This window comes from Rhea pennata, chromosome 8, assembly GCF_028389875.1.
Source record: "Rhea pennata isolate bPtePen1 chromosome 8, bPtePen1.pri, whole genome shotgun sequence".
Classification (NCBI taxonomy): Eukaryota; Metazoa; Chordata; class Aves; order Rheiformes; family Rheidae; genus Rhea; species Rhea pennata.
The window spans coordinates 29729341-29868926 of NC_084670.1; the positions used below are offsets into that span (position 1 = coordinate 29729341).

Consider the following 139586-nt stretch of genomic DNA (forward strand, 5'->3'; position numbering starts at 1 on the left):
GACTGCACTGCAATTTGTAAAAAGAGTTAAAAAATACAAATGAACAGGTCTAAAGTTGGGTGCAAGATGATCAATAGAGTACTGTGTCCAACAAAAGAACAGCAACACACCTTGCATCACCTCTTCAAAGAGGTCGCTGCAGTTACTTACCTTGATATATACATAAAATTATTTATTTATTAAGATGTCTATGAAACAGAACCGAGGACATCTTACCTTCCTTCAAACACTTCCAAGTGTAGATTCATAAAATTTAAACCTTTAGTGGCGTGGTGGGGGAAAACTGTTCTTCTCAGTTTCTTACAATGATTAATCACCACCAGGGAATGATTACATCAAACTCAGAGGTGACAAGAGAAAGCAAGCAGAATCTAGCAACAGATTGATAATTTTCAGATGACCTTCGGACATTCCTAGGCTTCCCTTCCCAGCTGGTAAAGGTGCAGCATGATGCAATATGTGCATTCCAGAATACACAGCAGACTCGCTGAGGGCAGAGTCTGAGCAACAGTATCAAGCAAATTATGGTACTACATATTTCCAATTCATTGAGGTACAGTTTGACATTACTCCTAATCAGATTTGGCTGTTACAGTTCCCCACTCATCGTGTTGGATCTGATAACCATATGCTGCAGAATAAACTAATTCAACAAAGCTGATCCATGAAGAAAAGAGGTTGAGGTGTTCTTGGCTAGCTAGCCGTGGGTCAGCTCTTTGAACCAGCAGCGCCTACACGCATCAACGAGGATTTACACAAGGGCCACGCCTTGTGGGAGTCTAGCTACAAGACTTTTAGACTTTTGTCCAGCCAAACAAGATGGAAAGTCAGAAATGCAGCCCTAGAGCTTGGCATTCTAATGCTGGGAAGCATCAGGATACAACATATACATTCCTTCACCCGTCAAATATTTGGTTTGGAAGGGTATAGTGCTGCTTCAAGGTCCAGCACCCATAAATGATGTATCTTTAAGTAGATGTGTCAGTGCCCATGCTTATTACTGAGAATTATCCCAGTATTTAGTATTTGAGACAGTAATGCACATGCACTACACTGCCATAAGAGAGTTCAGATTTACTCCCTTGCCATGCATCTCGTTAAAAACTCCTAGAAAGAGGTACCACATTATAAATTTCTGGTCGCAGAAACAAGGAAGCAACTGTCCCTACAGTCACTGTAGAACTTCACTTCAGTAGAACTACTGTCAGCCTAACTTCAGTGTGGCAGCAAGATTTATTCTCCCCTTTTAAACAAGAGAGGACCCTGTCCAGCAAAACTGAACCAGATAATCATTTGACAAGGTAGAAGACAGCACAAGGAGCTTCCTACCAATACCTTAGTAAGCCTAAGAAGGATGCCAGAGGCCTTCAAGATGCATACTGCTCATCAGCCTGCTTAGCAGTATAGTAAGTGGCACAAGCAGATGCTGCTGTCATAACCCTCAGGCAGTAACGGGTTTGTTAGCACTGGATAGCGCTGACAGAATTTAACATTTTGCTGAAGTTCAGTTTGAAGGCCAAGTGTGTTTCACGTTACAGCTGTAACTGTATAGATTCTGTCCAAGTAAGCAACTTAAATGGAAGCAGTGTAATGCTACAGAAGCCTGTGAGGCTACACTCTAGAAAAGCACAGGGTGACAGTACATCCAGAACCTCACAACCTCCAAGAGCAGCCAGGCACAGGGGGCTGGTACCTGCACCACCAGTCACCTAAGCCAACAAAAAAGCTTCATCTTCAACTCTGCATTTTTTATAAAAAACACACCTGCTTGCCCAGCTCCATACTACATATGCTCTAGCCAGCTCAACTAAGACACAAAGGACAAGTCACAGTATGATTGTTCTGAATTTCCAAACCGTCTATTTTGCAGTTCTCATTCTTGCTATCTGAATTGACTTCCATGCCACAAGGAATCAAGGTAATTCTACTGGTCCTATAGCACAATTAAGAGACACCTAAATCAACATGCCCATACCATTTATTTCTCAGATACATCAGAAACAAAAGGTCAAGTTATCTTCCGAGAACTTTGTGTGGATGAGCAAACAGCTGCTGGTAGAATACTCTATATGCAAGACATTTCCAAGACTGGCCAATACTCCAAAGGCTGTTTTTGAACGGGAAGCCTGATGTAGAATCCAATCTTGTTACCCTCTGAAGGCAGTCTGGTGCAGCGGTTAAACCTGTGCTGGAGGCTGCAACCATGCTTTAGGAGAATTTTCCTGCCTGAGGTGGTGGGCCAAGGAAGCCCCCTGCTTGCTTAGTGGCAGCCCGGGAAGGAGCAAGGCCAAGCATCTTCTGGATGTTCTGCAAAAACAAGAACAGAAGAGCAAGACAGCATCAATGACATGACAAGGGAGCTATAAAAGAGGAAGAAATCCCTGCTCTGCTTACAAATGCAGTATTTCCCACTACTTTCAACAGATTCAAGTTCTCACTCACTAAGCCTTACCAGTCTGCCTAATATACAATGGATCTCGCTTTCAATTCAAGGAAAAACAAAAACAAAACAAAAACCAGCACAGAGTCAAACAACCATCTAAAATGGTTACAATTAAAGCTGGGCTCATCTCCTCCAACCCCCTAAAAACATTCTTGCAGCTGAATTAACATTTCAACTGAGGACAGTAATCTGGTTCTTCTCCACCTCCAGCTACACAAAAGGTAGTCACAGACTAGTCCTTGCATATGGGTTGGTTTGAATCAACCTATAATAGTTATCCTTGCAATTTAGTTGCAACACACACGCAAGAGCAGGCTCCCAACATCTGTCTGCAGGCTGAAACAAAGCAGCTTTCAGTTCTCACAAGTTCCAGAAACCACTGTCAACAACAGCCAGAGTCTGAGGTTCTGCATAAAGGCTCTCACATAAACCAGTCTGAAACTGGGTCAGAGAAAACGTCAAATGCAAGCCAGAAGTTTAGAGAAAGTGTCAAATGCAAGCCAGAAGTTTAGACACAGAATTAACAAATGCTAATGATACAGACTGGAACAGCGGACTGCAGGAGACATGCAGTGTAACGATATATATGTAGCAAAATCAAAAAAAAAAAAAAAAAATTGACCTCTGCATTCTCATTTGTTAAAAAAAAATGCTTTTGATAAGGGTGTTTCAGTACAAAATGACAAAAAAAATGAAGTAGCAGAGTTGGGGAATTAGTTATAAATCTCATGGCAGATGTTTCCTACAGGATTATACACGTGCAGCAGGGACTTGTGGGATGCCTGCTGAACAGTGAGCAAACTTAGATTCATAACAACTCAAACTACATACTGAGCAATTCATCATCTGGAGCCAAAGAGGCTCAAGTATGCTATTCTCCAGGAATCCTTAGATAACACAGCACCAGGAGACACCACAGGAAGTGCAGTATAGACATCTGCATGGTTCCACATGAGCATCTTTAGCAGCATCAGCCCAGTGCAAGCCCAACTGGCTGTGGAGCACTTTCACTGACTATGCCCCCCAGAGCTCTGGGTACTTGCACCTTAATCCACCTCAAAGGCTCCAGCTGCCAGCTAGTCTGAGCAGCACCACCATGCTGTGCCTCGGTAGTCCCGAGCATGCAGGGAAGATGCATCCAAGACTTGCCTGAAAGTAGCTAGGCTCTTAACTCAGGTGCTGCACCACACATACACAGTTCCACTTTTTCCAGCCTTGACCTGGCTGCAGAAAGAGTCTAACCACGTTTTCGTGGTACTGCACTTCAAGCCCAGACAGACCAAAATTTGATCCTGCAAAACCACCTTGAGCAATCTTTGTCCACAGCACAATTAAATCGGTGTCCTGCATAAGTCAGCACAGTAGTAGTAACTGAATGTTAAAAGCAGAGCATTTTACTGGAGGAGGCTCCCTCTTGTGGTTCTCCTTCTCAGAGCTTAGTCAAGAAAAAGAACAGAGAAAGCAAGTGGCTCATGCATGGATTCAGAAACACCAAAGAGTGCTGCAGAGTCAGCAGTGGGCAGGACTTGGATCCTACCATGTATGAGTTAGTACAAAGCTAGAGCAGAGTAGAGATCCTACTAGAGCATCAACGGGAACAAGGAGCACACACTGCCTCAGTCCTCTATGTACTAGGGCAGAGGCAAACGGTAGTGCTAAATCCTACTCTACAAGCTTGAACAGTTCTAAGAGAAAGGGAGAAGATAGCCCACGTGGATTCAAGTAGGTTTAAGTCTACAGCCACTCTAGCCAGCATTATGCTTCCACAGCAGCCCCCTTTCTGCTAGGAAGGGCAGCAGAAACTAGTACTAGCAGAAACTCGTGCTAGTTGCAAAGCCAGTTTTGGTGGACAGCAGTCCCATTGTACATGCAGCTGGAAACACCAGGGCTGAGGCAAGATGCAGCAGAAACCTGCTCTGTGCTGTGCTCTGCACCACCCTGGGATGCTTTGCAGAGTCTGCTTCCAACAAAAACAGGACTATCACCTTCAGGAGCAGGGAGGAAATATGACAAAACAGAAGCACACAAACCACTTATCCAAGTTCTTCTGAACCCTCTTTATAAATGATCGCAGGCAGAATGGGAGCTGCTTCTGCCTTTGTCTTCAGACTCAAAAGGGGCCTCAGAGACAAGGCAGTGAGTTGTTCCCTGTTCCAAGATCAGGCTGTGTGGGAAAGTGCACTCCTGGCAGTAAGGATAAGTACTGTCTTCTTTTCCCACTGGGAGCACATTTCAGGGAGAAGAGACCTAATCTGCAGTTCAGGCTTGTGTGAAAAGGAAGCGAAGACCAGCAAATGCCTGAACAGCAGCATATTTCTCTCCACAGACAGCACAGGTGAAGGCTGGGAGCACAGTAACAGGAGCAGGGGCAGAGGATGTAACCCTGACATTGTGCCTCACGCCCAGCAACAGGCTTTCCCAGCTGAAATTCAACGGCTCAAGGACCTGTGGAAGGCCTCTCCCAGCAACCCTCCGCTCTCCAAACAGGAAGACAGGAGGAACTAAGGGACAGGATTTACGTGCCAGGGGGAGCTGGGAACAGCGCAAAGGAAGTTACTCACTGTAATTTGACTATTTCAGGAGATGCTGGCCAGGTCACAGGCAACAAGCTTTCCAGTCAGTGTTTGAAGAGTTTATTCCCCCACGTGCCTGAGGACTGCATGAAGAGGCTGCCTGACACTGCTACTACCCATCCCATTAATGTCAGTTTAATTACCAGTCAGTTCATTTCTCCCCATCCTCACATACTCTGCTGCATCTCTCTCAGGATTGCTGGTCTTTCACATACACAGGAGTTTCTCTACTTCTGAGCTCTGCTGGGATCTCTCCCTTGCTTTCAATCCCTTCATGAGCAGCTCCAGGTTCTAAGAGAAGGTTGAGGGTTGTGTGGTCCCTTTAGCTTGTTTGCAAACCTGTTCTTTGGCTTCTGGTACACTTCTGCTCCTTCCTCTCCTGTCAACAGCATCAAACCAGACACCCAGTCCCACATAAGTTCTCCTCCCTTGGGCCAGCAGCTCTTTTGAAGCTGACTTAGCAAATTTCCCCTTTTACACAGAGCAGAACTCAAGAGGGTCACGAAGCTTTCATCTCTATGGTCACAGCACTGAAAGCTACTCTTTGGCTCCATTTTAAGCCTCTAATTGCTTTCTTCCCCTCTCACACCCCTTCAAAGCCCTTTTCCCAATGCTGTTATCATGTAAAGTTTCTTCAAACAGTAATAAAGTCAGAAGCAGGATGCCAGCAACCACAGCTTCTGTTCCTAGCTCTTGCACAAACTAATGTAGCTGGTCTCTGCCCTTCGCTCCACAGGGCAAGATAACAAAACTTAGAGTTGTCTAGCAGCTAGCTGGAGACATGCAGGTATAATTAACTGCAATCAGCTAAAGGAGCACCACTAAGGCTGCAATCTCTAAATCCTCAGAGCAAAAACACCTTTCTCCAAAGCAATAAAGTAAACCTCTTTCTCTCCTTCTGCCCCCTACCTCCATGGGGCCATTAGCAGGAACTCTTCTGCATGACGACAATTTTTCAAAAGAATCTCTTGAAAGTCCATTTTCTTCAGAAAGTTCAGTGTTTCTTTCCAAAACCAGAGTGCCCCACCACTCGGTTCAAGCTGTCTACTCATTTCACAAGAGGCGACAGCAGGAAACGCCCAGGACTAGAACCAAACACAGGAATTGTATTTTTGGACAAAAAAAATCCATGGGGGATTTTTCAGCAATGGAGTTCCCCAGTCAACCCAACCGTTGCAGAAAAACCTTGCAGACAGTGCTGTTTGGTTTCATATGATGATAACCTGTAGCACTGGAAAGAAGGGACTTTCTGTAACAGGTGAGTAACAGAGCAGAACCATGCAAGATTGCCTGAAGGAACAGCATCAGACCTCAACTTCCCAGGAAGTCAGGGGGTGAAGTCAGGGATCCAAGAAGCTGAAAAGGTCTAACTTTTTTTCAAAGCAGCATTTACTTTTCCAGTTACTGGCAAGAGAAGCCAGATTTGTCTTGAAGAGAACACAATGAGGAAGCCCCTGGTTTTTGCCTCTCTGAAGCTAGCCCTGCTTTGAGCAGGCGGTGCTGAACTGGATGACCCCCAGGAGATCCCTTTTCAGCCTAGCTTATGATTCATTATTTGCTTTTGCACAGGACCAGACATAGGTACATTTCAACATAAGCACCCGTCGTGGAGAATTATGGAGAATTTGATTCATTAGTATGCACTCTATGACTAAAGGAACTAACTTTCTATTATTAAGCTGCTTCATCGAGCGCATCCAAACTTCTGACAGCAACTGGCATAACATGTCACTTCCCTTTGCTGATCTGCTTTAATTCTGCAAGTCTCTTGGCACCCCCTGAGGAAAAGCAACAAGTCGGTCAAGGAGAAAAGCAGCAAGAATTCAGGAAGTGAATCAAAGAAAAGGGAAATATAAATAGAGGAGCAGAAAATTTGCAGCTAATTGCACTAGCATTCATCCAGCCCCCAGAGCCTATTAATTTCTCCTCAGCACTCCCTGGGGGAACATGGCAAACAAAAACTTCTGGTTGCACTGAGAATGCCCACTTGTCCTCACCAACCATTCCATCAGTTAAAGCCTCAATTCAACACATTAACTGCTGCTGAACACATGGGTGTCATCCAGCTGGGTAACACAGCCTATACTTGGCCACACACATCCCCTTAACTTGGATGATGCTTCTTTCTGCAAAAGATGGGACTAACCAGATTTGTTGGGCAGCTATGGGTAGCCTACTCTTGGTTACCACACCAGGCCCCCTTTCTGAGTTACATTCCTCATACTGAGAGAGACTCTACTCAAAGGTAAAGTTCTCAGGACTGAAAAGTCAGGCTGTCAGCAAAAACAGGAAGGACAAAAGCAAAAGAACAGGTTTAACTCTTTCCCGACTTTTCTAACAAACGTATGGACTGACTGAGCCTTTACAATGAGGAAGATTCTCCCAAAGAAGCAACCCTTCTCTCTTCTCATATTATTGTAGAAGTCATAATTGAGAAGTAGTAGTACTTATATTGCCTCCTGATAGAGGCAGCTTGTCTTTTGCTGAAGGCTAACCATGACAATTCACAAAGTTATCAGAGATGGACACAAGGAAGCAAGCTGTTTCTTTTAACTCTGTCCTAGCACTCTGGAGCAATCCTAACGCCTCTAGTCAAGTCTTCCACTTTCAGCACAGTGGCTGTTTGTAAGATCCTAACCCACAGTCACAGTAGTAACTGACTTCTTTATGGATTGTAGAGATATGCCTTCCTTGATCCAGGCATGCAGGAGACTCAGTGTACTCACCTGTCTGATAGACATTGTGCAGAGAATGTAGAGGAAGATGAAGGAGCAGTCAGTGTAATCCTCACCCAGAAGGTTGCGGTGGGATAAACCCTGAATGTACGAGAGGGGGATAAAGGGAAGCTTTGCCACCACTCGGCCATCAAATCTGGAAAAAAAAGTGCTGGAATCACAACTGGGGACAGTTGCAGAATCCTTGGCTGTAGAAGAAACAAGCAAGCATCTCCAGCAGACCATCAGAGCAGGCAAGACCACATGGAAGGCTGGAAAAGCCATGCTGCCTTCCCCAGCCCACCTCTACATACACTACACCAAGAAGATTAAGTACATCTCTCACACAGACCTCCACCCCAGATCGCCCAGTCATCCAAAGATTAAGTAGGCTTCCCTCAGTAACTGTTTTACCACGGTAAGAGACAAGGCGTTTCACGGTGATATGTGATCAGCTGGCCAAAAATCTTAGCTGGCGTTTTGGCTTTTAAATAAAAAGTATAACTAAACTGCAAATGCAGCAGATAGTCATCTGTCTTTTGATCAAATGTTGACTGTGTTCTGGGGAGCTATCACTGCTGTAATGCAGTTACTGCAAGAAGATGAACTCTTGGCTTTAAGCAGAGCATAAACCAAACATTTTTTTTTCCTTTTGTAGAGCAGCTATATTTCTCAGCACAAGAACGAGGTGTACAATGATCATTGAGAGAATGCTTTTTAATACCAATAGCCTTTTCTGCATTAGCTCTGAAGGAGGCAGTGCAGAAGCAGGACGATACTGACTATTCCAAGCAGCTTGTCCTGCTCCTGGAGCCCCTCCAGGTCCACATTCCAGGGCGCCAGGCAAAGTGTGAATTCTGGCCAGTTTGCAAAGATTTCTCCCAACGCAGACAGGCAACCCAACCTTTTGAAGTAAAGTGTGTACGTTGCCTCATCAGCGTGTGCATATTTGGATGTTATTGTCTCTGCATGTGCTGATTTTCTAACAGGTGTTTCTTGTTTCAAGAGATCCTAAATGAGCGTTCTTTCCTGTGGAGATGCATTCACACAGCTACAGCTCACATGCATGCCAACTTTGTTTACATCTCACAGGCAGTTTGGCAGGAGACCTAGGAACGGATGTTTATCTCCCTGTAACATCCCCCAGTGGTTTAAAATTCTGCGTTATTCCTGCTGTGAGAATGACAAGTATTTCAGCAGTAGCACCCTGAGGTACCTAATTTTTCTTCCAGCAGGTTTTCACAGTTATCATGAAGTAGTACTGGAATGTGCAGTTCAAGAAAAGAATATGTCAGGGTTCAGAATTGATTGTATTAAGACATTTTTGACAAAAGAAAATTGAGACACATGGAAGCTAATCTCCCCCCCAGGAGAAAGCGCATCTATCTGCTTGGAGTCCTCCACTCTCCCCCTCCCCACAGACTTTCCTGTTTCCTGTCCTAGAGGACTTCTAAGCCACAAGCGTCATTCAGCTGCCCATCTTTGCTGTGACATTCTGCTCTTTGGGTTTAAACTTACCTTCCTGACACTTATGTGTCCTCCTAGTGTGGTTCACCCCACTGCTCCATTCCCCACATTGTAAGAAGCAAAGCCAGTTATTATAGTAATTTCCATTTTGGCTATTGTCCGCTAAGCATATGGCAGAGGTAAGGTGCCCGGTCACAGAGCAGCTGGGTGTCTGCATTGTGCATGTATGCCTGCTCCTTTTATCCCCTAGGAGAGTGAGTTTGTTCAAGAACAGGAAAGACCAGCAAAGAAAGACTAGAGTCATTACAAATGTCAGCCACTCTTCTCCTATTCATACTGCACCTACAGCCTCATGAATTCAAAGCTAACCTACTCTCCTCCTGAAACAGGCAGCTGCTCTTTCTGCTATGTCAAGAGAATGACAGTACGTAAGTGAGAACCAGCTCTGTCAAACCATTCTACAAGCTTCAGACAGCGCAGAGACAGTGCAGATACAACCCCACCAAAACTGCCATTCAGATACAAATGCATATGCTGATTTGTATTGAGACCAGAAGCACAAATCTAACTATCTAGCCTCAAAGCTAAGACAGCCAAATTTTTACATTTTGATTCAATAACCTCTGAACCGCTGGACTTAGCAAGAAAGCTATTTCCACTCAAACATCCACTGAGCTGTCTGGATACTCATGCACTGGCTCCCTGAATGGCCTCTAAGGAGAGGCTGGTAAAGGCGAGACATCCTAAAAGCTTCATGTCAGTCTTGTGGTTTAGGAGCATCATTCGAGTGGACAGATATCCTCAAGGGAGAAAGGCGCAAGACAAGTAAACTTTGTGGTCTTAAGGGAAAATAAACCAATAAATTATTTTTAAGTTAACACATATTGAAGGTGGATCTATACAGGATTTAACCAAGATCAGTTCTTTCCCAAAGCTTATAAAGAATTTACAGTCATGAAACACTTGTTCATTGCAGCATCCTTTGAACTGCCTCAGAAATGCATCCTTACACTCTACTAAACTAGATAGAGTAGGTAGTTTGAAAGACTTGCACCCAAATAATATTTTAATGCTTCAGGTGCAGCACTACAAATCATGGTCCCACATTCTGACATTCAGGCACATGACTAAAATACATCTCCATCCCTTCTCAGGACTGTAGCTAAATGATACAATGATGACCAAAGAGTGTACCCAAATTTTACAGTCCCTTGGTGCTGCATTCCTCTGCTCAGTTTCATAGCATTCCATAGAAGGTTGATGCTGAATTTTGATAGAAGCTGAATAAGAGTCCACACGGAGGCATACATTAACCCATTTCTAATTTATCCAACACAGATCTGTAATAAAACAACAATTGACCGTATCTTGGGACTGCTAGCAAAAAAGTCAAAGGTCTTGGTGCCCAAGAATGTAAAGATGACTACTCCTGTTTACAGGACAAGTATACTGCCCAGATATTACATAGTCTCTTGAAGTTTATACTAACCATATTCATATTATCTTCAGATTTTGCAACCAGTAGGAAGATCGTTTCAAACCTGAATCAAGTTCTAAAAGCTAGGCGCAAGTCTTCCAGTTTTGCTTGTCTGAAACAAAGCTCTCCATCATGCAACCTAGAAGCTACTTTTCAATAGACCAATCCCAGGTGATTTTTAAAGAAAAGGAAGATTAGAATCTATGCCTGGACTTCTTAATATCTCACCTTAAATAGGGCAACAACCAACACTGCAAAACCAGCCCATTTCTAAGGGGTAGGTGGGCTGGAGTAGTTTTGTTTACAAGAGTTCTTCGGTCACATTACTTAGCAAAGCCAAGGAAACTGAAGACGGCGGCTGCTGGCTCAATCTCTACCAAACTTGCCCTGGTCAAGATGCCCCCAGGCAGTAAGGATTTTAGAGTTGTGTCTAGATTGCACTCAAGAGTGCCAGTATGCAGCGTCTCCTCTCGAGCAAAACAGCAGCATGCTGTGATCACACAACTACATCTTCATGTGAAATATTGATCCATTTTATACAGAGTATTTAGAGTTCTTAGATGAGCCATGTCATCACTAAAACACTTCAATTGATAGAGAAGGAAGGAAACTATACTCACCATGAAAACTTAAGAAAAATCCAGAAAGTTGATACTTACATAGAGTTAAACATTCCCATCAAAGCCGTGAAGCAGAAGCCAATGGCAAACATGGATTTCATCCGAACCTGCAAGTAAAATGGTCAGAGAAAGTCAAACAACAAGCCTGCATTGAGGAATTAAGGGTTCATGCCCTCAAGAACAGGCTTTGCACAGCATCACTGTAACCTAGAGGGAAAAGAGAGGGATTGCATGGGAAGAGAGCAGAGAACTCAAAGAGTAGTCTGGTCAACAACTATGTGCAGAGGTAGCCACAGTGTGGATTATTAATGTGAAAAGCTGCTTCACAAAAGATCCAAGTGCTTAAAAATTGTCCTGTTACCTTCCACAGGTTGTTTCTTTGCTAAGCCTATACAGCTATCACATGAGAAAGTTGGAGAGAGATAAGAAAATCAGACGGCTCATTATTAAGACAGAACTTGCAGGAAGACAACACAAATTGATTCTACTTAGACGACATTATGGAGGCTTATAAATATGAAAATAACTAAGGCTGGGGATTAGATGAAATGGTAACTGCTGGAGAACTCTGTGCATCATACCAAATCTGTAGCTACTAGGTCACTCCTCCTGTTCTCTCTGGATTATCATCTCTGCCAAGTGAACAAAGTCTTTCTATTGGAAAGCTGCCCACTGAAACCTTCAGCAGTTAGGAACAGGCTTTAATTTTCTTACCATTGACAAGTCTCTGTTGTTATTCTTCAGTTTCTCTTCTTGTCTTTCTGGAAAGCAAAAAAACAGTTATCATCAGTTATACCAACCTAGAAACCACAGTGTTTTCATTTCCAGGAAAACTTAACCTTCCTGGCTCTTCAAACCAGGAACACTTCCAAAACCAACTCCAGCTCTCTTTGCCAGACAGTACAAACTGAAAATGTGTACATAGCCAACTGTTTCTCCATCACAGTAACATGCAGCAAAGCGGGCACAAAAGAGGAGGCTAGAATCACACATTCAGCACTTCTGGGAGAAATTCATAACGTCAAATTTGCCAATTCAACCAACCAAACACAGCAGCATGAGCAATGTGGCCAGAAAACAAAGACAATGCCTGCAAACCACACTTCCAAAGAACTGTGGTCCGAATTAGTTGCACACCAGGCTCACCACTACAAATATGCTATGTAAGCAAGGATTTAATTTCAGAGGTTCTAGAAGCAACATCAAAGTGGCACATGGAGCCAGGAGCTGCACTTCAGCAAGTCTAACATTCTACTGCTCTTAGTAACAGATCTTGGACCCTTATGACACCTGAAAGATTCTCCAAAGAAGAAAGATGCATTCTACGTGAATTTAAACTGAAGCATGTACTATTGTGCTTTTCAGGGAACACTTTAAAATATTTCTTTTGAAATTTCATCTCTCCTCAAGTCATCATAAACTGCAAAAGATGCCTTGTTGTCTGCAAGATACTGGGGAAGGCATCCATGCCCCTCATAAGGGGGCTGCTCCACGCTGAAGTGTTACCTACCACTTATCACCACTTTTGTCCTCATGTCCCCATTCCATCCAACCTCACTCACTGTGCTTCCCTCAGATTCAGCATCCAGAGGGCAGCCAAGGCTTTCAGGGAACACCTAGCTGAAGTAAGGATGTGGATGATGAAGAAATATCCAAGGAATAGCATGAGCAAAGATAGGGAGACAGACAGAAGGACTGTGAAGGGCTATCCAACACACGAGTTGTGCAGTCGATCCCTGCTGAAGTACCAATACAAGAGGCCCACAGCACAGAAGCTCCACAGTTATTTCTCAAACCCCAATTAAAAGATGCCAATACATCCACAGTATATATAGGCAAAGCAACAGCAATATCCATATCCACTTTCTCAGAATCCCTGTTGCTAATTCCTATTGCTTATAATTACAAACCATGCCCTAAGGCAGGAATTTTCCAGACACCTGCTTCCTGATCAAGGTGAAGAATTTTGTTCTGGGACATTTCAGCAAGCACAGGCCAGCTCTTTAGGAATCACATTTGGCACAAATACTTGTTTTTTCCCTCTGCTACATAACTAACCATTTACTGAGATAGACTAAAGGTTATGCAGGGATAAAAGGAATACAGCCCATATCCCCAATATATCTGGCCTTTTTCTCACACATTTATACTTATTCAGAACAAACAGGCCCCAGGTGCCTGACCATTTTCTGTAAATGGACTAATCCTGCACAACTCATGCATAAGCAGCATTTAAGTACTGTACTCTTCTGTGGAACTAGGTGGAGGCACAGGGAAAAAGGGCTGGATAAATCATCAACAAGCAGCATGCTGAAATTCTAACTCTTCTATTTCTGCTGACTGGAACACAACCCAAGACAATATAGCAATAATATTTTTTGCCAGCATTTTTTTTACTGTCTAACAAGTATTAGTGAGCACTATTGGGAATGTTACCATCCTTCCTTCTAGGGGCCCACAGAAGAGAACAGTGGCAAAGTTATAAGCTAAAAAACATACTCTCTAAGCTCATATGGCAGAAGGCCATGCCACAGTGTTAAAGGTCTGCTGTTCCTGCACTGTGAATGGGATCTGGGCACAGTATAACTGAAGTTGGTTCACTTTTTCATTAAAAAAAAGAAAGAGTTTGATAACTAGGAAACACTGAGTTAAGTTTGTCCATGCAACTTCCATCCTACCTTCTTGTGAATATGCATGATTCATCCCTTGCATAACCCAGCAATATTGTACACACACATCCTGCCTTGTTCCGTGCACAAGACAGATGGCAACTGAGGTAAGTCTGTACCATGATTGCGACTTATCTGTAAAGTCTAGTTTCTCTCTTTTTTTTTTTTTTTTTTTGAACTAGAATGATAAAATTTAAAGGAACTCCAACACAAGTAATCTTGATACTATAATGATGATACATTTTGCAGAATGATTTGATACTCAGTGTCACTGGGACCAGAATTCTCTAAGTAATTAAAAGCTGTGAGTCACTTTTTGGATGCCAGCTTGACATTTAGAGCCTGATTTTTCAGAAGCACTGAGCATTCAGCCCTGCCTGAAAACAAATCAGATGCTGAAGTTATGCAGCACTTGCACAGAAAATAAAACCACCAAAAACAAAAAACAGTCTGAGTATCTTAAGCTGGGCCAGCAAGATCATAGCAAACAAAATCAGTGGTCATTTCCAAAGTTTTATTCTTAGTTCCTTTGTGCTTTGTTTTTCATTTGCAAAACAAGATTATTTCAGTACATAAAAGTCAGTGGATCATCTGAATTCCTCAGATTCTATTGTTTATTAGTTCAGTCCAAGCACAAATAAAATATTCTCTGCTACAAACACGAGTTGGATGGTGCCCTGAAAAAAGTCACATTGCCACACATTGAAAAGTGACTGTATATAACAATAGAATGTAACAAGATTAAAAAGTTGCCGTATCCAAAAAGCAATATTTATCCCACACATGGATGGTTCAACCTTAGGAACTGAAAACCCACATGAGTTTTGGTTCTTGTCCCTTCAGGAGATAATAGATTTTACATCCAGGAAGAATTGTTTTAAGAGATGTTTGTAATTATTCCCAGGCTTTGCACAAATCAAATGACTAATCCAGCTACCTGGCGTTACAGAGGAATGAGGAAACCACCTCCCAGGAGTTCAGAAGTGTTCCTGCAATTTCTGCAGTAATATAAGTGGGCTTCACTGTGTGTTTTACTTTAGACTTCTGCAGATTACAGAACCTTCTAAAATTAATGTGCATTAAAAAATGCAATATATTGTGTTCTTGCATAGTCTAGTATTTAAAGAGTTACCTGAGCCTAGAACTACTTAACTATATTGACAATGAAAGAGAAGGAGAATGGAAATACAGATCAGTACTAAAAATTGAATAGAACTCTAACTTACTAAGGTTGAAATAAATCTAAGCACAGTAAGAGCTAATTCAGGCAAACAATCTTAGCCCTGAAGTGTTTACATGAGAAAAAAAAATCTGAAATCATAACTGTATAGTCACACAGATATTGCAAACTGCCAGTGTACTGCAGCAATGAGCACTGAGAACAGTTAATAGTAGTCACGGATATAAAGGCCCAGATCAAGGAGAAAGGTAACTAGACCAATGAGGAGTGGAAGTATTCCTCTAAATTTGACTGAAACCATCCAGAGGCAGTTCTCTTAGGAGAATAAGCAAAAGGGTTTGTAACCAGTCGTCAGGGCAAGAAACACTTCAAATAAATAGTTTTGCAAAGAAAGAGCAGATAATCACTTCCAGAAGTTTCTGATCTTTCCCCTTATTCTTGGAACGCCTTTCAATCTTACCTATTTTCTTTTTCTGCTGTCGGCCTGCTGATTCAGTTATCGTCTCCTTCTTCTTTTCCACTACAAAGTGCAAAGAAAGATATTCCATCATTTCCACATAATGATACCAACCCCCTCTTGCACATACCAAACAAAACATCTTATTCTCTTTGGAGAACAGACAGAACTAAAAACATTCAGGATCAGCAACTTTTAATCTACCCAAGACTGACCAAACCAAACACAAAGTCAAAAGTATTTTCAAAAGTCAGAATGTGATTTATGAAAATTTCAAAAGGGTTAATTTTAAACTCTGTCAAGAACCTGTTAGATTATTAACCAAGCAGCCTTGGGACCATGCTGGCTCAAATGACCCTTGCTGATTTGTCATTAGTATTAGACAGTACTTTTGATTCAGCAAGTGTAATGAAGAAAGTTTTATGGCAAGCTCTGCTCCCAATTATTTTCGGTGGGAAGCTGAACACAGGAAAGCCTGTGTTCTCTCACATCCCTTCTTCACAGGGGGGCATTCTCAGGGGAAATGCTGTCCAAGCAGTTGGCCACAACCTCTCCATTCTTCTTCACTTAATTAGTACTGAAGCACTTCCACAATTTTAAAAATCCTAAGCTCAAAGTTACTAAAACAGCAAAACACTCACTAAACATCTGCAAACAACTAACACTGGAGCAAGAAAAGCTAACAGTTAGAAAACCAGCAGAGTTATACTGTGATATAGTAACCAGGCTGCTCACTTGCAAATGTCTTTTGCAAAAAGTAAAAAAACAGGTTTTAATTTAAGACTTATTATAAGAGTACTACAGTAAGTGAGGATGATAAAGCATGGTTATAACCTAACAGGTAACAGTCCTCTTATCCTAAACTGTGTTTTTCTGTACCAAATCTACTCTACCAACAAATATTCTTGATTCCTGTTGGCTCACAGAATGAGCTTTAGAGAAGTGTGCATTAGAACTTTTCTCTTTTACTAAGCTCTAGCTCAGGACAGATATTCTAGCTTTGGTATCCTGAGCAACCTGCTCTAGCTGACCCTGCCTGAGAGGCAGAGAAGTTAGACCAGATGATCTCCAGAGGTCCCTGCCAACTCCAACTCTTCTGTGATATCAGAACACAACTAAAACAAAGAAGATAGTCAGATTTCCAAGTTACACAAAGATCTGTGGTGCTGGCTTCCAAAACGCAGGTGATCTGCAAGTCAGTCACAAAACTGCCAAGAAAGCCATGCTAGCCCAGACAAGATACTTAATTGTGTCTTACTACATTACTGTGGAAGAGTTGACATTTACTCTTCCCATGAAAGAAGTACATCTCTGATGTACATCTCATACGCAGGCTAGCACAAGGGGAACAAACCAGACAAGTCTGCTCAGAGGGAACACTGGGCAGAGCTGTCAGATGAATACAACACACCCAGTGCTCAGAACACATTCTCAATAATCTTCCTTAAACCAGATCTATCATAGTGCTCCTGATCAATCTGTCCCAAGCCTAGTCCACATAATCCCTGGGCCCCCAGCTCAAATCCCAGTTGGAGAACCCTTTGACCTAATTCTGGCCTAACTACTGCTCCCAGGCCTAACAAGAGGGCTCCTCTGGATAACAGCTTCACTCTAGACAGCACTGTTGAATCATACACCATCCCTGAGGTAGTCTACAGCCCTAACTCCCTTACGGTTTGTGCAGAACAAATAACTAAGTATCAGGCAGTCTAGAAAGCCTATCTGCAGGAACAGCAACAGTACACTTCTGGAGAAGCTCTTCTGTTCACAGACGTACTTCAGCCTTACAAGTTTACCACCACAACTACCTCAGAACACTTGCTATCATTTTCCTACCAGTCTCAGACAACACTGTAATTCTCAACAGAAATGAGACGGTGGAGAATGATGGAAGAAAGAACTATGAGTAACACTGTCTGCCCAAACATAATACTCGGCCCATTTGTTTTTGCAAACTGTAAAGATTCTTGGGACTGTTATGGAAGAACTTAAAGATTTCACACATGTTTTTTCCTGTTTTGGATTTGTCAGCTAATGGATGAAGGGTGTGCTGAAGTGGTCTACTTTGCAAGTTGTCTATAAGCCATTAGACAGCACTTCTTAGTGCATGAGAGGAGGAGGGAGAGAGAGAGAGGGAAAAAAGCCAACCTTCTTTCCAACAACAAGCCAGAATTTTTAGTGACACACACACACATTCTGTTTCACCTGGGAGGAAAGAGGAGGGAATCAAACACAGAAGCTGGAAACTAACTTTCAGACGCACGAACCACACACCTTTTCCTTCAGACTACAGCCTAGATATCAAGAGCTATAAAAAACAGAGTTAAACTCTTAAAGCACTCATCAAATCCCAGAGATTAAGCCATGCTAACTCCTTCCACATGTTCCACAGCACAAACACACTGAGACATTAACTCATTTTCAGCTGAGTTTCAGTTGCTTCTCTAATTTGCCCTTCCGGGGCTAGTTCTACACTACAGTTTTTTGTCATCATATGGAACTAACATGAGGTAGGTGGAGATGCAACCTCCCTCTGATACTGCTGTGTGGACAAAAGCCCCTAATTTAGGAGCTGAGATGAAAGCATGACTACACATCCACTCTTTGGCTTATCTGTCCCAGTAGAAGGCTGGAACAAGCTAGACTGCAAAGAGCACAGTTTGATAATATTGGTCTCTCATGCATTAGGAGCATTTACATCTTGCTGAAACATTTCCAATGTAAAAGCAGGTCAGGTTCAGCCACATTTCTTCTGTGTCAATTTCTTATTACTGCAACTTGCACAGGGTGCACACAACCAAATTCAAAAGCTCAACTGAATTTCTGCTCCTTCTCTTAGGCTTCAGACAGGTCCACTGAAACACTCCCTGCTGAAATCCTCATGTTTACCATTTTGTCTCATTTTTAGTATCTACTGCTCATCTTCTGATTGCCCACTCTGTTCTTCATTCTGCTCCCTTCTTCCTTCCTCTTAGTTTTTCATTCACACTCTCCCTCTCCATGGAAATAATATGTTTTTTAAAAATTTGATTCTAGTTCTAGTATTGTATCTAGTTTTCTAGTATGATTTATTTATATATCAAATGATATCTCAGATCCTTCTTTCTATCATGATTTTGTCGTTACTCTTCCCACATCATTAATCCTCACTTTTATTCTTAACATATTATGCTTTAGCTCTCATGGTATTCATTCAGCCTCAATTTTTTCTTACTAGAGACCTCAATCTCCCGTCTTCCCTTCTTGAAAAGCAAAAATGGCATCCTTGAATTTATTTGGGGCATTGAAAAGAATATATAGACACTGGTTACTCATGCTCAGGAGGGAGGAAAAAAATAAATATGCCAATATGATTTCTAACTTCCTCCTATCCTCTGTTTATTCCCTTCTGTCTTCCAGGACAATCCTGGCCAATCTGGATAACAATATAGATCTTAGTACTAACCCTCCCTCTAGCAAAGTGAAAAGATTAGGGACAGAAATAAGTCCCTTCAGTACCCAGTTTCCAGAACTCCAAGCTGAAGAGAGTTCCCTTCTGCTCTTTAACATGTAAAAGGGCAGGAATTAATCAGAATGCAGAACATAGTCAAACTGACATCTGCTAAAGCAGGATATAACAAGAGGAGCAGACATATTCTCTAGTGTCTGAAAGGTACTCACATTTTTTGCTCTGTTTTTCCACTTCAGCCTTTAATCTCTTGTATTTGTCTGTTCGGTAGACCAACACCCAAGTTATACCTGAATCAAACAAAACGTCGCTACATAAGTCTTCTTACAACAAATAACGTACGTATTCATTACATATATACTTTCTAACTCATATTCTTATATCTACAAAACCACATTATAATACAAAAGGTCCCCAAAATCACCAGCAAATCATATCATCACTTTCTACAAATCCCTGTTTCAAGTTTCCATGCATCACCAGTGTCCATAAATGACTTTTAAAGTTACCAGCTACCTTACTGAGCTCTGCTGTTCTGTGGGACTTACATAATCCCTTCTTTATCCCCCCCCCAACACACACGCACACTTTTTTTCCCCTGGCTGTCACTCCTCTTAAAACTGGAAGTTGATTAAGGCAATAATCATCTTTTTGTTCTGCATTTTCATACGACTTAACTAAGGTGAGAAGCATAAACCCATCTCCTACAATGAACCAGCTGTTAATAACAACATAGTTTGAAAAGGAAAACATACTAGGCTAAAAGACACCGCAAGAGATCCTCCAGTCTAACTCCTAGTGCTAAAACATGATGAAGAATAACTGCACCAAAAGTGCTGGACTTCTGGCTTGTGAAAAGTTTAACCTGAGCTCTTATGTAAGGCCTTTGGTCCCTGTTTGACAGCAGAGGTCTGCTGCTGGGTCCCTGGGATGCCCAAATGCACAAAAGGGAACCCAATATGTGCTCCTGAGGTGAGCAGAGCTCTGTCCTGCAAGATGTAATCAACATGTATAACATCTTATCCCAAAGGCAATGCAATATGACCCCTAAAAAACATGTATCATACTCTGCTTTGCAGTTTCCCTACCCCTGGTTCTCTAAAGACAGTGTCTTACAGCTCTGGGATGCTAGGAGATTTTCGGATGTGGCTCAGCAGAAAGGAACAGCCTCTGACTTTGACTATCCCAGGAGCTATCTGCCCAGTCTGTCCTTAGAAACCTGCAGCAGCAACAGTGTCACATATTCTTGGGTAACATACCATTTTACCACCCTGCCATTTAGAAAGACTTTTCAAACAGCCAGTCTAAACCATCTTAGTTTTCATTCTTCAAGTGTGGCTATTTTCTTCACATCCTTCGCACAACAGTCACAGAAAACCACAATGTCCGCTCTGCAGAACTCACTGAATACTGTTATCACATCCTCCCATAACCTTCTTCCTTCTAGGCCAAATAAACCCTGTTCCTCCCACTATGCTCAAAGGTCGGGTTTGGTCGAGAACACTTTCCTCTGGGCTTCCTGTGCTCTGCCCGCGTCGCCCTCCAGGTACTCAGCCTCACGTGGGCCTGACTAACCCAAAGCCTTTTTCACACTTTCGCTCTTCTGCTTGCGGCCCGGCACAGCCTCTCCCGTCCCCCTCCCTCAGCCCCATCCGCTGCCCCCGGGCCTGCCCTTCACACTGCTACAGGAAAGCGGGGAGCAACTGCCAGGACACAGCTCCCAGCGCCCTCCACGCCGCGCTGTGCCGAGCCGGGAGGACGCGGCCGAGGGCACCGTCGCGGCGCGGGCCAGGCCCAGCCCTACAGCCCCCCGGCCCCTAGCACTGGGCTCGCAGCCTCGACCCCCCCGCGGCCGCGAAGGCGAAGCCGGCGACGGCGCAGGCCGCCGCGCAGCGGCGCTCACCCTCGGCCAGCAGCGCGGTGCACACGGAGATGAAGACGATGAGGAGGGTATCGGCGAACATGGTGCTCATGGTGTCCTCGCCCCCCTGCCCGCCGCCGCCGCCTCCCCCTTCCACTCCTGCCGCCGCGCACCCGGAAGCCCGCTCACAACCCGGAAGCTACCGGAGATCACGTCGCCTAGCAACTGCCGGAAGTATCGCCCGAGCTTCCGGAAGAGGGTGTTAGCCAATCGGCGTGGCTCTTGGACAGGAAAGCGGGAAGGGCGAGGGGAGGGAGAAATGAGAGCGGGCAGTGCTCTGATTGGGCTAGTCGGCCGTCAGTATTGAAGGGGCACGGGGAAGTCCCGCCCTTTCCGGTCCCCGCCGTGATGGCGGGCTGCTGCCGTTGGCGGGAGCCTGTCATGGCGGTGAGGGTTGGGACCGCGGTCTCGGCCCCCTCCCGCGGAGCGCGGCCGCGGCCCGGTGCCTCCCCTGCAGCCAGAGGCGCTGCCGAGGTCCTCCAGGGCCGCCGCCTGTCCGCCCGCCTGGGGCCTCTGCGGGCTCCCGGGCCCTGGCGCGGGTCCCCGCGGTGGGTGCCGCTGCCCGTGCTGACGTGCCCCACGCTTTAGGAGGAGGCAAATACAGCTCTCAATGTTGCAAATGCCTACCACGTTCTCTTAGATACGGACTCGGGAACCTGGGTTTTTAAAATTGGGCCTTTAGTTTATTTGCCGATCACATCAGTATCCTGTTAGTGTGGAACATTAGGCAGGACTGCTTCTCTAGGATCAAATGTTTACATAAAGGCTCCATTACCCGCACTTTATTAGCACTTGCTAGCTTGTTGACTGCGTTGCTGACAGTTCTTCACGCGGCCAGCACTAGATGACTGGATTTATCAGTTCAAATCGTTGTAGGTAGGGAAGCAAATCTTATATTTGTGTGTATGAGTAAAATACTTGCAGATAAGCCTGGGCTGAGGAACACTGACAAGGCGGTGAAATAAATAAATGATTCAGCATATAAATATGACAACAGTTACACCTGGAACAACAAAACTACACTAAATCCACAAGCTACAACGGGGTAAGGAGACATAGGGCAGATAGAGCTGCAGTTTTTATGCCTGTGCTTGTGTAACATACAGGTTTGCAGTCAGTAGTTGTGCACTGTAGGATTATAAGCACAGAAGAGAAAAATAAGGAAAGCAAAAAAACAACCCCACAGGTGCCCACAAATTAAATGGGCTGTTCAGAAAGACAGTAATAAAACAGTTCAGAGAAACTGGCCAAGTAATAAGTGAGGGTGTGAAATTAGATAGCACACAAATCCTATGGTGACTGAAGACATTTGCATACCAGGAAGCATGAAAGCCACAGGCATACAGGTGGCCATGTAATGAGTCAGGTGTTGCTAAAAAGTTCCAGCTAAAGAGCCTTCTGCGCTCGTGGAAACGGCCCCCAGGCAGCCTCAGGCAGGCACCGCTCCCAGACACAGGGAGCTCTCCGCAAGATCGAGGTAGAACTGAGGACCCGTGATAACATGGTGATATTTTGTGCCCTGCTCTGTGCCGTCTCACCCAGTCCTGTGTTCCCCTTGGCTCTGCTGCACCCCTTCCTCCGCCCTCTCCCCTTCTCTGGGGATCTCCCTGGCTTTCCTGTCTGTGAGGTTTATCAGTATCCCATCAGTGGGAGATAGTTTCTCTTCTACTGGTATTGTAAATGATTCAGATGGTATCAGTCATCAATACTGAACACTGTCCTTCAAGGAACAACTGTGCACGAGAAGCCAGGCCGGGAAGAGAGAGTCAATGACACGAGCCTCTTGCCTCTCCAATGCCTATGCTTTGAACTGGACATAGAGGTGACACAAGCTCTTTGCGCACTTCATCCTGTCATTCTGATTCACACCAGGCTCCTTATCAGCAACAACTTATCAGGCTCCTTTCAGACAGCAGAAGACATTTTACTCTCAGTGGTATTTCCTTTTGAAAATATTATTCTGTGCTTTGATCAGTGTATAAAGGACAGATGAAGACGTATGCAGTCTGATCTGATCTAGCAGGCATGAGACAGGAGAAAAGGGAAATAGTTTGCATAATGTGTAGCTCTGGATACATGAACTATGAGCCAATACAATCTTAAAATAGTCTAGATGCAGCAGAGAGAATACTTACGGAGGTAACCTTTGGAACCAGACTAGAGAGAGGTTTGTTGGAACAGATTTCATCTATTGAAGGCTCTGGACTTAAACTGAACAAGAGATTAAATTGTTTTTCATGTATGTTAGTGACAGGCAGTTGGGAAGAACAAGTGTAACATTCTTAATTATGTTTTGATGTAAGAAGAGATGTCATCTAAACCTAACTGGCACTTGAATTTGATTCACTTTTGTTTTACTACTCTGGCCTGGTTTTGAACAAGCCCTTAGTCTGACCTGCGTAAGTTCTATTTGTGTCCTGTATACATAAGCCTTGAATATGCCCAGCTGTACCCCTACAGGACATACCAAGATGAGTTTACTTCTCCTTCGCTCTACAAGCATGTCTGCTCCTTCCATGTGTCAAGAATCTGTTTCTGGATTTTGCCACTGAAAAGGGGTGGATCGGTGTGTGGGTAAGAAGGATGAACTTTGGATAGTTATTGGGCCTGGTGATGCGTGCAGGAACCGTGCCCACGATCAGAGCTCGAAAATTGGCATGGGACCGTGGGAATTCCACTGGAATTTATCCTCGCAGGAAGTTCTCATCACTGCCTCCGCATATAGCGCTTCCTCCCTTGGCACCGGCAGCACCCGGGTGAAAGTGGCATGCTGTGATGGGATACACCAACGCTGCCAGTCTGCAGGAGCACCATTTGAGGGGAACTGGGAGTAGAGGACTTACTGGGAGGGAACTTAGGGCATCAGTTAGGCCATTCCCTGCCCCAAAGCAGCAGCAATTCTACCTAAGACTTTTTATACAGGAGCTTCCCTACTGCACTTAAAAAAATTCTTCAATAGTGGAGAGTTCTTGCACTCTTTAAGCAGCTTACGCTGGGGTTTTAATACCCTCACACTTTGGAAATGCCCCCCGATCTCTATCCTGAATTGCCCTTGTTGCAGTTTACACTGGTAACATCTTGTTCTAATCCCCAGGGGTAAGAGAAATCTATTCCCTTCCTGTTTGTGACAGCCTTTATATATTTGAAAACGGTTATCGTGTGTCTCCACAGTCATGTCTTCCCTAGACTAAACACATACAGTTCCCGCAGTCTTTCTGCAAAACCAGACCTCTTCTTGTTTCTGTGATCCTCCACTGGAGGAGTATCTCCCATCTGGCCTCATCTTTCTGGAAACGCAGTTACCCAGGTTGCGTTCTTACCAAGCAGAGGGTTAAATTAGTCTGTCTATGTATGTTTATATGTCCCAGTGGGATGTTTGCCTTTTTCACAGCAGCATGATGTTGGTGACTCTTTGATCCACTGTATTCCCAGATCTGTATCTGTGAGAGGGCTGGTAGCCAGCAGCTTCCCATCTTGCGTTTTCACAGTTGATTGCTCCTACCTAAGTACTGTGCTTTGCACTTGCCCGCATGCACTGGCATCCTACATTTTGCAGAGCATTTTTTCCAATTTATCAAGAGCATTTTGACTTTGAATCTCGGTCTCCAGAGCGCTTGCAGCTCCTCCCAGACGTCTCCTGCTTGCCAAAGGCATAAGCATGATCTTTATTCGTAGATCCAGGCCGTGAATAAATGTTCCCGAGCGCTTGCAGGATCACGGCTCGGGTGGTGGTGGTGGGATGTGCTGGAGGGCGCAGCCCCCGCTCCCTCCTGCCGCTGCCACGCCGGTAGCTCGCGGGTGCGAGCGGGGAAGGGGCCGCGAGCTCGGGGGGCTCCGGGGGGCGGCGCGGGGCCGGGGGGCAGGCGCAGCCGCCGGCGGGCTGGGCTGGAGCATGTGCAGCTGCGGCACCAGGCACCTGGCAGGGAGCCGCCGCGCCGGGGATGTGAACCAGGCGGGGAGGAAGGCCCTTGACTCATCAGATAAATCCAGCCCCGCAAGGAGAGCCGGGGAGCGAAGGCGGAGGAGGAGGAGGGGGGAAGGCGGGAGGGAGGCAGCGGCGGCGCTAGCAGCGGAGGATGGCGGGGGACAGCGAGCAGCGGCTGGAGGAGCACGGGCAGCCCGGCGGCGGCGGCGAGCCCTTCCTCATCGGCGTCAGCGGCGGCACGGCCAGCGGCAAGGTGCGGGGCGGGCGGCGGCGGCGGCCCGCAGCCTCCCCCCGCGGGCGCGGCGGCCACATGGCAGCGGCGGCCCGCGGCTCCCGGCCGCGCCGCCACGTGCGCCGCGCCGGCGGCCGGGGGAGCCCCTCGGCCCGGCCCGGCCCGGCTCGGCTCGGCCCGGCGGGGGGGGGAGGTTTGCCCATGCGTGAGCCCTCCGCGCTCTTCTCCCCTCCCGGCACCCGCGGCGCCGCTCACCTGGTGCGTGCGGGCGCGATACCCCCCCCCCCCCGCGCCTCTTTCTCCCCCTCCCTTATTTTATTTAATTCCCCTCTTTTTCCCTCATTATCGTTACTCCTTGCGCGGGCCGGGGGTGGCGCGCCGGCCGGCTCGGCAGCGGCGAGCTGCTGACTCACAGCGGCGGGGCGCGCGTCTTCCGCGGGGCGCTGCAGCAGCGCGGCGCGGGGCTCTGCCCGCCGGAGCAGCGGTTCCCACGCAGCGGCTTTCTTCCTTTCTCTTCTCTTTAAACCCGAAGCAGGTATCTTCCTACCTTAAGGTAAATTACATCTTTATTTTATTCCCCTTCATTATTCTTGCATTTGGGCCAGCACAGAAATTCTTGCTGCATCCCCCCCCCCCCCTTTCTTTTCTTTAAGGCATTCTGGAGAACAGGAATAGATTTGGAAGTAGAATTGCCTTTAAAATATTTCTTGCTAAGGAGACCGAATGCCCTTGCAGGAGAAAGGCAGAGCCTTGCGTCTCTGGGCTGATTCGCGTTTGGAGAGGGGGCTTTTCCTCCCTCTGGGGATGGCATGGCCTGACCGCCCTATTTCGGCCCACGCTAACAGTGTTTCAAAAACGTGTCCCTAAGTATCCTAGTGATTCTTGGGACCGCTGCCCTTTGTGCGAGGGAGGAAAATCCGGCTGTGGCAGGGGAGAGATGGCGCGAGAGGATGCAACCTCTCCGGCTGGGAGCCCGAGCCGGATCGGCCCTGCGGCGCGGCTCCTGCTGCCGGAGGCGCCCTGGGTTTGTCCGCTCCCTGATGCGTGGGTCTGCCTCTCCGTAGCTGTCCCAATAACATTGTGTCTGGCGCTGCCAAACTGTTATGTCTCCGAACACCGTGTTACGGGCCTGCAAGGTAAAAGCAATGATTACAGTGCAATGCGCCACGGTTGTTCTCAACTTCAAAGTGAAAATGCTTAGCAGCAGCAGGCTGCCCTGGAAAAAAAATATAGGAAAATGCCTCTTTTTAGCCTGGGAGAGGTAGTAACTGGCTTTTTCTGTCACTTGGCTTTGAGGTTTGTTTTCAGTTTTAGGTGTTTTTTCTCCCCCCCCCCCCCAACTTTTTCCCTTCACTGCAGTGATTGCTAGCAGCTAAAAAGTGCTCTGCAGTGCTGCCCACTTAAGGGAATCCGGCAGATCAGTGCAAAGTTTTTAGGAAAAGGCTGTAAGAAATATACTGGCAGGAAAAAAAAAAGAAAGAAAAGAAACTCCTTCAAAGAGAAGCAACAGGAAGAAAACCTGGGGGTTGTGCGTAGTGTCCCTCAGGCTCACACGTGTCGCTGGGATGCAGGTATGAGGCAGGCCACGTTCGGCTGCAGTAGTGGGGCTCTCCCCAGGCTGGTTGCTGACAGCACCCTGTGCTGGGTGCTACGGCACGCTCTGGGAAAACGGCCCCGGGGCTGGTCCAGTTTGCTCAGCTAAGGCCTTGCCTGAGGATCAGATTCAACCTGTTGGGGCTTTGCTGGCCCCAGCTTCACTGGGCAGAAGCAAAAAGCTCCTGGGGGGGGAAATGGGGCAGGTCCCTTTCCCGCTGGGGAAGTGCAAGTCCAGCTGACTCTCCTTCGCACCAGTTGAGGGCTGTTGTTGTAACCCTCCCTTCTGACAGCACACCAGCTCCACGATAACGGAAGGCGTTTGCCTTCCACACACCCCCCTCCACCCCTAGCTGCTCCTCCTGCTGGTTTTGTTGAGTCTGAGATGGGGAAAAATGCTCCTTGGTCCCCCCCCCCCCCCTCAGTCTAGGTGAGCCAGCACAGTCAGATGACGAAAGAGAGGGAAGGGATCCGTTTTGTAGCTTGCCGCAACTTGTTGTGTCCCGTGGTGCCATGGGTGAGCTGGCATCCGAAGCTCCCAGCCTTCTCCTCGGAGGCTGGGGGAGTGTTTTGTTGGTATTTCTTAAAGGCAAATTGAGTACTCGAGTTCAGAGGCTGGCTTCTCTTCTCTAGTGAGTAGAAGATGCTTGAGCGACTTTCATTCCTAACAGGAGATAGAAACTCAAGCGCTCTCAATGTGTTCAGCCTTCAAATGAATTTTGGACTGTGGGAGCAAAAAATGGGGAGCAACAGAGGTCCTGGGCAGGCTGTTGTGCCTGGAGCCTCTGGTGGCTGTTAGTAGGAGCCTCTCCCGTTTTCCTCCTAAATCCGAGCAAAGTCCTGCCCAGGCTAAGCATGCTGCTGTCCCCCGATGCGGGGGCGGTGGGGCGGCATTAGGACCCCTCCTGTGCTGGCTCAGCAAAGAAGCCAAAGGCAGAAAGGACTGCAAATGCCTTGTTCCTCACAGGGATTTCCAAGGCTGGTCATAGCATTTTCGTTCACCTGTAATGCCTTCAAAGTGCTCTGCTAAATTGTGTTTCCTCCCTATACCCGTGGTCGTGGTGCTAGCAGCTTCTCCCCTCCCTGAGCCCCACAAAAGGCTCTTGACTACCAAGGATCACGGCCCGTGAAGCAGGCAGCCAGGCTGCAGGTTGGAGGAAAGTTCGGTGAAGTGACTGCTGGGATGAGCTGTGAAGTGTTAGGATACCTCCTCAAGCTGCTCGCGTGTCGTTCCCCCCCAATTTCAGCTTGGCAGCTGGGACCCAGCAGCTCTGCAGGCATTGCTGGAATGGCTGGCTTCAAGCAACCGGGGAAGCATCTGGTGCTGCGGTGGTTGCAAGGGTGGGGAGATCTCTTAAATTTTAGGCTGAAGATTAATTGCAGGTCCCCCACGCTATATGAACTGAAGTGCTGATTAAACCTATCTCTTGGTAGGAGGTTGTAAAACCAGACAGATCTGCAAAGGGCTGAGCGTGTTCCTCGGAGGCCTTGCCCTCGAGCTAGTGAGGGCTGAATAGGGGTGTTGCTGTGGCCTGGTGGCTGCATGGTTTGGATCTTTGGTTAGTACACAAAGTTAGAAACATCTGTTTGAACATGCAGACTGCAGAGCACTAAAATTGCTGTATGAGATCAGCCAGGTTTCTTCACTGTTAACGCTTTGGGCAACTGTGCTTTAAACACCAAAAAGAGCTGTGTGAGGCTGCCCTGGCTGCCTGCGAGGATTAGCCAGCTCAGAGCCGGTCAGAAGGCTGAAGGAGGCAGCAAACTGGGATCTCCCAGCGAGGATGGGACAGCCAAGATGTTGATCCTGCGTTACAAACCTGGATCTCCTACACTAGTGAGTTGAGGGATACTTCTCCCCTCAAATCCTCCAGCAACCTTTGGGTCGTTCTCTTGCATCTAGGTGGCAACAGAGTGGAAAAGAAACACAGAGGGAAAGCTTGGCACTTATGCGGAGGCTTTGGCTCCCCAGGAGTGCCACCAGAGAGGGACTAGCAGGAATTACAGCAATCCTGTCTCGGTTCAGCACCATTTCCTGGTGACGCTTCCTGGCTGGCAGAAGCCAGGAATCACAAGGTCTGGCTTAATAAATGCCAGTGTCAATGCATGCTAGAAACTTGTCAAACTTTCTAGTAGAATGTTGTTTTGTGCCGGCCACTGATCAGACCAATACACAGGACACTTTGGTGGGTCAGCCCTTTCCTGCACTGACTGAGTATGTGCTTGCTCATTACAGAGCCTGTTTGATTTGACCTGGTCTCATGGGCTCAGTCACCTCCAGCCTATGGCATTTGTAGCAGGGACTTTTTAAGATATCTTGCATCTAAAATAGGTAGGATTGTGTTTGGGGTTTTGTTTTCCTCCCAGTTCAAAGCCAATGTTAAAATTCTCTGTGCCTGTGTGCACCAGGGCACAGGACTGCTGATCACACATGCAGCGTCCCCTAGTACCAAGCCCAGTGGTGACGAGAGAATAAATGGGGCTATCACAGTCCCGGACTGGTTGTCCTGTGGCTCACAGAGGGATGGATGGAAATGGTGAACCTGCCTGGGAAAGCTTTGGGGGAAGGCCCAGGCTTTTGGTAATAACATAGCAAGTTTCCAGTCCCGGTGCTGCTATGTGGATATGCCCCCTTAAAATTGGAAAGGACTGACTGGGTCATGAACAAGCTCCCTGCAGTCGCAGGCAGCCATTTAATAGATGTTCTGAGACCTTTACAAATTTGGTATCTGCAAAGCCGTCCACAGCCCGTGCAAAGCCTGCCCTCATCCAAATGCTACAGGACAGGAATTGTGGCAGTGGTCTCTGTGCTGATGAGCTCCAGGCACCTCTCCTTGGTAGAAGGTGTGATTGCTGTCAGTCTCTCCTTGGTAGAAGGTGTGATTGCTGTCAGTCTCTCCTCGTTCCCTGCAGTAGCATTTGTAGTGGGCCAGGGGCATTGGTCTGCACAAGGGAGGACTGTCCTTATGGTGTAAAGTGTCTTAGCCTGGGGCAAGCAACCTGCAGCAGTGGCAGGAGTTAGTTCCGCTCTTCCATCCATGCTGGAGCCCAGCAGCTGCTTCCTCTTCTCTTGGTGGGTCTTGTCTCTGCTGCAGCCTTTCCCATTTTGCCTGCTCCAAAGAAGATAGCTTCAGTATTTCCTTATGGTAGGAATTATTTTATCTGCCTTCATTCACCTTCTCTAGGTGTTTGGTCTAGAGGAAGCCTATACCCTGTGGGAGGTCTCCTCCCTGCTGGTGTGCTGGGGTGAACAGCTCAGTATAGACATCTCACCCCTTGTGTTGCCAGGCTCTGGTTTGATGGACAGATGGCTCTGGGCAGGTGGGTTTCACGTGCCTGTACGCACAGTGTTTTGGGTGCCTCTGAGCTGAGATCAAGCCTTACAGGGCCAGAAGTACCTGTGCTGCCCTGGCTGCTGCAACCAACCCCGGGACCAGCTGCCTGCGACCTCTGGACATGGCCATGCGCTCTCTAACGCCCATCAGGCTCTCTAACACCCGTCCGCCCAGCCCCTTGGCTCTCTAACACCCATCCGAAGCGGTAATTCACTGGCTGACCAGAGCAACCAAAGAGGGACTGTGAAATACATTTACATAATAATATGAGGGGGAATTAGTCAACTCTTGAAGACTATTTGAGCAGCTGACTATAGGCCATTAGTGCAATGAATTAAATGGATAATGTAATCAGCATCTTTGAAATAAATGGCCGGAGCAGGGCTCTGAGCACCCTTCTGCTGCGTTCCTTCCCCTTCGCACTGCAAGGGCCTTCTCTCCTTCCGGGCAAATGCGTTGGGCTTCTTTGCCTGGTGCTTCCCATGTCTTCCCTCTTCCTCTCCCAGCAGAATAAAGCTGTGCTTTTTCCTTCCAAACACTAGTTATTTGTGTGCTTAGCACTGAGGAGAAAACCTGCAAGGGGAGCTGCAGCTGCTTCTCTTGAGGAAAAGTGTCTCTCGGAGCTTTCTTTTTGTGCTGTGGTGTGCAGAAACCTCCCCCTGACGCGGCCGTGTGCGTTGTTGGTTGGTTTGTACAGCTTCTCAGGGACCCGCGCTAGCCCAAAGCCTGGAGGAGCGCCGCTCGGCGGGGCGCAGCCGGCTCCCTCGGACCGGGAGCCCGGTTCTCCCCGCTGCAGCCCGTGGAAGTCGTGAGCAAGGGCGGAGGTGCCGGGGCTCTCCGTTGGCACGGTTAGAAAGGCCTGCGACAGTTTGCGGCTCGCACGGGAAGGGTTTGCTTGGCAGCCGTGAAGGGTTTGCAGGCTGGCGGGACTGGCCTACGTTCGGTTTTTAAAGCAGCCCCGGAGGAAGGGAGGACTCTCGCTTGAGAAAGCATCCTGCTCGCTGGGAGCGTGCTGAATCGCCTCCTGCGCGCACCTGGGGCCACGGCGAGCAGAGCAGCGTGCAGCTGGCGTCAGCGTGCACAGCGTAGCTCCAGGGAAGCGCCTGAGCTGAGACAAGGAGCCTCTTTTTGCAGGGCTGCTCGCCTTCCTGCATTGGGATAGGTCACCGAAGGCAGAGCCAGAGCTAGGGGTGGGCTTCGGGCCCCAAGTTATGGAGTTCTTTGTATTGGGGTTCATTTGCAGGGTCACGTTATCTCTGTCAAGTCACTCCTGTGTTTCTCCCTATGGTCGTGGGGCTCTCGGGGCAGGGAGAAAAAAATCCAGTTGTCTCTGTCCCCCTACTGGGGCTTAGGAATTGGCAAAGGAAGGGATCCGGCAGGCACTGCACTGCGGGCATCAGCACCGTGCGTCTCGTGCATCGTGTCCTGCCACTGCATCCAACCCAGTGAGATTCCAGCACGGTTCCTCGCGGTTGCGTTTTGGGCTCCGCCAAGATGTCTCCTTAGGCATCTGCAGGCTTCCCCAGAAGGTAACTGCTGTCGTTTCAGATTATTAGTGAGCTTTTCACATTTCTGATTAAAAGAAAGTCATACATATATGTGCAATGCTGGTTTGCGAGGAAGGGTGTTTGAGCAGGGGACGTGCGTCACTTGTTTGTAGGGGACGCTTCCTGAGGCTAGGAGTTTCTGTTCTCACTCGGTAGGGGAATTTGCAACCTCTGCGGTTCTGGGCTTTCTTCCTCCTTTGCATATGGTGCTCATCATCAAAGGGGAAAAGCTGGTGCTCCAGCTGCAGGAGGTGTTCAGACTGGCATTGGGAATGCCCCTCAAACCATCCTGCCCTAAGTGATCATGAGAAGGGGAAAAACACCCTTCACTTAAACCTGGGATGGATGTTGGTTCTTACTAGCCCCGAACAAGGAGTTGTGAGAGTCGTCCAAGCTTTTCTGTTGCACTGGTGCGGGCTAAATGCAGCCCCTGGCTTGGGTGGAGGCGCTGTGTCTCCTGCTGTCCCTGTGTCCCTCTGTGGTCACATAGGTATCCAGGTGCAAGCAGTGCCCTGGCCCACAGCAGCTCGTGTTGAGCTTGGACCGGAGCCCTCTGCTTTCTGAGGGACCAGGTGCCTCTTTCCAGAGCCCAGTGGCTAACATCCCTGGCTGCCAGGGCAACAGGGCACACTGGACCCAAGCTTGGGCCTGAGAGAGCCAGAAAGCCTTGTGAACGTCTTCCTCCGTCACTTCTGGTAGCTCTCCAAAACCCATTAGAGAAAAGGGAGTGGGGGGCTGTAGCAGGTGCCCCAAAGCTTTTGCCAGAGGCACTTGCCAGCCCAGAACGTCAGACCCTAAACACAACTGGGACATGTTCTGATCCTCATCCAGGGCCCCTCCAAGGGGATGCACGTGTGAGCCAGGCCTTGTGTTCCTGTCTCCAGCTGCTGAGAACTGCTTTCTCCGTGGGTTTTCTCACCATCAGATGCCCTGAGCTGTGGGTTATGGAACATGAGGGTGGTTGAGAGAGCTACTGGGGCTCTTTTCCTCGCTTTCCCAGGTCAGCAAGACAGAGGTTAGCATGCATGAAACAGAAGAAAGGCTTGGAGGAGCAGCCTGATTCCCCCAAACGATGTCCGTTTTGCTGCCCGTGCGGCTGCTGACCTCCGCAGGGAAGGAGGGACTGTAAGAGCAACTGGTGCCTTGGTTTCAGTGATCCACAGGAAAAGCAGCCCCGTTTTCTCCCCCAGGCTGGGAAAGCAGTTTGTGGCGCAGATCGGTACACAGCTCCGCTGATGCGCTGAGGATCTGCCTCGGTCTCTGTGCTGGAAGGAGGTTTGCTCCTAGGTGCGAGGGGCCGGGGAAGTCTGTCCTCGGCAGCCGTGCCCGAGGCTGAACGCTGCTGCCGCGTCCCCTTGCTGGGTGGGCAACGTGGAAGGCAGCAGCATTTGTGGGGAGAGAGCAGGGAGGAGAAGTGGAGGAGAGGCACTGTGCAGGCCTTCTGTTTGCAAACCCCGTGGGATACGGCTGGGTAAGTGAGAGGGCTGACACAGGCGGGGGAAGAATCCGGGGAGTGGAAAACCAGAGGAAACGGAGATTGTGCTCCGGCTTTCTGTGTCGCGAACGGTCGGGACGTGCCGAAGGGTTGGCGGCTGGCACTGGGCTGCTGCAGCTCTTTGCTCGGGGCGGTAGCAGCTCGCTGCAGGGCAGGGCTGCCGCGAAGCACCGTTTGCCAGCCGGAGCAGGCAAGGAGGAGAACGTGGGATGCTCAGGGAGACCCCCATCGCTGACACGAGACCTAAACTTGCGGTCAGGACCGGCCGGGCTGGTTCGCTCCGCGGCAGTCCTGCGCTTGGAGACTCTCCAGCCGGGCTCGGGCTGACTCACGGCGCGGTGGTCGCAGCCAAGTCGGGTCAGCCTGGTCTGGAGGGGAAGAGATGGTCTCTGGGGACAGGCATGCCATCAAATCTTCCAGCTTCGCAGGCAAACCGCCTTGCTTGCCTTAATTCCCTATCGCCGCCGCTTCCTCCAGAGCTTGCCGGCCAGGTAGGGAGCAGACGGCTGAGCCAGCGGGGAGACGGGAGAGGAGAGAGCTGCAGGCCGGCCGGGGGCCAGCCGGGCGGCGGGGGGACCTGCTCCTTGCGGACCACGGGGCTCAGCGGGGTGTCTGCGGCCAGGGGCAAGTGCAGGAGGTTTGCAGGAGCTGAAGCGGCCCAGAGCAGTGCCAGAAACCTCCTCTGCCCCGCACAGGGGGTGCCTGGGCTGGCTCCCCCCGGCCATCGGTTAGGGCTGCAGCTACCGCCGCTGTATTGTGCAGCGGCCAAGGGCTCCTATGACTAAGGAGAAGCTGCCCCAGGTGATGTGGGACATCTCCCCCGTGCAACTCAGACATGACTTGCCTCTGACTTGCCTCCTTTGCTGTCCTTTCCCAGTCCTCAGTCTGCTCCAAGATTGTCCAGCTGCTGGGCCAGAACGAGGTGGACTATCGCCAGAAGCAGGTGGTGATCGTGAGCCAAGACAGCTTCTACCGGGTCCTCACCTCGGAGCAGAAATCCAAAGCACTGAAAGGCCAATTCAACTTTGACCACCCAGGTGAGCGGAGAGCAGCGCCGGGGCTCTGCCACGCGGCAGGCAGTGAGGGCTGGAGCGGGGACCCCCGAGGTCACTTGCAAAGAGCCTTGCGCAGGCTCAGCCTCTGCACGGGGCGGGTGCGGATGCTTGATTGAGCCCCCGTGCAGCGGGGTGCACCCCAGGAGCGTTGTGTCTCTGGAGGGCGACCAGCTGTCCCCTGCTGTACCGCCTCCCCCACCGCAGGAAGGCAACAGTCATGGGATGGAGCACGTGGGATGGGAGAGGAGAAGGTTGTGAACATCTAATACGCTCCTCTTCTCCTCCCCACAAACGTGTTCCCTGGGTTGAAAGGTGTTCTGGTGCGGCTGGGTCAGCAGCAGGGACAGCTTTGGCTCAGCACGAGCTCCTGGAGCCGGCAGCTCTGTGTCCCTCCTGCAAGGTGCAGGAAACCTGTCCGGTGCAGCCGCTGTGCAGGCTGCTCCACCGAGGGCTCTGCGGCCGGCTGCTACAACAGGGCCTCTTTGAGCCGTCTCCGGGCTCGGCGGGGAAATTCCAGAGCCGCTGTCCCCTCGTCCCCACGAGGACAATGCCGGGGGCAGCGGGCGCCCGCGAACAGAGCCCTGCCTGTGCGGCGGCTCCGGGCTGGAACACTGCTCCAGTCTCTCCGCGAGCCGGCGTCGCGCGGGACGCGTCCTCCCCAGCCTGGGCTCCCAGCACCGCCGTACAAGGCGGGTATTGATCTCCGCTGGCCGGATCCCCGCCGGGTGCAAAGCAGGGGGAGCTGGGCCCTGCTGCACCCACGAGGGTGTGCGCGGGGCTTTCCTGCCCGGTCCGTGTGTCCGTCCGTCCCGAGCGCGGGGTGCCAGTGGCCCTGGCTAGACTCGGCGCAGCGTCGCGTGAGGCTGCTTGGCTGCTTCGGGTGACGTTTCCTCTTTCCGCAGACGCCTTCGACAACGAGCTGATCGTCAAAACGCTCAAAGAGATCACGGAAGGGAAGACGGTCCAGATTCCCGTCTATGACTTTGTCTCCCACTCCAGGTCTAACAGCTGCTCCTGCTTTGCTGGGCCTCTGCCAACGGCCGGCACCCCCCGGCACGGCACGCAGCCCCGCGGGCCCCAGCCCGCCTCCGCCTGCTCCCGCGCGCCCCTCCGGCCCCGGAGCCGAGGGCAGCGCCTGCGGGGCAGGCGCGTGGTGTGCCTGCTTCTTTGGTGTCTACCAAAAGCTTGCGTGCTAAATCCTCCAGACCGCTTGATTAGAGGATGCTTTCCGGGCCCTCAGGTGGAGCCTGATCTGTTCTGCCGCACAGCCGCGTGGTCGCAGCCTGCGGGCAGCGATGGATGAGGGCTATGGGCCCCCCTTTCTTTCCCCCATCTGCCCTCTTTTTCCTCAAAAGAAAATCTGTGTTTGCAGCTTTAACAAGTATTCTGGGCTCAAACACATCAGAACTGCCAGGAAAGGACGAGGAGGACGTTCTTGCCCCTGTAACTCTCCCCTCGCGTGCGTTCGTCTTGTTTCTGCGCATTTGTGCTGGTTGTGGGTGGCCTGGCCCCGCTCCGTTTCCCACGGAAGTGCTGCGGTGTCTGAGGAGCGCTGCCTGGTTCCCGGGAGGAACGGAGCTGGCCCTTGCGCGTGCCCGCGGGTGAAACCCCGTGCATGGGCTTTCCGGCTTGGCTTGTAAGACTTGCAAGCGGCAGCTGGCCAGGGTGGGGGGAGAGGGGCTGGTCTGCTTCCTGCTCTGCCGTTCGTCCTCCTAGGAAGCATACGTATGCCTTGGACTCCCTTCGCCGCGGTGGGGTAGGTCTGCTCTCCCCTCGGTCACCTCCCTGGGGCAGCAGCAATGTCCCAGGGTTGGTGCAATGCCTAGGGGCACCGCTGCTTTCCCCCCACACCCCTGGACCTGTTCTGCCTGTCAGAGTATTTTGACTCTCCTCCTCCTCCTCCCTGCTAGGAAAGAGGAGACGGTGACTGTCTACCCTGCCGACGTGGTGCTCTTCGAAGGCATCCTGGCCTTCTACAGCCAGGAGGTGCGGGACCTCTTCCGCATGAAGCTCTTTGTGGACACGGATGCAGACACTCGGCTGTCCCGCAGAGGTGAGGCCCTCGTGTGACTGTGCCTGCTGTGACAGGGGAAGAACAAATGTCACTTAGCTATCCGAGCACCAGGTTGCTGAGGCAGGTAACAGTGACTGGAGGCCAGAGCAGAGCTGGAACCGATACGAGAATTTGCTGGAGCTGGAAAAGAGCTAGGGAGATTTTCATCCCTAATTCAGCATGTTGCATTGGGCAGCTCATGGCAGTGGGGAGCACCTGGCGCCTTGTCTCTTAGGATTCAGTGGGGTTTTTGCTACCTTGTCTGGGAGTCCTCCTCTGACGCATGCAGCACTGGGCCTGCTGAATGTGCTGTGTCCTTGCACGGCGCTGTAGGTGCCTGGTGACTCCAGCTGGATGGTAGCTGCTGCCACTCAGCAGGTACCAGCAGGAAAGGGGTGCAACGGGCAAAGCAGGGTGACAGCTCGTTCAAAATGCAGTGCCTGGTGGATCTTATCCAAAAGGCGGTGCCCGATGGATCTGTTCAGGACCTGGTGTACGGGTGCACTCCGAGAGTGGTGTCTGGCGATGAGGGTGTTTATCCTACACGGAGCAGATGGGGAGTTTGCTTGCACCTCTTGCTCTGTGCAAGCACAGCCAGTGCAGTGTGAAGCCTATCGTGGTACTTGGCACCAGGTGAAGGCTTTAGGAGCACAGACCTCTGGAAACCAGGACTCCCAGTGTTCAGCCAGCTTGGCTGCAGGTTGCCAACTGGAATAGGAAGGACTCCAGCTCTTTGGGGCTTGAGATTTGGTTCATTGCTAACTGCAGGATGAACGTTCAAAGCAGCCTTTGGGGCTGGGGTCACTGGTGGCCTGAGGCTGGGAAGGCAGGCATCTGAGGACTTAGGGCAGAATCAGCTGTGTCTGAACCCTTCCTCCTCTTGCCACAAGACATCTGGGTGGCAAAAGATGGCTTAGAGGAGAGGTCCCCCTCACACCTCTGTGCTGTGACAAGAGGAGCGTGGAACTTCACCTTCAGACTGCTTCTGTGCACCGGATCATCCCACTGAGACAGAACTGGTCGTGCCTGCTAAAAGTCCTGCAGCCCTCCTGCTGTCAGAGAGGCATACAGCCTCTTCCACTGTTGGCATGTCAGCAGTGCTGATTAAAAGCTGCTTTTTACACATCCCTCTTGACCCTGCCCACTGTTCTTGCATGACTCATCCAGAGAGATGACAGCCCAGTCGTTGCGGGGAGATGCATTAGCGGGTCACAGACATGCACTTGCAGGATCCTGCAGTGTGAGCCTCATCCTTTGAAAAACAGACAGTGCCGTTCAGGAGCTCAGGTTCGTGGCCCAGCTGGGGGTAGCCCACGTGTTTGGCAGCGGCCCACGCTGGCTGGCTGAAGGAGAGGTGTTGTCTGTGCGTTTGATTAACACCGCAGCGCTGCGTGACCGTGCACGGAGCTTGAGCACGCTCTGGGGCATGCAGTTCAGTTGTTTCGGGCTTGGTGTCTAACCGTGAGCTCAGGGCTTGATAACTGGTTGAGATCCCATTGACTAAAGACTGAGATAATCCATTTGCTGACCATGATACAGAGCTAAACCCCATTGTGCTGCAGCTGTCAGACAGGATCACAAATTACCTGGGCTAAGGCCAATCTGGGGGATTTACCTCAGCTGCCACTAACTGCAAAAGCCTTGCAAAGCAGCAGTGGGTCTGCTGCCAGCTGGTTGAGGGGGTGGTGTCCCCAGGTTAGCGCAGCTCACCGCCCTCCTGATGGGGGACTGACCCTTTGGCAGTCTCCCGGCCTGCCTCCTGCGGTTGCAAGGACCACAGCAGCGGCAATAGTCTCCTTGCTCCATGTCTCCCTGGCACTTCGGGGAAAGGAGACCTTGTGTGTGAGGTACCAAAGTATAGTCACGTCCCTGGAATGTAGCCGGAGGCTGTTTGTAGCAAGTGCAAGTCGGGATCTTGCATTGCGACACGGCCTTGAGTCATTCTGCTCTCCCGGAAGTCCTGGAGAATTGCAGCAACGGGCTTTCGAGCCGGCTGGCAGCAGGAGATGAAGTTCCTGGAAATGCAGCTGACAGCTCTATTAATCAGTAGCGCTGGGATTCAGTGCAGGTAGCTCAGATCACCCCCTTCTCAGCACCTCTCCCAAGGAAGACGTTGCTGCCGGAGTGCAAGGGGCAAAATCCACGTTTAGCAGGTGCCTCGAACAGCCTGACCGGTGCGGAGCAGGTGGAGTGGCCCCGTGCTCAGCCAGCTTTAGGCCCGATCGGAGTGATCCAGTGCACGCCGGACAGACGCCAGCCTGTCCTTGGAGCACCGGCCGGCCCTGCGAACAGAGGGTGCTACCTCCGGAGAGGCTACGTGGTCTGAGCGCGGGCTGCTGTCCCTGCCCGTGCTGGGACCCCTTGCCTTGGGGCCATCGACGCGCGTTCGCGGGGCAGCAGAGCTTTGCCCTCTCCGCTGCCGCCCGGGGGTTCGGGCGGCGCAGCCCGCGGCCGTCCCGCGCGGCGTCCGCGGCCGGCTGTGCTGCGAGCGCACCCTCGCCGCGCCGCTTCCCCGCCCCGCGGCAGCCGACAAACCGGGTGCGGGACCTGGGAACCGACGTCTCTCCGCCTCGCCTGTCTTCTGCTTTCCCGGCTTGTTTTTCCGTGCTGTTGGTGCTGGGGATTGCTCCCGATTTCTGGAGAAGTCGCGAAGCCGGCTGCAGCGGCCGGGCTGAGCCGTTCCCGGGGCGGGCAGGGAGCTGGCCCGCGTCCTGCGCCGCCAGCCCTCCCTCCTCCTCCTCCTCCTCCCGCGAGCAGAGCCGCTCGGCGCTGCGGGCGCCGGCCGCCCGGCGGGTCGCGCAGGCTGGCCGCGCCGTGGCTCGGCTCGGCCACGCTTGGCGCGTGGAGGAGGCTCGCTCCGGGGCCGGCGCCTAAGCCCGGGGCAGAGCGGAGAGCCTCGGCTTGGGTAGCCGGGGCGGAGGGACGAGAGGCATGCGAGGGCTGGGTCTGGGCCGCCTGCGGTGGCACTGGTTAAGCCGGAGTGTGCATGCAGAGCTTAGGCAAGGGAGGGCGGCCAAAGAAAGCCCTTGGCCACTCCACGAGCCCTTGGTGCTCAGGAATGCTTGGAGCACAGTGCTGGGCTGGGCTCGGACGGGTGGGCAGCAGCTCCCAGGAACAGGGACCTCGGGGCACACGGCCAGGTGGTTGGCCAAGCCTGGCAGGGGGACCGGAGCGGTTCACATCCTGGCTTCTGACCGTGCCTCATCTCTTCTCAGTGCTACGAGACATCAGCGAGCGAGGCAGGGACCTCGAGCAGATCTTGTCTCAGTACATCACCTTCGTCAAGCCTGCCTTCGAGGAGTTCTGCTTGCCAGTAAGTGTAAAGGGAGGGACACACGTTAGAGCCTGCCAAAAACGCCTGATTGCCCACCCGCCCCCTCAGCTGGGAGCTGTGTGTGCCCTGGAGCTCAGGTCACCCTGCCTTGGCCTTGCCTCTCCTCCTGGGTGCCGGCAGAGCAGCTAGGTGGGGGTGTCGGTGCTGGCCGGCGCAGGGCGATGTTTATACGGCCGCTGCCTCCCTGGTGAGATCACCGCTCCCCGCGGGGAGGCAGCCACGGCGAGAGAGACCCTCCCTGCATGGGCTCTGCCAAACCGGCACCAGGCAGCTCAGCACACGCCAGACCGGCAGGGACGATCTTCGGCTGCATCCAGCTGGGGAGGGGAGATCCCTGCCCGGCAGCGGTGACCACTGTGCCTGCCTCGTGTATTGGACCGTGCTGCCTGCCCTTTTCGCCCTATGGTGGTACTGGCTGCACGCTTGGAAGAGCAGAGGGGCTTTTTCCACTGCTCTGTGCTGCAGGATATGGCCTTGCAGGTCCCATTTCCCAGCTGGCGGAAGGCCAAGGTGAAGAGCAGACAGAGCCCTTGCTAGGGGCCAGGGTCATGAGGTCTTTCTGGAGAAAGGAAGCAACTTTGAGAGCTGCTAGCTGAGGCAAGGGTGGGAGGCAAGGACCCCTAGCAGACAGAGACTTTGCACGTAGGAGACCACTGCAGCCCTGGGGAACCTGCAGGTGTAACAGCAAGTTTGCATTACTGGCTGCTGCACACCTCTCCTGGCTGCTGCTCTCATGGAGTGGAGGCTGCACCTTGGCTTCTGAGGCTTTTCGAGCGGGTGTGGTAGTTACCCAGGGAATTTCACAGAATGGTTGACTTTGGAAGGAAACTCTGGAGATCACCTAGTCCACCCCACCCTGCTCAGCAGAGTCACCTAGAGCGTGTTAGACAGAGTTGCATCCAGGCAGGCCTTGAATGTCTCCAGAGAAGGAGACTCCACAACCTCTCTGGGCAACCTGGTCCAGTGCTCCGTCACTCTCTCAGTGACATTTCTTCTCATCCTGAAAAGGCTGAACCAGCAGAGTCCTGCAACCAGGGGAGTGCTAGCCAGCACTACAGGCAGGAATTGAACCTGCACCTCCAGCCTCAGGGCTTGCCCATGAAAGCATCACTGCCTGTCTCTGTTCTTACCCGAAAAAGAGGTTCATCCTTTCTCTGCTAAGAGAACTGTTTCTGGTAGACCTCAGAAGGGGCGCAGACTCCTGGACAGCGCTCTCTTCCCTGTCTTATGCAGATGTGGCTCGGGGAAATGAGGTCCAATTTTGGTGCCAGGCCTAGTAAGCCTCCTTCTTGAGTCCCCAGCAAGGTAAATCTGCAGCTTTGCAAAGCAGTGGATGCAGTATCGGTCTCTCCTGCTGAAGAGTCTGTACAAGGACGAAATGTGAAACAAGGAGGGTAGAAAACAACTGCTTCATCCCCATCAACTAGCTCTGCAGTAGTCTGCTCCCACCTCCAAGCTGGTGGTGGGCCACGCCACACAGCAATTGCACATGGGTGCAGAGCAGGCTTGGTGTCCACCGTTCCTGTTATCCTGCTCCTAACCAACTCTGGAGCAGGCAACTCAGCACTGAAATAGTCCACAATGTCCTGGGGATTTTGACGTGGCTGGAAGCGCCTGGAAGTGTCAGATAACAGCCTTGGCCCAGCACACTGGCTCTCTTGCTTATGCTGCAGCGCAGCTGTCAGGAAGCTGATCAGCTGTAAAAGCAACTGTAAATAGGGGAGGAAACTGCAACTGGCATCTTCAGGTGAAAATAGGCCAGGACTGGCATCCTGAAGTGGATCTTTTTTGCCAGTGTTGCTGGCAGAAATCCCCCCCTATCCCATGCAGATCACATGTCCACCCAGGCATGCTAGGTTTTGTTTGTGCACCAGGTCATGCTAGATTCAGAGAGGAGGCTGTTCCTGAAAGCATCTATTCCTGGAATCTTGTGATCATGAAGCTTTTGAATTTCAGGTTTTATTAGGGTGATCTGTCCCTTACTGGAATTTGTTTTAGCTCATGGAGATGTCAAGGCACAAAGCACAGCCCTCAAAACTCAGAGCAGAAGGCAAATAAGAGCATCCAAAATGTAGTCTTCCCAGTAACATACATCTTGGTGGGTTTGGGCTTGACAAGGGGAGGAGAAGGACTGCCCCGCGAAGCAGGGGTGATGCCCCCAGCACGGCAGCTCTCCGCTTTCCCTCTAACACCGTGCACTCTTTCCTTGCAGACCAAGAAGTATGCTGATGTGATCATTCCCAGAGGAGCAGATAATGAAGGTGAGCAGACCCAGACCCTGCCACTACATCCTGGCAGCTGGCTCTGGGCTGATGCCGTTGTGACGAGGTTAGCCAGGAGGTAGCAGGGCCTGCCACGGAGGTGACTCAGCCCGCTGCCACCCAGGAGAGCACGTGTGCTGAAGGTGACACCGATACCACTCGTGCTCCTCCGAGCAAGCCTGGGAGCCTGTCTGCGCGCAGCACCTCAAGGCAGACTCCTCCCGGCTCATCCCACGTGCAGGGAAAGGTGCTTCTCCAGGGTCAGACGTGTGTCTGGGATGGTCACATCTCCACCTGGCTGGAATCAGGTGTCTGGCTCGGCCAGGGCAGAGGGATCGCAGTGCCCTGGTGGGGATGGTTCTCCCCACAGGGTTGCAGCCCCCCAGCATGTGATAGGAGGGATAGGCGCCCTGCGAGGAGGCGAGAGGGGTCACAGCAGGCTTGCTTTCTCTGACTTGGCTCCGACTTATTCAAGGCGATCCTAATGCAATCCTTCCCCTGTATCTTTTCCATCCCTTTGCTCGCAGTGGCCATAAACCTGATAGTGCAGCACATCCAGGACATTCTTAACGGAGGACTCAGCAAACGCCAGAGCAACGGCTACCTGAACGGCTACACTCCTCCCCGCCAGCGGCAGCCCTCAGAGTCCAGCAGCCGGCCTCACTGACCCCGGGCGGCCGGCGCGAGGCTGGGGGCAGAGGGCGCTCGGGCCCTGCCGCTGCCCCTCTGTACATACTGTCCGTTCATTTCCCCCTTATCTATTTAAGAAACCAGACGGAGACGAATGCCTTTAATTTTGTATGTTGGAAATGCCGAATGAGAAGCAGCTGACCGCTTGGGAGCCTGGACCGCCCGCAGCTCCCGGCCTTGCTCAGTAACTCCTCCAGCACGGAACCAGCTATAAATCTCTATAAATATAGAATTGCTCTATTTTTGTGTAAACGCAGAATAACGTAAAATTACTTGCCACAAGGTATTTGCCAGGCTCAGTGTTGCCAGGAGGGGGCCGGAAGAGGGTCCGGGGAGATTTTGGGTTCGAGATCCTCACCTTGTAGGCATGAGGAAGAACATCTGGCAGCTGCTTTAGCAGCAGAGCAGTCCCCATCCTGGGGAGGCATGGGCAGTGGTGGAGGTGACAGGTTGAGAGTGGCAGGTTGAGAGTGGCTTTGGGACTGGGCTGGGGTTGCTTCCTCCTGCTGTTGCTGTTCAGGTCCGAGCAGCCTGGTTTTGCCAGGAGGGCACTGATGCCACTGGGATTTTGGAAAATGATGTGCAATGCCTCCCCTGACTGTCTCTGCGTCCCAGGTGTCAGTCCCTCCCAAGCGCCTCTGTGCCGTGGCTGACACCCCTTCCCACCATGAGGAAGGGGGCATCTGGTGTGGCGCCCTCCAGCAAGGACTTGGTGGGTGTTGCTGGGGTTGTGGTCACCTAAGCATGGTAGCTTGCAGCCGCAGCAGTCTCAATGCCTGGCTTGGATGGAGATGGTGCCTGGAGTCCCTTAAGCTGCTCTGGAGCTCTGCGGCCGTGTGTGTGGTGGGACTCCTGGCCAAGCCCCAGGCTCAATCCCAAGCTCGAAGGTTGAGCTACAGGAGGCCAGTGGTAACTCTGCCATTTCCCACCTGAAATGGTTTTTTTCTCAGATAGGCAAAGTTGAGTCTGTAGGATGTTGCTGAGGGAGAACCAGCCTCTTCGCAAGGACAGGGGCAGCAGGTGGTGTCAGGCAGCTCCTGAGCAAGCTGTCTGGGGCAGGCTGGTGGTGTGCAATGGTCTCTGAGCTACTGAATACTTGTCCTGACGTGACATGTCTGCAGCTTGCCCAGCGCACAGGTCCCAGCTGAGTATCATGAGACCGGATGCCCAGGAGACCCCGCTGCACCTTTCTGGAGTGGATCCTTGCCTGGGCTGTGTCTATCCCACCGTGTGCAGGTGGAGGACACAGCATCCCTATGGTGTCCTGTGGCTGTGGGGCTGGCTGGGGAGGGTACTTTCCTGCTCAGGGTGAGAAAGTGCCCTGAGCAAGTGCTGCAAGAGTGGCAGGCTAGGAGGGCCTGGTGGGGCTGTGCCACCAGGCTGTGCCACCAGGAATGGCACATGCCAGCACAGAAACAAGGAAAGCTCCTCCAGCCCCCGCTGCTGGGTCTGGCTTGCCCACCAAAGCCAGTTTCCCAGAGTCAACCTTGCATCGCGCCAGGCCTGGAGCAGGTACCCTTAACCTTGTGCCTGTTGGAGCTTTTCTCCTTTCAGAGCATCACTCTTGCTGTGCAGGGTTAAAAGCTTAAATCCTCAGAAATCCAATGCCCCATCGTGCTCCAGCCCCAAGGTGATCAGAGACAGGCTTTGATTTTAGCCAAGAGGACAAGAAGGGTAGCGGCTGGCCCAGGCAGCGCCGCTGGGGCGGACGCGTTGCCTCGTGCCCTGCGGCGGGGGCGCGTGGCTCCGCTCCCTGTCTGCAGACGCTTCCTGACGCGTGCCAGCTCTGCTGCAGCCAGGAGCTGGCGCTGGCAGGATTATTGCAGCGACAGCGCGTTGCCCTGGGTAAGAGGGGCTGGAGCCGCGCGGGTCTGGCAAGGCTTTCTCAGGGCTTTGCCAGCTCTCAAGGGGAAATGCAGGTCTCGCCTCCCCTGTAAATAAAGCTGGAACAAATGGATTGCGGCGTTCCTAGTCTCCTCCGTCCAGCGCTGCGGGCTGGCTGCCTGCAGCCCCGGCGCGGGAACAGGCTCGGGCAGCAGTGGCTCAGCAACGCAACGCGGAGCCCAGCTGAGGACAAACTCCCGGTGTAGCCGGCTGCTTTGGCCGAGGAGCTGGTGCTGGAACCGGTGGCTCTGGTTTCAGCTACCTGCTGAGCCCTGGCATCCATGTGAAACCCCTCGGTGCTCCCTGGCAGCAGAGAGAGACAAGTTCAGCCCTTCCCAGCGAGTCTCGCGGGCGGATGACCGTCGAGCGAGTTTCCTCAAGGGACCTGGCAGGCAGCGTGGCTTTAGTGTTAGGGAGCAGGCAGGGGTGAAACAGTTTTTTGCAAAGGGATAAGCCCCTTTATGTCATGGCCCACAAAGTCCTCTCAAGCAGAGGCAGGTTTAAATCTGAAATCAAGAGCTAGACTTGGCCAGAACTGCTGCAAAACCCACCCAGAGGGCCCTTAGCTGCCCTAGATGGATGACAGCGGTGCAAATTTTTTTTTTCTTTTAGCATTTAAAAATACAAAGGCTTTGCTCCCTAGTGGCAAGCACATGCCTTCTGCTACATCATTTATAATTCCCTTAAAATTTTCCACAGGCCGCGGGCCTGCGCTACGCTCCCTTGCGCAGGTCCCTCTGGCTGTCAGCGCGGCGCGGGTCACCCCGCTCTGCCGGCTGCGCCGGGCCCAGGTGCAGCGGAGACTCTCGAGGGACTCGGGAGGCGCAGGCAGCGCCTCTGGAGATGCTGCCTGCTCAGCCCGGGTGCACAGGGGCTGCCATCACAGCCGGTCCCAGCAACGTGGGCACGGAGGTGGCAGAATGGCTCCCAGCACCTTCTCTGGGGATTTTCTGCTTTTCCAGCTGCTCTGTTTTGCCGGGGGTTTTGGCCCTCAGCGGCAGGCCAGCAAAGTGCCACCACAGCCCTCACTGGGCTTCTGGAAGGCCTTGGTAGACAGCTCTGGGGGATCTTTGTGGTCCAGGTTCAGACGGAATGAGATGAGTTGATGCCAGATTTATCCCTTCTCCAGGCTAACACGTGTTTCTGCGCTCCTTGTCGCAGCCATGGGGATTTCCCGCGGCTGCCACTGAGCTTTCGTTTTCTTCAAGGCTTGACCTTTTCAATATTGCAGCAAAAGAGCAGGCCCAGCAGCGAGCAGCTCGTTGGAGCTCGGCAGGGCTGGGAGGATGAGTCATGCTGGGTAATCGCGGCGTAAATGACGGCAGTGGCCGTGCAGCAGCTGGCTCACGACCCGGGCAGGAGGCAGCTCCGCGCTGCGCTGTGGGCACGGGAAAACCTTGCAGCCACCCCTCGCGCTGTGTGCAGGGAGGCACCGGTGCTGGCACCCAGCTCCTGCGCTGCAGACACAGGCACCTCGTCGCTGTCTGAAGGGATTGACAGGTTTGCGGTGGCCTGCTCCTGGCTAGGGACACACTAGCATCCCTGCCAGTCCCACTGCTCATAGCCCAGAGCCGGGGCTGACTCCTCAGAGCATCACATCCCCCCTCGGCCTGTAGGTGCTAATAACAAGATGAGACTCAGCTGCCTCTTGCCAGGGTTTGTCCATTCCTCCCACACCCCTGACCCGTTAGACTGATGACTCATTAAGTTCTGCCATTCCAGGAAAGGGCACACCTGGGTCCTCTCTCTGAGGACCGAGCAGGGAACTGATATAAAGTTGTGGAGCAAAGAGGAGGAGATACTTAACAGCAATAGTGTAGATCTGAGTGGTGGTGGTAGTAGTAGGAGGGCTCTGAGTATAGCTGTGCTGGGGCAGTGGCAGGTCCTGTGGCTTCTGCCCTTCATTTGGGTGGAAGGATACCACTGTTTCCTCAGGCCAGCTCTTGCTGGAGGTGCAGAGATGGTACAACTGTTTCCTGAGGGTCCTGAAGATCTCAGTGGTGGAAAAAGTCATGCAGCTGCTCACAGAAAAGGACTGAGTACCATTCTGAACTGCAATCTTTCTTCACCCTTTCCCCATTCTCCTTGGACTGGCTTTTCCCTTCTTAGTCCCTCACCCCATTTTGGTGCCTGCTCTCCTCTCTTTCCCTTCTTTGCTCCTGTTCATATTTGCTTTTCCAACTCTGTAACTGCTGATATATCATCTTTCTCATTCATCTTAAGCCTTCTACAGCCCAGATTCTCCTTCTGTCTTCAGATCTTGCTGCAAAGTACCTTTTCCCTCTCCTCCCTCCCTTTCCTACTGCCCCTGGACTGCACTCACCTTTTGCACTTTGACAGAGCTGCAGACTGCCCTGGCTCTGTAGCAGGCTGCTGGACACTGCCTGGTGGTGTGGTCCCTCCCCTAATGGGCTGAGTTTCAGGGGGGCTGTGTGTGTATGTTGACTCTCTGGGAGAAGGGTCTCCAGAAGCGGAAAGCTCTAGTAACAGGCGCTTCACGGCACGACAGCCCGAGTCAGCCGGGCTGCCCGCTCAGTGGAGCTTCTGGCCTCCTGTCCGCTCCCTAGCAGAAACCAGCAGCAGATGCTCGGGGGAACTGTGCACGTGTGCCTTAACAGGGGCCAGCCCGGAGCCTGGAAGTAACCCGAAGGCATATTTTGCCCTCGCCCCGGTATTGCCTGCTGCTAAGCTGGCAGCAGAAGGACTTCCTGAGCCAGAGACAGGTTTTCAGTGTTTAATGGCCTCTTGGATTTTCCTTCCGTTACTTTGCCTGAAAGCTTTTAAGCGCAGGGATACCTCCGGCCCCACCGTGCTGTCCTGTGCCAACAGCTTTGGTAGACTACTGACACAGTCAATTTACTCATTTAGTTCAGATCCTTTCCTCCTTTTCCTCTCTCAGGTTACGTGCTCCTGCACCATGCTGTGGCTTAGGGAAGTTGGAGATGTTGAAACTCTGGTACACCTGAAAGCTGATCTCCTTTCTGCAAACCTTGAAGGTGAAAAGGCCTGGGACATTGCCTGCTGCCATGGACAGATGGACTGTGAGGTACTCCATGGCTGGGCAGGTAAGCCTCGAGCCCGAACGCATAAGAAGTCTCAGGGAAGAAGGGATACCAACATTGGAGGCTACCTATGTTTCAAATGCTTTTTGGAGCTGACAATTGATTCAGCTGCTGAGATCAGGGTCACCTGTGACCATAGGCAGACCCTTTGTCACCCCTTCAGACCTAGAGGGGAAGGCACAGACCCAAAGGTTCTTCTGCTGAGCCATGCACAGGGGACCATGTTCACTGCCAGAACCTGGGGAGCAGCTTGACACCTTCACCCCACAGCTACCCCAGCTGGTTCAGCCTCATTCCTGTGCTTCTGCGACCAGGTGCTACATGGCCAGGCAGTGCCTGTGCAATGAGGTGCAAAGCTGTTTCCTCACCAGCTGAACTCCAACCAGCATCCCCTAGGACTCCCTGAGTTTCGTTACGAGGTCAGTTGTCTCCTGGCTCCCCAAGCCAGGATGGCCATCTGCTTAGGGAGTCATGTCTACAGCTGCCAGTGCCTCGTCCACTCCCCCTGTCCGCCCCCCCAGCAGCACCTTCCCAAAGCATGTGCACAGCAGCTTGCTTGCAATATTGCCTTTAATTGCCCTGCACCTCCAGGTCTGCACTGGAGCTGGACTTATGGAGGCAGTCAGAAAGGATCTTCTCCTTGTCGCCCGCATTTTCCGCCTTCTTTTTTGGCAGCTGACGCTTGGCATCCTCCAGGCAGAGGTGGCGCAGGCGCCGCAAGTACTTGCTCATGAGGATGGCGTTTGCTTCCACACGACAGAGTACCTCATAGCTATTGCAGCTGCACTTGCCCTGATGGCCTGTCTCCAGGGGCACTGCAGCTGCTCGGAGCATCTTCTGAAAGGGAGAGCGGGATGGAATGGGCCTGGGGAGTTTCTGGAGAAACACTGGCCTTGCTGGCCTGCTCCAGGACGCAAGCAGGGATAAGGAAACCTCGGAGTAAGAAAGCCCACGGTGCGCTCCGCTGAGGCTTTCTTGCCTGTGTTGCTTTTGAGTTCTCCATTAAAGGGCTCTTGGCTCCTGCTCCCCTCGGCCCAACCATCCCTCACGGCTCACCTTTCTCTGGGGCCGTCGCACTAAGCTGTTGAGATAAAGCAAGAGCAGAGCCCCACTGAGCAGGCACGCGGCTTGCCAACCCACAGAAAACACCCACATGGTGTCCAGCCAGGCCAAGCCATCCCAAAGCTGCGGCAGCGGGAAGGGTAGGAGCTGGGCCGGTGGCTCGGTACTGGTTTCCAGCTTAGGAGCTGGAAACAGCCCCAGAGACAGGGACGGAGCCAGAGCACTGCTCCTGAACCTGACCCAGGTGCCGCAGGCGCTGAGACCCAGCCCGCTGGGGAGCAGCGCCAGCGTGCAGAGAGCCACGGCCAGGGAGCCGAGGCTGAGCATCGCCGCCTTCTCCAGAGCCCGAATCCGAAGGGATGAGTGGAGGAGAGTCGAATCAGGACCACCACCGTGCAGCCTTGGTCTCCAGCGCCTGCACTGGGGCAGGCTTCTGATGTCACCGGCCTACGACAGACGTCACACAAATCCCCGTGACGTCGTGGGGCGCCAGCAAGCGGCGAAGGCTGGGCAGAGCCGGGGTTTATCGTCAGCTTGGGCGAAACCTTCACGGTCCAGGCTGCTGTTAGTCCAGGTTTAATTATTACAGCAGAAGACAGCAAAGAGTAAAACGACTGAATACACAAGAACACGACACGAGTCTCAACAGCAATAATACGCTTGAAATTGTTGTACATCATCGTCCCCCCGGTTCCTGGCGTCCGTCCCTTTCCCGGGTGCGCTGCTCAGCCTCGTGCTGCCCTGCGGCCAAAGGCTCCAGCCTGGCGGAGAGGTCAACGGCTGTGCGTGCTCAGCATCCCCACCTCTGCTCCGGGGAGAACACGCGATGCCGGTGGTTTCTCCTTTTGCCTAAGATCTGCTTGGGGTCATTCTTATCTGCTAATCTTCCCTTACACCTTGCTCTCTCTGTACCACTCTGCGAGTTCAGGCTGCATGTGATTTTACCTTATATGTGCGTTTTATGTTGGCTAGGTGCTATCTCTTTGGTCTCTTTGTTAACCCTAAAACCAATGTTATCAGCTCCAGTTCTCCATGTCTTTAACTGCTCTTTGCAAGTGGTTTGTGGCTGTGGGGGCACAGCGCTAGCCTGTGCCCCAGCTCTTACTCCCCTGCCTGGGATGCTCTACGCCGCATCTGCGTCTCCGCTTCCCGAGATGCCTGCTGCTGTGCCAGGCACCACGTCGTTGTGGCGGGGTCCTAAGTATCTCCTCCTACTCGGAATAACTACTTGTTGTGGCTGCGTATGTCTGAATTACAGTCGTACCTTACAAGCATAAGCAAAAGTATGAAAAAACGAAGCTGCCCGACCTAACCAGACGAACTGCAGTTCTTGTGAGCAGCGGCACTCCTGGGAGCCGGGTAGGAAGCTGAGAGTAGCTCTCTCCTAGCTCCTCCTAGTGGCTTTTCTAGAGCATAGTTGTCATTTTTGTACTTGGTTTCTTCAAAAATTAGGATTCTCTGATCGTGCTCTGTGTGTGAGCGCATCTATTTCCCCTTCGCCCTGTGGGTTTTTAATCTATTGGAGAGTTTAAATTAAATTTGTAGCAGGGCTAGGGGACATAAAAGCAGCACATTACGATGAGTTTCCTGAGGATGAGTAGCCAGGTTGAGGCAGGACATCCAGTACCTGCCCCCAGCGAAGGACAGGCTGTGGGGATCTGCTCCACTTGCAGATATAAGGAAATTCTCGTGGCGGGCGATTCTGTGCACGTCCCAGTTCGGGGAATTATCTGGTGGTGCCTGTGCTGCAGTCATCAGTTGCATAACTATTTAAATCATGAGGGAAAGGAACACAATAAAAAGGTCTCGCAGGTCCGTACAGACACACACAGATATACGTGTTTGGATACACTCATTGTCATTATTTCTTTGCTTTGGTTTCCTAACATCCGTGTGAAATATGCAGTGTAATTGCTATACAAACACACTAAGAGATGAGGGATCTAATCAAAATCCGAGTTCCCTTGGATGTTGCTTATGCATCTGCTAAAACGCAAGCTCCGGTTTTCAGGGGGCAGTTGGCATCTGCCTGCCAGGGCATCCCCAGGTGCAGGGGGGGGTCAGTCTGGAGGAGCAGGACTGGCGGCCCTGGCAGCGGCAGGGATCCATTTCCTTCCAGCTTTTTCATGACCAGCAGAAAGTAATTCTCACCTCTTCCTCTCTCATTTCAGCAGGGGCAACAGGTCCTGCTTTTTCAAGCGAGCGGGTGGCAACGGCAGAAAACACCATGTGATTATCTAGTGGGGCAGAATCCCCCCACTCTTTCTGCTCCATGGCTTTAGCCTGGCTTCTTGCTGCACTTAGATTGCAGTGGGGCAGGATGCCCTCTCCCTCAACCAAAAGGCAAGGCCCACAGCCCCCTTCCCTTCCCTGCCCCCCCCCTCCCCCCGGACAACCCCAAGGAAGGAGACCCTGGAGCCAGAGCCGTGTGGCAGAGGGAGCATTGGGCAGAACAGAAGGGAGGCAGACTTGCATGATTTACTTTGGAAATGAAGGAGTTGCAGATGTGCCAACTAACCGTGACGAGAGAACTCTTTGAAGCTGCATCATCAGGGGAGCGATGCAAAAATACTGATTCTGCCACAAGACCACCCTGACTGTGAGATAAAGTTACCAGAGCAGAGTGCGCCCACTGCGCAACTACCTTGGTGCTTCAGCTGCAAAGCAGCAATGTTCAGGAATCCTCCGACGGGGGGTTTCACACCATGAACCTCGTGACTGCCGCAGTCAAAAAGACGGATCGTTCTGAAAAGAGCCGTGGCAGGCCCCTATCAGCGCCGCTGTCTCACAGGGTGGGGAAAGCGAGGCACGGAGCTGCTGCGGGATTCGTGCACGGCTGCACAGCGAGCTGGCGCTGGCAGCAGGAGACGTGTGCTTCAGCCGGTGCGTGCAGAGTGGGGGGAGCCGGAGAGCCTAATGAGGAATCGCTCGTTAGGATGGCCAGGACTGATGTGACCTACCCTAAAGTGCTCTGGAGATAGTTTGTCATTCCAGAAATCTCTGCCTCTGCTAAAAACAGGGATTCCCGTAGTCACAAATCTTTGCAAAGACCAAGCTGCCACTCTTTGAGATGGGGCCTTTAATAGTTTTTCTTTCGTGCTTGATCCAACTTTACTGTCATCCTGTGCAAGCCTGCTGTTCTCTCCCTTGTATTATTGATGCGTGCGGAATTACAAATGGTCGTGGGTCCTATTGGCAAGGAATATTAAAAAAAATAAATTAATTGCAGAGGTAAGTGCAGTGTTTGAATTGGTAGGAAAATTGCTCTCTTTTATATGAGACATGATATGGGAACAATACATTTTACTCATTTAGAGCGTGCTAGAAAATCGAGAGGCAGGTGGCTCCGCAGCCGGGGCTCCCAGCGCCGAGTTTCTCAGCCAGCTCTGCCGCGCCCTGCCCGGTCTGGCGTCGCTTCGTGCGTCCCGCTCCCCTCTTACCGCCTGCAGAGCCCCCGAGCAAGCGGGAGGAGACGCCGGGCACCCGACGGTCTCCTCCGGGCGAACGGCGCCGAGCCCCGGCCTGCGGGAGGCCGGCAGGCCCCGGCCAGGCCGCCGGGAGGGTGGAAACGGCAGCTCTCCGCCGAGCCACCGCTCCGCGGGAGGCCGAGTCCCCTCGGCAGCCGTGCCGCGTGGCAACGGTCACCCAGCCCCACGGGCACGCGGGCGCGCGCCGGGCTCCTCGCCCCGACACGGGCACCCACGGGCGCCCCAGGGACACCCGTGTCCCCCCCTCCCTCCCCCGGCGGAGCGGCGCGGGTGCCTCCGCCTCGCCGCTCCCCCGTGCCGGCGCGGGGGGCGGAACCTCGTGGCGGCGGCGGCGGTTGGCGGGGGGACGCGCGCGGGGCCGGACCGCTTCCTGCCGCGGAGGAGAGCGGGCCGGCGGGGGCTGGGCACGGCGCGGCGCGGCGCGGGGCGCGGCGGACCCCGCTGCCGTGAGTGCGGGCCGGGGGCTGGGGCGGCTTCCCGGGGGCGAAGGCCGGGGCGGACACCGGTGTCGAGGGCGGCGCCGCCCGCGCGGCCGCGGCGCAGGCCGCCGTGGGGCGCCGCCTCGCCGTGGGGCGCGGGCCCGGCGCTGCGCCGGGCCGGGCCGGGCCGGGCCGGGTCGGGCCGGGCCGGGCCGGGCCGCGACCCGCGCGGGGGCCCGGCGGCCGCGGCGCCGCCCGCAGCCTGCGTGGGATGCGGCGCGCTAAAGCCAAGCGATAGGTTCGCGCTTCCCTGCGAGTGGAGGGGGGGGGGGAAAAGGGGGGAAAAAAAGAAAAAAGCCGGAGCGATCTGAGAGACAGCCGGGTCTGAGCGGGTCCTTGCAGTCCGGCATCTGCTCGGTTTCGGCTGCGCGACAGCGCGTCCGAGGAGCTCCGCGGTGTGCCCGAGCTGGATGGTTGGCGTAGCCGTGTGCGCCTACGGCCGGTCGTGCGACGAACCTGGGTTGTGCCAAAAATACCGTGTTGTTTGGGGGCACAAGGCTCCAATCTGGCAGTCTCAATCTTCTGGACAGGATTTCATTCTTATTTAAGTTTTCTTATGCTATTTTTTTTTTAAGGCTGTTCAGTCTTAGTCTGTCATTGCCTTTCCTATAGTTTTACCATTTTCCTGGTGCTGATTTCATTTTTGGATAGGAAGATATTTGTGAATATCAATACAGGAACAGATTATGCCTTTAGTCTTTTAATATGCGATAAAAGGTTACACTTGCTGCTTTAAATAATGGTTTAATTAAATTTATTCCTAATTGAGTAGTCATCAAAATGAAATCAAGATGACAGATGCCCTTGTTTTTTTTTTTTTTTTTGTTTTTTTTTGTTTGTTTTTTTTGGTTTTTTTTAAAGGAAAAAAGGGGGGAGGTTAATCTATTGTAGAAGTTAGTATTTGGTCGTGGAAGAACTCTTCAGCTTGCAACTGTTACTGCTCTCAAAAAATAAATGTTTTGACTGGATTTATTGAGCACAGGGAGCACCATTAATCTCTGCAGCTGTAGCACCATTATTAGCTTCACGCTAACCTATGGGGCGCAGAGTTATCTTCAATTTCCAGATAGAAGGTAGGTCTTACATCAAATACTAGCCCTATAGTGTAGCTGCTGAGCAGTGCTGTCAGGTACCTGCCTGCCTTAAATTTCTGGTAAATGTATGAGGTAGAGAGATCTCCTGGCTCTGATTGAGGAGCGAGAGAGAGGCAGAGTACCCTCTTGCTTTAGATGTTTATTTATGTGTGTGTGTGTGTGTGTATATATATATTTTTTTTCCAGTAAAATAATTCTGAGGATTCAGGGAGGTAGGCGGTTTGCTGAATTTATGATGTGTTCTGTTTGCCTGAAGAATCATTATGCAGCTGTGGCAAAATTACTTCTAATGGTGATTGTATTTTCTTCTGCTTTATATTCTCTGCAATCTAGACGTCGTTAATCCAGGCTGTGAACTTTACAGCTGGATAAGAGCTTGAAGGCAGATTACTACACGGATGTGGTCAGTTATGCTGTCCTTCTAGAGTTGTATTGAAGGGAGGAAGGAAGGCACTCTTGCTCTAGAATATTGTACTACTTACTTCTTTTTTCTTGTCTTAGATCAGGTCTTGAAGCGTAGGGTGAAGGTTTCTCTTCACGGTGCATGGACGGAAAGCCAATGCGTAGGTAAGACATGAAAATATATATATTTTTTTCTTACTTGAGTGTGATAATCGTGAAGCTTTGTTTCATAAGTACTTAGACCGTAATTTATTTTTTTTTTTATTATTTTCATTAGGATTGCTCTAGGAAAAATAGAATATAAAGTATTTATCTTTATTCCTTAGTTCTGTATATTTAGCTTTCAGTACTTACAAGACCAGATGTCTTTAAATGAACATACTGTTAGCGAAAGAGAGTACTGAAGATAAGTTGTCATAATTCTGTTCCCCGCCCGCCCTGTGGTTCACTTTCATATTTAAAATTCAATATTTAATCACTTATGTGTTCTGACTCTGTGAAATAAACTGCCTAGGAATAAATTTAAACGTGATTTCTGAATATTTTAGAGTATTTTTACCCTAACTGATAGAGTCTCAGGTGAAGAAGGGACTTCCTCTTTTAATTATAGATGTCAGCTGCTTCTATCCTGCTGAGCTGAGGATGTGGCTGAAGTTTAATTCAGGGGAATTCTTGCTCTCTTTATGTCAGAAACTTTCTATTCTCTAGAGGAAAAAAAATGTCATAGTAAATCAGGATGGTGACAAGCTGGCAGACAGGATTATCTGGTAGTTCTAGTTGCTTTTTACTATCAATTGCCAATCCCATGGCAAAACTTAGCAGCAAACATATTTTTGCCTCTTGAAACAGTGAATGGAAACAAAGTTTTCTGAAAGTTTTGCACCACTAAATGAAGTAAAGAGAATTTGTGCAAATCACCTAGTCTGTCTATACCTTTTAGGATGTTAAAAGTGGGGAAACTTTATTTAAAGCATACAGTTTGCTTTATTAAAAGCAAACATTAGTGTGAGAGAAAACAAGGAATTTTACCATATGTGAATATGTGGAGAGAGTCTAGCTACAGTGTTTGCAGAAATGATTAGCTGGAGTTCTGTATTGTAGCAGGAGGCAAGGAATAAATAGTCAGTTAAACCCTTGTAGAATGACACTATGTTGTTAAATTAAATGAACCTTTTAAGCACAACAGAAAAGACTGTTTGTGCCATTGCTTCATTTAAGCTAATGAATAAACTGTGGGACATGACACAGGCATCGCTGGCGCTATGTATTGTTCAATATTTTGCCAAGATAAGGAGCGTTTTAGACAATGAGAAGCTGCATGAGACTTTTCACAATGAGTTCCTTTTTCTCCGAGACAGATTAAGTAGCAGATGAGATCTCTTCAATCTCAATCTTTTACAGCTGAGACTGTTCAAATCTTTTTAACCGATGTAAGACCACATTTTTGCAGGTTCTTATGTTGTCCTCCATTTATCAAATTATGTCTCAAAGTGACATCAAATTGGTGACTGCATTTGTGTGTGTTCTCATTTTTTCTTTTATTTTTGTGTTCCCAATGGAAAAAAAATGGAGTTCTTAATTACTTTTATGTCTGCTGTTTTCTGCATGTGACATTGAGGCAGAGGATGAATGTGCTAAAGTGTATAGTTCACAGGTGTTTTGTGGGTTTGTTCTAAGGCTTCAGATTTGCCATCCCAGAGATTCTGTCTGCCACTCAGACTGAGGTAGTTTTGGCAATGGACAACAGCACTGGACTGAAGAAATGGAGTTGTCTGCTGTGGTTCTCATCCTGTAGTTTCAGGCAATTTTCTTAATTTTTAAAATTTGTATCGTGGATGCAGACAAGATCTTTTCTTCTTGGCTAACCCTCGTTACTGCTGTCCAGTCTGCTCTGCCCTCCGTGCTTGGGTACCATGCTATTGCACCCTTTACTGATGAGATCCCTGCCTGCCTGCCTTGTTGTCACTTTTGGTTCCCAGGTCACCTTACTCTGCAGGGTTTTTTTTGTCTTCCCTCTCTCTATGGAAGCCAGTGTACAGCATGGATTAACAGGTTTGATATGCTTACAGGAACTTTACTTTTTTGGACTAGTGTTTCAGCTGAGCTTTGTGCTCAGGTGTGTTGTAGTGCTGGAGTCTAGCCTGACAGATACAGATCTATAGTGCACTGTGGATCTTCAGATCTTGACTATACTTCTGTGTTGAAAGGGCCTCTGTGGATTGTTAAAATTCCCATTTCTTATTCTGCTGCTTATTTTAGCAAAAAATGATAAAAGTTTTCTGATTGAATTTTGGGCTCACAGATCTTCCTTCCTAAGAAGTCCAGCTAGGCAGCAGAGAGGATACTTGTTTCCTTTTACTCAGGCCTCTGCAGCCACATAATACTGTGTGTGAGAGCCCTGTCGGATACCACAAGATGAGTGGGCCCAGGCTTATTCAGTACTGTATTAGTAAATATAGTGAGTTGGTGTACCGTACTTGGAAGATAGGAAACGCGGTTTGAACAAAAAAGGAATTGCAGCTGTTCCTATCAAGATTAGAATAGAGAAAATGCAATGAAGTTCAAACAGAATTTGTCTTGCGTTAGGAATGAAGTGATAGTTGGGGCAGGCAGTTCTTTCTCGCTGTCGAGCAGCAAGAACAGGCTGCTTTGCAGAGGAAGGTGGCCTGGGAGCCAAAAGTGACAACAAGGCAGGCAGGGATCTCATCAGTAAAGGGTGCAATACCATGGTACTCAAGCAAGGAGGGCAGAGCAGATTGGATGGCAGTAACAACGGTTAACCAAACACTCCATGATTGTTGGCAAGTCTGTAGTGTCAAGGCAGGACCAAGATTAAGCCAGGAAGCCAAGTCAGCAGATCAAGACCAGAGGGGTACGTAGACCAGGCACAGGCATGCTTATAACATAATTCTGGCAAGGATTTGGACTTGAGCTCCCAGGCAAAATGAGGAGGCTCCTGACTACGTTTCTTCCAGCTCTTTCTCTCCCACCACTTTTCCCAGCAGTCTGGTCCCTGGTTACAGCAGCACCATGTCCCAGCTGACCTCGCACATGGACAGCCAAACCCTGCTGATGGGGCAGTGACTGTGGAGCCCAATGGTGTTCATGGGCCCTCACTGCAGTGAGAAAGACTTCATCTTTTTGTATGTGAACATTATCATTCTTGGTGAAATTGAGTTTTCTGGATTTGGTCAGTGAAAAATCAAACTAAATGTAAATAAGAACATATTATTAAATATATGATTAAATAGGATCACTATAGTTCTAATTTTCTGTAATGTAAAATGATATTGCAGTTAGTTATCTGCTTGCTTGCTTGCCTAACTCAACCACATTGAGATGTTGCATCTAAACCTTGCTGTTTAGGTAGGAAAAGAAATATGTGGTATTTTTTACTAATGATTAGAACTTTAGCTGACTGATTTCTTGAGTTTGGATTGCCACACCTGAGCATTTCCACTTAATAGGTGATGTATTGTACCTCAGTTGGTAGTATTTTGGTGGTAGCTTTTGTGGCTTGAGGTATCACCTTTGGCTGAGTAGTTGGCACTGTGAGAAGTTTAGAAAACGCTTTCTTGGTGTATGCATTAAATTCCAAGCTAGGCATTGACAGAAATCACTAGCAGTTTGAGTCATTATCTTTATTTGCTGCTAAATTCCATTGCTACTGGAATCCACTAGAGCAATGTATGATTTTGTTTTCAGCCTGTGACTTGTTCTTATCACAGGCCTTGGGTCAGCCTAATGTTTTTTGCTAAACTGTGTAAACTTACTTGTACTCTCACACTAAAACATACATAAACCAAAAAAATACTGGTATCTCTGACCTGAAAGTTAAGGAACTATAAGACAGTATCCAGGAGCATTTCTCTTTGATATCTAGTCTTTTTTTGTTTTCTGTTTTAAACTTTTGAAGAAGCTGTTCTGTGCTACAAGGATGGATGTCTTAATGAATAAAGTTCTGGGAACTGGCATAGCTGAATAAAATGGAGGCAGAGCAGCCTATTCATTTAGCTGACTTAGTGTTGCAGGCTGCCTCTGTTCCCGTTTGTACTTTTCAGCAGTGTGCTACAAAAACTGATCCTTTGTCAGCTGTTTCTTAATCCCATTGTATCTGCAGATTTCCCCAGCCCTGCATTTTGATGGAAGCTAATCCCAGAATATCTGCATAGCTGAGTGCGAATCTTTTATCCTTGCATACACATTTCCTCTCTGATCCTCAACTCTCTTTCTAATCACCCTGAGTATTCAGGAGCAGCTCTTAGCTTTGTGTGTGTAGGGGGGAAGGCAGCTAGCCTAGCATGTGAGAATCAAGTGCTGCCTTCTGTCTTTCACACCTCTAAGCTACTGAGTCATCGTTTCATTCTCTATGCATATATATGCATAATGCACACACAATGCAGTTAGATTATTATCCTCAAGGAGATGCATGCCATCAGACAGTGTCCTCGCAATTTGCACTTCTGTACCTCTCTATAGCAACAACCACAGTGCCTAACATCAGCATCTGGTTTGATCCAGTATGGAAATTCCCAAGCCCATTGATCGGTAGCTTCTGCATTACCCAGAGGTAAGTTATGGGTGAATCAGGAATGCTAATTTGATTATTATTTTTTCCTATCTGTTCAATTTTCTTTAATCATTAACCAGCACTTCCTTTTCTTGAGGAAGGATACCAGCTTTTTTTGTTCTTGTTGTTTTATGTTTTAGTGTGAGAGTACAAGTAAGCTTTAACGTAGTTTAGCAGAAAACAGGTGTCAATGTAGGCATTCAGATGAATGATGATGGGATCAATGCAGGAATGTGTATGGCTCTTAATAATGAGACTCCTTTTCAGTTAGCTAATTTAAACATACGTTCAATGGACTCTAATTTGGGGAGAAAATTCTGTTTTGTCCTAGCTAGGAAAGGATTAGGATTTCTACTACCCAAATCCAGCCAAGTAATCACGTGTCCTAAAGACAGTCTACCACTTAGCTCTCAATGTCAACCAAGACTTCCGGGTGGTGGGATTGACAAGGTACACCATCTTACTTGTGGGAGAATAGTCTTAACCCAGCCTGTTTTACAGGTAGACTCTGTAGCACTCCAAAGGGCTCTTGAACTGCTTTAGGGCTGTTTTTAGTAGGCTCTTCTCAAACATAAAAGACCCCCTATGTCTTTAGGGATCCTGCTTTCTAAAAAGAGGTCTTGTGGACTCTCCTTTGCGAGCTGTAATTGCGTGAAATGCTTTTTTTTTGTTTGTTTGAAGAATGTCTGTTCCCTGCTTAGAAGATGCTTTAACAGAAGGCCTGGTCAAGACAGCATTATAGTAGCATACGTCCTACTCATGGTTATGTTTTTTTTTCTTAGGGGCTTGACATAGATTTTACTGTGCTTTGGGGATTTTGAGCTATTTGGCTTGCTTAGCAAGAACTAGACTGTACAAGGAGATTTTGTTGCCACATTTTGAGTACTTTTCCCCATCTCTTGGTAGAGGGATTAAATTACCCTCTGGCCTAAGATGCTGAGGAATACGAAAGAAAACCAGTTAGGCAGGTAAATTAACCTTTAGCCAAGATTACTTGGGTTTTTGTCAGGGTATCATTGAACTTAGTTTGTATGCACTACTGTGAGGAGAGTTTACCCCCGTTGTTTGTGGGGAATTTAGCACATCTCTGAATGTGCTAAAGCCTCACAAGGTGGATTTGGGTTGTGAAGGAAAAGTGGGCATAGGAGAGGAGTGTGAGAGGCAGTGTAACAGCAAAAGAATTTGTCAGAGGTGTCAGAAAAGGAGAACAGTGACCGATATAAAAAGGATAGAGCAGGGATTAAAAAACCAAGGTATTTAAGGTACAGAAGTTGAACAGGAGCAAGCAGGAAGACCCAGAGGGGAGACCCAGCTGGATCTGTGTAGCCAAGATATGAGGAAAAGTTAATGGTCTGAAACAGTTGAATTTGATGATCAAGGACAGGGTGTGGGGGGAATGGGAAAACAGTCTAAGATGCAAGTGAATAATTTGAACTGCAGCAAAGAGACTGGTTTCCCTGTGGTTAGGAGGTACATTTGACATAATAATGAGAGGAAAGAATGTGAGTTATTTTTTAATACTTTCCTTCAAGCCTGCTGCAAAGTGTATTGAGCAATGGCAAAGTGAAGTTGGATTTTGTTTTAACTCTTAATATGGGCAAAATGAGGTAGTGTCAGCTCACCAATACCAGTGCATAAAAAAAGTTGGAAAGGGGTAAGATGTATTGGGTCTTTCAGGGTGTCTCCAAAGGCCAGTGCATTCAATGGGTAATTAATTACCATCAGTATTCTGCTGCTTTGCTCTGTGTACTTTAATTGCCCTAAATGATAGTTTTCTTTTGGAGAGGGAAGTGGCAAAAGTTCCCTATTTTTTCATTATTTTCATAGTAATTGAAATCTCACTAGTGCTCATGCATCTTTTTAATAATTGTGCCAAATTATGCTTTTTAATGATATGTGCCAAAAATTCAAATATGCTCCAACCATCCAAAATGACTTCTCAATTAAGTGTGTGTTGATACCTACAAACTCAGTGTGATTGCTGAAAATAGAAGTAGGTTTGATTCTTTTTATTTAGTACTGAGCTCAGTCATAACGTGACAGTGAAGCCCGAGATGTAGGCAGGTGTCTTTGCAAAGTGAGGTCTGAGCTGTGGCATCTTGGATTGTCCCTGTGTTGTTGGGGTGATGAGAATGCCATATTGCTGCAGAAGGACTTGGAGCAATACTGCGTTCCCTCTCGTCCTCTCACGTTAGTAGCATACAGAGTATGAAGTGAGATCTTTCGTTATTATGTTAGTGTGGTGCTGCTGCTGTGCAGAGGAGGATTTGCGCTTAAGCTGTGGCAGGGCTGGGAGTGCAGTACTTCTTCTCTACTCTGTGTTGGAAACTTAGTTTACATATCCCCAAATCCTAATTTCTCACATTACCATCTTGACTTTTTCTTCCTTTGGTGGTAGACTGGCGGTTGGAAATACTTTCATTGTTTTGACTTTTTCCTTGGTTGGTCTAATAATCCTGAGTGCATTCTGTAATTCTTTCTCTGTCATTCTTGGGAAACATTAAACTTCTTTTGAAACGTGTTGGGGAAGGTGGATTGTGTCAGAAGTGTCCATAAAATAACTGAAGAGGTAATGATTAAATGGATGATCCGTGAACCTGAAAGATATTTGTGGTAGGCTGCAGGGCACTTTAAGTTACTGAAGTCTGCATGGCAGTTTGCTGTGTTCAGATACCACTGTGATAAGTGGCCCTATCAAAAAGGTAAGTGGAAGAACAGAGGAATTTGGTTAAAGCGTATAACTGGAATTATTTACAGTGGAAATCCATCTCTGACTCTGTCAGAGAAAACACATGACACTGGGCAAGTCAGTTCATCATCTCTGCTTTGAGTCACTATCTATGAAATGAGGATAATGTTTCTCTACCTCATAGGGCTATAATGAGGTTCAGTTAATAAACGTGTATGTGTACTAGGAATATTACAGCAGTGTGTCACAGAAAGCATATAAAAATAGATTATAAATATAAGCCTGTTTCAAATTGGCATTTGTTTATTTCTAAGGACACTTTGATTTGAGACAGATTCTTTTTTCATGTGATCACGTGTGTTTATTTCCACATTCTAGCTTGGGCTGGAGTCACTGCTGTCCCTGTGTTCATAACTGGTGTGAGCCATAGAGCTGTGTCTGACATCTAGTGATAAATGAGTTGATGATGGTCCTGTCTCGTGGCTTGCTCCATTGCAGGTGTACTAGTACTCGACCAGGAGAGACCGGAATGGACGTGACGAGCCGTTGCACACTTGGAGATCCTAACAAACTGCCAGAAGGGGTGCCGCAGCCTGCTCGCATGCCCTACATCTCTGACAAGCACCCTCGACAAACTTTGGAAGTCATCAATCTTCTGCGGAAGCACCGAGAGTTGTGCGATGTGGTGCTAGTAGTTGGTGCTAAGAAGATCTACGCCCACCGGGTGATTCTGTCAGCCTGCAGTCCTTACTTTCGAGCCATGTTCACTGGGGAGCTGGCAGAGAGTCGGCAAACAGAAGTAGTGATCAGAGACATCGACGAAAGGGCCATGGAACTGCTGATTGACTTTGCGTACACCTCTCAGATCACCGTAGAAGAGGGAAATGTCCAGACCTTGTTGCCAGCTGCTTGCCTTCTCCAGCTGGCTGAGATCCAGGAGGCCTGCTGTGAGTTCCTTAAAAGACAACTGGACCCTTCCAATTGCCTGGGCATCCGAGCTTTTGCTGACACTCACTCGTGCCGAGAACTGCTGAGGATTGCTGACAAGTTCACGCAGCATAACTTTCAGGAGGTAAGATGCTAGTGTACTGGAATCATGGTGGAAAAAAGGCTTATGAATGTGCCCTGTGAGAGCCTTGGCCAACTCTTGTTTTGTGTTTCTTTCCAAATCCTGCCTTTTCCTCTCCTACATGTCCTAATACTGAGGGGTGCTAACTGTTAGTTGGGGAAGAGAGAGAAGAGGTGCTTGATTATGTTGCACTGGTATTGTGTATGTGATCTGTAGCATTTCTTCTGTTAAAGAGTTCTACTGTGAATGCTATGTGGAAAGCAGGACCACAGGCACTAGCTTGTGTTTGGTGTTGTATGTGGCATGGTTGCACAATGGTGTGACACTTCAGTCTTCATTCAGGATTCTATGTAATTGGAGGGAAGAAGATGGTTAAAAAGGTACTATAAAAAAAAATGGTATTGTGTTTAGGGGTTGGGAATGGGGGTGTATGGAGGAGACTACAGCAGCCTTAGTGGAGTTTTCAACTCCCTTTTCTGAAGCAGAATCAGGCTTTTGCATTTATTATTCAGCAGAAGTTGTTTGAAAGTAATTCAAATGTGTAGTTTCATAGGTCACCCAAGTCTTTTTCACTTTCCCAATTCTTCCTTGAAGATTTTTTTGGGGGGAAGAATGTCACCAGCTACAAACTCAAGGAAGAATCAGCATAATAATGTGGGATTCTGTGAACGATACTCGGAAGAGCGGTTTTTACTTACACATTACACCAAGCTTCAGAAAAGAGACCCAACATCTTAAAATCGTGTCGTTCCTGAGCCCTGGTTGAAAGGACAAGAACATACGTATGTTTTGGAAACAACTGCTTTCTAGAAGGAGCGCTCTAAGTATGAAGTTCTGTTCCCCTGATAGAGAGATGCGTCTCTTACGTTCCTTAGACTCTGAACTTTTCTATCCCTTGGAACGGGTAGGCTGCTGTAGAGGAATCTCTTCCTACCTGCTTACAGGCCCTTTCCAAAGGGAATAACTCCAGAATCAACTTCTAATGCTAATTTAATTTCCTCAAAGAAGTGGCAGCATGTAAGTGCTGTAATTGATTGCAGCTTGCACACTTTCTTTTTTTTTTCTTCAGGAAACGGACTGGAATTATATTAATTTTGGTCAGGTAGTACCTAATAAAATCATGAGCAAGAGCAAACACAATTGAAGTTGACTGTTGGATGCATTGGAGACAATATGTGATATCTAATTGTAGACACATGACATCAGCATACTTTTAAATTTGCAGTAAATATGGCTTTCCTAATCATAAAGACTAGAAAAATTACTTCACTATTTAGGGTGAGAGCTTGTTTTTTGTAGAGCTTGGTGATTTCCCCAAAGCCCTACATTTAAGCCTTACATTTTAGCTGGCTGTTTCATGTGCTCTGTGCTTGCTCTGCATTTTTTTTTCTTCTGCAGTTTTTTCTGGGAGCAGGATGGTAACCAGATGGTCATTTATTTTCAGTGCTTGGTGGTTTTAATGGGTAGAGCTATGTTCTTCTCATTATTACATGAGTAGGGCATACTTACAAGCCTCTAAATAACTTTTTTTACGGCACAATAATTTTGTATTTAAATGTTTTTAGCATTAATACATGCAGCTGGAATCTGGCACTGTTAAGAGCTGCTTGCTATGGGATTCTTTTCTTTTGCAGTCTCTCAGAGGCAGCTTCCTGTCTTCCTTATCCTTGTGTAAGCACATGCAGTCAAAAGTTTAGGTCTCTAGAAAATACTGGTCCCCTCAGAGGTGCTGTAGACTATGATTTACTTAACTAAATCACGGCCTCCAGAAAGCAATTGTTTAGATTGGAGCACTAAGTATTTGGCTTGTGCAGGTGGTATTTAGCTGTCCCCTTCAGTGTTCCAAGAGTTTAGCTGCTCTTCACCCCTAACGATGTCTATTTTGCCTTCCCCTGTGTCTCTGCAGACAACGCTAAGGGTGCAGCAGGTTGGGATCTCTGTCTTTGCTGCCACTGAATTTTTCCTCTGGAGAGCGGACTGGCGATCCCTTATGGAAGCCAGTGACTTGACTACTTAATCCTCCCCGGTGTGGAGGCTGAAAACTGATACAAAATGTTCCCTCCTCTGCAGAGGCAGTATGGACATGCTTCCTCCAAGCTGGCCAGAAGGAAAAGGAATATGAGATGGGAATCTCCTGGATGGCAATGTAAAAAATTAAGCTCTAGGCATCAAGTCAATCCATGCAGTTACTTCGAATGCAGTCTGAATTGCTCGTATCCTCTGCTATGCTAACCTCTACTTCTATTAATTTTTATGTCTATTGCTGCATTACATCATTAACTTCTTGATAAAATATTTCTACAAGTTTTCCATTCCCGTCAATTTACTTTGTTGCCTAAAACCCCTGGTGAATCTGGTGCACAGAATGTGAAATGGTTCTGTTAACAGCTCTGCTGTACAAAAACAGCCTTCATATTTTTTTGTTCGATCTCTGACATCTGTATGAAGGGAAAAAATATACATAGAGATGAACAACTTGCACTTTGTTTCGATAGACAGAAATTGCAGTCCATATTGTATTCTGACATTTATTCTATTTGTATGTAAATGCAGTAATGAACATAATACTGCATTTTTTTTCTGATTTTGTTCGGTATGAAAGAAAAGATGAAGCTGATCTGATTTTTAGTGCTCTAAGCTTCTAGCAAGCAAATAGTCAGACCATGAATATTAGTCAGATAATTTTTAGTGTCCTGATAATTAAGCCAAAACCAAGATGGAACATTTTAAATAATTATTTATTTTACTTTGTCAGCTAACAAGTTGCGTAGCAGCAATGACTGGGGTGGCAGAAGTGTTAGCAGTATTTTGAGTTCCATGAGGTATGACAGTATTTTGTGAGGACAGAAGGAAGAGTTTGGATGACCGTCCTTAGCTCATAAATATTACATCCTGAGCCTCTACTTTCAGAATCTGAGGCTGCTTTTACAAACTGGCAAGGTAAGATTTAGACACAAGCTACCTATATAAAATAGAGGGAGACTATGCAAAAAATGCTGACGTGGATCTTTGTGGCCAGCCCAGTTTTTGCTCTAAGACTGAAGAAGTGTGTGAGCTAACTTTATTGTGACTCTTGCTGCTCCCTGAAAGCCCATAGGATTCCAGAACAAAGTCTGCTAACTGACCTTGTTGTCTCTTGCCCCCCCTTTTTTTTTCAGCAATACTTGCTGTTGTCAGCAGCTTGGCTGTTTTTTGCATATTCATTCAGTGTTCTTGAATCGGTTCTTTAAGTAGTTAAAAGAACCCCGCAGCTGATTGCTGTTGAGATGATAGTATTAAAGAGAATGGATTTCTTTTGTTTATGCTGCATGTCCTAAAATAGGTCAGAATTGTAATGTAGTTGCAAATTAAGGAAAAGGCTAATATTCATTTTTTTTCTGTCACTGAACCTATCCGAGATTCCAGGCTACAGACTGGGAATGCTTGCGAGGAGGTTGAGCTGGCAATCGGCAGTCAAATCGCTTGTGCAGCCCTCTTGGATTCTTGCATCCTTCGCTTTCGCCTGATATGCGGGCATGAGACGGGGCTGTGTTGTAGCTCTGTGGCTGCTCAAAGCGGTCTCCAGGCTGCAGACCGACTCGCGTGTGCTTTGTGGAGTGTAGTATGAGCGCAGGGTCCTCTAGTGGCAGCTCAGATCTCCTGAGGAACTTGGTCGCTATCTTGGGTACTGAAGGAATTAACATGTTTGCAGATTGTCAGTGGCTTGAATTTCACAAGAGATCAGTCCTTGGGGCCTTAGGAGGCTCTGATTCCCTCTTAAGTGCATTTGGACTCGCGCATACTCTCTGTATATATTTATAGCAAATGAGAGAGAGATAGGATCAAATGAGTCCATCTCCTTGTCCTGAAATATTTGCTGTTCTGCTACAAATCAGCATTCAGGAAGATTTTTCCATGTTCTCTACCATGCCTCTGGTAACTTGTTTCTGAGACTGTTCTTTTTGTGCTGTGTTTTGGATTCATTGTGAATAAAACCTTTATTCTGATACTGCTTTTCTGTCAAATATTTACCAGCTGCCTAACATTTTTTTTCTTCTTTATGTATTAAATGGCAAATGAGGAGGCTGGTTTTAAATAAGGGCTTTATTTTTCCTAAATTTTGAAACCTGATCAGTGCAGTCTATGGCTTAACCCTTCAACAGCAATCTACAGAACTTTTATGTAGAATTCCCTTTCACTTGCATCACCGTATAAAGGTGTCTTCTGCTTTGTTGGGGACTGCATTCTGCTCTATGTAGAGAACTCTTCACCAGGTTGATGTCAATAATAGCAAAAGGTATTTGGTACTTTGCTGGATCCATCGTTTGGGCTCTAACTCAAGTGAACTTCCTCTCCTTTAGCCTTGCATTGAAGTATAGGAGTGGCAAATGGTTCTGGTGCTTTGACCTGATGTTTTTCTTTCTTCCTTTCTGTTTAAACAGGTAATGGAGAGCGAGGAGTTCATGCTGCTTCCTGCCAATCAACTCATAGACATTATATCCAGTGACGAGTTAAACGTTCGCAGTGAAGAGCAGGTTTTCAATGCAGTGATGGCCTGGGTGAAATACAGCATTCAGGAGAGAAGACCCCAGCTGCCACAGGTAATCTTGAGCATAGTAACATGTGAGACTGCTTTATCCAGGGGTGGACTAATGAGGGCTGAAATCATGGCACCACGGCAGTGTCACAGTTTGGAATGCATTTGATGCGACACTAATTCTCTCTGATTTCTGTATAGATTGGAAGGTTTGCATTTTCCCCTTCATCTAGGCTGAAAGTAGCAGCAGCCGGATACTTCAGTAGGGGCTTTATTGAATTGTTTCCAGGTAGGACTTGCCAAATAAGATCGTTTCAGCAGTCAATCCGGACAAACCTGCCTGGGTTGCTTAGGGTACTGTATAAAAAACATAGTGGAATTGAGAAGAAGCTTGTCTTCATTGGAGGTATATTTTTAACCTCTGCTGGTTGATTTATGCCTCAGTGCTTATGATCTTATACTGGAGCTGTCAGAATGCTTTTGTTGAAATATGATGTTTTGTCTAAAGCCAAAGCATTTCAGAAAGATGTATCCATTCTGACAAAGCTGTCAGCCAAAAAAGCTTCTGAAGTCTCAGGCTTTCTGATCAAAAGAGGTGAGAGACTGGCTGCCTTAGTTTTTTCTGCCTTGGAAATAGATGTGAAGCACAACTTTATTTAATGGAAAGCTTTTGGAAATTGTTAAAAAGGAATTGTTTTCCTCAAGCTAGCTTATTAGTACTCATACAGCTCTGTTTTTTGTGGGCCTCTCTGTGTATAGCTGGTTATGTCTTTAAAGCCTAAGCCTTTGTGAAAGAGGTGTCATTTGTTATCATTTATTTACTATACAGTGCAACTTACCTTTAGGAGGGATGAACACCTCTTAATTGGTGATAAAACTTCTAACTAAGCTAGTGTTACAGATGTATTGGCACCTACAGTTTTGTAAAGGTTTTCAGTTGGTAACTTGTTTTCAGCAAATTGTCCCATTTAAACGACTGATAGGCTGTTGCTGTCTGAATTGATGTACTAGACAACTAGAATGGCAGCTTGGATATATAAATGATCGTGCTGTTTGTTTCCCAGAAGAATTGCTGTTTATCAAATCTTACTAGCTAATAACTAAATAGCCAGTATTAATTTATTTCTTTGGCTTCTCTGTATATCTGAGGAGGTATATGTTTTATCTACAGTGATGCTTTTTTTTGTGTGTGTGTGTTGTAGGTCTTGCAGCATGTCCGTCTGCCACTGCTGAGTCCCAAATTCCTTGTGGGTACAGTGGGTTCTGATCCACTCATTAAAAGCGATGAAGAATGCCGGTAAATCTCCTCACTGATTTACAGAATGGGATTTCATTGTATGTGGGTGCCTTTTTGTCTCTGTTCTCTAAAATTATGTTGTTTTGCAGTTGGGAGAAGAGATGCAAGAAAGTTTTTTATTTGCATAATAATATGCCCTAGAGGAAGTTTTTTTGTTGTTGTTACTCTTTCAAGTTTTCAGTGAAATAGCAAACTTTGAGTATACAGTTTGACTTTCAGTAAAATATCCTTTAGTGGATTGTTTCCCATTTCACCTTTTTTTGTTTCTGTGGTCATGGCCGTTCAGTACACCTCACTACCTGCATGGCATTCATGATCTTGTCATGGCTTAAAGTAATGTTTCTATATCGGAAACACCTTGCCTTTGATAAGTGAAACAGCACTTCGGGACTGGAGTCTGCTATTTCCCACAATGCTAGTGCGGAAAAGCTGTAATTACACTCTTACAGTGTACGTCTTACCTTTCTGGTTCTGCACAGTTCTGTTATCTATAAAGCACTCAATTTTGTTGTGCTTACTGTAAAATTGTTCAGTGGATAGACTGAGCTGTTCTTTCTGAATGAGAGTTCACATTGGAGGATTTCCACATTTGTAGAAGGAAGGAGGACTCTTTTCTTTTTTGTTTTATTCAAGGCTTTGGAATATTAGCATTAGTCCAGGTGACAAGTCATGAATGGATGGACAGTGTGAGCTGGCCAGAGCTGATGGAGAAAATATTCATCAGAAGGGTACTATCTCCATCTATTGGTCATGTGTGTGTATTATGTATTTGTGTGCTTTTCAATTCCTTTTTTATTCCTAGGCAAAACCATTATTTGTTAAGTTTTAATTTGAGGCAGTCTGCGTTTTTCTTTTCTGCATTGTAAGCCTGACAAATCTCTCATCAGTCATTTTATCAACCCTTATTGCTAGTAATATCTAATGTTGGCCAGATATTGATACTGGTCTACTGCTATGCCACTGCAAACAACTGATGAATTCTTGGATGACAGTGTATGTTTCGACTAGAGCTATTCGTGCACTTATGTGGTTTGTGAATAACTGAAGTGCCTGACTAGTGCCAGCTGCTTTTACTTCAGTTTTGATTTGTAAGTTCTCTTGAGGCCACTATTGTGTGAACATTTGGAATTAATATTTTCTTGTCTTGCACAGGGACCTAGTGGATGAAGCTAAAAATTATCTGCTGTTACCCCAAGAGCGGCCACTGATGCAGGGACCAAGAACTAGACCACGCAAACCCATCCGCTGTGGAGAAGTGCTCTTTGCAGGTGTGTATAGCTCTTGCTGGCTTAGGTCAAGAGAGTTAAGTCAATGGGCTTTATGGTTATAGGATTCCTGTAAGACCAGATTTTACAACTTATTTCTGAAGTGGTATGTGCATTAATATTTGGTGGTTTGAGTTAACTTGCACTTATTTATGTGATCTCTTTGGTGCTATGAGGGCCACAGCACTTTTTATAGACTAGTACTTCCAAATTGATTTTAGTCCTTTTGAAAATCACTGTCTTCTAATGATGGTCCTCAGGATCAGTGACTCTTGAGAGGTGGGCCTCTCGGGTTAAGACTGACAAAGTCCAGAGGAATTATTTAAAGAAGGCACGCCCGCATTACGTGAATGTGATGCACTATCGTGACACTGTTTCTTGTGTTTGGTTCCTGCAGTGGGGGGCTGGTGTAGCGGGGATGCGATTTCCAGTGTGGAGCGCTATGATCCTCAAACCAATGAGTGGCGGATGGTGGCTTCCATGAGCAAAAGACGCTGTGGTGTTGGAGTCAGTGTTCTAGATGACCTCCTCTATGCTGTGGGAGGCCATGATGGTTCCTCTTATCTTAACAGTGTAGAAAGGTAGGTCTCCATAGGGCTGATGCTCTGAGTGTTAACTTTGAGTATTTAAACTTGGTATAACCTCTTAAAAATGGATTCATTTTGCTAGCTGTGATGATGTTTTGCTGAAAACCTGAAATTTATATTAATGCTATCTATATTTCCTCCTCCCTTGCCTACCTCTTCAATATTGTATTGCTGTACTGCTAAACTAGGACTTCAAGCATAACAGCTTGTGTCATGTTATCCTCAGCTTAATGAGCCAAGACAGTCTTTTGGTATAAGGAAGGAATATGTAAGAGGTAGGTCTCATTCCAAGGTAATGGGAGGAGTGATGGTCTTGGTTAACCTTCTTTTGAAATTGCTGGTTTGTTCTTAGCATTGCTGAGGAAGGTGAGGTTATGGCATGTATTGCTTAATATTGAGGGAAAGCCTACAGGCATTTTGTTGTGGAATGGTGACTTGTAAGTACTTTACAGAAGGCGGAAAATAGGTCAGATTTAGACTTCTGAAAGACGCAAGTTGAGCAAGCTTTGTTAAACTTCCTGGTTCTGGGAGCTATGTATTCACAGTCCCCATGCTTTTGAGCCACATGAATCGAGCACTCTTAGCGCTCTAAACCTTGGTCCTCTGACAAATCCAACAGCTGTATAATTTAACTCCTTCCTTCCTGAGCCTCCCATTCTTTCCATGTGTCTTCTTACATACTCTCAGCTTCCCAGATTAGGACCCCAGCCTTACATCTCCTGTATCTTGCACTCTTTTCTACCACACGTCGTAATTCCCAGTCTTTGGGTTCCCGAGCCAATACGGTTCCCTCGTCTTTGTCTAGAGCTGTCTGAATTCTTATATGGGCTGCAGAGAACATGCAGCAGAATAGCTCTTGGTGCTGCTGTTTGCACAGAGGCAACTTACCACGTGTCAGCCAGGCCCTGGTAACCTGCACTCTTGTGAACCTGTGGCTTTGACCTTCAATTTGAATAATCTCAAACTGCACTTTGAACATCCCTGAACATACATTGGATGCATTGTATCACCTGAAGGCTTTCATCCAACTTCCTTATAAATAGCTGAGTTGCAGTTCAAGTAGTTTCTTGCCCAGTAGTTCCCAAGCATGGGAGAATTTGAAACATCCTGAGACAAGCAATTTGTGCTGTTTGTGTTTTTCTAGATATGATCCAAAGACCAATCAGTGGAGCAGTGATGTGGCCCCAACCAGCACCTGCAGGACCAGCGTTGGAGTTGCAGTTCTTGGGGGCTATCTCTATGCTGTGGGTGGCCAAGATGGTGTCTCATGTCTCAACATTGTGGAAAGGTATCTTAAAAAAAGAAGTAATGGGGCACAGGGAGAAGAGAGTCTCTGGGTAAGGTGCCAGTGAGATGTAGAGAAGGAGATAAATGCTGTACAGACTTCGTGGGGATTTTTGTTCGGAGACAAATACGGGCAGTCTGCCTGCCCCTTCGTGAAGATATCTGTGCTTTATTGAGTGTTTGTTTTTTTTGCCAGGTACGATCCAAAAGAAAACAAGTGGACTCGAGTGGCTTCCATGAGCACCAGGCGTCTGGGAGTGGCAGTGGCCGTGTTAGGGGGCTTCCTCTATGCAGTAGGAGGCTCTGATGGCACTTCTCCTCTCAATACTGGTATATCTTTTGCTCTCCCTTACTGTGGTTGTAGTTGTCATGGTCTTGTGGGTTTTTTTTTCTTTTTTCTTTTTTTCTTTCTGTCCATGATGCCCTGGATGGCAGTTGAATATTTTGGTGATCAGCTTGCTGGTTTCCTTCCTTAGAACATAATTTTGGTATACGGTAACTTACTCTCTAGGTTTCAAAGTCCTTATTACCTGGTTGTATATGTATGCTTTTTTTCTTCTTTTTTTTTCTTTTTTTCCCCCTCTTTTTTCCCTCCCCTCTCCCCCTCTTTTCCCTCTTCTTAAAGAAGCTGCATCTGGCAGTGTGTCCTGAAGCCAGTACTTTCCTCGTTTGCTGAGCAGTTGCAAGTGCATCTTTATCCTGCAATAGCCCTTTATTGCTGTAGGAAGAAGGATGCCGTAGGCCACACTACTGCAAGATGAAAATTCAGATCAGTTTGTAGCTTTGGCCAGCTCATTCTTAAGTGATGATGTGTTATGAGATTTGACTATGTAGCATTCCAGGGATTGGAGACAGAACAGCCAGCCTTTTATAGGAGGAGAGCATTAGAGTGGATGATTACAAACCGGTGCATCATATTTTTAGTGTGTGGGGAATTGCAGTGTATTATAGGTTGAGCAATACTTTGGATGCAAGGTCAAAAGTGTTAACTCCCACTCTCCACCAACCCTGTTGTCCAAAGATGTGTCATTTTCTCTGCAGTGGAACGGTACAATCCTCAGGAGAACCGCTGGCATACAATTGCACCCATGGGGACGAGGAGGAAGCACCTGGGCTGTGCAGTATACCAAGACATGATCTATGCTGTGGGAGGCAGAGATGATACAACAGAGCTCAGCAGTGCAGAGAGATACAACCCTCGAACAAACCAGTGGTCTCCTGTTGTGGCCATGACATCCCGCCGGAGTGGAGTGAGTTTGACTTGATTTGCCTGCTTGTGCTATGCCTAACCATATGGTGAAAGCACTGGGTAGACTCATCTTGTGAGATTTCTCTCTTTCTTTCTCTCTACCTTTACCCACCCCTCCCGCAGAGGGAAATATTTATACAAAAGACAAAACTCTTCAGCAAAACTAGAGGATGAAATGGTAGCAGTGTCGTACCATGGAGAGTCAGCTGTTTGGTATGTCAGAGGATGTATTAAATATCCAGTAATCCAGTCATTTTTGAGAGTCTTTTTTTAATAATAATTTTGGTCCCTTCTGCTGAGTCAGCTACTTAGGCCTGAAATGGAGGAATTCTTTTGTTTTTCACTTGGTGAAGTAGCTGTACTTAGTGTGGGGAAACTCTTAAAGAATGGTGTTAAATTTAGCGGCTGGGTCTTATCCTGTAATGCACTTTGGATGACTTGGAAGGTGAACGAACTTGCTTGCAGAGAAGAAAGAGTTCAGAAACTGGGCAATCGTTTTAGATACAAACTTTTACTTGAATCTTTTTCATTGCCTTGTGAGATGTGCGTGGGAACAGAGTTTCCAGGCTTTTACCTAGAATGTTGCTTCTCTCCGCAGTGTCATGTGGGTATGGGGAATGACAGTATGTCTTTATCAACTGCTAATCCTCCTGCTTTCTGCCAACATGTGAACGAAAGATTAACATAATGTTTTAAGTAGTCATAGTATTTGGGCAGATGCAAATGTTATGAATATTTATCATTGGATAGTGGATTATAGAGTAGAGTGGATTAATTCTGTCTGTTAGTATTTCAGTGTCTGAGGCAAGCATGAATCATAACTTGAGCAAGTACTGTTTTGGAGGGCAGGGAACATATATACTTATTTTCCTGCTCAAAGTGTGTCATATGCAGTCCAACATGCTCCTTCATAGTTGCTGATCAGGTGTTGACTTTTTCTGAGCTTCTTTATTTACTTTTTGTAGAATTTGCTAAATAGATGCATCTTTTTCTGCAGGCCTCCTGAGTTCTCTAACTTCCTCAAACCCAAAACTAAGACCTCTTTACGTAGTGTTCTTTCCTTATTTTCTGTGCTGTGCCAGGGTATTTTCACTGAAAGCGATCTTCCTAGACCACAGAACAGCTTGAGGTTTCAGTAATTCTGTGCCTCTGTGGAAAGACATAATGGAAAGCAAGGCTGGAGTCCAGGGTGCTTGTAGATGGTTCACGTTCCAGCCCCAGAGGAGCAGGCCAGGGCCTTAAATTTGGTTCTCCTTCAGTTTAAATGAGTGTTCCAGGCTGCAGGCTGGTAGATGCAATGGTGTGTGTGTGTGTGCGCGCCATATTTTGTCAAGAAATTCCATACAGGATGTGATAAGCCTTGACTGATAAAGATATAGGCTCTGATGTATCTATATGTATTCAAGCAATTCTGGTTCTTTTAGCTGGTAATAAAGAGTCCTCTGCTTTTTCTCTAGAAGAGTCTCTATTCTGTGATCTATATCTAACTTTTAATTTGTTGTTATTTTAAATCCAGCATTTGAATTATGTGGCATCCTGTGCCCGTATGTTCTAGTTAAATACATTATAGGCTACTTTGTTTATCCTCTTTCTTCATCCAAAACCTCTCCTGCAGGCTGTGTCTTTCTCCAAACTTGGTTATGGAATACCTTTCTATTAATATTTCCATTTTAACTCTTGTTTCCAGGATATGTGCTAAAGCATCCCAGCTAAATGAGTATTATCTGTGGTGGTTGTTTTCCAGGTTGGCCTTGCAGTGGTGAATGGCCAGCTAATGGCAGTGGGGGGTTTTGATGGCACGACATACTTGAAGACTATTGAGGTGTTTGATCCAGATGCTAACACATGGAGGTAACCTTAAGCTTGTGAAATAGTAAAATAGCGGCTTCTAGCTGTAGCTGCCTCAGTCCAGCCAGCGGCTGGAGACATTCCAGACAAATTAGAGATGTGACGTGTCATCATGAGGAGCTTGGGTGCAGTAGCCAGAATAACAGTCATGCTGTGGCTTGTTGGCTTACGTGAAAGGGTATGAAAGACAATCACGTTCTGAAAAATTGGGAAATGGGTAACTTCAGTTCTCTCTCCCCCCACCTTTTGCAGGTAGGAAAATGCTGCATAGGTAGGTTACTGAGACCTAGAGAAAAGAAATGACTTGGCAGGTTTGCTGGCTAACAAGCAGAGAACAATACTAAAATGTAGTTTGTTTCTAAGTGCAGCTCTTGAACTTAAAAATTGGGCTTTGCTGAAACAGATCTGTCCTTTCTCTTTATTTTGGACTGAGTCTGCTCTTGCTTCCCAATAAAAATAAGCTCGCCCTTAGCAGAAGGAGCTCACAGTCATGGTGTAGAATTCAGCCTACTCATTTTTGACTTTCAAGCTGAGGCTCTGATTTCCAAATCTTGCTGGAGAAGCTGAAACAGAACAGTTTGAGCCTATGGTGTTCTTCACCCTTATTTCTGCAAAATAGCCATGGGAAGAATTTAATATATAAACTGAGATGATATGAAATTCCTAACTGGAAAATATTTATTGAACAGGAAGGTTATTTTTCCTATTTCTTTTCCAGGCACAACTGCACTTGAACGCAATTGCCTGTATATTTATTCACAAATCTAATCAGTGCAAAGTTTCAGGCTCCTATTTATATTCTTTTAGTAATCTGTCAGGTGTGGGGATTAGAAAGAGATTAATGTCTTCATTCCTTCAAGTTTAGTAATACTAGAAAACTAACCCTTTGCTGCTGAGATACTCTGTCATAAACAGTGTAGGAACCTGCCCCTATTTGCTGATTTGTGAACAATGACTTTTGAAATTCATAGAAAACTAATGCATAGAAAGCCAGTTGAGTAGATGGTAATGTGTACTTCAGATTCCTTAGCTGAGTGGTTTCAGCTACATACGGCAACTATAATAAGATGTTTAGAGTTAGGAGTTACTGCATGGGCCAGTGTTCGCAGAAGTTCAGGCAGCTGTTCAAGGTTTTAGCTAGTGTTTTCCCCACTGAATTCAATATAACTGATTAACATTGTGGTCTTCTCCTTCTTTTGTTTGCTGGACTTCCTGCTGTATGAAGGGTTTATTTTGTGTAGCCCAGCAGAGAAATGCTTGCTATGCAATTTGGGATTAACAAATTGCATTGGAAAGAGCTACTTGAAGAACTTGCCTCTCGTGTTTTTGCCAGCAGACTGTAGAGGCAAAGAAAGGAATATGCAGCTGAAATGAGTAGGATACTGGAGCCCACAGGGATCAGATTTCCATATGAAATGCAGGCACTGTTTCAGTAACATATCTTGGAGAAACAGATGGTGCTTGGGATGTGCTGCATCTTGGTGAGATCAGCTGAATGTAGGGTATTAGAAATATAAAAGAAATTAATTGAATTAGAAGTAGCAAACCTGTCCTTGCTCCTGTGTTACCCAAAATGTAGCCCAGGGTAAGCTACAAACAGCAAAGATCCTCTCTATCTTGCATGTAACCAGACAGGAAGTAGGTGATTACTTAAGAAGTGTAGAACTGCTGAGCATCAAAACAAGAAACAATTCTTGTTTTTCTAGAGAAATATACGAGCAAATATAATGTATTTACCTTGGAAGTTGGTACAAAGACCTGCTTAGTCATTGTGATCCACTTTAACTGAAGGCTAGCAGTGCTTACAGGAGGGGCTGGTTCTCTCTTTTCGCATCGTAGCTCCATGAAAGAGCTGAACCAGTGTGACCACTGGAGCTTTGTCTTTGCAGGTTGTACGGTGGAATGAACTATCGGCGGCTGGGAGGAGGCGTAGGTGTTATCAAAATGACACACTGCGAATCCCATATATGGTAAGCATCAAGAGGGAGGGAAACCCCTTGGTTCTCATTCCTAGAAAAAATGAAGAGACTTCTTGACACTGGACCTCTTTGCAGCTCTAGTACGAATGGTCTAGATCCAATGTAACTCTTTGCCAGTGACTCTTTCTATCAAATTATATAAATGACTTCTGTGAGTGCGCCCAATGGAAGACCACGTTGTCAGACTCCAGGGAACCACTGGACAAAAGTAGAAGTGTTGCTTATGTCCTTATTTTTTCTAATTAGTCTACATTTTTGAATAAACCAAACTGTAAAAGTTGTTATAGTGTAAACAATGCTGATGTAGGGACTACAAGCTATACTGGGAGTCTGACAAGAGGAGGGTTTCCCTGATTTCCCTGCTACTGTGAGCAGTAGACATGGCAGGCGTGCAGTGGGTGAAAGAGGAAAGTGATACAGAAAACATTGCTTTTGCCTTATTTACAGAGAGCTTCAAAAAGTACTTGACCTGCAAGGTGCCACCTTTGCACAGAAGCTTTTCTGTGCACAGAGTATATTTATTTTTTCATTTAATTTGTATCATGTATTTTCTTTGTATCACTCTCGATGATGATAATTCCAGCTTTTTTATATACATATATATGTGTGCATATATATATATATTTTATATATGTATATGTGCATGTGTATGTGTGATTTGAGTTTTGACAAGCTGATGGTTAGGGCAGGGCTATGTCCTGCAAGATATTGTGGTTCCAACCCTTGTGGTATGTATTAGGATCTCTTAGAGTACAGGAGAGCTATGAAGATGGGTGCCCCAAGTATCTTTTCAGTCTTGCTGGAGGCAAGAAGTAGAAGTGGAACTCTCATCTATCGACTGAATCAGTGAAGTGCCCAAAAAGAGGGTGAGAGTGAAAAGGATTTTAAATGATGCCTTTTTACTGTACAGTGTATGGTACAAAAGTTCAGCTTTTGTCTCTCCCCTCCCCTGTATATGAACCTAGAAACAACTAGTTATTGCTCACTTACAAAAGCCTTTTTTCACACTGCCTGCTGGATATCAGTTCTTGTCTGAAGCTGGTATGCAGGTACTGTTTGTTAATTCCGACTAGCCTAGATAAATGCTCACTTCTCAGGTTCTTGCTATAATGGCAGACCCACAGTCGGCTCCTGCTGAAAACTGCTTAGACCAGCATCATCTTAGCTGCCCTCCTGCCTTCTGTCTGTGTCTTTGGAATTCCTGTTGTAAAACACTGATCATGACAAGACGGTGCCCACCTTTTTAATGACTTTTATGCACTTTGCCAGTGTTTGTTCTAGAGCAGGGAAAGGTATGAGGCTCATTAAAGAGGCTTTGGAGGGACTGCTCACTGGTGCTGTAACTGTTAGGTTTCAGTGAGTGCAGAGGCACCTGGGCCTGGGAGGGAGGAAGGAGCAACTCTAGACTCAAAGGTTATGACATGTTTGCCTGTACTGAAACTTCCACCTAGTACATCAGGTGCAACAGGTCGTTGTTCTGTAACTTTGGACCTTACAAAATCTGATTTTTAAAAAGAAAGAGGACTGTAAATTCTTGAGATGAAGAAGGCAGTGCTGACATCTTAAGTTCTTTAACGTCATGGTTTGATTCATGTAACTCAGCATTTTAATGTGCTTGAATATAGTAAAAGTTACACTACAATAATAAATGGGTAATTCAGACTTTTTTAAAAGCCCCTCTTTTCCCCAAAAGGTTGGTATTCTTGTGTTTACATATGAAGATCATTTGCACCTTTACAAGGAAAAACAAGTATTCTGTAAACAAATGTTTACATGTATCATTTATGCTTTTTCTAGCATGAGTAACTTGTACAAATAGTGCTATCTTAATAAATTTCTTCTATGCTGTTGTTTGATTGTTTCTTTGGTTGAAAAAAGCAGACTGCTTTTATACAGCTTGCATAGGTACAGTGCATCACTGACAGTTTTTGATACTAGTGCTGCTTGAAACACTGCTGTTCCATGTCACCCTCAAAATACTTAAAAGCACATCAATCAGAATTAGCTTCTTCTGGAAGAAAATATCTTTAGTATCAGGCCAAATCTGGCTCTGTCGACTTAACTCCAAGTTGTAGATGAGCATGTAAAAAGAGAAGGAAGTATCTCTTGACTCCAGCAGTTTCCTAGAGGTAGGCTATAGCAGGTATTGTACATACTGGACAAAGCAGCAGCTTAGGAAAGTATTACTCTGAGAAGCTGAATAGGCCTGTATTTTATATAAGGAAGCTGCTGTGGAGTTCTTACAGGTTTATATTAGACTGTGTTCCTAAGGCAAGGAACAGGCTCAAGGAGGCTTCACTAGACTTAGCATTTTAAAGACTGTACATGCAAACTTGTTGGAAGGCCGGAGATTGGACTTTAGAATGAAAATGCTAACACCATAGGGCTGGTTGCACAATCACCTGAGTACAGGTGGCAGGTGTGTCTAACTTCCAGCTTCTGCTTACTATAAGTCTTTTTTGAATTGAGATAGGAAACTTTGCCTGAAAGGAAGCTAAAGCACTGGATTTGATAGTTTAAAATAAATAGCTGCTGGACAGTCAAGACATTCAGAAGATAAGTTTTCTTCTAACAGGGTGAGAGTACTCAGTTTACAGACTGCAGCCTTGACAAGCAAAAATAATGTACTCTCACTTACTAAACATAAAGCAAGTGCATGATTTTTTTGGCTAATTCTTTATTTCACTCCTGTTACAGCTTTCCTTTATTGGCATTAGATGAGAAACTAGGCATGTGGTTACCTTCCTTCATATCCTTGTATTGCTGGTTCTTCTCAGTTGCAGGGGAGAGAAGAGGAATGTATTAGCAAATTTGACTGATAGTGATTAAAAGAAGTCAAGTCAGGTGGGTTGGTACAGAAAACTTTAATCATTGCTTAGAGGAAGGTCATAGCACAAACTCAACTGATCAGAGACATTGGAGATGCTGTACAAGTGAAGTTCTTAAGACTAGTTTTCTAAGTTTTGCCACTCACAATTATTTAATAGGTGACTGATCACTAGTTTAGGAAACAAAATACAAGTATATGTTTCATTAGACAGATTTTTCTTTACTTTGCTAAAGACCAAAGTAACAGCAAAAAAGGCAAATATTTTCTTTATTTAGTACTGTAATACAAAAATTATAGCGCTTAAGATATACCACGTTCTACTACTGCTGTGCTCATTTAAGCTACAGGTAATTACTATGCACTAGCTCTGAACCTCTACCTGCTGCAGGGAGAAAGCTAGTCTAAAGTTTTAGCACCCATAGCTTCAACACAGAGCTCTCCAGACTACAGGATTACATTGCAGGAGATGAAACACCAGGCAAAACATACCAAGTCCCTAGCTTATAGACAGCCCTTGATTTTCTACACATTAACATGTCTGTGAGGACAAGTAGAGCTGGAAACAAGGCACTTGTTACATGCTTTTTTCCACCCTGGAGGAAAAAACCCAACCTGACTGGGGAGTGAGGATGTACTTTGTTACTGTTACATGCTGGCCTTGTAAGATTTTGAAGCCTTACCAGTATTGAAGTTAGAGACCTGGATTTTTCTGCCTCATAAGTTGCATCCCTTTCTCAGGCATGCTTAACTTGGCATTTAGATTTAGGCCCAAGGGTATTACTAAGTCTAGCTAAGAATAAGGGCCCTATAGCAGGGGCTGTCTAGTGAAAAAAATGATTGCCATTTGAAACAACAGCAGAAATATCTATCATTAAGTTGCATCCAGCAGTTTGCAATGTTTTATCTCCTAGGACTGTGGCCTTTCTATTAGAGCAAAAGATCTTTTCTTCTTTCCTGTGGAGGATTATGTAGATTAATGCTAGCTACAGGTTTGGGTGCAGGAGTTTGACTCTAGACAGCAAGTGTGCGAGAAAGGAAAGTTCTGCAGGAGCAAGTTTCCAATAGGTTTCCCAGCTTAGGTTTTCCAGCAGTAAGCCTTGGGGGGGGATGAAGATCAGCTGAAATAAGTCTCACTGTATCTGAGAGATTGCTAGTTCTGTCAGTAGCATCAGCACTCCAATTAGGTGTTGGCTTTGTAGAAACTGTAAAGGAACCAAGAATATATGTCAAAGAAAATTGCAGTGGTCAAATTTCTTTTTTCTTAACTGGAGAGAAAGCAAATACAGGTGTTCCATTTGATCAGTCAGCTTCCCTTTGTTACCATGTTGACTCGAGTTACAGAGAAAGCACATGTGCCTACATGCTACTCCTCATGGAGTGCTCTGGCCTTTGCTTCCATCCCATGTGAAGCATAGTCCCCACTGGGATGCCTGCTTCTACTGCTGCTTTTTGGAAGGAGGGAATCTGAGCACTTCTCCTTCAGCTACCTCCCCCTCCTCCTCTAGGAGCATCAGTTCAACAAGGACAGTTTCCTAGAATAACAATGTCCATATTCAGTGCGACTTGAACTCAGGATGTGTGTTATGGAAGAGCCATAACACAGTTTATGGAAGACATTCCTACAAGAGGAGTAATGATACTTCTTCAAAAAGCCTATTCAGTCTGAGAATTTCTTGTATTTACATACCTGCTAAATAACAAGTTTTCAGCAACTTTCATATACTGCTGTTTTTTTTTTTTTTAAAAAAAAAGCCCTTTCATACTAAGAACAACATTTAATTGGTTGCAGTTGTCCTGTTCTCAAGAGATGCTTCCCAGAAAAACGATTTTCTTTCAGAATTTTAACCAGCACAGAAGTCACATTACTTAAGATGAAAAAGGGTTGGTCATAACATAGCAATAATAAATTTTTCTTATACTGGGAGGAAGGTAAACCTCCAGCTTTAAGGAAAAAGGGAGGGAAGATGACATAGGAGACTTGAAAATTCAAACTAAGCTGATGAAAAAGTTTTAGCAAAAGAAAAATCTAGCTGGAAAACACCAGTACACTTGCTTTGAATGTGTATTCCAGCTGAGCACTCAGCCAGCTAGAGCAGAAAACTGCAACTCAGTACTACTTACTGAAAAGTAAAGCTAGTTCATCTAATTCTAGCCCAAGACCAGGGCTACTAGGTTCTGCTGCAGTACAGTAGTAAAATACTGTATTGATAATTACCCCATGTTGTCTGAAACTCCAGAACTAATTAAGTCTAGTAAAAGCTGAGGTTTTAACCAACCTTTAGTGGGAAATTATGCACAAGAAACATGCAGCTTTCCTTCTTAAAAGGAAGGCCTCTCCAGTCAGGTAGAATTATTTTATTTGGCTGGCGTTAGTTAGGATAGTATGCTTATTTAAAACCTCACCTTTATAATCCCATCGCAGTGTGCTGAGGCAATTGCTGTAGAAACTTTTACCAGTTTTGTAGCTGACAAGTGGATCTTAAAGTGTCTGTGAAAGTGAGAATAAAGGCAGTCCATAAAGAGGTCCACCTCTTCCTGAGTGATCTCTCCTGGAGTTTTCTGTACTGTGTCCCACAGAGCTTTCGCATCTTCAGGGTGAATGGCATATGATATATCCAGAGGCTGGGGAAGACAAGGAACAGAGAAGACAAGTTCTGTTGCAGATGCATTTTTTTCCACTTTGCATCCAGTCCACATGGCTGCCATCCAAGTGAGATTGAGGGGGCTGATGGCTAAACGGCGGAAGCGGCAGTCAAAAGTCTTCTGAAACCAGCTGCCAACAATGGCCACGTAACTCTCCGCGCCGTTAGCCAGAAACAAAGGCAAACAAGTGAAGTCCTCCGGCACATTCTCTAAAAGATCATCTCCAGACACACAACAGAACCAGCCCGACCACATCAGCTTCTCTTCTGAACTTTTTTGGGAAACCGATGATCTTGAAGAAAGCTGGGATGGGGAAAAGAGGAAATGTTTAAATGATAGCTAGAGTGCAAATTTAGTATTTTGTACAGCAGATACAGTAGAAGGTTCTTCTCGGGACCTCACATGTAACAGTGGTTCCTGGAAAGCTCAGACAGTTATTGAGTCTACCCATTACATCCCTAAAGGATCTGGGTGCTGCTCTTGAAACAGTGGCTAAAGCACTTACTTCATTAGGAACAGTCATCAAATCTGCATTTATGCTGCTTAATTCAGAAAAGCAAATCCACGATAAGACTTAAAATCACAGCCAGACTGAACTTTGCATTTCAGTAGCATCTTTCACTTGAGACAAAGCATTTTAGAAACACTCATTAGGCTTGAGCTATGGTGAGGAGGCAGGATTATACCAACTTTAAGAAGTTAAATAACTCATCCAAGAAGTTAAAGAACACGTCTAAGATCTTAAATGTGAATTGACTGCAAAGCTAGAAAACCAGAGCTCAGGAGTATTGACTCTTGCTCTTATCAAGGATTTGAGCTCAAAACTGCAGTTGAGCACATCCATTAGTTATGAGTTGTGCTACATTGAGTTAAAGAGAGTCTGGACCTACTTTTGTTAAGTCTCAAAGGGCAATGTAATAATTTTTGCATGCTGCTAAGGTTTAAAAGCTTGCTCTTTTTGTCAGAGATGGGGTATTTTGCCAGCAACTGGCAAGACCCCCGTCTCCCCGCCCGCGTCAGCCCGGCTAGCAGGAGCGGCCGTCACCTGCACGAGCACGGCGGCCTGGTCCCGGCCGCTGCCCCGCAGCGCGGGGAGGCTGGAGAAGGTCACCCTGATGTCCGCGTCCGCCCCGACTTGCACGGCTGCGCCCTTCCGCCTCTCGGCGGCCACGAAGGCGCCCAGCAGCCTCGCGTACTCCCTCAGCTCCGCGCTCGAGAACTTGTACAGGGGCGTCACGCTGTACAAGGCCCACTGCTTGCGCAGCAGGAACGCCGTGTCCCGGGGGGCCGCGTCTCCCTGCGAACGGAGAAGCGGGACGGTGAGGGCCGCGCGGCGGGCGGCGGGCCGCGCTCCGAGCCGCCGCGGCGGCGCGGGCAGCGCGGGCCCCCCCGGCGGCGGCTCCTCCTCACCTGGCAGGGCGGCGGCGGCAGGCCGGAGCCAGGCCCGAGGCGCCCGCGCGGCCGCCCGAAGAGCGGCCCCCGCGACAGCCGCGCGGCGCCGGAGAGGCGCCCGGCGCTGGGCAGCGTCCGCGCCGCCGCCTCCGACTCCATGGCCGAGGCGCCGCCCGCCGCCGGGCGCCGTTCGAATCCCCTTCCCGTGAGCCCCCGCGGCGGCCCCGCCCCGCCCCGGCGGCCATTTCTGTCGCGGGCGGAAGCGCCGCGCGGGGCCTTTTTCCCTTGTGGGCGGCGCGCCGCTTCCGGCGGCCCCGCCATGCTGCTGCTGCGGCCGCTCTGTGGGGCCCTGCGGCGGGCGGCGGCGGCGCAGCGGCGCCTGGGGAGCGGCGCGGGGCTGCGCTCGGCCCGCGGAGCCGCAGGTGAGAGCGGGGCCTTCGCCCGGGCTCGCGGAGCTGCCGGCGCCCCTCGGGGCGGCTGCGGCTGCCCCTTCCCTCGCGCGGAAATCTTCTGGGAGGCCGCGCGGCGTCCGCGCGCGCGTGTTTTTGTGTGTGTACGTGTGCACGCGCGCGTGTGTGTGCCTGTATGCACATACACGCACGTCGGCGTGTGCATGTGCGTGTCCATCTTTTTTTAGGGGGGTGCCTGAGTTACATTGAGGTTTCTGGAAAAAAAAACAGGGCCTTATCTCGTTTATATTTGCTTTTTTTTTTTTTTTTTTTTAATAAAGACAATAACTTTGAGATTTTTATTGTCTTTTTATTTATTCAAGACGTCAACAGCTTCGCCGCTCGGACCAACACCTGCGGGGAGCTGCGCTCTGCTCACGTGGGCCGAAAGGTCGCGCTGTGCGGGTGGATCCAGTACCGAAGGTAGAGGCGACCCCGGGGGGGAAAAGGGGGAGGCTGGGTGCCCGGGGGGGAAAAGGGGGGGGGAGGCTGGGTGCCCGGGGGGGAAAAGGGGGGGGGGAGGCTGGGTGCCCGGGGGGGAAAAGGGGGGGGGAGGCTGGGTGCCCGGGGGGGAAAAGGGGGGGGGGAGGCTGGGTGCCCGGGGGGGAAAAGGGGGGGGGGGGAGGCTGGGTGCCCGGGGGGGAAAAGGGGGGGGGGGGAGGCTGGGTGCCCGGGGGGGAAAAGGGGGGGGGGGAGGCTGGGTGCCCGGGGGGGAAAAGGGGGGGGGGGAGGCTGGGTGCCCGGGGGGGAAAAGGGGGGGGGGGAGGCTGGGTGCCCGGGGGGGGAAAAGGGGGGGAGGCTGGGTGCCCGGGGGGGAAAAGGGGGGGGGGAGGCTGGGTGCCCGGGGGGGTAAAGGGGGGGGGGAGGCTGGGTGCCCGGGGGGGTAAAGGGGGGGGAGGCTGGGTGCCCGGGGGGGAAAGGGGGGGGGGAGGCTGGGTGCCCGGGGGGGAAAAGGGGGGGGGGAGGCTGGGTGCCCGGGGGGGGAAAAGGGGGGGGAGGCTGGGTGCCCGGGGGGGGAAAGGGGAGGGGGAGGCTGGGTGCCCGGGGGGGGAAAGGGGGGGGGGAGGCTGGGTGCCCGGGGGGGTAAAGGGGGGGGAGGCTGGGTGCCCGGGGGGGAAAAGGGGGGGGGGAGGCTGGGTGCCCGGGGGGGGAAAAGGGGGGGGGGGAGGCTGGGTGCCCGGGGGGGAAAAGGGGGGGGGGAGGCTGGGTGCCCGGGGGGGAAAAGGGGGGGGGGAGGCTGGGTGCCCGGGGGGGGAAAAGGGGGGGAGGCTGGGTGTCCGATCCGGCGCAGCTCTGCTGCTCAGGCAGCTCTTGTGGCGCGAGTTACCCCTTCATCTTCTGGGGTTGTCACTTTTGAGGCATTAACGAGTGATGTGCTTGAGACTTATGACAAGTTAATATTTAAAATCTTGAAGTTTGCTATGAATGTTAATTGTTCTTCATTCCACCCTTATAAAGCAGCTAAATATTACCGCTCATGTTCTATAGGGGAGGAAGTAAATGATGTCATATTTATAGCTGTTTTTGAACAGCTGTGAGCAAGTAGTTTCTTTCATACAAATTCCTTAAGTGTTAAGCAAAGATGTTTGTTGTGTCTTCACCTGATAATGTATATTAGAAGTAAGCATATAATGATCAAGAAGAGAAAGCAAAACCCAACTAGCAAATAGGGGATGAAATAGGGTGTTAATCCTAACACTTTGCTATAGGTGACACAATATAATAATTCTTAAAAGATTTTATACTTCTGTAAGTCTAGAGTAAAAAAGTGTGTCTGCATATAGTGTGCATTATACTCTTAAATGTTTTGGTTCTGAGTGTATGCTTGTAAATTAGAAGTAGGTCCTGTAACTTTGATGAAATTATTTTGCATCAAAAGTAGCCTTTTGCATTTTAAAGCCCAGGGAGCTGCTGTTCTTTATCCAGCCGGCTTCTGCAGGCCTTCGCAGATTTTATTAGCAGATCTGAGCCTCTCATTTTGGAACAGCTGTGGATGGAGTTGCATGAAACAGACTTACAATTATTGTAATGAGATTGTTGTACTCCTTGTTGTACAGGGAATCTCTGGAATTTTCATAGTTTCAGAATTTCTCTTTTATAGAGATTGATGTTCAAATTCAAATGATGCCTCTGTGGGTTATTTGTACATTGTTGGTATGTGGCTCAACAAAATCTGAAACAAATTGTTCAGATTAGATTCTGAATTAGATGTGGGAAAAGTAATACCTGTGCATGTGTTGACTTTGAAAATGCTTTGAGGTATTAGTTCCAAAGTGTGGAAAGTAGCTTGTTGGTGTGTACTTTGTCTTAAAAAACAGAAAATGGCTGAATCCTTGAAAAAATATTTTTTTCTTTTGGTTTTCTTCATGGATCAGACAGGGCCTCTTTCTGGTTTTGAGAGATTTCCAAGGACTGACCCAGATCATCATCCCACAGGATGAGGTAAGTACTGCCAAAAGATGAATGTTTAGTTTTTTTTTCTTTTTTTTTTTTAGTTTTTTCTCCTATGATAGGCTGTGTCCAGGAGACATTAAGTGTATTTTGTCAGACTGTGGGCTCTGACTTACAAGCAGACTACTTATTACGATGAGAGCCCTGATGTGACATTGCATTAGAAATATTAATATTATTAATATTATTTTCTTTGATTTATAAAGAGTGATTGCCAATTCAGAGAGGCCATTAACAAATGAGGCCGTTGAGCGTGGTGCATCTGCACTGTTCTTTGAGTTTCTCTGAGATTTTTAGCATCTTCTTGCAGGCATGTTCCCATGTGAAGAAGCTCTTGACCAGTGCTCCACTAGAATCTGTTGTGCGAGTGACTGGGATTGTATCCCTTCGGCCCCCAGGGCAGGAGAATCCGGTGAGGACTTTGAGGTATCTTGGTGGTGTGTGGCATTGATTTTGGGAAAGTGCATGGCATGTGGGATTGTGGCTTGTGTGTGTCACAGCTTTGCCACTGGCAGTTTTGTTCTCTGAGGTGTGTTACAGTCCATCCTCAAATGATGTGAGGCAGTAATAACTGCTGCGACATGTAACTTATGAGAATTTCAAAGCACATTACATGCATTAAAATGTGCTGCAATGCTTTGAAAGGATAGTGGGAACCATTTGCTTTTTCAGTCTTTCAAAGTGTAGTTAATACAATTTCTTTTTCCTAAAAATATGTTTTGCCTTTTTATTTTCCACAGTATGTGATGGCCTGTCTCTCACTCAGACTAGATCTTACTGTTCTTATGGTATAGAAAACAGATACTAAATACTTGCCTTATCATTAGCAGAACTGGAAAGAGAACCCTGGATTTATGGCCATAATTTTTCACTCTGATCACTATAAATAGCCACAGAGGATGTTAATTTGAAGGTTCACTTATTTCTTTTAATCTATTATCATTGTGTTAAAAACTTGTATATACTTTCTTCTGGTAAATAGAAAGAGTTCTGTGACATTGAGTGAACTTCACTGTGGCATAATTCACTCAGGGAAAAGGTCTGCTGTCCCTCAGTATTTAAGAAAAAGACAGCTAGTTACCAGAATTGGTATCGTACAGGCATTGCTCTTCCTCATAAATTGCCTTTTTCCCTTTTATTAAAGACTGCTTGAAATACTGCTAATGCAATATTTCATTTATACTGTGCAGTTTCATTCAAGCTAATGGAACTACTCTTCTATTCAAATACCTGTGCACTAATAGGATCTGGGTCTGACTTCCTCGGTTCTCAGCCTGTCATGCAAGGTGAGGGCAAAGTAAAAGCAATTTTATTTTTTGTAGGGATGTGTATGCTATTGGAAAAGAACACTTCATTTTCAGTCAGGTGACTTCTCTCTTGTCTGAAACAAGAGAGATATCTAGGAGAAATCTGTCCTTGATAGAAGTTCTCTGAATTGTGCTGTGTTAGAGGTCAGGGAAGATAGAAACATGGATTTCTTTATCCTGCTAATATATAAAGGATTTGTGCCCAATTGCTTTCCCTAAGCTTTGAATCTAATTTCTTTTACTTTTTTGCTGCAGAAAATGCCAACAGGGGACATTGAAGTGAAGGTGGAGACTGCAGAGGTCCTAAACTCCTGCAAGAAGCTACCTTTTGAAATCAAGGATTTTATCAAGGTTACTGTGTTCTTCTCATGTAGCAAAGCAGTGGCTTTTCAGTAAATTTAGGATTTACCTAGGGGGACAGCAAAACTTCTGTGGCAGCTTCACCTTGTTCTTCCAGCTTTGCTTTGGGGAAAGAGTGGTATTTACCACAGGATGTGCTTATTGTTAGCTGTGAGGATATATTTCTATTTATAGTTAAGCAGAAAACAAGGCTTGAATGATTCCAGTGCACAGAGTTTTAAAATATCACTGTAAGAATAGATGGTGAAGGGAAGAATGGAAGAAATGCAGGCTATGCTAGGTTTTTTGATACTGTGAAAAAGAACATGCCAGTGCACTGATGTGTTTTAAGGCAAGGGCACTTAATCATATCTGGACAGGTAGCTAAACAGTATTTATTTATTTTTGGAGAGATCTCTAAGTACACAATCTTGTAGAAGACTGGTTCTAGTGAAGAGCTCATGTTATGGGTGGGTAGGGGAGAATCACTGTTAATTAAAGATCTTCTCTGTGCTGTTAAAAATACGACTGATCTATAGATGTTGCAGTCAGGGGACCTGGGTTCTGTGGCTTCCGTGTTACAGGTTCTGGACAATTCCCACTATCTGCAGTACTGTAGTTTCCTCTGCATGTAATAAAGATATATCACCATTTGGTCATTCCTTTAGATCTATGTATTACAGCACTCCTCTACTTGTTACTTTTGAGGAGGATTGCTACAGTCTATTCAGTGGACTGAGAATATGGAGAGCTGAAATCCAGAGCTTTATTGAGACAGCTCCAGCTATAGAATTCATTTCTTCAAAGGCTTCAAAGAAATCATGCAAAAGATGGTGAAGGAAGGTCTTTTGCAAAGTCTATTGAAGGTTGTAACTACCTTGAAAGGGCTTGGAATCAAGCGCTGAAAAGGGCCTGTTTTTGAAAACAAAAAAAATTATGCAGTAATTGTCATGTGTTGGTATGTTCTTATGCCTGATGCTTCTTTGTATAGGCTGTGGGTAGGTCATGGCAATAGAGAGTGTTCTCTTTTGAGCTTCCCTCTTTTCTCCTGTGGCTTTAGGAATAGCCTCATTAGACATACAATTTGAATTTTGGCTTTTAATCCTAATTGTCTCTTACCTCTAGAAATCAGAGGCCTTACGCATGCAGTATCGCTACTTGGACTTGCGCAGCTTTCAGTTACAATATAACCTGCGGTTGAGATCACAGATAGTGATGAAGATGCGAGAATACCTCTGTAATCTCCATGGTAAGAGAAGTGCTTGAAGAGTAGTATGTAGCAAACAACATTTTAGTCTTCCTTTCTTCTCTTTCCTGCTACTGGGAGAGATTGCCAGCCAACCTGCTACTCCAAACTGGTCTCAGTAAGGATGTGTCTGCTTACACTGGGGACTCCAGAGGGATGTTAGCAGTCCTGAGGACAAAGCGTATTGAAATCTCAGAGCATTCCATAGACCAGTTGCTTAAAATGAATTATGTCTAAAAGCAAAGGCTTTCTGCAGGTGGCTTCCCTCTTTTGATCACCCAACTCAGGGCACGTTAAAGGGACAGATTTCTCATAGGGCTTGTACGTATCTTAAAATCAGGAAGTCTTTTTTTGAAAACTGCAACCTAGTTTAAAATTGATAGTGAATTAATAATTTCTCAGCCTATATGGAATGTAGTGTTATCAACAATTCTGGCAGGTCTTAGGGGGAGCTCAGACCCTTTAAGTCTGTCATTGCACAAGTTATGCTTAGAAATGGAAGTCCATAGTTTTTGGCAAGGTTATCTAGTGTGCTAAATTACCTCTTGACCTGACTAACCCTGCTGTGGCCTCCTTTTGTCATGCTGGTTCTGTTCCCTTTCTCACTGTACCCTGTGTCTGAGGCATGTGTTTGTTCCTCAGGGTTTGTGGATGTAGAAACACCAACGCTCTTTAAGAGAACCCCAGGGGTATGTATGCATGCTGTCAGAAATAAATGCGTTCTAGCCACCTGCAATTGCGCAGGCACTTAGTTATTTTATCTTTGTTTGCCACTTTGCTTTCATTGCTGTTGTAAAGAGCTCACTTGAAATTTCTGATATGCTATGTTGATCCTTTTGAAAGTTGAGAGGCTGAATGGGAAGAGGTGGTATCTTGTATCTTAACTTTGAATCCTTTGAAACTATAAAAGAATAAAGCTTCTGTCTTGTAAAGAGCATGCTGAACATGAGTCACACGTTGGGAGAGCCAGATAAAAGCAAAAATCTTCCTCTAACACTGTTTCCTTAGCACTTATTGCTTAACTGGTAGGTCACTGCAGTGCCTCTACTCAAGGTGTTTTAATTTCTGAATTTATTCTTCATTTCATTGTAAAATTAATCATAGAGAAGAGAGCTATGGCCCAGGAATTGCTGTTGCAAGAATATGTACTTTTCCTAGCTTGACACACAGTTCTTATGCCATCCATGATAGGTATTTAACCATGATAGATATATATTGTAATGCCGTGTTTCACTGAGCAAGAGCTGAAGGATATTTCAGACCAAGTTGGTTAATAAGATTGTTAAAATGTCCTGCACAAACAGCCATTTTCTTATCAACGAGATTTTTTTATGCAGAGGCTATAGGTATTTTCCTCTTCTACTTTTAGGTTGTGATGTTATTCTTGAATTTCTGCAAATTTAGTTCTGTGAAATAGCTCTGTCTGAGGCTTTGATTGCCCAGTATGAGGGTCCGTTCTGCCAATAATGACAAAGTTCACCCTGCTTGTATAGCAGATGCTTATGTCAGGTTATTTAAGTGCTGTAGGCATCTAACCTACTTGCTGCAGAAGGGTCCAAAATGTAGGTACTAGGTTTTGTTCAGCAATAGAAATACGCCTGTGGTAAGAGCAAAAGTTGGTGAAGGAAGGTCTTTTGCAAAGTTTGTTGAAGGTTGTAACTACCTTGAAAGGGCTTGGAATCAAGCACTGAAAAGGGCCTGTTTTTGAAAACAAATACAAAGTTTTATGCAGTTTCTAGAGTTCTGAAAGGATTGTGCCATTTTATGATCATTATATTTGCTGTATTACACCTTAATTGCTGAACTGACTTCTACTGCTGGAAAGTTCAGTGATTCTTTGGTCTTGCAGCCTTCTCTTGTCCAGGTGAGCAGAAGGCGGCCAATGATTCTTGTAGAAGAGGTGTAAAAACTGACTTATAGATCAGGAAGTATATATACTGTTCAGAGTGTCTTTATCATTGTCATTTTTCTTTGTTCTTTGAGAGGAGAGCTCAGAAATTCTCCTCAACTCTTTAGTTTCTCTCTGGAGAATACTTCTCTATCCTCCCTCTGACAGAGAACAGCAGTCTTTTCAGTCTTGATGTTATTTTTTTTCTGTAGAAGAGACTTCTTTACATGTCAGGTGTTTCCAGCCCTCAGCTGAGCAAGCTGCTGCTGCATTCATTGCTAGGCCTGGAATGTGACGCTAAGATTAAAACCTGCATCTTGCAGAGGCAAGGTAGAGTGTAAAGAGCTAGTGAAGCAGAAGTGGACCTAGATTTCAAGAATGATGATTACAGCAATGTCTTTTTATCCGATGTTGCAAAAGGCCTCTCAGCCTCCTCATTTCTAACCACTATAGCCTGTTTCTACAACTCAGGTTGGGTCACGTGAGGAAACACTGGGCTGACCTTTCTTCCAGTGCACCTACATCAAGGGGCAGGAAGGAAAAGAGCTATGAGCAGTTAGCTCCCTGATGCTTAGAAAAGCCCATGTTTGCTAAACGTGTCTGTAGATGAAACAGTGATACTGCACATAACGTTCCTCTCCCAGAAGGAGGCTGTTGGGCATAGGCCCAGAGGGAACTTATGCAGAGCAGGTATGAGGTTTGTGTTGTGAAGTCAGCGTTACAGATCTGCTGAGGGGACAGTCAGCCGAGGTTGCAGTAGATGAGCAGCCAGGAGGATTACCTAGGCTACAGTATGGTAAAGTGGGGAGCTGTTCTGTCTTCTCTTAATGGTTGCTATTCCTTCTTCCTGCTGCTAAGTGTGTAACCTGCACCAGTTCACAGTGAAACCTGTGTCACCTTTCACATTTCAGAGTTTTTTTTTTTTTTTTTTTTTTTTTTTTTCATTTCTACAGAATGCTGTCACATGGTGGAACTGCACAGAGGGAATAGGGTCTGTCCTGCTGAAAAAGATTTTTGGCCTGTAAATCTGATGAATGACGTGTGGAAGTAAAGGCTATTTAGGGGTGCGGTTCTGTTACAGCAGTGAGGAGGTCAACTGTATTATCCTCTTTCTCCTCCATACTTAGTAATACCATAGTTCTCTGTGGCACAGCCTTGGTACAAGTGACCAAGCAGCTGAAATGCTTTTATAAAGCATAAGCAGCAGACTGATTGAAATAAATAGAATGACTCCTTTGCAGAATCTAAAGAAACCCAAATGCAGTCAAGTCAACTGCTGATTTGAGCAAAAGGACCGAGTCCAAACTGCTGCCAGATTTACCCGAAATTTTGCTTGTCACAAGTTTTAAAATAGAGATGCAGAACTAAAACACAGCTGCTGAATTTTATAGAGCTTAGCTTGCCTGCTGTGGAAACAAGGCTATCCAGTTCCACTCTCCTTCTCCTGAGCTTTTAAATCCCTTTGTAAATTCCCTCAAATTAAACACAAGGGCAAAGGTTTTGAAGACAAGAAATCCCTAAATGTTTTTTGAAAGATGGCAACCAGTGAAATACCTAGAGTGTAGGGAAAGGTTGTAGTGTGACCTCATGTTATCAGGCAAAATCTGTGGGAGGAAAAATGTCATAGAATGCTCTGTTTGAAGCACTTGTATGAATTGCCAGGTGAGGCGATTGTAGGAAATGATTCTTCTGTAGTTTAGATGTTCACTAAACTTCTTGCTTTAAAATCTATTTCTTATCAATGCTAAACTTGATACTTTTGTCTTTCTGCGTCTACATTCTTGTAACATTCTGAGCAAGAAAGGACAGGATAAGAGAAAGCTGAATCTTATGAAAGCTGGGAGCGGGGAAAATGGCCTAAAATCCAATCACACTTTTGTAAAGCAGCAGATCTTGTGTGCTAGGTCTATTCAGGTCAGGTCTCTTGTACTGTAGGGAGAGGTGTGATTTTTAATAACTGCTGACAGTCGCCTCTGCCTAATAAACACAAGCTTTTTTAGCTTGATCCTGGTTTTATATAAGACTGGAAGTGCTGTTCTGGTTCACGGAGAGCTGATCTGAGGGACTTTGCTTTGGATGGAAGGTTTGAAGGTGACTTAAGAAGGCTTTGGACCAGATCTGTATTTCTAATGCTAGCTGGTTCCATAATATGACTTTTATATTTTACCCTAAGAAATAGGACTGGAGATGATCTTGAGAGCTAATTTTGGCCGTCCCCAACACAAGGTCTTGCTTTCTAAATTATTGTAGACAGATGTTAACATGTACTTGTCCCGTAGGATAGGATTCCCCGTGTCTGCTCTAAGCAGTCCGTTGCAGTGCATCACTGCCATTATACCTGGGGGCTGTTCCCAAATGTCTAGCCTCCATCTCCTATGCTGCAGTATAAGCCTATCACTTTTTCCTCTTTTGGGAGTTTAGACTGATTATTTGCTGATCTTTGTAAGCTTTTCTCTTCACAATGCTAGGGGGCAAAAGAATTCCTTGTGCCCTCGAGGGAAGTGGGGAAGTTCTACTCTTTGCCGCAGAGTCCTCAGCAGTTCAAGCAGCTCCTCATGGTTGGAGGTCTGGACAGGTAAGGGTTTCTTGGGCTTCTGTTATGTGTCTGGTCTGAGGTTTGCTTTGATCCATGAGGTTTTAGAGACTTCCCTCAAGAACTTGCTAAGTGTTTTGTGATTTAAAGAGGGATCCTTAAATGCTTAGAATTTTTCAGCTAAGTCAGGCCTTTTAGCAGTAATGCCTCCTGATAAGTGGAATTGTATCTCTTTTTGATGGTTGAAATCTTCACTATTGTTTTAAATGTAAACCTAATCTTAAGCACAGATGTAGGAAGAAGCTTTGCAGGGACAGACTGCCTGAAGGGTAGAAAATCAAGTGGATGGTAGAAGCCTCACCAGCAGTAACCTATAGAACTGAGATGAATTTGTGCAGTTGAACATTATTAGAACAGGGAGAACCTGTATTCAGAATCTGTGGTACAAAACTTTTAACTGGGTTTATTTCCCCAAATAAAATTGAAGCTGGCCCCAGAGATTGAGCTGTTCATGAACTGCAGTGAACTGCAGTCTGAGTCCAAACTATGAGTTTTGATTGGCCCACAGTAAAGTCCAGACCTGAGGTAAAGTTGAGAAAAGGGGTTGTTTATACCCTGTCAAGGCACAGCTCACCTAATAGCTTGTCACATGCTGCTGGTGCTGTTACTTCCATTCTAACTTTCATGCTTTGGGGGGATGGGAACAACCAGAGCTGTGACCACCCACTGCGAAGGGAACAGAGCATGCCCTTGCTTCCCCCCACCCCGCTTCAAATAATCAGTTCTATAGCTGCACTTTAATTTAGGCTACTGCAAATTCCTATCTGATTAAGAGCGCTATTGCAGGTATTTTCAGGTTGCTCGCTGCTATCGAGATGAAGGTTCAAGGCCTGACAGACAGCCTGAATTCACTCAGGTAACCAGCTTATACCTCCTTTCACCTTCCTCATCACCCCACACAACCTGTAGTAGTTTTCCCTTCTGAGGGACTAGTTTCAGTTAGCCCTGGTGTTGCTTGTGGGGAGAATGTTGTTTGAGTGTTTCACAGGCATCAGCCCTTTGCAGCTGGTATGGGACATGCACAGAGTGGCTTCTGTCCTTGGCTGACTGTACAGTCTCAGATGCTCATCAGCAGCTGTGAGGATTGTATTGCAGCAGTGGCTGCTTGATGATGTGCATCTGTGCCTGTCCTGCTGAGCTGGTCATCCCCTTCCAAGTCCTGAGATCCCAGACAGAGTTAGCTTGGCCTTTTCAAGGCTTTTTCCCTCTCTGTCCTTGTCGTTACCTCCTGGGGATTCTGGGGAGATGGTTGCCTGTGTCATAAGGCTGTAGGGAGATCACAAGCACAAACCCTCTGCGTGATGTAATCATGCTCTGATTCAGTGTAGTGTGTTATTTCCTTTTGTGCTTGCTTTAGAGTTGAATTTCTGCAAGTAGCTGTGCAGAGGCAAAAGCTGTAGCTAAAATGGAATGCTCCTCTTTGTTTTATATTTTAAGATCGATATAGAGATGTCATTTGTAGATCAAAGTGGAATTCAGAGACTAATAGAAGGCCTCCTGCAGTATTCCTGGCCTGAGGAGAGAGGCCGCATTACCACTCCTTTCCCTTCCATGACATATGAGGAGGCACTGGCTGACTATGGGACCGATAAACCTGACACTCGCTTTGGCATGAAGGTGAGGAATTGCCCCTTGGAAACTTGCAGATTTTCTCCTCCTTTCTATTAGTGTTTCTGAATATTTGTGTTTAAATAATATCTACATGCTGTGGTCAACTGGGGTTCTTAATGCTGTAACATACCCAACTTATTTTTCCTGTCATTGCTGCTTTGTACAGATATTCATATGTTAGAAAATAGAAGGATTTGATACATGGTTGTGGGAAAATGGATCATCTTAGAACTTTTTAAATATAATTTAGTGTTAGGAAGCAAATAATTTTGACTGTTAGGAGCAGAAGCCCATGAGGCATCCACAGATACCTTAAGCATTTTTGTACATTTTGCCCCAATGCATGCTGCTCCTAGGGAGCATACTTCATGAGACAGGCTTCTCTGATTTGTTTGGGCCTGCCTGCCTTTCAATGCTCTGAAGATATAATGGTTATTCCAGCTTGGGCTCATTCATTCTTTATATGAATCCTGTGATTTCTTTGAGCGTGGAAGTGTTGTCCTGAGCAGTGATGCTGAAGGAGTTAAGACAAAGGTGTAGGATTTTGTGTTGTATTCCTACCACTACGACTTTTTTTCCTCTGCTTTTTTTCCACTCAGATAGTGGATATCAGTGATTTTTCACGAAGTTTGGGCATTCACTTTATGCAGAATGCGCTCAGTTACCCACACGGCACTGTCAAAGCCATTTGTATCCCTCAGGGGGTGGTAAGTGAAATTTTTAGTTATGCCTTATGATTTATGTAAAAAGAATAAAATAACAATTTGAATTCCTCTTTCTTGGTGTGGAAATGTCCTTGCTGTCAGAAGAGGGGATGTTAGAAGAGGAGAACAGGGAAGATTAGGTGATAGAATATATTGTCCTCTGTAAGGCCAGCAAGAGAACAGAGTTGCAAGGTTCTTGGAGGCCTCTTGGGCTTCAGTTTGCTTTCATCAGGGATGGCTTGTGTTTTGCATCTGAATAATAAATTGTGCCCAGTGGCAAGATACTGAAAAAGTGCCAAGTATGGCACAGCTCTTTTCTGGACTCATGAGAGAAAGATCAGCTTGCCACTCACATTTGTTTTTCACTTCTATGGACACGAGTTGTTTCTTGTAATGAGAATGTCAGAGACCAAATCCAAGGCTCAGCGCCTTGATAGATCTGGATCTATAAGCTTATTTGACAGCATCCATGTATTTTGACAGGGAAGCATATTGAATTCTCGCTCTGGGCATCTTTGCAGCATGTGCAATATGGAACCAAGATTCCACTGAGCACTATGTTTTATGTTTTATTTGGGGAGCAGGACTTTCTGGCCATGGTTTCTCTGATTGCTGTAATTCTGGCAGAAAATGCAAGTTTTTGGCTTCCCATGAGAGGGCACTAAGCTGTGCATTTGAGCAAAACGAAAGTGAGATCTTTAGCTCTCTATTAGAATGGTCATATACTCAAGATCTTGTTGCAGGACCTCAAACCTACTGCATTTCTCTGCATCTGAAGGTCAGCTTGTTTTTTTTTTCTCTTGCTCCTCCAGTTTGAGCTATGCCCTCCACATCAACAATGTGATTACTGTCCTGCTCTGTAACCTGCATGCTGGAAGCAATTAGTTGGCATGATCTGACTCTGCTGACCAGCTATGTCTGATCTGTGGGCAGGGAAAAAACCTGCATTTAAATGTACTACCTAGAAGGGCCTCTTGCTGAAAGGAACCTTTGGAGAAAACCCAGCTGCAGTCTAGTGCTACAGCCTTTTCCTATTCCACAGCCATCTTGTGTTAGAAACAAAGCTTTAGAAGTTTGGAAACAGCTGAGTTAGTAGATTTGAATTATGGCCTGGCTTTTCACAGATTTTGCTGATGTTTAATGTCTCTTATCTTGCTCTTTCCCCAGAGATATCTTAAAAATAAAGATTTTGAGTCATTAAAGGAGGCTGCAAGATCTCAGTTTAACCAGGTGAGACAAACACTGAAGCTTTGGAAAGAGTGAAGGACAGGCTGAATCAAATGTTATGCAATTGCAGGCAGAAGAAGGTAGAAGAGCAGTTTTTATTAAAGCTCTTCTGCTGAGAGCCGTTGCCTGAACATATCATGCTTCAAGTCGAGAGAGGGCAGCACTGAACTGAACATGTTCCTTGTCTTTACTGGTTTCCTGCATTAGGAAATTGTGGACGTTATCTGCAGGCCTGATGGAAGCTTGAAATCTCTGCTTACAAAGTTTCTTGACCAGGAGCAGCAGTCAGAGCTCATCCAAGTACTAAAGATGCAGGTGGATGACGTGGTCCTACTGGCAGCTGGAGAACACAAGCAAGTGGTAGGATGTTTTTCTGGGTGGCTGAGAGCTGAATGTTGCTGCTGACTTTATCTGGCCTTACCTTGAGTCATCTCATCATTAAAAAGACTTCATCTAATTGTAATGTTACTTGATCTCTAGCTGTAGTAACAACAAATCAGGTATGAAGTGTACCTATTGCTTCTACTTCCTCTGGTCAAATTTTGGGAAGATATCATAGCTGAAATGAAGGCTGGATTATAAAACATCACATCAGTGCCTTGTTTTCTCTCACCTCATCTTAATCTTTTCTTTAAACACCCAACAAAGGTTAAAAAACAAAGTCAGCTAGGAAACTGTCTCATATAAGCAGATGGGGAGAGGGAAGCACAGCTCATTACTAGCAGATGTAATGGGAGATTGTCTCTACCTTTCTCTGTCTTTCTGTGTCTCCGTGTAGACATTGCTGTCCAAGCTTTGGCTTATGACAAGGTGTCACGCTTTGCATGATAGCCAAAATAGTGTGTCATTCTTTCTGTGTCTTTATTTCTCTGTACAGTGAGGCTCTTTCACAGTTAATCCACATTTGTGTAGTGCCTTGATCAGTGTAAGTTCTGTGAGGATGGAACTTCTGGGGGAGAAAAATGGATTTTCTATCTCCTTATTTGGCATTTCTTTGTAGGGTTCTAATGATCTGTCCAAACTCTGGAGCTGCTGCTGCATCAGCAGAAAGGTGATGTCTTTTAGGAGACAAGGCAAAAGTGTATTTAAGGCAACAGAGCGACTGATGCTGTCTGTGATGCTGCTGTTATGGAAAAGTTTTTTCCATGGCCTGTGACTTCCCTGAGTTGCTGGCATTAATTTGACCCTTCTCATTCTTTCTCTTCTCTTTCACAGTGCTCTACATTAGGAAGCTTACGGTTGGAGAGTGCTGACCTCCTGGAGGCGGCTGGCCTGTTACTTCGTGATCCTACAGCTTTTCATTTTCTGTGGGTGGTAGATTTCCCACTTTTTCTCCCCAAGGAAGAGAATCCTACTGAACTGGAATCTGCTCATCATCCTTTCACTGCACCTCATCCTGCAGATACGAGCCTCCTCTATTCTGATCCCACAAAGGTAACTGAAACTTTTGGCCTCTATACTGGCTCTTTTACAGCTGTGTGTCTTGGAAAAATGGGGAAGTAGCAGCTCTTGTTACTATAAAAAGACATGGTGTCATGGAATTTACTGTATATTTATATCTTCTTGGAAGACATGCTCCCAGGTTACTCTAGGTGAGCCACTAACAATAGGGGCTTATAGAAAACAATTGCTTAAAATGAGTTTTATATTCTGACCGCATTGCTTCAGGTTCTTACCAACTTTGCATGAGGATGTGTGCTGCTCTGTTTTGTTAAGCTACATGCCACCCTGAGGTGCTCTAAGCAGCAACCTATTCCCCTGGCAGCACTGGTACAGAACTGGGAACTTGTTACACTGGGACTTGGGGTCAGATCCTGAATTCAGACTGGGTGCAAGCTTCTCTTCAAATTGTAATGAGAAAGTCACAACAGAGGCTATAGAGGATGTGCCCACGTGATTTTTTTACGTTTGTGCCTCCTTGAATATTTCAGAGCTGCAGCCCTGCTGGGGCTGGATGTTTTTAGGACTGGATGTTGTCAGGGCTGGAATACTTTGGGGCAGCAGGAAAACAGTATGTGGAGGAGACTTAGTGAAATTTGCTGCCCTTAGTGAAATTAGGTAGAAAATTTTCTCCTCTTTTGTGCTTTGAATCTCTTACCAAATTTCTGTGAATGCACAGGGCTCTGTTGAGAAAGCTGTGTTGTTGTATGTCGTGTGCTCATTCCCAGTGCTTTGTTTTGTTTGTGCAGGTTGGCAGTAAATGCAGCCAGGGCTTGCTAAGCTGCTTGCTCATTTTTTTCCCCAGGTCCGTAGTCAGCACTATGACCTTGTGCTAAATGGCAATGAAGTTGGAGGTGGCTCTATCCGAATTCATAATGCAGAGCTACAGCGTTTTGTGCTTGAGAAAGTGCTGAAGGTAACAGCCTATAGATGTCATCTACATTCACTTGGAGATGTGAAAGAGTATTTCATTTAAATAGTCATTTAAAATCCAGTAAGAAACATAGGTGTGCTGCTCAGCTAAAGAAACCTAGCCCTGAGAGATGGATGACTAGAAGGAGAAGCATTGTTTTTTCAGTGACCCTTCTTATGTAACTTTGCAGGAGGACTCTGAAGTGCTTTCCCATCTGCTTGATGCTTTGGAGTTTGGAGCTCCTCCTCATGGAGGAATCGCTTTAGGTAGGTGCTCTGTAGCTCTGCAGAATGCAGGTGTCTTCTGACTTTGTTTTGATATAGTAGACTTCAGCAAAAAGCCTCATGTTTGGTAGCAAGAGCCTTGTCTCCTCCTGAGAGAGAGAGCTGTTCTGGTGTTGCTGTTTCACATGACCAGCCTGGTAAGGCTTTGTGGGTGTATACAGTCTCTGTAGCTGCTTTATGGAAAGAAGCGGAGCTCTCATCACCAAGTGCAGAATGGTTTGGAATCCCTCCCCAGGGTGGTAATGTAGTTTATTTCTTACACAAGGACTGTATCAGGTGATGGTGGCTTTAAGGACAGTCTTCGTCTGCGTTCTACAAACAGCTTGTTCATAAAGATTGAGTTGTCTTTATTCTCCCGCTTACGCAGCTAGAATAGATCCCTACCTACTGCATGCACAGAGGCCTAGGATAGCATTGTACTTTGCACATGCTGGGTCACTGCCACAATCTCACCCTCTGTTTCACAGTCTCACAGGCCCTTCCTGTTTTGTTTCATTCACTGATTCAGAGAGCTAAATTAGCAGTAAACAAGTCCTCCTAAAGAAGGACAATGTTTTTCTGGTGGATTAGCTCCCTGATCTGGCTCCACATGGGCTGATGAATACTTACACCAACACAGGGGGGAGGTAGACCCCATAGTCAGAAGGAGAGGAAGGAGAGCAGTATTTGTTTAAGCTGTTGTGGCATCCTCTGAAGTCATTACAGTGCTGTGTGCAGCATTACAACAATGTTGTGTTTTTCTCCTAGAATCGTGCAAATTTGTGTGTGTGGTTTTTTTTAAAGTAGCCTTTTAACCTGTAATTGCTCCGTAATTTCCCTTCATCCTGTCACTCAGAAGGTCGTGCTCTTCCTGAATTCCTCCTCATTGTTGTAACTCTTCTTAGCCAAGAATTTTGTTTGACCAGTTCAGTCGAGCCATGACAATATTCCTGCTGTTTACCTGCCCTGCATTGTTATGTGCTCTCTGCAAAGAAACTATCTCTATCTTACAATCCTTGGTGTTTTGCAAAATTTCTTGTAACATTGAAAACTTTATTTTGCTAAGTTTTGTTGCTATCTTGGCAAGTCTGTTTGCTTACTGGTTGAGATTAACTTTCTCCCTTATCTACTTCTGTTTTAATGTTCAAGCCCAGTAATACTATTTACTTTCATCTTCCTGATTTTCTGAATGAAAGGAAGTAATAAAAGGCCATAACTTGAGTGGTTTACTAATTTGTTGTCTGCTTCCAGGACTTGACAGGCTGATCTCTCTCATCATTGGTGCTCCAAATATCCGAGATGTCATCGCTTTTCCCAAATCCTTCAGGGGACGGGACCTGATGGGCAATGCTCCAGACTACGTCACTCCAGAAGAGCTAGAGCCATATCACATTCAGGTTTCCTGGCCTATTGCAGAAGCAGAGGCAAAGAAAAACTAACTTAAAGCTAGTGATATGAGGTGATTTCTTTTTTAAACCAGGGATGATTTTAGCTTCTGAATCCTAGAATTCAATTCAGAAAACATCAGCTGGTATGGGAGAGTACAACCCCACTACACCATGGCAGTTTCATGATTGAATGGGGAATACATATGAGAGCCCTGTGATAGGGGTTTGCTCTTGACTTGGTAATGGGAAGGAGAAGTAGAAAAGCAAAGCAGCAGCACCTCATTTTGGCATAGGATATTGAGGCAATTGGCTTTGAGGTGTCATATTGGAGTGAAGTTGGGATTTTTCTTTTTCTTTTTAGACTCCTCACTTTTTATCTATCCCTTGTAAAATATCTCTCCTCCTATCTGGAGAAGATTGTGTATCAGCTTCTCTGGTAAAAGATCTGTACTCCTGATAATCATCAAATCTCCATTAGATGAGAACTATTTGAACAGAGCAGAGCTGTGCTGGGCCAAGAGCATAATGAGTGTTCAGTGCAGCCTACAGCTTCTCTCTTGCTGGAGGATGCAAGATCATCCAGAGGTTACTACAGGGAATTTGTATTGTCAGGTGTGATCCCTAACTAAAGGGCTGGGAAGGAGCAGGAGCGTACATAGCATTTGCAACAGTTCTTATAGTACTCATCAAATGGGTGATGGTCTGTTTTTGGGGCCTGTGGTCCTTTTGCTTTCAGAACAATAGTTCTGAAGTTTGTGTATTTGTAAATAAAGTTAATCTGGCAGTTTGGTTTTAACTGAGCTTGTTTGTGGCTTTTCTACTTGTTCGGCTCAAGAAGGAAGAGGTGCCAGTTCTTTACAACCCCTAACCAGTCAAAGAAGTGACAAGAAATCAGTGACAGCTTAGCAGAACTGGCAGTTTTGTGTGAGTTCCACCTCCTGCAACTCTGCAGCTACAGCCGTGAGTGATGCAACAACAAACCCCTTGCAAGCAGCCATCTATTCTGTCTGTCCCACACCAGTGCTGACTTGGTGGAGAAGTAATGTTCTACTGAGTAGACTGGGCTCTAGCAGCACTGCCGGGCCGAGCCCATTGGCTCTGCCCTCTGCATTACAGCCCAGCAAACCCTCTGAAAAGGTGCTGCCAGTAGACATCTGTTCTTAACTTGGGTTGCATGTAGGCAAGAGTAAACAGAGAACTAGGGGGAGGGAAAGTGGAAGGCAAAGCAAGTGAGGAAAAGAGAAGCATGAGATCACCTAAATAAGCTAGGAAGATGGAGGAAAGAAAGAGAAGGGGCAGCCACTAAGTCCCAGGTAGGAAGGACAGCAGGAGGTTCTTGCCAAAGAAGATGCATGAGGATGTGGGATGCCTACAGTTCTTGTCTGAGCTGATACTGTACTCTGGCCTTCTGCAGGAGATCCCATCTTGCAAGTTCTAACAGATTCTGGGCTGCTCTGAGCGTTATTGACTAATACCAACTCCAAGCTGCTGGAAGGCATTACTTGGTAGTGCAGACTGTTGGTGTTCTGGACTATCCTGTTTATAAGAACCAGTAAGGGAGGTGGCTTGTCTCAGGGTGGATTTTTTTAAGTAGAAAAAGAGGAAGGTCTGGGAAGGTTTTCTTGAAGACTGGAAGGAAAGATTAATTTAGCATTAATTCTCCAAATCATGTTCAGAGAAGCTAAGAACATTTCAATATGTGACCTGCAAAAGAGAAATGTTTAAAAAATCTAGGTTGAAGTGTTGCAGAATGGCATTAAAATGGAAGTAGGAAATTTTTTTTACTAGGACAAAACTGGAAAATTCTATGCAATATCTGACAGCATGACTGAATGAGATGTTAACAGAGTTACTGATTTGGAAAGATTTTAGATGGGGCACTGCTTGAAGACTGCTTGGTGTCTAGTTCACAGAATCTACCTTGATACTTTTATTGTACAAGACTGACTAATTCTGAAGTGTTAGTGGTTAATAGTAGTGAGGACATGCAACAGCCATATGCAAGAAATGATCTGGTAACAGGCAAAAAGCTCTTGCATATTATCCACATGTGTAGTTTGGCAAAACAAGTGATTTTTGGCTGAAGCGCAAACTATTATAAATGGAAAAAAATTGGAAATGTGCAGGTTAGAACAAAATGTTCAAATACCTTTTATTAGTTATACCAGAGATTTCACTCCTTTAAACATGCAAGTAATAACATAGAATACAGTCAGAAAATACAGCCTGAATACAACAGGCTGTATTCAAGCTGCTTCTTTAGAGGAGGTAGACTTTTTTTGCTGGTAGTGAGAATAAGACATAAATGGAACTTGCTTGAGAGTCTTTTTTTTTTTTTTTTTTTTTTTGCCTAAAGCAGGGATATCAGAGACTTATTTAAGGAGACAAAACCACAGAAAACCACAGTTGTTCTAAAAACATACAAAGTAATCTTCACTTCCCCAGACTATTTTTTTATAGTAACTGTAAATATGTGCTCAACTTTTTTATTGTGAAATAAGGGATACTGCATCATTTATTAAGTAATTGTTTACAAAGGCAAAAGTTGCTCACATTTAAGAGTGCCAGTTCCTTAAAAGCAGAATTATTATCAAATGTTAATTGGGTAACTGATGTGCTAAGAGGCTTAGATGGAAATGTAATGCTGCCTGGAACATTCTGGTCAAGGCCGCTAGTTATAATGTGTGAACAGGCTGACTCAGACACATGCATATCCCTGTCCTCATGCAAGCTGTTTTTTGTAATGTTTGTTTACCTATTGCTATATTAAGGATTTACTGCCATTATAAGTATGTGACACAGCTACCAGTAACTACGATGTTAAAATACAACAGAACATGTCATCTGAACTTACATAGTTTTGCCACGACTAGGTCAGTGGAAAAGATGAATCTAAAATTCATGTAAGCGATCAGAGCTTGGATTTGTGGATGAAGGTACAACACAGTTGTGTGAATCTGCCAGTGGATGTACAAATCTTGCCACGAAGACATTAATTGTTTTTGGTTTTATAGGACAAAGCTTAAGGTTTCATTTGGACTTAAGGAAGTCTGATCTATGGAAAGTCACTTTTAATCCACAATCCAGGTATCATACCTAGCTGAATGTTTTGAGAGGAGCAAGAGCAGATACATGTGGAAATAAAGGGCAATCATATTGTAGGTTGATACCATGTTTGTCAGAGAAAAGCTACTGTCCTGTGATCCTGAAAGAACATGTTAAACTCATTACTTAAGTTCAGCACAATGTTCATCAGAAACATCTGCTGAAAATACAGCTATGGCACAGCCATAAGCTTTCATGGTGCCTATGTGCTTGTACTCTCCTTTCTACTGTGTAACTGTGACTTCCAGACAAGACTAGGGAGAGATGTTGCTGTCAGTTTTGCTAGAAGATGCAAAGTCCCAGACTCCTCTCGGAAGAGCTGATTTTCAACACATTTTTCTGTTAGAGGTGTGTGTAAGAAAAGGTTGGTGAATCTTTATTGCTGCCTGGTTTGGGCTTTTATTTTTTCACCCCCCTCCCCCCCCCGCCGATGCAGCAGAGGTCTCTAGGCTCAGGCAGACTAGCTGTGTACATCTGTTTAGCAACTTCTTGGGAGGCTTAAGTATTGAAGGATTCTTTATAATTGAGTTTTGTGCAAAGAGCAAGAAGTGCACAATTAGTGTGCACAACTTGTTCATTCTATAGGAGATATTAAAAAGACTGTCAGCTTTTTCCTCCCTACACACAAACAGTAGCCTCCCATATGCAGTATTTATGTGCATATTATTATTAACAAATAATACTGTCTCCAGATTGCTAGTGCTTTCCACATGTCATTGTGCCACTTCTGCTGTTTCTTCAACCTTTTTGATGAATTTATGATGGAAAATTATTATCAGCTTGGACACATGTGCTGGCTGAAGATTTATTTTGTGTCTTTGCTGATACGGACCAGCTTGTGGTGATTGGTTGTAGTTCTTCAAATAGTCTTCTCTACTCTGAAGAACTTAATAACCACATGGGATATGAACATTCGGATGATAGGGTTGTACAAGGACAGTACTTGCAGAAGCAAGAGTTGCGTATAAGGTCTTCTGCACTCCTTTAGCCCTTGGGCTTGCTGATCTTCTTCTGCTAGATCCAAGCAATACACCGGTAAAGTTGAAACACAGTTTGTTTTCTATAACAACTAAATTGGCAGAGAAACTGGCTCTGCATTTCAGTCTTCAGCATCTTTCAATAGATTTGACTGGAAAATCCTTCTGTTAGGTATACACCACCCTTCTCTTGTGACATTAGAGGTAAGTTTCCAATGTGATTTAGTATTTTTTCCCTTTCAGAACAGTAATGTAGCACCTTGATGGGATTTGGTGAGATTCTTAGCAGGCAAAGTGTGCTTTTTGCTGAGAAGTTTCCAAGTCTTTCCAGAATGTTTCAGAGATGAGCAAAGCTGGGAAGCTTTTGATTTCAGCTGTCCCAGATGGCTCAGAGAGGTTTGACTGCAAGGGTTTGGTATAAACCACTACAAAGATAACTATTTTTAGAGCTCAAACTGAAGTTTAATCCTGTATTGTGCTGGCATCTACCATGTCTAGAGTTACTTTAATTATAACAGAATTTCACAATAGTGTTGTATAATCCCACAGTGCAGATACCCAAGTTGAGGGTGCTGATTAATTTCCAGTTCTGTTGAAAACAGACCACTATTATAAAAGAATATTATTCATCTTTCATAACAGATCAGCAGAAATTTTGGAAGAATATTTTTAGCTCCTTGCAGCAAGATTTGCAGCCCAGAGGGAAAAAAGGAGGAGCCTACGACTCTGTACTGTTACTCCCCTGTAGTCTGAGTCTGGTGCAGAGACATTATCTAAGTATTGCTTTTTTTGCCTTGGAGAGCTTGAGGACCCTAGCTCTGACCAGACATGAGGAGGACAGTTCTGTGGAAGCCAGTGGAAGGTACTTGAGGGTGCAAAATAGAGCCAGATCGTGAGCTAAGACCCCATGTTTAGTATGTGTGAGCAGGAGGTAGTACTTTATGTGGTTGTGGGGGAAGTTTCCAGCAAGAATCACAAGAAGGTGCGACTCCCCTGTTCCGTATTTCACAGGCAGGTCTCCCACCAGCGGGCCTGTGGCAGGTATGGCCTCGGGTGAAACTGAAATAAGCACTGACACCCAGGGTCTGGTGCATGTGAGCAGCCTCAGAAGAAGCATCAGAAGTGGTAAGAATAGAAAGATATGGAGAATTTGTTCTCCCAAATATGAGGGTATCTATTTTTTCACCTTTTTTATACCATTAGCTGCTTGTAGGATGGCATGTTTTGACCACGCTCACTCAGTGCTGTCAGCGTTTGTCACCAGCTGTCTTGTGAAGGTGCCTGGTGTACTAGCTGTCCCACTGACCCATGTGCTAGCAGCAGAAAAGGCACAGACGACTGACAGCCGTCTAAATCCTACTGGATGAAAATCTGCCACGTAAGCTTTATACGAACTTAACTCTGAATATTTGGGTTTTTGTTTTTTAGGTTTGTGTTTTAGTTTGTCATTTTTCTAAAGCATTGTTTTATGTAATTAAAAAATGCTGTTTACATGCAGTCAGCAGCTGTGTTGGCTGCATTTACAGCAAGCAGAGCTATGTGACAGATTTACTCAGCCTGGATTGGTCAGATTTGTTTCTAATAATACCATCGTGTTCCAGCTTTCTTGTTATGTTTTGATGGCCTTTGTATTTACTATAATGCTTAGGATACTATTGAAAAAAAACTATGTTGTGGACAGTCCTCTTAAGAATTTGACTAGTTATATATAGTATCTGAACCTAAATGGGAAGCTATGTCATCATTTGATATTAGAGAAGAATACACAAGTTCCTTCTATAATCTCCATCTTATTCATCACTTCACAAACTCATATACTATGTTTCCTGTGATATCCATTTTAAGCTGCAGTGTTTTAGGCTATTTCCACTCTCTTGCTGTGGAGATCACAGCATATCTCGTGCATTACCGTCAGTGACCTTTTGTATACCTGTCTACAGAAAGTGCACACTATTGGAGGTTGCTTGGGGTACTTTTTTTCTCATATTGTTACTTTTTATTTATTAACCTTTATTTTTTGCTCAGTACTGCATAAGTGTGTTGGATAACTTGGATTTGGTGCAAAAACAGTTATTAACCATGTAACCATGTTTTTAGAGTCAACAAAAGCTATGGGTGTATTTATTCTCACTAATTAGAAGCAGTAGTAGCAACAGATTACACTACCAAGTTGCAAGTATATGCCAACAAAGTAAGTGATACAAAAACGTTTCTGGGAACAGTTAGTACAAGGGACGTACAATTGCAGTTTTCTCCAAATCAACAAACATAGTGTACTATTGGATTTTTTTAATATTATCTTCTATTTAAAGAGTGATAGATTTTTTTAAAAAAGTACTCTCAGTCCTGAAAATGTTACTTGTTTGCTTAGCAATTTGAAGAAAACTGCAGATGAAGACTCTAGCTCTTTGATGGTGTCCCTTGAAACACAAACTCCTCATTTGCCATCTATTCAGTTACCTTGTCACTAGATGTTTTTTCATTTGTGTATAGAGAAAAAGACATCCAGTACTGTTTTGTAAAATGGTTTTGTAGCCTGAGCAGAACTAATTTGACAGCAATTACAATGGCAGGGCTTGGAGTAGGGTGTGCCAAGGACTGTAATCTGTTTCCTTTCAAACAGCATCACTCTACTTACAGTGGCAAAACAACAGTGTTGAGAGCAAAAGAGGATTGATGTTTCTCGTGGGTAGTGCAGCCCCCAGGAACTGTGGAACGTCCTTGTTTGAGGTGCTGTGCAAACATATCAAAGAACAAGTAAGCAAGGGGATGGATGACGGATTGATTTACTAGCTCAAGGTCGTGCAGTATCTTGTCCCAGAGGTAGCGGCCCTGTAATCATGTAGAAAGCTAACTCGTCACCAACCTCTGATATTTCCCTAACAAGGGAAGAAGGCTACAGCTTCAATTAAAAGGTACTGTGTCATATGGGTAGTAAGATCTTAGAATTTTGAAAGATGAGAGCTTGATTCAGATGTTTAAGATGTCTTGTAAAACCCCCCAACAATGTTTTAAATTGGAAGCATTTCAAGCTATGAACTCTTATTTCATATTTTCACTTTTAATATATTTAAGGATGGATCCAGAAAATCTCTTATGCTAAGAGAGGAAAAAAGAGATCCTTTTAATGAATGTAATTTTAACCCAGCTGTCACAGAAGCACTCAGGACCAACCTCTGGCCCACCATCACATTTGGGAATAGCTTACTGGTTTTAGTATTGTTGCAGGGGCCATGTGAAGAAAATGTCTGGCACACTGTATAATTAATTTCATTAGTGGAAGAGTAGATAAATAACACTGAATATAAAAATCCATCAAGCCCAGACTCATCAGTTAAATAAGTACATTGACTCAATGATTAACATACAAAGAGGAGCTTTGTAGTCAGGATTGGGCAGGTTTAGCTCGGTTGGTTAGAGCGTGGTGCTGCTGATGCCAAGGTCGTGGGTTCAGTCTCCGTATGGGGCTATGCTGAAGGTTGGCCTAGATGATCTCCAGAGGTCCCTTCCAACCTTACCATTCTATGATTTTATGACCTTCAGCAGGAGTGACACCTTCTCAAATGCAGTCTCTTAGAGTTTATTGTTATACTAATACCAACTGAACAACTTTCTGTTCAAACCGAGGTAGTGATTTTTGCAGACCTTTTTCTTCATGTCAAGGCCATTCTCATCCTTCTCTCTCCCTTCTTGCTCCTCACTGCTTCCTTGTCTGTGCTGATCAAAGTGTTTGAGGGATGTATGAAGGACAGCACTTCATTATTTTAACCAAGATTGGTTTTCACATCCAGGACACTACATGATCTCACAACAAAAAAGTTGTATTCTCAACTCATAACTGGCTACTATTTTTAAATAAAACTGTACTGTTCACAGCAAGGACAATACTTGGTACGTATTCTTTCTAATATAATGTACAGATAAAACCTCTAAAGTGAGTACAGTTACTTTTGCGAGTGAAAGCAAGTGGAATTACTGGGTGTATCTGCAGTTAGTTCATTGCTGCCATCTTGTGGCTTCTGCCTAGGGAGTTTTTAGAATACAGAAAAATGTCAAAAAAAACAAAGCCTATCATGCAAAATTAGGAAATGAGATGTTCTCTAAATAGCCAATGGCACAGATAGAACAGTTTTATGTATTTCCTAGACAATTGCTGTTCCCTTTGAAATCATGAAATAAGTTGCCATTTTTTTCCTCAGCCTTTCAGAGTAATATGAACCAAATGCTGGAAGGGTACAATGTGTATTTATTTGTATCTTCTATGATATTATAGATCTTATTAGGGTGGGAATAAGATCTATATCCTAATGCGCAATTCTGGAGACTTTTGTAGATTTTAAATTCATGCCCAGAAATGACATTAAACATGAAAACCTGTCTATAATGTACATTCATGAATTATTATACCTGTTGCTGTATTATACCATTATCCATGCAGTTATATTGCACTATTCATTTATTAAGTTACTATACCTGAAGGATTAGTAAAAAGGAGGATGAGAACTCACCAAAGTCTGCTGAAGGCTGTGTCCAGCCCTGATCTCATAAAAGAAACGAGGATGATGAGGGAGGTGAGTTGCTTAATGCTGCTCGCTTGCAACATGCAGGAGCTGAACATGACGTTGAACAATAGGTTGTTTGTAATAGAGCTTAACACTTCCATGAGATCTTTGGCAGCTCCTGCGTTTCACTTGACCTTGCTTTTGAACTGCTGTAGTTCCTTTTTTTTTTTTTTTTTTTTTTTCCCTGTTTTTCCCCTCCTCCCTGGCACTAGGATTTCTCATGCTAGTGTCTCAGATTTCTCTATGGACAACAAATCCTGATCCCCTTAGACATTACAGTCTCAGTGACTGATTTCCTGGCAGTTCCTTGTCTATATCTGAATCTTCTTCTAGGGCATAGACTTTCCTTAGCCACCAGCTATTGCAAGTCTGTCACGCACATGCTTTCAAGGCTTTATTGAAAATCTCTTGCTGTTGTCCAGTTTGGATATCTGTTTTGTAATAGAATTGTTAAGGCTGATGTCTAAAGTGCCCATCTAAGAATATTTTTGTTGTTGTTTTTACTTTTCAAATATCACTACTTTTAGAAAATTATCGGATTTCCCTGCCTAGGCCATATCTTTCTTTCTTTTCAAGGGGCTTTTGGATGTTGCAGAAGCCTGCATCATGAACTAATTAATCTCACTACTGTTGTGTAACTGACCTTCCCACCTTCTAAATTTCTTACCCTTTTTGTGTTAATGCTACCTGAAGTTGTATTTACATCTCATTTCAGACACAAGCTCTAGGCTGCTAGTTTAGTGTTGTTAAAAATCCAAGACTGCACAAATTGTCATCACTTAGCTGTTGCTATGTGTCATTTACAATGTTTGATGTAAGCCATGCTTCTCTACAGGCTTGTCTTTACATGTATCCTGCTTGGCTCTGTATGCATATTGTGTGCTAAAGTTTGGAGGCGTTTTGCTTTGGCAGTACCAGTGTCATATACTGCATGCCTATCCTTCTCGGTCACCTTGAGGACATAGATAACAGATAGTTCCTTTTATTGGCCACTGGCTGAAGGCAGAGTTTCTGTTGCAAAGCTTTGGTTTGTACAGATGCTTTTGAATCCTATTTCTCTCTTTTGATTTATATTAATAGTTATTAGTACTTTTTTTCCTTGTAGTTTCTCTACTCCTTTGATAGATGGTGTGTTTGGACTATGCTGCATGGCTTGCATTGCCAAATGGAACTCTTTTTCTCTTCCCTCCAGTCAACCAGATTTTTGTTTCATTATTACAGTTTGGTTTCTTCCAGGTCACCTAGCTCAGAACTTGACTCTTGAGAAAAAGAGAGCCTTTGATGACTGGGACCCAAAGTGCCTCTACTAGATGAATAACTAATTCTGCCTATGTAACCACAGGATTGGTTTATCTCTCTCAGCCTGTAGGATGAGTACTTTTTGCTTTGTCGTGATCCCTTAATGTAAGAAATGCTTGTGATGACTGACAGTCTGTCCTTTCAGTAGTCCCAGTAAGCACCAAAGATGAGTGGACCAGCACTTTCCTTGGTCCTCCTCTTTCCACTATAGTGCATGTGAGATAATCACAGGAAAAGAAAGGCTTACTGAAAAGTTGTCAAGAAGGTGAAAATGTTTATTGTTTTCCCCCCATAGTAGTCTTTTGTTAAAAAGCTCAAGAGGAAAAGTGACTAGGACTGATGATGATAGTGACAAAATAGTGAGCTCTCTACTTAGAATAGGGAAAGAGTATGCTCAAGAGTGTTTTTGGGAAATCAGGTGGTCTTAAGCTGTCTGGAGGTCAGAAATTTTATTAAAGAGTTGACCAAAGTGATTTCAGAATCGTTTGTAGTTATTTTTGACAATTTATGGTGGATAGGTGAGGTACCCGTTTGCTGTAAAGATCAGGCAGTACCTGTCTCTAGAAGGAATGGAAAGAGAGTCTAGATGATTACAGATCAGTTTAATTTTCATTTATAGATTAAAAAAAAAAAATCTGAAACAAAAACAGTCTGGAAGAACTTGGACAAGGAGCAGACCATGTGGATTTGTTGAGGAAAATCATGTCAAACCAAACTAATTATCATACTGTGACAAGATAAAAAGGTCTTATTGCTAGGGGAGAAGACAGTACCTGGCAGTATATTAGAACTTTTTGTCATAGTCATCCCTAATGTGACTCTAGATGAAATTTTTTAGACTACTGGATTTAAAATGGTTGGATAACATTATCCAAAGACGCCTTTTTTTTTTTTTTTTTTTTTTTCCTAAATGTATCTGAATGGGAGGGAATATTTTCAGGTGCTTGTCCTGGGAGCATTTCTTTCAACCTGGTTCATGAATAGAGAATGTAAATTTGTATAGCATTTATTAACAATCTAGCGTAAATATGTTAGCTGGGAGGATCTTTAGGCTTTTGGGAGAAGAGTAGGGTGGGAATTCCAACCTTGACAGGTGGAGAAATGGTCATGGAAAAATAGGATGCTGTGTGGTAAGCATAAATGCAGGTTACTTAAGAAAAAAAATCACTTAAACACAGACACCAGTTGAAAACTGGCTGTTTTGCAGTGGATGCTGCTTGTGTTTGTACAGGGTCACAAGCTAAACATAAGTCAAAGAAGTCCTGTTGTGGAAAAAGCGAATATGCTGCCTGCAAAATGTATGCTGCAATCTTGGTTCTGCTCAGCGTGCGATGGTCTCAGCTACAATAATTTGGTTCTGGATTTGGAGCTGTGCCCTTGAAGAGAATGTGTTTGCTGTCATTATTCCCAGATCTGTGCTCCTGGACCGGGAAAAAAATACAGCTGCTTGCTACCTCATCACTTGGAGTTGAATGTTTCTCACTGAAACAGGCTGATTTCTCCTGAGATCAGTGAAGGGAAAGGCTGATGCGAGAGAGTTGTCTGGGTAAGCAGATTGGGTTCTCCCTTGGGTGTCATATGTGGTCCTTTCCTAAAGCTTTATTTCTGGCCCATGCAGAGTTGATAGAATAGTGACCTGTTGTCTTGGTGCGCTTTGTCAGTTAGTTTAACGTTTGGGCCAGTCTATCTTGTTTAGCAGATGCTGATGTTTTCCAAGAGGGCTATCAAATGGTTGCTTCAGTGTCAGATCCGGTCTTTCCAAGGGATGTGAACTGTTAGTCTTGCTGCCTGAACTGCTGGTAAACTTGTTTTGTCTGGAAAGATTGCCTTTATAATGACTGAAAGGAGACAGGCATTCAGGTAGTTACGACAACTTGTCAGTGTGACTGTATATTTATACACATATGCATATGTACTTGTATATACATACATGTGTGTGTATATCCACATATATACATATGTGTATGTTTATATATGTGTATATGTACACACACGTGTGTGCACACATATATAGATATATGTATAAAATTTAATCTTTCAGATTTCACTCAGATTCAACCTTACTCTTAGACCCAACTGGTGATCATGTTCTCAATACCAGATTTTTTTTAAAAAAAAGAATAGAGGGTTTATGCACATTGTGTCTCTGTGGCAGGTACTACATGCTCTTTGATGTCCACAGGGCTCTTAAAACTTGAAATTTGCATCCATTCTGCTTTTAGAGGCAGTCTGAACTCAAGATCATCAGGTTCTAGATCAGTCTCACTTGCCCATGCAACAGTGGGGACTCTGGAGCACCTTATCTGTTTGCTGTCAGTTGAACAGTGTCTTTCCAAAGGCAGATGTGGTAGGTGGAAGCTCCTGAATTATAAACTTCCTTGTCTCTGTCACTTTGGGCATCTTTAATCATGCATAAAGAGATTGTGAGCTGGATAGGCAGAACTTGACCGCTAAATATTGCCTTATAGCTTTAACATATAATGAGAGCAAGTAGGTCTTAACAAGCTGCTAGGTCAAGCATTAGCATGCTGGCACTCTCCTCTCAATTAGATGTCCAAGCAATCTTTGCTGGCCACATTGGCATTGCCAGGAGGGGAAGGGTTGGTAAATGGTTACAGAGAGGATTGCACCAACTCCAGGCTTGGAGAGAGCATCAGTGAAAGCTAAGCAATTAGCAGTGTCAATGTCAGACAAGTGATGGGTTAGGCTGGCCAAAGGGGAACAGGGTGATTTAGAGCCAACTTCAGGAACCACAGCTAGCCCCCTCTCACCACTGATGTTAATTTTGGGGGCTTCACTGCCTGTTTTCCAAGCCTCTTAGGTGACAGACTTTTCTGCTGACTCAAGTCTGCTTAGAATGGACTTTCTGCTGTCTCTCACGATGCCTCTGGGTTTTGCCAGGCTGCACTGATAGACATCTGAAGCAGGGATTAATCAGCAGATGCTTAGTCAAAGCTGGCATGTGGTTTTCCAAGAATGCAGAGCAGTTCTCAGGGTCAAATGGCTGGAGCATGTTTGTGTATCTTAGCCAGTGTCATCAGAGCATCTAAATGCAACAGTCTCAGCACTGGAGTGAGATGACTTGGTTTTCTTTAACAAATGGTGCTCAGGTCAGACCATCTTCCACAGAAGGTAAAGACATGTATGTCTCTTCTTTAAGTGCAGCACTCTTTTTAAAGAGGCTCAGCAGTTTTTCCAGATATTATCTCAGTAACACAAGGGCTAAATAAACAGCAACAGATGGCAAGTCCCGTGTTCTTGTACACCGCAAAGCTAGACGATGACTCCAAAATGCATTTTGCAGAGTTGCTACTCACAGCAGGTGAATGTGAGCAAGCAGTGAACTACAGCCAGAGGAGATGAGAGAGCAGCAGGAACGTTGTTACATCCTTCTCAGAGGTGATTAGGAAGAGTGTTGGAAAATGATAGCTTACCTCTAGGCTCTGTCTGTCACTGTTTGGGCAAGGGTAAAGGCAGAATTAAGAGATTTTTTGTTGTTTTTTTTCCAAGACATTTTCCCCAGAAGCCCTTTACCAAAATTATTGTTCCCAGAGGCATTTACTTTAGAAGAGAGAAGAGGTCTCGAGAGGCCTTTCCCCAAAGTGCTCTCTGTTATGGGATGCTTTAGCAAGAAAGACTTTTTCCAGAGACTTTGCATTCCCTCAGAAGATTGATCTGTTTTGCAGAGATTTTTCTGTCTGTGTTCCAAAGACTAATTTCTGACTCCATTTGTCTGAAAACAACACTTGACCTAAGACTGGCTGTAGCCTCTGGTCTGTAGTTTCCTTCGTGATGTGGTATTCTGCCTTACTTCCCAGACTGGACTTCCAGCTACAGAGAAGTTATAATCCAAACATTTGTAATTGGTGTTTTGGTTCAATACTGTCTGTGGCTTAGACCCTGCTTAAAGACGAGTTAGAGCCCTAGGTCACCATCCTTTCTGAAAATCATCCCCCCTACTTTCTGACAGATATCTAAGAACATCTATCAGTATTTGTTATCCTCAATATGAGGGATTAGTGGAACCAGAGACCATGGAAGCAGCCACAATTCAGTGCTGTTTCTTTTGCTTATGCTATGGGAGCAAATTTGTCATTTCTGCTATTTACTGGCACAGTTTAGCTAGGTAAAAGGCTTCACTGGAGTCCCAGGGTCACAAATTCAAAGCTAGACAAATATCGGTATCATGTTTCCTGTTAGCGTTGTCGTGTGATGGTATCTGAAGCTGAAAAACCTATTAGGGTGAAGGGCATCTGAAAAATGTCTAAATGTGGTTTGTATTTCCAAGGCTGTGTATTGCTGGAGTCATGAACCAATTTAAGCGGAGAAGGATGTATGTGTGAAGGGGAAAGGGAGAGAGAAATGTTGCAGATGTGCTATCTGTATAGGTGGGCTGTAGGTGGGATCATATATGGATGTGCTATCAGTGAAGCTGTCTGCCCCTGCTGGGACCAAGGTTTCGGAGGTGAGATCAAACCTCCTGACTTCACTGCCAGGGAACTCCTAATGGCAGTAATGGTGCTGCCCAGGTTGCCTCCTTTGAAAGGTGGCTTGGGTTTTGTTTCTGCACAAGCGACTCATGTTTTGTGAGCACATCATCCACCACGGGGGATGTCTCTGTGAGCAGAGCCCCAGCACTGATGCCATCCTGCATGGCTGTGAATGAATTCGTCCTTTATTCAGCACTCTGTACTCCTGCCGGGCTGAGAGCTCTGTGCTGCTCACAGATGTACCTAGATGCTGCCATTCGCAGCACTCGTTCAGCTGAACTTCCACACCCCGGTGCCTCTAATCCTGGACAAAACACAGGCTGTGGACAGCCAAACACGAGGTCTCTATTCTTAGTCTGGAGGGCCTCAGAGTCGGTTCTCTGGGGTGCAGGGCGATGAATATGTAGTTACTGGAGCTCTTAACAAAGCAGAGTGAATAGCAGTGCTTGTTGTTGGCCCTGAGTGTATACTCCTCCCTCATTGGATCTTTAGCCTTCACTGCAGCTTTTCAGTTACATAAATATGGCCTATTTTCCCTGCAAATTAACATCTTGCTAAGTTTAGGTTTGCATGCACATACAAAACAAACCATCTGATTTTTCACACACAGCTGGAATCCTGGCTCACCCAGAAAAGCTGTCCCTGCAAGTATAAAGCCTTTGCAGTAATAACGGATGGTGGTGCTGACGGTGCCCCTGTGAAATCCTGAACGCTGCTTTGCAAGCACTGTCTGAGGTGCCTTGTCCTCTCCCCCAGGGAAAGTCAGACCCCAGCAGTGCGGTTGTAAGGATGTGGGAGAGCCTGTCTTTCCCTGGCAGGCTGCATGGTTACACTTTCCAAGGAGCAGGAGAGCTTTCCTGTGGGTTCTGGGGAGCGGACAGTTGGCTGCATGCTTTGAGGCACAGAGTAAATGGTCCCAGAAGACACAAATCTGTTTCCTCCCTCCCCCCAAAATAAAAAAAAAAAGTTTTTTTTTCCTTCCTCAGAGTGTACTGGGACACTGAGCTGCAGTATCTGGAGAAAAAGCAGCCCCATAAAGAGACGATGTCATTCAGAAATCACCTGCTCCTGGAGTGTAAGGAGGTTGACTTCCTACCACTGAGACTGGATGACTTCACTAGTAATATAAGTAATATAGAGGTACAGGGCTGCAAAACAGATTCCTGCACATGTTGCTCCCTACTTCAGCATCCTGGAACAATTCAACTCTTGATACAGGAGTTTGACACTGTCAAATCTCAGCTTCTGTTGCAGAGGAAATGAGGAGACCTGGCTGTGAGTCCTTGCAGCAGCCCTAAAATTATCATCCCTGGGCCAATGGATCTGCTGCCACAGCTAGACTGGTCCTCTATTACTATGGTTTCATAGTGAGACCTTTTCTACTCTATTCCAGGACGATTTGCATGCAGTGACTGAGAGATGGTCTTAAGGTGGAGAGACCTGAGAGCGCCATTTCCTGTAGTTGGGCACACAGATCCTAAAAGCATCTGAACAGGCAGGTGATTTGGGTGCTGTGTTTCAGCTCAGCAGGACTAGGTCCTATCCTGCTCTGCTGTGGATGTGTGTGTGATCCCAGGTGAGTCGTGCAAGTGTATTATTCAACACACACATGTATTCACAAAGAGAGACAGACTTGGCAACATGGTGTACTCTCAGGTTAACTGCTGTGGAGGATATTGACTTGGAGGCTTTCTGTGCGTGTAATCCAGTGCATCACACCTATTGATTTTTATTAACTGCAGCCATGTGGCCAGATCTCCACGTGTCTCTGAAATCGCTGAAGGAAACTCTTAAAGCGGGGAGCCATGGTGAATGGGTTGACTGGGGCTTTTTAGGGGAAGATGTGATACCTGAAGCATCTGATCTCTTTTATTGTAATGCTTCTGACCAAACTGAATCCTCCAGGTGATACCCAGCCCCTCTGAGCATTAAGGCAGTAGAGCAGAAGAGGAAGTGGTATAAGATCTTTCAAAAAGCTCTCAAAGGAGTCAGATGCTAAGTTCTCAGTTTCCTTTAAAGTGGCTTCTCTGTGTGTGTGATGCTTTAGAAAAATGCACCCCAAAAGATGTGGAGTGAGAAATTGCCCCTTCAGGAGAAGGATTAGGGCCAGATCTCTGGATCCCTAGCTTTTTGTGTCTGTCATTAGAGCCAGTCAGCACAGAGTGTCAGTGACGGCAGGGAGCTCTGCACATAGCTTTCTGTTCAACATCCAATGGGAGGTGTTGCAGCTGGAGTGCCTTTCCGCAAACTCCAACACTCCTGCCATGCATTTAGACCCAATTTTGCATGACCCAGATAATGAGAATGCAAGGGAAGGTTGAAGTATAAAAGATGCTGATGCTTTGGATATGTACAACCCACTTTCTGCTGTTTTGATGCAATGCTGTCTTCCGCTCTGGGTCAGGTTAGTCCTGTTCCACCTCTCAGCACATGGAGGAGGGCTGGGGATTTTTTTTTTTATGTTTGGAAGAAATGAGACATCTAGGAAAAGCTAAACTTCTGTCTATCACCATAATCCTTTCCTGCTCTCTGGTTTGGGCCTTTCTCTCCCAGGTAAAAGTGAACAAAGACAGCAAAGCCTCTGATGTTAAGCTGTTAGTTTCGCTTGCTTTTGATGATCCCTGTCCTTTTTCTCTGCTGTGTCCCCCAGACAGCAACGGATGCTGGTGAGTCCTCCTCCACGGGCAGCAGGCAGCCTGCAGCAGTAATGAGAGCAAGTCAGGCAGTGCCATCCTATACAAGCCTCTGTCTGCTCTGCGTGTGTGCATCTGCAAGAGCGCGCACTCCCTCGCTCTCCCTTCTCCCTCTTCCCTTGCTTTCATAACCCTCACCCCCCCCCCCTTTCCTCCAGCTCTTGTTCTTTCCACAAGATGCAGGGCTAGGGAGCTAGGCAAGTGGCATGTTGCTGCCATTCCTCTAGAGATAACTGTGGCTGGGCTGGGTCCTTCACCCTCCACAACATACCAGGAGTCTGCAGACTCTGTTACTCAGGGTCTCAACCAGCTATGTCCATCAAGCACCAAAAGCCATGTAGCCACCACCCTGCTGCCAGCTGCAAGACAGGTAAGAGCTAGGAGTGCCTTGTTATGTAGCTTCTTCAGAGGCCCTCGCTGAGTGATGAAAAGCCTCTGGTCCTCTGCCAGGTTATGACTGCCTGGGGGGAGTTTTGCTTACTCCTGCTCCAGTTTATGGGGAAGAATGGCTCTACAGGCAAAGTGGGAGGGGAAGGGTGCTGCTTAGATGTCACCACTGTTACTGTCATGGCTGTGCTGCTCCTGGTGCATTAATCTTTCTGTGGCATCTTATGAATGGTCAGAGGGACGCAGAGAGTGTTTCTAATTAGCAGGCGGGAACAGAGCACAGCACATGTCTTCTGTTAACCCCCAGCCTGCCCCTGGCTGGGCTGATAGGAGGAGCTGGCCTGGTTTTGGGGGTAATCTGTTTCAATTGGATTAGTGGTGGTTCTTTGATGCTGGGAGAAAATGTTAGTCGATGCTGGTGCCTGTAGCTCTGATATCTCGGCTGCGTTTTGATTTTCCTTTACTATTATCATTTTTTTTAGCAGTGGATTGTATTTCTTTTGAATATTTGCATTGAGGTTATCTGTGACATTGTGACTAGCACCAGGGCCAAACACTGGGGCTGAGCTGGTTAAAAATAAGACTAATTGAAGTGAAAAGAGAATGTGGTGGAGGTGAGAGCGCTGTATCAAGCAACGGCTGTAGTGAAAACTTGCAGATGGCAGGAGTGTTTGCAGGTGGGGGAAGAGCTGCAGGCTAATCCAAGGGGGCTCATTTTCCTGTAGCCCTGCCTGGAGGGCTGCTATTGCTCCTGGAGGGTCACTGCAGTAACAAGGGACATTCCTTCATCCTGTCCATTTGGTAGGAGCATAAACTGGTGATCTGGCTTAGCTAAAAGCAATACAACAGACCCGTTGAACTAATGTCTTCTCTCTGGCTGCTCGTCACTGCACCCAATCCTGAATCTTAGAGGTTACGTTCCTCTGTCCGAGGAGTCCGTGTGTTGTCGTGGCTGCGCCTCAGCTTGGAGCCTGTGCACTGCTTGTTCTAGCTGTGTCGCTGCGCTGCCTCGGGGCCTTTCTCTTAGGCTCCCTTGTTTTTGCAGCCCAAGGTTCTTCCAGAGCAGGTATATGGCACTGGCTCCAGGCAGGACAGGGCTGTTCTCTTGCCCAGCCACCCACCCACCTGGCTCTGGAGATGTTCTCCGGTTCTTAAGGTTTGTCTAATGGCAGAGTCTTAAGGTTTGTCTAATGGCAGTTCTCATTGGCAGAACTGTGGGATACATCTCTGTCCAGACTGATAGGACGTGTGTGATTGCAGACCTAAGAGAGATTTGTGCTGGATGGAGCAGCCATTTTTAGGAAGGAAGAATTATGTGCTGGAGAAGAGGATGAGCCTAACTCCTCTCATTTATGCTTTAATTAAAGCTAGAGCAGCAGCCTCCAGAGATGAAAGAGAAGTCCCAGCTCATCCAGGCAGTTAACGGTGTTTGTATTTCATCATACAAGTCTCCACTCAACTGCTAACATGTTTGAAGTTGAGCACATGCTCAGGTGTTTTGCTGCAGTGGGAGTGACCTTCCAGTGCCACGTTGCGTTTCTGTGTAGTGGTTAATAGTCCCAACAAATCCTTGCTGTGGGACCTGGATGCCCTGAAAGTCCAAGGCTTTTGGAATAGCAGTGATGAGAGCAAACAAGTGCAGACTTCATCCCTCGTAAATGGATTTGTGACTGCAACCCCAGCATTTCAGGGCTGATTTCTAACATTCAGTAAATGACTAGCTCATAGAGTGTTCAGTGAGCAAAATGCAGGCTGCTTACAAGCACCTTGAATGATCACTCAGCGGAAAATTAACCCTGTCTTTCAGCATGTGCCTCTCCCTGATTTGTGTCAAGTGTCAGATCTCGATCAAGATGTACAAGGAATGGAGCATCTGGGGTAGGGAATCTTTGCGGAGCTCTGTCAAGGTCGATCAGTCTTGAGTTCCCGGCCGTACACACCAACTGCATTACAGACACTGCCATATTGACAGCGGCAGCAATGCTGAAAGCTGGGAGGACTCCAAGGCTGCACAGAGCAGCTCTGTGTCAAGTCCAATCCTTTCTGCTTCCCTGCTTCGTGCTAAACAGCATCCTCTCTGAATTACATGCACACACATACAGAAGCACCAACGTACTTCTTTACGTGGAACTACTCCTGGACATGGGAATATGTTTCCTAGGAGAATAACTATGAAATTGTAATGAGGTGCATTAAAGGGGAAACTCTTGCCTTGATTCCTTTGTGCACTCTACCACTCTGCCTCCCACATCGCTTAGCTGTTGTTTTTCATCCTGTCTGCCTGGAGGATTTGAGGAGAGAATTGGGAGCACCCAGGCTGGGGCCAGGAGCCATGTAACAGTTGGAGGCATCTGTTCTGCTGCAGCGATCACAACAACTGAGAGCTGCAAACATGTCCAGGAGACACTTTTATCATTGACGGGGAGAGAATTTAAATAGCTGCCATTCTCTTAAGCTAAACCAGGGACAGAATTGTGGATCATGCTTTATGTAACTCATTTTTATTTTTGAACATGGTCTTTTATTTTCAAGGCAAATTCAACTCAGTGGGTGTCTCCTATCTCCTGGCCTGTCTCATTAGCACATGGGATGAGGCAGCTTTTATCAATACCTCCCATCCAGTGTATCAGCTGCATGGTTTTCTCACCTACCCCTGCAACTTGAGCTCTCCTTGTTTCACCTCTCAGGATTTCCTGTGTACCTGGACTGATACAGAAAAGAATTTGAGATAAAAGGTGATGAGAAACCTTAATGCCTTTAAAAGTTTGGTGCTGTGTTCATGGGTGATTAGTGATGGTACTAGAGCTCCTTTTTAATAGGAGGAGCTGTTTCGTGGTTCTGTGTCTCATGGGGAGACAGTCTGTAATTGTTTTGCAGTTTAGGCACCTGTCAACATTAGTTATAACTTCCTCTTGTCCAGACAGTCACCTTGTACTGGACCAAGTGTGTTTTACTACAGATCCTTAGAAAGGCAGGCAGCCTGATACAGTGACCAGGGCATTGCATATTAGCTATTTGCTAGTAACAGTAACAATTTTCTTTCAGCCTTAATTGCAAACAGTGATGGAGAAAAGCAAGCTCTGGAGACAAATTATTGACTTGAATAAACTTGGTCTTGGGCCCCATATATACTAATCTGACTTCTGGATAAATTTTGAATGACAGTATGTCAGAAGGAGACCAAAAGACACTTTGTATCATAAGAGGTTCCCTGTGTGTTTTTGCATTAAATCGAGGGTGGTGGTTCATTTCAGTCCCCCAGCACCAGAGCAGAACCATTGGGTCACAGCAGAAGCTGGGCTGAGGCGAAGGCTCGTGGTTGAGCTGAAGGCTGGCTTCTCAGTGTGCCAAAGGGAACAGCAGTGTCACTGCTGTTCCCTTTGGCATGACAACAAGGTAGTGTTTGAGGCAAGCCAGCACTTCAGTACAAACCCTCATGCAGCAGTCTCTCTGAGCAGTTCAGCTGTCTGCCCAGTTGTCCACTGGGAAGCCCTGACCACTGCAGGAGGCAGCCCTGTGTACTTGGTATTTTGCAGTCACAGAGCCTACAGCGCTTAGCTCCTTCCAGAGAAATCATAGAGCCAGTAGGGTCTCATGAAAACATACCAAAGAATGACTTCAGCTATGGGGATGTAGCTGTCAAACATTACAATTGTCTGGAGAATCACTTTCTTGATGCTAGGGAAAAACCACTTGGTCTAGCGAGTCATGAAGCACAACCTCAAACAAGTTGCTTGCAGTACTACTAAAAAAGAGATGCTGACACAGAACCAGTGAAGGTCACAAAGCAACAGCAAACACAATTGCACGTAAGTTCAAAAACCCTTGTGGCATGGATCACTGTAAATACGACAAGATCTTGAAGTCAGAAATGAAAAGTGGAAGCTACAGTGAGGGGGGCTCAGCATGATGGCTAGTTAAGCATAAAATAATGGAGTCCCAGAGAGGCAAGCAGACCCTCAAGGAAGTAAAGCAAGAGTGAGAAGATGGGGTGAAGTCGTCTTAAATGTCAAGGTGAAGGAGATTATCTAAGGCTAACCACTGGGGTGTAAGCCAAGCAAATAAACTAGTTAGTGAAGATGTTCTCAGATGTGCCAGCCACAGGCTGGCTAAGGTAAGGCCCACCGTTTTCTTTGAGAAGAGTGGTCAGCTACCAGTTGCAGAAGGAGCATCTGGGCAGCCAGAGTGGAAGGAACAATTTCCTTGACTTTTATCCAGCAATTGGGTGGCGATAGCTGGGACCAAATGAAACTGGTGGTGGTGTTTGTTCTGGAAGAAGTTTTGGGGTAAAAACCACTTGAATGGCAATCAGTAGAGACATGGACAAAATGCGTGAAATAGGCAGGGAGGCAGCAAAAACAATGTGGTGAAAATAGGGTGAGTATGGTAGAGATAAGATTAATGTCCAGGCTGGCAACTTCTCTACCTCTCTGTTCAGTCACAGCCAACAATCCCAATGCTGTGCATATTTACTGCTTGTGTGTTTGCTATTTGTAGGTCATGAGGAAATTGCTTTTAAATGTTTCTTAAAGAGATTTAAAATTTTGGATGAGATTCAAACCTAATATAGAAATGGGTTATTTTATTAAATGATTTTAAACAAAAGCTATAGAATAGTCAGAAACATGAGGGCCTTTTTAGAAGGAATTTGCTCTAAACCTCTTCTCCTACTTCACAGAAGCTTTCTAAAATATTACCCTCTAGAACATAATTCTCTTTATCTGCAATTTAATTACATTTCCCCTAGTGCCTGTGTCAACACAGCATACTTGTTTTATTCCCAATTAGCTCAAACCTAGCCTGAGAAAGCAAAAGAAGGAAATACTAATTTTCAGTCATTTGTGGGCTGCTCCAGAACCTTTTTCACCCCAATAAGTGAGTGTACTAAAGTAATGGAGTCATAGGGATTGGAGTCTCTGCCCAAACTGGTAATGGTGATGAGCTACCAGTATGTAAAACTGGGATAAAAGCAGGAGAGACAATGCTTGCTTTTTTTTGTTATTTATTTTATTTATCCCATCTAGAGTGAGTTAGTCAGAGTTTTTGATTTGTTTCAGACTGAAGCAAAGTCCAGAGATCTGAATAACAGACAAGAATTATTTAAACTAGAGTTCTGTTGGTTGAACATTTTGTTGAAACCTCTTTTGCCCCAAGTGCCTGGCTCTAGATGGGTTGGTGTGCACGCGTGTGTGCGAACGTGAGATCTGTGGTACGTCCTGGAAGCTGTACAAAGATACAGAATCACTCCTAACACCCTGCGGTTGTCCAGAGAGAATGTGAAAGTGCAGAAACGCACTGAGACAAAAATTACGTATTAAAGTCAAAACCTTGGTAATGTTATATTGAATTTGGCTTAGGTTTAGGGCAAGGGCTGGAGGTGATTGTTGTTTGACTTGAACAAACTAGCCTGTTGTACCAGAGGCTAGTTGATGAACCTCAACTTCAACTATGGCTGAGAGGAGATTGTATCAGCCCTTGTGTTTCTTCGATGGTTGTCTTATGATAACCAGAGACACAGTTGATCTGAATCAGGATGACCTGGGGTGTTGCAATGGCAGAATGAGAACAAGGCAAGTAATTTCCTTGCTAAGTTGTGCAGTGCAGGAGAGGATCTAATCTGAAGAGCTGGGGTCATTCTCACAGTGCTACTAATATTTGTATTTTCTTAATTTTTGTTAGGACTGTCTTTCCCTAGGGATGTTGCTAAATAATAATGTGCTTTCTCAAGACATGCTTCCCATTAATAGCACAAGGACATCAGACCTGGCACTGTTCTCGTGGAAGAGAGGCAAATGACTACAAGTTTTCAGAAAATAGGCAGAAGAAAGCTCTGACAGAGAAAAGTAATGACTTGTTTAGCTGCAGAGGACATTTTAACCTTTTCTGAAGATCAGAGTTAAGATACAATGGGAGCTCAGAGGAGATGGAATAAAACTGGTTGGCACAGCTTTGCAGAAGAGTCAGTGTGGCAGAAGGGTCACCAACCATCAGTGGTAGTCAGGAAGCAGAGGTCCCACATCAGGCGGCTGGTGCCCATCCAGCTGCAGCTGTGACTGCAGCATGGCCTGGCACCCTGGGGCTGGTGATGGAGATCCCATGGCTTGGACCCTTAGTGGGTCAGCCACTCACCTAAGTATCTGGTGCTTCTCCAGCCTCTAGTGAAATCCATGCGTCATGTTGCTGACTGCTGAGCCAAGCCCAAAGCTGAGGGTCGTGCTGCAGCCCCACCATGGGGGTGCACCTGGAAGCCCTCCTACATCTTCTGCCAGTTCAGGATAGAGGTCTGAGTCCAGACAGAAAAGGGAATCAGAACCTCTGAAGCAGAGTGAGCAAACTAGGGAAGGCAGGGAACTGGCTGGGGGCAGTGAGCAAGCAGGGCTGCAAACAAAGTTCGAGATGGGAAGGCAGATAAAAGGGGTTAGTCACACCCCTAACTTGCCAGGTGGGTTTTTTTTTTCCTTTTATCCCATATCCTGCAAGAATGTGCCTCGCTTGTCTGTTAACACTTTTATTTGGCTCTGCTGCTACTGGAACTATTTAATGAAACTCCTCAGACCCTTCTGTCTGTAGCAACTCTTGATGATCTGAGGGCAGGAGCCTTCCCTAAACCTCAGAGGAGTTGATTAAAATGATGCAAGCTGATGCTTTATTCCAGCATACTGAGAGTGACAACAGCAAGAGCTTTTACAGGCATTTCCCCCTCGCTTCCTGCCAGCGTCTGGCAGCCACCGTCCGTGCTGAGCCATAGCCCTTCTCAAGAGGGTAGAGGCTGGGGGATTTGTGAGCAGGTTTTACACGGAGGTGGGTGCTGAGGGATGCAGCGAAACGCGCTGATCAGGTGGGCTCTTTCAGCAGTGCCACCAATGAGCTGTGTGAGCCGGCTCTGCAGCGGAGCCGAGCCCCAGCCTGCTGGGTTAGGCTGCTTTAGTGCTTGCTGGATTGTAACAGAGCTGCTCTGAGCTGTGCTGCTGCCCAGGGAGAAGTGGAGAGGGGAGGTGTGTTGAAGTGTGACTTTCACCCCGTGCAGAGGGTTGTCTCTTAAGAGACTGCTCTGCTCTCTCCCCAGAGCCTCTCCGACTACAGTGTTGACAAAGACCCACCAGGAGAGAGAACAGGTCAAAGGCAGTGAGTATCTTTTCTCTGTGTCTGTCTGTCTGCAGTGCCTCTGTGGTTCAGTTTACTTGGCTTTATTGCATGTGAATGGATGATCTTAATCTCTTGAAGCCCCTTAGGTCTCATGTTGTATATCTTTGGGCTGCTAATTTTTTCTCTTGGGATGGCTTCTTTATCTTTGCTCAGGTGATTTCCTGGGGTGGTTTGATAATCTGAATGTCATAAGCGAAACACCTCCTCCCTTTCCTTCTCCCAAGGAGAAACCCCCAAACCCATCCATGATGAGGCTGGCAATTCTCCCTGACGAGGGGTCCTTTAATAGGAGGGGGAGGTAGAATGAATGATAGAGTATGAAGAAAAACCCTCGCTGCAGACCTCTGCTGGAATGCCTTTACTGACCCACAGATTATATTTCTAAAGTCATAGTTAACTGGCTTTATTTGCAGCCGAAGGGAGTACAGTGGGTATGTGAGCCCAGCAGTGGGACTGCCTTCACAAGAAGTGCGGGTTTCTGCATCCACAAAGTCGGACAGACTTTGGGACCACTGGGAAGTTCACTGCTGCTCTGTTGTGCAGGTTATTGTTGTGTAGGCTGGTGAGCGAGTGGGAGTGCAGACGAGCAGGGAGCAGTTTTGTTAGGGTACCCCCAAAAGCAGGCTATTAGAGGGGACTATGAGGGACAGGGAATGCGGCAGGTACCCAGCTCCACTTCCTGTGGGCAGTGTGGCAATGGGGAAGAAGAGTAGGGGCTGCTGGACTCCAGGAGATCACGTGCTGTGGCCTCACATGTGGGTGAGACTGTTAATGAGGAAATTTAAAGGGGCTTAAGGAATTACAAGGATTGGTTTCAGTTAAAGCACAGCAAAGCAGCCGGTCAGGGTAGGGATTAAGGAAATGCATTCACTGGCATGTAGTGCAATCCCACTTCCATTAATTTAGTTGGGAAGAGGCTTTGAGTGTTTTTAATGAAATCAGGTTTTAAAATGGTTGTGTTGGGCAGCCCAAGCTTTGGTACCTTCCCAGGACCAAAGAGAACAAGGACCTGGCTTCTCTGCACACAGTCTTTTCTCTCATTGGTTTCTTTACCTTCTCTTCAGTGTCCCCTCTGGGCGAGAAGATATGGAGGTTATCTAGAACTTGGCCCCATCCTGACAAGTAGGAAACATTTGTGCTGTGTTCACTATACAAGCATCTTGATCCTACTCTCTGTCGCATCGACCTCCTGGCTAGTGGCTTTTGCCTTCATTCTCTGATGTGAGATTAGTTCAACCAACTGGCTGTGTGCCAAGGTCAATGGAGCCTGACACCCCTATGTCCCTTCTTCCTTCCCTTCACCTTTCCAGACAGTAAATTTCCCCTGTGGCTTCCCACAGGCTCCCACCACCCAGAACAAGAGGAAATGCTTTATTTAAGTAATTTTTGTGCGAGTGTTTGAGCCTGTGATGGTGAAAGGACCAGTTTCTGCAGACGCGTGAAGTGCTTCTGTTATTTTATTTGCAGTGCCAGCTTTTCCATGATGCCTGGCCAGTAACATCAGCCATGACGTGGAGGGACAGGGACAAGAGGTAGTTTGGTCATCTTAGTAAGAGCAGTCCGGAGCTTTGCCTGTTGAGGAGAAACCTCCAGAGGTGTTGAATGATGAGTATGATAATGTCAACTCCTGCTGCTCTGTGGTGAGCTGTGACACCAAAGTCAAATCACTTTAGACCTGCAGCTGGACTTAACCCACGGTCCTGGTCTTAGAAGGAAAAGCTGTCTCTCCTGTATGATCATGCCTCAACTCTGAACATCTTCTGTTGAGAAATCGACCTTCTACTCTAGGAGGAGAGGATCAAATGTGTTGAGAACAACTGGCCCTTCTATTTTGCAGAGGATTCTTTTATGTATTTTTAAGTACCAGGACATGAAACAATAAATCCCTCCTTCCTGCACTCCTATCTTCTGCAAACAGCCCTGTCTGCTGTCCAAGCCAGCCAGTGAAAGGGTTAACTATAACTGGATGCCTGAATGGCTGCCTTACTGATCCCACGGAGGTAACTGAAAAAACATGATGCATTCCTCATCCCTTCCCATCCTGTCACCATTTACCTTGTCCAGTGAGCCTTTAAGCTCACCACACTGTTCCCTCTTCCCCTTGCCTTGCCTCTCCACCACCCGTAGATCCAGTTTCTTTTCCTTTCCTTCTCCCATGTCCTGTCTTGGAAGTCATGACCTAGAGATCAGTGTTTCATGAGAGACAAGCTCCTTTCTTAAGCCGCAGCATCTCTCTCTCCCATGTACTGTGATTCCCTGCTGCAGTCCCTTGATCTCAGACATCAGAGAGAAATCTGAGCAGCATTGCGGTAATGCATGTCACACCTCTTGCTGAGAAATTTGGGAGCTTGCTAGAACAAACAATGCAGGGAGGATAAAGGTTGGGGACTGGGACACTGGGAGAGGTACCAGAGAGATCATAAAGTGTGAGGGACTGAAAGGAGCAGGTCCAGCACACTCACTAGGAAGACAACACTTTGCATGCAGTATTTCGCACTGATGTTTGAAGTTTATGTAGCATTTCAGCCTGAGACCACTGGTCATGGCTCTATGTTTTGAGGCAGTCTGAGAATTTGTGCGACTAAAGATTTCAAGGTTTTGTGCCTTTTCAATGCTGTGAACTGTCAGTGCTGCACCAGGGAGACACTCACTGCATTCAATTAACATTTAATTTGCTTTAAGATTACATGAAAATGTGCAGTAATAGAAGCTGTCTGAAGGGCGGGAGGAGAAGGGGGGAAACAAGCATGCTACAGATTGGCTCAGTGACTAGCGCTGAAGTGTTCTGCAAGAATTACATATGGAAGGGAAAAATACTGTGCTTCCCTCTGCAGTTATAGAAAGTATTTACCATCTGTTGGCACTAGGGCTCAGAGAAGGGCTTCCTCCAGCACAGGAGTGGGTCCAGCGGTTGAAAAGTGCAGACTTGGCTGTTGAGTTTGCTCCCAGAAGCAGGAGAGCATGGTCCCATTTGATGTTGGGGAGAATCTTGTAGAAGCGATGCTGTTAGGCTGGAGAGGCAAACAACAGACCATGCCCTTCTTCTAGACACCATTTAAAGTCATTAACCAGCATCTGTATGTTTTTGAGAGGAGACAATGCCAGTCCACTCTAATGCATGTGTTCCATTTCCCTCTTCCTTTGTGTTTCCTCTCTTTCCAAGTCCTCCCCGTCCGACTGTTATATAACGAGTGATGCTGTGTATGTGTCGTCCATCCCAGGAAGGGCCAGGCAAGGACATGAGGGGCCTGCAGAGAAGTGAAGGCTCTGGGACTGTTTTAAAAATTTAGAGGAAAAAGCAATAAAGCCATTTTCTGCATAGAATCATAGAATCAGTAAACCTGTCATGAAAGAGACAATTCTAGTCTGCTTATATAACCGTGAGCCTTCAGAGCCCATCTAGGACCCCGGCTGGGCTCTCTGCAGCCCAGGCTCATGTGTGCAGGTGCCTTGCTCCCTCTCCTCTTCCTCCTGCTCCCTCCTGTTGTCATGCACTGGTGTTTGTGCTGTTTTGGTGCTACTGGATCACGGTGACTGATTTCTGGTATTGTTCCCCTTTGCTATCCTCACACCACCTCCTTAGAGCTATCTAAGAAACCATCCCAAAGAGCAGCATTTCCAATATTGTTGCCAGTCAGACCGGTCATTCAACTGGATGTGCTTTTAGCTGCTCTGAGGCTGTATCCATCCTTAGTGTCTGCTTAGCATCGGAGATGTTTCAGGATCCCTGCTGCAGAAGGGGGGAACAAGAGACACAGATTTGACCAGGTGCAGAGCCACTGAGGTCTTTTTTCTGTGACTCTGGCTAGATTTGTAATCATCATCTTCTTTGGTTTTCCCCTGCTCACACCCCTGCTCCCCCACATCGACCACAGGAACAGAGGGATGAGGACTCGCCTGGGCTGCCTGTCTCACAAATCAGACTCATATAATGATTTCACAGCTATTCTTCCGGACAAGCCCAACCGGGCTTTGAAGTGAGTATAGCTGCAGCATACTACCCCATCCCTGTTTCTGTATTTCCCCTCCGTGCCCGCCTACCCCCTCTACTTCTATTATTTCCTTCTATTGTACTTTGTATAGGCTTTAAACTCCGATTTTTGTAGCCACAAGGAAGGAGGAAAACGCAACAAAGAGGAAACAGCAGCAACTCTCTTAATAAATACCCAGATCATTGATTTTAGCTCATCTCTGAGGCAAGACATACATACTGTCTCCACTGTTGCACATGGCACACATGTCCGCACATATTTGAGTACAGTTCCCCCTCTATAATAGCAAATCAATGTCTGAGCAGTTGGCTGTGTAAGGGTTGATCAGCAGTTTCAGGTCATTGCCCTCCTTAGCTAACTCTTGTTATTAAATATTGCCAACAATGTCCTGTATTCATTCAAACAACACTTAGTGAAGATACTTTAGACGTTTTAGAGTCCTGATTTAAGATGAGAGGTTGGATTCATTTGTTCACAAGTTGCTGCTTACATCTGAGCTAAGCATCTAAACTTCCCCTTACAGTCAGGAAAGAGAAATAAACGCTTCTGCAGGGGTGGGTTTCATTTCACTTAATTTTTGACGTTTACAGTGTAAATGTCTGCATCTGAACTTGTTCCCTGGGATGCTGTTTAGAGTCAATGAAGAAAAATTGGCCAGTTTTAGGGTGATTCATCTGGCCTATTTTACCCACCTACTTGAGGATGAGGTGAACAAAACCCTTTGCAACTCCTCGCTGACTCTAAAGGGAGCCCAGGTGACTTGCTCATCTGGAGACCTCTACACTGTAAATGTCCAAAGTTAGGTGAGAAGAACTCCAGTCTTGGTATCCCTGTCAATCAGCTCCAGAGGGGACCAGCAGCTGTAGGTGTTCTGCAATTTGTTTGTTTTTTCCTTTCTTTCAGAAGACTATCAACAGAAGAAGCGACAAGATGGGCAGATTCTTTTGATGTCCTTTTGTCCCACAAATGTGAGTAGAGATCAAAATCTACCTTTTGTTTCCTGCAATCCAAATACTGATCACAGCTAGGGCAAGTGAAATATGCACTCCAGAGCACAAGAATGGTCCCTTGGGACACCCCATCATTGCTTCCCACTAGGTAGTGGTCACGGTAATTTGCAGGAGGTTGTTGTCCTCTAGTTAGAAGGTGAGGAAGGGAGCTCCTGTGGGTTCCTTTCCTGGCCTTGCTCTAGACTGCCAGAGTGATTGTAACTGGTAAGTTGCATGATATCACGCTCTAGCTCTCTCCAAATCCGGTGGATGCGTTGGACACCTTGCTGCTGGGGAAGGGTTTTCCTAACTGTCCTGTGATGCCAAGGCTATATCTGTGTGTACCTTACCTTGGCAGAATTCCCCTGGGTTTAGTCTTTCCCAAGAGCAAATGGCAAGCGCTCTGCTTGCTAAAGCTGCCTGGGTTTCACGAAACTAGCTTGTTTCTCAAGCTTTCTCACTCCGGCTGCTCTTCTGAGCTGCCATGCAACTGCATGCTGCTACAGGGCAACGATATACTGTAGCAAGTGGAGGAGGTCTCTCCTGAGACATTGTTCATGCTACTCATCACTCCACTGAAGTTATACTGATGGGCATTAGTATTTTATCTTCACATTTGGAAAGGTTAAGTAAGTTTAAAAAGGGAAAAATTGTATTCCTGTAGATACAAACCCTTGCAGAATATTCTAATTCAAGCCAACACAGCAGCTGAAATTCTTAAGCTCTCTAGTGAGTCTAGCAGACTGTTCCTGTTAATTTTAGTGGAAAACCTGGTTGGTAGTTCAGTAACCTTAAACAATTTGCTCTGTAGCATTGTCTACAGCACTTAGCAGGATATAATTTACAGTTACCAGTGCAAACCTGGAAGTTTCACATCCAGAAACCCAATGCAAACATATAATCAACACACTTTATTCCACTCAGTGGATCAGTTCTGTTAGAAAATATTATTTTGCTTTGCTAATGTATTCATGCTGAGAAATTATAAACAAGATAGCTAAGTTCACAGTATAGATTCATTAATGTATTTCTGTTAGAGAGTAAAATGGGAGCGAGTCAGGGTTGGGGAGATGTCAGCGTGGGCGGTGAACTATTTTATTGCAGTAAGGAACTGACTGACTTTCTTACCAGTTCAGGTTTTTCTGCACTTATTTTAAAATATAAGTGTTGAATTATATTATTATTTTAAATAAAATGCAATTTTCCTGGGTTTCTACTGAAATGACAACAGTTTTGGCAGGGAATTAACTGACAACTTTAAACAGGCTGGCTGTCCTAGGCAGAAAAAGCAAGGTATAATTTTAGCAGCAGTATTTTGTTGAGATCATTGCTCTTCAGTCTGTTTAAGGGGGAAAAAAAAGTCTTTTTCAGGGTACAGTTAAGAGGGAACATTTCTTTTGTCAAAATTCAAAATGAGAAGGAAGAAAAAAGCACCAAAGTCACTAAGGTGCCTGGGGGTGGTAAGTGGAAGTAGACAGGGTGTTCACATCAGTGTTACAGTTGTCCCTCTGAACTTGAGTCTCTATTCCTCCACTGGTGTAAAAGTCAAAATTTTCCTTATTAGATGCAGACTGCAGCCAAAGTACTTCAGTTACAAAAGCCAGTGAAGTTGCACACCCAGATACTGAAACTATACAGATTGTTCCTCTTCAGCTGACTGCTGAGAATGATATATCAAACCTTCATACAGTTACTTCATCCGGCAGCCACCACAAAAATATTTGCTTGATTAATAAATTAGCCCTATAGAGTAATAGATGAAATATCAACATTTTTCTTGTCTCTAGAAAGGGAAGTAATTCTAATAACTCTCTGGCACCTGATGAAAAATAGTCAGTTCCTAACAGAAACAGAGATGGTTTTTAAAATTTAAAATCATTTTTTTAGCAGCAGTCATGGTGACATTATGTGGTGATCAGTGACAAAAACTTGTTGTTTAGTAAATTACTTTCTAAAGGAATAGATCACATCTGTTCTGCACCTGAAGTTTCTGGAATTGCTAGTTTGACAATCAAAACCTGCATTTGGTAATAATGATGCACATACATACAAAAAGCTCTGTTCAAACAGACGGTGTTATTTTAGTTAATTGGTTTAGAGGATATAAGAGCATGTAAATCATCACGTTGTGTATACATGCATCCAAAATACAGAGGAGTTGCCAAAGACCTGTTATGAAGCAGAACAAAATATATTTGTGTTTCTTGCTATTAAAAACACATGCTAGTGAATTTGTACTTATGTTAGGCAGGTAAAGGAGCCTTGTGCCTGCCTTGACCAAAATTTCAGAGTAAGAAAAGTAGTACCAGGCCTGCCTTTACTTGCCTGTAGTGAAAGCTGCCAGCCAATATCCTATATCTAGGACAGGATAGAACCATATCAGTGTAATTTCTCTGTGAGTGCACAGGTGAGCAATATTAGCCAGGGAAAATCTCAATTCATACTTGGGGGCACAAGCTAAGCACCAGCTGGGCTAAGGGAGAATTTCCCCTGTGGCTGATAGCATCAGCAGGTAAAGTGTTTCTACTTGACACATCTGTCATAAACTCCTCCTTCACTAGATGGACAGTTTTCATCTCTTTTGGGAGATTACTGTGCTGATTTCAGGGAGTTAAGAGTCTGGTGCAGTCTGTCACGGTCAACATTACAGAGTTTTCCCTTCTGTCAATCCATTATTTGGAAAAAAAAAAAAAAAAAAAAAAAAAACAAAAAACAATATAGGACTCGGGAGCTAGCTATGGCAGCTGAAAATGAGGCAGTCCCTTTGGGGAATACGGCAAGGGAATGGACAGATACAAAAAAAGAGCTCCAAGGAGCAAGAAGGTGGATCAGAGCTTCCTAAAAGACTCTCTGAAGTGCCATGGTCTGCAGGCTGCCCTTGTACGTGGAGGTTCACAGTGCTGCAATACTCTTTGAGAAAGTCAAGCAATTTTTTACTCTTCCAGTTCTTATTTTCATGAGTCTCCAAAAGGACTCCAAACGGAGGTGATCTGATCAGGTACTACGCATTGCACATACTCCATGGACAGCATTAATTTGCTCGTTTTTGTCAAATATCCCTTGAAGTGTCCTGGCCCTGTGATCCTATTGTTCTGAATGAATGAACTCTATAGTAAAGTTTGATCCTGACATGCTACTTTCTGGTAGCGTCTTGAATATTGAAAAACCCTGGGTTTTGAAGCAGCCTTATGTCTCCAGAGATTTTCAGGCTGGGCAGTGCTTTCCTGTGTAAAAAGAGTAGACCAATTCAAACTTTTTCATATCCAGATAAGTCTCCTATACAGCAGGCACTTTCTTACTGGCACTGGGATTTCAGCATCCCTCAGTCTAACCCTGCTAGAGTAACTAATATCAAACTGTAGGATGCAGTTGAGCTCCACTTCATTGATAGTCTCGGGTGAGCAGGTCAGTGTGATGAAATCCTATTTGTTTTTGTTAATGAGTGAAGCAAATTAACTTGAAACCATAGGGTCAGACAGTCAGTCCCCATTCTGCAGCAGGACCTTTGCCAGAGCTGGTTGTGAGAGACATGTCTCAGCACAGTGCGGCAGTGTTCCTTTGGGCCAGGGCTTCTGAGCATGGCAGGCAGCAGGAGAAAGGAGTTCAATCCCACTTTGCAGCAGGGAGTTGAGAAAACAAGAGACAGGATTGGGTGTAGCATGCTTTCTTGGGTGCCTGAGGAGCAAAAGAAGTGGTTTTACCATGCTAGATTTTTGGCATCTTTTCCCATTTTGTGCCGGTGCAGTTTAGCAGCACCTCCCAGGGAAGTGGAGCTCAGTGTGGTCTGCAGAGCATGTGCACATGCGTGTAACAGAGGAGTAATCTCCCCTCTGTACCCGTGCCCAGGAGGTACAGTCTGGTCAGCCAGATGGAGATTCTTTTTGACAGCCTGCTAGAGGGAAATGCAGGCAATGGCATGTCTCATTCTGCATCCCTCGCGGGGCTGGACACACGGCTTGTCATTTGTCCAGAATCCAGCAGGACAGTCTGTCCTCAGCCTTTAGTCAGTTTTCAGTGAACCATCACATGCAGAAAAGCTTTGCACTGAATTTCCGCTTTTGTCCTGAGGGTTATTTTTCCCCTCCACTGTCTTTTGTAATCTCTGTACTCTTCTGCCCAAATTTTATTGTCCTCCTCCTCTCTCTGTTGTCTACACACTGCTCATCTTCCCACACAGCACAGGAATATCCCAACCTACTCCCAATTCTTTCTAAGCCAGAACAGCATTAGCATTAGCATTGTGTTAGTGACAGGCAGCTAACATTCACCAAAGCAATGCTAAGCAGCAGTGAGAGCATACATATACATGCTCTGCAGAGCATTGTGGCCTTGTCTCCTCAGCCCTGGACCTGATGTGCTCCATACAGGTAATCCATTCATCTACTAGCCGTAAGGAGTCTATCTTTATTTCCCACATAAAGTGCTGATTGCCCTGATAGCATAAAATGCATGCATTGAATCAATGTTGTGGATAGCTTTCTTACCATTGGCTAGGTGCTTGGTTATTAAACTGTCTGCCTGAATAATTGAATTTAATCTCAGCCCTTCCTTGTTTTGCTGAGGTCTGTCTTAGTTAAAACCTGTGTTGCACTTGCTAGTTAAGTCACTTCTTCCACAGTCTTTCTTGCTGTAAAGGATCAATTCTCCCTGGCCTAAATGACAGCATTTGAACTGGATGTCAGGAGCGTCTGAATCCTTGTCTTTATGTAGTCACCGATCTGCCTGACAGTTTATAAAACATGAATTCTAGTATTTTTCTTATTCACAGGTGAGCTCTAGGGTTATATCTGTACAATGCACTGCAAGATCCTGTGATGGGGTTTTTCTAGAAATACTTGTGCAATCCTTCCCAAAAATCCCCTTTTGTGCATTCCCTTGGTCTGTTTGAATGGACAGCAGGGCATGGTCCTTCTGAGGCTCATATTTACACTGCAAAAGTAAAAGGCAAATATTCCTGCTCCTCTAACAGGTTGTGTGCTCTCTTTTTTTTTTTTTTTTTTTTTTTTTTTGCCTTCCTCTTATCTACTCTGTCAGTAGTGATTTACTCCTTTGGCTTCAAGAAAGACTCTCTGGTGTCAAATTCCTGATTAAGTGACGAATAGTTTGCTTAAAGGCCATGCATCTAAAGCAGTACATCTCTATTTTCTTGAATGGCCATGCCTTCAGGCTGTGGATTTTGGGGATACCCTATGCTGCCACATCCAAAGACTTCTAGTCCTGCTTTTCATTTCTGTGCTCTCTGTAACATCCTTTTGGAATCATACTTCTTGGATACTCCATGGATCTTCCAAGATATTTCAGGAGCTCAACACAGTAGACAATGTCTTCTGCTCATACTGTATTGCAACTCAGTGTTGGTTGCCTCATGTTGCAAAAAAAGCTTTCCTTTTGGGTGAGGTGAACTTTGAAACGCTGATCCTGATCATTCATGATTGATGCTCCCTTGATAACCTTTGTGTGTATGAGGAAATTAAAGTCAACATCCAGGTCAAATTCCAGGTCAGGTGCTGGCAGTCCTCACACCTCCCTGCCCTCTAGACCTTGTAATTTGATTTGTCATCGTTCTGTGATAAACTGATGGGTAGGACAGCAGTGTGGCACCGATTTACTGCCACACGGTCATCCTGTCTCTGCTCTCTGAGGCTGAGTGCTGGCAGCCCAGGCACAGCTGTAAATGCTGGCAGGCAGTCAAAGGTTAAAGGTGCATCTGCAGAAAGCAAGGCAGCCTTGAGTCAAGAATGACCTCTCCTGTGTCCCAAGCCTTCCCTGCAAGATCCTCTTGGATCTGGCCTGATCTAACCCCAAAGGCTGTAAGGAGGGCAGGACAGGAATGCATAAAGAAGTAGATCATGGCCAAAGGTGTGATCTATCTAAACTTGTTTCAAAATAAAAAGCAGCTGATTGATGGGAGAGCAGGAGGCAGATCATGTGGAGACCTCCTGGCTGCAACTGCTCTGGGCTGCTCTCTGGAGCAGGGTTGAAGCAAAGGCCTTTCTCACCTCGTCAATCATTAAAAACTCCATTTCTTCTAGCAGATACTATTTTTTGTAGATACTGTATTTGCCATGCAAAGCTGCTATTTCTGGCAAGTGTTACCTCTGTCAGTGCTGGGGCTCTGGGGCTGTCATAGAGGAAAGGAGAGAAACAAGTCAGGAGAGAAGGGGAGGCAAGACCTGCGCAGGAACATGCAGCAGAGATTTTACGGTCCTAATAGTTTATTTGGGTACTGGAGTATGTAACATCAAATGTCCTAGGAGCTGATGGTATATAAAATGACACACATCTTGGGGAATCGCTGTTTTTCACTTCCATACTTTTTTCCTTCTAAAATCTGTCAGTCCACCATGAGGAAGGAGTTTTTCCTTCCTGTAAAGACTCCTAGGTCTATTGTCAAGTCCTCCTCTTCCTTCCATGCATGCCCTGTGAATCTGATACATAGTAGAAGGGACACAGATTTTCCAATGTCTTTGTATCTCCTGGATTTTGGTAAGTGGAGCAAACCTAAAATATTTCTCTCTTCCACCATATTTATGCACCCATGGAGATACTCAAAATGGCCAGGGACAGCATGCTCCTGATAGATACTCTGCTCCTGGAGGTGCTTTTGGTGCTCTGTGCTCTGCAGGCTTGTGTAGAGCTTTTAGCCCCAGTCTTGAATTTACAATTTGCATTGTTAACTGCTCCACAGTGCTCATGGACAAGAGCCTTGGCTTTGTTCTGCCCACAGTAGCACTCAGAAACCCTGATCATCCCTTCTACAGGTGCATTAATTAAGGGGTGCATTAATTAAGAAGTGTTAGGATGAATGGTTTGATACAGCTCTTCTTTGTCCTCCTGGGACTGACAGGAGGAAGCAAGTGTAGCTGAGACAGAGGCATGCCCATTTTAGTTACTGGCTGCTGTACCACATCAGCTCTTTGCAATGCAGTGTGTTGATGAGCAGTTAGCATTGCAGAGCCCATCAGTGAACTGAATCTGTGAAGGAACATTGAGAAACCGAAATGGGAGTGTTTTAGCCCATGAGTTGGTCCTGTCCGGCCTTTCCTGCTTCTCCCTTTGAACATTTGGGCTGCTGGATGTCTCCACTTGCTTATGCCCAGAAACAGGACTGTCAGTTGCTGTTTCTGTACATGGGGTAATTTCTCTGGCCTGAGGCTCAAGACCTGGAAAAATATCCCCAGGTCCTAAAATATCAACAGAATCAAAGAGAAACCTTATACGTATGTGAGTGGCTATACATCCACGCACTGCTGGCAGGCGCAGTCCTCCGTGGTCACCCCTGTGTTTTTCAGTGGGATAGTTAGTGTTTCTTCCTTTCAAGGACTGCTGGAGTCTGAGCAGCTATATCAGCCGCTGAACTTTGTGTTGGCTGCACAAGGGCAGAGCAAAGAGTCCCCCAGTTTGCTCTCCCATCTGATGGTGGCAGTAACAGAGGCGTGGGGAGGAGGAAGAGATACCAGGCAGGCTAGAGCAAGCTATTCTCTGTATATTCTCCTGGCATCCAAAGCACAGTGCAGGGATTTCCAAAGCCAGGTGTTGCATCCAGCCCACCATGTTCAAAGGCTGAGTGCAGACCTGTCCTCTATGAATATGGTGTAGCCCCCAGTCCCTTGCAGCGCTGCAGGCAGAATTTAACTCTGACCAACCCTCCTCAGCCTCTACCCATCTCTGCCATGCACGTGTGCACACACACAGGCGTGCACACACTTACTCCTCAAATCTTTTCAGCGTGAGTGACCTTGCTGAGTGCATTCCCAATTCCATAAGTATTTTTAGAGACTTGGAAATAGCTAACGCTGACTCAGGAGGTTTCCATGTTGAGAACTATAAAAACTCAGATTCTATAGAAAAAAAGCTAGGAAAAGTTAGAAACATGTTACTGGAAATAAATTAAAAGCTAAATTCATTCCTGTGGTAAGGGAGGGAGAAAGGGCAAGTGTAAAACCTTCTGCTGTATTAACTCTGCTTGTGCCATTCAGGGAAAGGAAAGAAAAAAACAATAGCTGCATCCATAAATACGCCTAGGCAGAGATTTAGGAAGACATAGATTTCCTAGCAGTTGTTTCCATATTTCTAATCTGCCCTGGCTGACTCAGATTACGTTACTGAAATGTCACAATTTCTAAGCATTAACAAGTGATAAGACTTTTACCACTAACTAGACAAGTAGTAATTATGCTGTGTCCTTTCCCTCTCCCCTTTATTGTAGCTGTAACGGTTAGACTAAGATCCTTCCTGTGCATAAATAAGAACAAAAATTACGTCACAAGGCAATAAAGCAAAGTGACAGAAAGACACTTAAGAGACAAGTCTACAGATGCTGTATTTTATTAAAGTTTTCTCTTATTGACAAATGGGGCATTACGAAGTGGGGTATTAACAAGCACGAGATGATGTGGCAAAGAGAACGTATTATTGAAGCTTGGCATTTTCGAGAGGAACTTTTCAAAGGTTAGATAACCTAATCCTAAAGAAGCCTTTTTCCTATGTTAGCTGCCAAAGACTGTTTTTAAAAACAACAGCAATGATGTCTCTCCGCTGCTTCATGGCAGCTCACAAGACTCCAGCTGACGTAACTGTGAAAGTTAAGGATAAGTCCTGGGATTGTGGACTGTGCGATGTCTACTGCAGAGCTTGTGAGAAGACTCAAATGGCCTTTGGTAGGAAGAGCTGGATGGAGGATACCTATTAAACAGAATGCTTCCTGCCCTCTCTGTCCTCCCCTGTAACTCCCAGTGTCTTCCTTGCAGATGGGCTGGCTGCTTTCCGTGCTTTCCTGAAAACAGAGTTCAGCGAGGAGAACTTGGAGTTCTGGCTTGCCTGTGAGGACTTCAAGAAAACCCGGTCAGCGGCCAAACTGGCATCCAAGGCCCAGCGAATCTTTGAGGAGTTCATTGATGTGCAGGCTCCTCGAGAGGTTGGTAGGCAAACACCCCAGGGAAGCAGAGC

At 46.2% G+C, this 139586-nt stretch overlaps 6 protein-coding genes and 1 long non-coding RNA gene across 15 annotated transcripts in view; 4 read left to right on the forward strand and 3 right to left on the reverse strand.

The window, feature by feature from the left end:
* Positions 1 to 1960: 1960 nt before the first annotated feature.
* Positions 1961 to 21078, reverse strand: TMCO1 (transmembrane and coiled-coil domains 1). The gene is made up of 7 exons (XM_062581327.1): positions 20952 to 21078; positions 19261 to 19338; positions 15604 to 15663; positions 12009 to 12055; positions 11334 to 11401; positions 7743 to 7887; positions 1961 to 2307 (listed from the first exon to the last, which is right to left on the reverse strand). The coding sequence occupies exons 1-7, from the start codon at positions 21019 to 21021 to the stop codon at positions 2209 to 2211; spliced, it is 567 nt and encodes a 188-aa protein (XP_062437311.1). The 5' UTR covers positions 21022 to 21078; the 3' UTR covers positions 1961 to 2208.
* Positions 21079 to 25027: 3949 nt separating this feature from the next.
* Positions 25028 to 43078, forward strand: UCK2 (uridine-cytidine kinase 2). Of its 2 annotated transcripts, none has more exons than XM_062581276.1 (7): positions 25028 to 25147; positions 33974 to 34133; positions 35054 to 35150; positions 36062 to 36204; positions 39420 to 39517; positions 41751 to 41799; positions 42327 to 43078. In XM_062581276.1, exons 1-7 carry the CDS (start codon positions 25046 to 25048, stop codon positions 42464 to 42466), a joined length of 789 nt encoding a protein of 262 aa, XP_062437260.1. In that variant the 5' UTR covers positions 25028 to 25045; the 3' UTR covers positions 42467 to 43078. The 2 variants fall into 2 exon arrangements, with proteins under 2 accessions (XP_062437260.1, XP_062437259.1); XM_062581275.1 differs by lacking the exon at positions 25028 to 25147 and adding an exon at positions 33483 to 33587.
* An 8481-nt stretch (positions 43079 to 51559) lies between these two features.
* Positions 51560 to 52235, reverse strand: LOC134143671 (uncharacterized). The gene is made up of 2 exons (XR_009959154.1): positions 51798 to 52235; positions 51560 to 51686 (listed from the first exon to the last, which is right to left on the reverse strand). It is a non-coding gene; the product is annotated as an uncharacterized LOC134143671 (long non-coding RNA).
* Positions 52236 to 52365: 130 nt separating this feature from the next.
* On the forward strand, positions 52366 to 78163 carry KLHL20 (kelch like family member 20). 5 transcript variants are annotated; one of them, XM_062581423.1, is made up of 12 exons: positions 52366 to 52431; positions 54060 to 54125; positions 61718 to 62291; positions 66710 to 66868; positions 68007 to 68101; positions 69254 to 69369; positions 69764 to 69947; positions 71098 to 71241; positions 71434 to 71567; positions 72279 to 72487; positions 74231 to 74337; positions 76224 to 78163. In XM_062581423.1, the coding sequence occupies exons 2-12, from the start codon at positions 54103 to 54105 to the stop codon at positions 76306 to 76308; spliced, it is 1830 nt and encodes a 609-aa protein (XP_062437407.1). In that variant the 5' UTR covers positions 52366 to 52431; positions 54060 to 54102; the 3' UTR covers positions 76309 to 78163. The 5 variants fall into 5 exon arrangements, with proteins under 5 accessions (XP_062437407.1, XP_062437410.1, XP_062437409.1 ...); XM_062581424.1 differs by lacking the exon at positions 52366 to 52431 and adding an exon at positions 52783 to 53537; XM_062581425.1 differs by lacking the exons at positions 52366 to 52431; positions 54060 to 54125 and adding an exon at positions 52684 to 52702.
* Positions 78164 to 79158: 995 nt separating this feature from the next.
* Positions 79159 to 83337, reverse strand: CENPL (centromere protein L). Its single transcript, XM_062581674.1, has 4 exons — positions 83197 to 83337; positions 82832 to 83110; positions 81547 to 82089; positions 79159 to 80345 (listed from the first exon to the last, which is right to left on the reverse strand). The coding sequence occupies exons 1-4, from the start codon at positions 83335 to 83337 to the stop codon at positions 80274 to 80276; spliced, it is 1035 nt and encodes a 344-aa protein (XP_062437658.1). The 3' UTR covers positions 79159 to 80273.
* A 160-nt stretch (positions 83338 to 83497) lies between these two features.
* On the forward strand, positions 83498 to 101793 carry DARS2 (aspartyl-tRNA synthetase 2, mitochondrial). The gene is made up of 17 exons (XM_062581677.1): positions 83498 to 83600; positions 83951 to 84050; positions 86003 to 86069; positions 86389 to 86490; positions 87641 to 87736; positions 88850 to 88973; positions 89613 to 89659; positions 93327 to 93433; positions 94238 to 94307; positions 94889 to 95068; positions 95662 to 95769; positions 96934 to 96996; positions 97201 to 97353; positions 98209 to 98427; positions 99239 to 99349; positions 99537 to 99612; positions 100861 to 101793. Exons 1-17 carry the CDS (start codon positions 83498 to 83500, stop codon positions 101046 to 101048), a joined length of 1914 nt encoding a protein of 637 aa, XP_062437661.1. The 3' UTR covers positions 101049 to 101793.
* A 4602-nt stretch (positions 101794 to 106395) lies between these two features.
* Positions 106396 to 139586, forward strand: part of RGS8 (regulator of G protein signaling 8) — a 36244-nt gene continuing 3053 nt past the window's right edge. For 2 of the 4 annotated variants that reach the window (XM_062581019.1, XM_062581021.1), the window contains exons 1-6: positions 122274 to 122319; positions 125577 to 125635; positions 127124 to 127656; positions 129532 to 129633; positions 130552 to 130616; positions 139388 to 139554. In XM_062581019.1, coding sequence (XP_062437003.1) covers positions 127631 to 127656; positions 129532 to 129633; positions 130552 to 130616; positions 139388 to 139554 — 360 coding nt within the window. In that variant the 5' untranslated portion in view covers positions 122274 to 122319; positions 125577 to 125635; positions 127124 to 127630. Of the gene's footprint in view, positions 106458 to 122273; positions 122320 to 125576; positions 125636 to 127123; positions 127657 to 129531; positions 129634 to 130551; positions 130617 to 139387; positions 139555 to 139586 lie in introns of those variants that run through there. The other 2 variants (XM_062581018.1, XM_062581020.1) reach the window with 1 other exon arrangement.

Coding starts and splice junctions, on each gene's coding strand:
- TMCO1 (XM_062581327.1), bottom strand. CDS start 21,021: ATGAGCACCATGTTCGCCGATACCCTCCTCATCGTCTTCATCTCCGTG. Junction 15,664..19,260: donor GGAAAAACAGAGCAAAAAAT/GTGAGTACCTTT, acceptor TGCACTTTGTAG/TGGAAAAGAAGAAGGAGACG. Junction 7,888..11,333: donor ATGGGAATGTTTAACTCTAT/GTAAGTATCAAC, acceptor TTTTTTTTCCAG/ATTTGATGGCCGAGTGGTGG.
- UCK2 (XM_062581276.1), top strand. CDS start 25,046: ATGGCGGGGGACAGCGAGCAGCGGCTGGAGGAGCACGGGCAGCCCGGC. Junction 35,151..36,061: donor GACTTTGTCTCCCACTCCAG/GTCTAACAGCTG, acceptor CCTCCCTGCTAG/GAAAGAGGAGACGGTGACTG. Junction 39,518..41,750: donor TCGAGGAGTTCTGCTTGCCA/GTAAGTGTAAAG, acceptor CTTTCCTTGCAG/ACCAAGAAGTATGCTGATGT.
- KLHL20 (XM_062581422.1), top strand. CDS start 61,686: ATGGTCCTGTCTCGTGGCTTGCTCCATTGCAGGTGTACTAGTACTCGA. Junction 68,102..69,253: donor AAAAGCGATGAAGAATGCCG/GTAAATCTCCTC, acceptor TGTCTTGCACAG/GGACCTAGTGGATGAAGCTA. Junction 69,370..69,763: donor TGGAGAAGTGCTCTTTGCAG/GTGTGTATAGCT, acceptor TGGTTCCTGCAG/TGGGGGGCTGGTGTAGCGGG.
- CENPL (XM_062581674.1), bottom strand. CDS start 83,337: ATGGAGTCGGAGGCGGCGGCGCGGACGCTGCCCAGCGCCGGGCGCCTC. Junction 83,111..83,196: donor TGCCGCCGCCGCCCTGCCAG/GTGAGGAGGAGC, acceptor CGCCGCGCGGCC/CTCACCGTCCCGCTTCTCCG. Junction 80,346..81,546: donor ACTGCGATGGGATTATAAAG/GTGAGGTTTTAA, acceptor GTTCCTTTACAG/TTTCTACAAAGCCAACACCT.
- DARS2 (XM_062581677.1), top strand. CDS start 83,498: ATGCTGCTGCTGCGGCCGCTCTGTGGGGCCCTGCGGCGGGCGGCGGCG. Junction 84,051..86,002: donor GGGTGGATCCAGTACCGAAG/GTAGAGGCGACC, acceptor TTCATGGATCAG/ACAGGGCCTCTTTCTGGTTT. Junction 86,491..87,640: donor CCCCAGGGCAGGAGAATCCG/GTGAGGACTTTG, acceptor TTTTTGCTGCAG/AAAATGCCAACAGGGGACAT.